The following is a 107,392-nucleotide window of genomic DNA, read 5'->3' as shown; positions in this document are numbered from 1 at the left end:
AATCAGGAAAATATAATTATTAGTATTTTTTAAATAGTTTTAAACATTATCTTTATATAATAATCAACCTCTGGAACACAGGAATTGTTTATTTATTTGACATATTTATATATTTTAAACATGACCTTTATGCAACAAAAACGACTAAATAAATAAATAAAATTCTGGAACACATAATGTCAAGTTCATCTAATGTTTTTGGCTACATGAGCTTCATATATCAGTTGTTATGCGCCACGTTTCTCTGTAATCCGATGCCATCTAGAGGACTTTTTAAGTATAGCTCCCACAAATAACAAATATCAGTAATAGATTAATCAGGTTTGTGTTTAAATTATTTGCCTTAGGTAAAAAACAAACAAACAAAAAACCTTTTTTGTCCAGTTAGTAGAGTTGTTAAAGTCATCATATAATGGAGTTCTTCGTGTGAGTGTTGATTGAGTATTTATTTGTCTGTATTTATCCACATATTACCTACCTCCAGCACATTTATCCAGTTTTATCGGTTCAAGCACGGTTGTTGTATTCTATTTACACTTAAACTTATAATTATGTCAATAAATATGCCCAATGCCAATGGTGAATTGCCCACAAGCGACACTCCACTGTCGCAAAACGACGCTCGGTGTCGTGCACCGCGCCGCCCGTGCGAAGATGGCGGCTGAGTTGCATCCGCGCAGCGGAAAACTGATCGGTTTGTCGAACTCCAACCGAACCGCTCAACGGAACCAGCCGGTACAGGAATTCAATCACGGCCTGGTCCTCAGTCGGGAGCCGCTGAGGGACCGCGATGTCTTCACTGTCCGCATCGACAAGAAGGTAAACAAGCATATCCCACCAGAGTGAGAGAGAGATAGAGAGAGATTGAGAGAGAGAGATTGAGAGAGAGGGAGATTGAGAGATTGAGAGAGGGAGAGAGAGAGAGAGAGAGAGAGAGAGAGAGAGAGAGAGAGAGAGAGAGAAAGAGAGAAAGAGAGAGAGAGAAAGAAAGAGAGAAAGAGAGAAAGAGAAAAGGGTGGGAGTGTGTGTCAGCTCGTCTGCAGTGGCCCATTACTGTCCTCTTGTTCACAGGTCATGCGTGTTGTTTAGGTTTAGGTGTGTGGAAGTCTCAGGATGCGCGTGTGCTGCGGGTTTTGCAGTGATCTGTCATGATCTGTCAGGGCTGTTGATGTTAGGATGCTGCTCTGCTTGGCTATTCCTGAACTGCGAGGGGGTTAACGAGATAAATCTCATCTGATCTGAACTGTCTGCATATATACACAAAGTATATTTGGGGGAATTACTACAGAAATACTACATTATGTTCCACTGGAAGCCGAAGTAAACATGATTTTGACTCATTTCAGTGAATCGATTCTTTTGAATTCACTGATTAGTTCAGTGACCATCTCAAGTCTTTTCGCGTGTCGTGAGTCATTCATTCATTATTCAGTCAGCCAAGGGATTCGTTCAAAACGCTTGCTCATTTGTGACTGTGGGAGAAGGGGACAACAATTTTGCCTCCGGTTCCATCAATTGTAGTAGCGGTCTTAACATGATTCATTATTGCATTTTGTGTGTACAAATCTAAGATTGCATAAGCGACAAACACATCTTCCCTACAAATTACAATGAATTTATATTTTTCTTCTTTATGTCAGTTGACAAAATCATCAGTTGTAGCCTAGATCTATACATGAATTGTTTTATGTATTAATTATAATAATGCCTTTTTCAGTTTGCGCATGAACAAGGTATCTTAATTTAGTTTCCAGCTTGTGTTTTCATAAAGCCCTGGCTTCAAAATTCAAGGTTTTCATAATTAATTTGAAATTTGTTTTTGCAATGTATAAGCTATGATTTTAATGTTGGATATAATAAAACTATAGGAGATTTAATTTTCATTCAAGGGAAAACAATTATGATTTCATTTTCGTTCAAATGGCTTTGACTACTGGCTTAGGATGATGTTACATATTAAAACCCTGTTGTTGTTTTTCAAATTGGATCAATGTATGATAATTGAATTTATCATGTGGCACTGAACAGACAGCAAGGATTTCTGGGAAATTAAGTACAAGCCAATGCTAGTAAACAAAGAAACACATTGCATCTCATTCACTAAACGTATTTGTTTACACTCAAAACTGAAAACTTGCGTACGAGCAAATCATGATTCACCAATAGCTTTTGTACAATTATTATTTTTTAATTAACAGAAAAATGTGGGAACAACCAAAACCACACTTTTGCATAAAGCACATAGACCGCATCAGAAATCACATCGTTGGTAGCTACTTGTTTTGAATAAATAATTAGTTTGTGACCATTAATAAAAGCATGTTCTGTATAGCAAGAATTTAATGTGGACGTACTACATTCACCATGTTGTCATTGTCATGTGACAGTTGTGTTGCTGTTTACAAATCCTCTCCTGCGGCTTCATGGGATAGTAAAGTGTCCATGGAACGCACACTTCTGAGTCTCACCCTAAGTAGTAGGTCATCTGGGAACTTTTAGCCTACTGCTTTATAAATACTGTCAATTTGGACATACTACTCTTTCCACATACTGTTTTTTTTTGCCTACTATATAGCACAGATCTACTTTCGGGTGCAGCCAATTCAGATGAAATTTTATACATAAATATTTAATCTTGAATATATTTCATCATATACAGTGAAAAGGTTTGCGTAATACTTTGAGCTGTGAGAATGAGAGACAGTAATCCGTGTCTGTCTTAAAATGGTTTTGAGGATGGCACATGCTGTCAGTTTTTTTTTTTTTCAAATTCATGTGCCTACATTGTGTTATATTTTTTAATGAGATCTTCTCTTAGAAAAATGTGAAAAAATCCATGCAATTACTAGTGTATGTTACATATGATGATTATTCAAATCATGGTACCGGTTGCAATTTTATGATGGTCTGTGTCTGATGTTTAAAAGAAATGACTTTCAGTTTTATGTAGAAACTGAAGCTTGAGAGAGGAAGAGCACAGCACAACAATATTATTCCTATAGTGTTCCCTGATATTATTCCAGTTTCCTGGTCACTTATGTAACCAGATTAGAGAAAATAACTTCATCACATTCTCAGCCTGCCTTAACCCAGATAGACACAGCCCTTCTTCACTGACAGTCTACTGTACATACCATCCACATAAAGACAGTTGAGTGTTTGCCTGTGAGATATTGATTGTTGCTTGTTAGTTCGTAATATGACCACTGCACGTTGACTTTAATTCTGGATTGCTCCTGTTCGGACCTGTTTGCTCTCCTTTGTAAAGAATTGTACATAACGTTTTGGGGATTTAGGGAGACCGACGCCATTTTTGTTGGAACCTTTTATTCATTGGTTTTTAATAGGGAGGCAGGGAAGTAAATGCATTTTCTTTTTCTTTTTTTTCTTTCTTTTTTTTGTGAACAAGGGCAGTTTTTTTGGCCTTGTCTGCTTCTGAAGCAAAAATTCCCCCAGTTGTACTGTAAAACCATTGTGCTCTTCGAAATACTGTAGAGCTGAAACAACGAATCGATTTAATCGATTAAAATCGATTATTAAAATAGTTGTCAACTAATTTAGTAATCGATTCGTCGCTAAATAAATGTTATTTGCCATAAGCGGTTCATTTCGTGCATATTTCAAATCTGCGGTGACCAAAGTGTGGCAGTAATGAGCCACCGGAGGTTTTACTCAGCCAGTACAGCAGGTGAAGTAGCGAATAGCCAATAGCTGGCCTCGTTTTATGTCACGTGCTTCCCGAACAGCGTCTCTGCAGCATTCAGCGGGAAGTGGGAGTACTTTACTTTGAGCCTTCAAAATGAAGAGTAACCTGTAAACTCTGCACTACTGAACTGTTTAAGGGGCCGTTCACATATCGTGTCTTTTGCGTGCTCAAGTTCGTTATTTCCTATGTAGGCGCGCAGTATGCACTCTCATAATGGAAGCGACGCGGTCGCGACACGCACGCGGTGCGATGCGCCCGTTTTTCCAGGCGCGTCCACACCGCATCCATTTATCCTTTGCTGAAATTTCCGGGTCTTCATGGAGAGGGCACGTCATGGAGAGAGCACGTCATGGTTGCTTAGCAAAGGCAGACGCCTCAGGGGCGCTTCTGCCCGAGCGCTTTGGAAAGAAGGAGAAAGCGGCGCGACTAGCGTTTTCCACGCGTTTTTAGGTGCGATATGTGAACGGCCCCTAAGAATTTTATTTGTGCAGATTCTCCAGTACAAGGTTGTTTGCAAATGTTTAGTCATAAAAGCTGATAACATTGCTTTTTAACAGTTAACATTTAAAGCTTTACAAACATGTTATGTGATCAGTTTGTCGTTTACCAGTTCATAATTCAGACTTGCAGCCTAATTATGACTGAATGAGAGAGGTAAATGTTTGAGTATATTTAAAATGCACTTCTTTTCTAAGTATTCACTGCTCTTTTTCACACAGCAGGTTTTTTGTGTGTGTCCCAATTTTTTTTCTGGACAACCTTCTGATGGATTTTACTTTAAATTGTGAGTTCCATTCAGGTTTCATGCCATTGGCACTTTTTTTCGAAGGATTGTTTACAATGTCACAGCATAAGCTATAAAGCTTTTTCCCAGTAAATAATAAAATACAATGCACTGCAATTTTATTCTGTTTTATCCTTATACTTCGTGAAAATATGTTCTCAAAGATTCCTTAAGCTTTGTTTGGGATGTTAAACTACTTTAGGAGCTCTAAGGACTGCCATGGTGAAAACAATATTTTAAATCTCCTTGTGAATTTTGCTAGAGTATGGGTCAGTGTTTTGATTGCAGAAGAGTTCGACAAAGGATTACTAACATAATAAAACAACTCCAGGTATATTTTTGATGAGGATATGACAATGCAAAATGGTTAAAATCTCTTAAAAATCTATGCTGAATGATAAAGACCCTTTATTAATAATTTACTTGGGGAAAAAATGGAAAAAACTAAAATATAAGTACATAAACCGATTAATCGATTAATCGTAAAAATAATCGACAGATTAATCGATTATCAAAATAATCGTTAGTTGCAGCCCTAAAATACTGCTCCTTGTTTTAGTTTTTTTTTAACACTCTTGCATCTTGTACTCTTTCATGTTGCGGCTTTACCCTAGACGGGGCATAACAAATTAGTATAATTGATATGTAATTAATATTAATCAATGATTAATGTTAGAAATTTAAATAATTTATTTAACAAAACTGTACGCTTCACTTTTTTGCTTTGAATATCGTCTCAATGGACATCAGTTGTGGATTATTATAAACGTATACATTTTTGTTTAGTTTTTTTTTTTTTTTGCTTTTTTCTCTGTGGTTATGGAGTTATACTGAAGCTGAACTTTTTTTTTGGAATTACACTACCAATCAATTTTTTTTTAAAGAAGTCTCTTTTAATGCTTGCCAATGCTGTATTACTTGATTTAAAAATGCAGTAAAACAGTAATATTGTAAATTTGTACCCTTTCTATTTTAATGTTTTTAAATGTAATTTATTGCTGTGGGTGCAGAGATGAATTTTCAGCAGTCTTCAGTGTCACATAATCAATCAGAAATAATTCTAAGAATCTATTTTTTTTAACATTGTACTTGTCTTTACTTACACTTATGATCAATAAATAAATAAATTACTGAACACAAACGTGTGTATATATATATTATACATTAAATATAATAACACTATTGAGAAAAGACAGGGGAACTGATACCATAGTATGTGTAGGCCTGGCTTTAACTTGAACATTTAAGCCCCATGGCTCACCATGCACCATGGTTCTGAGTCTTCTGAGATCATTTATAAAGGGATTGACTAACATTTAACTAACTCACATTTCTATTCCCTTTGGTCCAGGTGAACTCGTGGAGCGGTTCTATAGAGATCGGAGTGACTGCGCTGGACCCAGCCGCTCTGGAATTTCCCAGCAGTGCCACAGGGCTGAAGGGGGGCTCGTGGATCGTGTCCGGCTGCTCTGTGCTAAAGGACGGACGCTCAGTCTTGGAGGAGTACGGTCGCGACCTAGACCAGCTAGGGGAAGGGGACCGTGTCGGGATCCAGCGGAATGGGAAAGGAGAACTGCATCTGTGGGTCAACGGACAGGACTGTGGCACGGCGGCAAGTGGACTTCCTTCTCGTTTGTGGGCCGTGGTGGACCTCTATGGGAAGTGTACTCAAGTGACTGTGGTAAGCTGCGAACCCCCAGCTGAAATAGATGGGGAAGACGATGAAGAGGTGGAGGATGAGTTGGTGTCGACACAAGCGGTGTCCATAATGGCAGATGCTTGCCAAAGCCAAGATGATAGGGCTGGAGCTATCGTGCTGTCTGAAGCTGGTGCTACAACATCAGCAGAGGAAGGTAAAACTAGACCACACTGCGTAGTCTGATGGAAAGGATTCCAAGTACCGTATTTTCCGGACTATAAGTCACACTTTTTTTCATAGTTTTTCATAGCTGTTCCTGCGACTTATAGTGAGGTCAAAAATTAATTTGACATGAACCATGAGTAATGAACCGAGAGAAAACATTACCATCACCGCTAGAGGGCGCTCTATGCTGCTCATTGATCCTGTAGTCTACCCCTGAAAACATAGAGCGCCCTCTCGCGGCTGTAGACAGTAATGTGAACTCTTGGTTCTTGGTTCTAAATAAATGCGACTTATAGTCCAGTGCGACTTATATATGTTTTTTTCCTCATCTTGACGTATTTTTGGACTGATGCGACTTATATTCAGGTGTGACTTATAGTCCGAAAAATACGGTATTTGCATCAAATGCTAACACAACCGCTTGCTGATATTCGAAAAGCTTTTGTCCATGATGTTTTGAATCGTGCAGAAATAAGCATTTTGACTCTTCAAAAGTTCATATTCATATTTCTTCTAAGAAATTTTATTAGTAATAATATACGTTCACATGTATTCAGGGTGTAAAGAAAATGCGTTATTACAATTTGCTTGAGGTTAAAACACATTACATTTGATTACAATTCAAACTGTTCTTGAAAGTGCTGAGAATAACATGAATACAAACTGTAAACTTCTAAATAATTTTTATTTTATTTTACTTTTTCAACTTGATCTTTTAAAGATTTTTGCTTTTCTTTATCATGGACACTCTAATATGTCATTAGCTCAAATGTTCTCTGTTTTGTTTTCTTATCAGTGCCTGATGCGTCAAGGTCGCACAGTCGGCCCGACAAATTTCCAAACAACTTTGATCCTGATGGTGGTATGTCACTTTTAAAACCAGCCTCAGTTATTTATCTTTGTAAATCTGCAGTGTCATTGTGGTTGATTCTAACTTTTTGTCTTTTTTTTTTTACACTTTTTTTGTTTTTTTCCTCCCAGTTTTGACTGAGCACCAGTTATTTGATGTGTTCAACAATGCCATTGTCTCTCTCTATCGTTCGGAGGAAGAGGGTGGAGAGGATTTGGGGGTGGGAGTGGGAGGCTCTGACTCCTCAAGGGGCGGCACAGGAAGTAGCGTTGGGGGCAGAGGAACAGGAAGCGACAGCGGCATTGGCGGCGGAGGGGCAGGTGGAGGCAGTAGCAGCAATAGCAGCCCAGCGGGGAGCTCTGGTGGAGTGGCAGGACTGGGGGTGGCCACTGGAGCCATGACAACCAATGATGCGCTGCTGTTCCATGAGAAGTGTGGCACGCTGATCAAACTAAGCAACAACAACAAGACGGCAGAAAGGAGGAGACCACTGGATGAATTCAATAACGGAGTCGTCATGACAAATCGACCACTCAGACACAATGAAATGTTTGAGGTAAATAGTTTATTTATTTGTTTTTTTAAAAGAGATGAATACTCATGTTTAGCAAGGATGCATGAAATTGATCAAAAGTGACAGTAAAACATTTATAATCTCACAAAATAATAGTTATTTTTTCTATTCCTCAGAGTATCCTGACAAAAACAAAACTATAATTTTTTTTCTTAACAAAATTAATAATCGGCACAACTGTTGTCAACATTGATAATAATAAGAAATGTTTCTTGAACGCCAAATCAGAATATTAAAATAACATTAGATTTGTCGTTACTGGAATGAATGATATTTTAAAATGTATTAATGGAAAACGTACTTTTAATATATAATCATTTTTGATCAAATAAATGCAGCCTAGGTGAGAATTAGAAACTTCTTTCAAAAGCTATAAAAAAAAAGTATAATATCAAGTATTTGATCCAAATTTTTTTTTCACCCATGTAAATTGACTGAAGATTTTCTAATTAAAGTAACTTTGATTCGTAAAATAATGTATCAAATTCCTTACTTAAAATAATTATACAACAGTTATACAAAAGAAATAAAAAAACTATAGTAAAAGAACAATTAGCCTTTTACTATAACCACCTCTGTTTATATTACCGCATTTATCTGTTTTAGATTCGCATTGACAAACTGGTGGATAAATGGTCTGGTTCCATTGAGATTGGAGTGACAACCCACAACCCAAATAATCTCGACTACCCTGCAACGATGACCAATTTACGCTCAGGTACACTTTTTATTATTCTGTCATGTAATCAAATCAATCCGCATTTCTCGCAGAATCATAATAATATGCATAGCAGGCACATGTGTCAAAATCTTAGTTTTTGTCACATTGTTATTGTCTTAAGGCACAATCATGATGAGTGGCTGTGGGATTTTAACCAATGGGAAAGGGACTCGTCGGGAATACTGTGAATTCAGCCTGGATGAACTCCAGGTAAGTTGGCAGGTAGATCTCTAAATCTTAAGGATATCTCATGCAATTTAATACTCAAGGTGATTTGCTTTTGTTTATTTATACTCAACATGCTTTTTATGTTGTTGTTATTTATAGGAGGGAGATCACATAGGGCTGATGAGGAAAGCCAGTGGAGCTCTGCACTTCTACATTAATGGCATAGATCAAGGTGGAATTTCAGATCTCAGTGATTATAAAATTAAACACAGTTCAGATTATTCTAAAATACTTTTCCGAAATGATGTCATAGGGGTTGCAGCCAATCAGACACCTGGTGTAGTGTATGGAGTGGTGGATCTCTATGGCATGGCAGTAAAGGTCACCATTGTCCACAATCATAACCATAGTGACCGTTTGCGTCGCAACAATGCCATCATGAGAGCGCTGTCACCTGATGTGGGCCGGCCTCGGCCTGCTCTTTCATTGACCCCTGAGCCTGATGTCTCAGACCGATTGCTCTTCCATTCAAACTGTGGGCAGAAGGCTGCAATCATCAGTGATGGCCGCACTGCTTTACGGCCTCAGTGAGTTTATTTTATCCAAAAATGTATCCACTTCTCTCTACCTGCTGCATCATTTCAGTGGCAGTTTAGTGAAATGTTATTTTCTGGCACAGTGCGACGGATGACTTCAACCATGGCGTTGTGCTTAGCAACCGTCCGTTGCACTCCAATGAGGTTTTCCAGGTACGCATCGACAAAATGGTGGACAAATGGGCGGGCTCTATAGAGATCGGCGTGACTACTCATAACCCTGCCTATCTTCAGCTACCATCAACCATGACTAATCTGCGCTCGGGTAAGATGCTGACACACAGTTACACCCACAGGTCACAATTGAAAGTGTCTGTGAGTCAAAGCCACATTACCAGATATTTACATCAAATGTAAAATGCATATTTCCACAGGAACCTGGATGATGACAGGAAATGGTGTCATGCACAACGGAACCACAATTCTTGATGAATACGGGCACAACTTGGACCGCTTAAAAGTGAGTTTGGAGCCCTGCTCAAAATTGCAATTCTATTTTCGATCTTCTTAAGAAAGTGTTATTCCAAATTGGTGTTGTGATTGTGAATAGAAAAGAAGAATTTTGGAAAAACAGCTTTTATATAAGTTCAACTTGTACAACTACTAGTGATGCACTGAAATTTTGGCTACTGAACGCCTTTTTGGTTTTGGCGCAGATAGTTTCAGAGCTCTGAAATCATTGACTGAAACAGTTGTGACTGTGTCAAAGTATATTTTATGTACACAACATAGATAAGCAACAGCCAGTAAACACGCCAGCAATGTGGATGCACTTCATTGTAATGGAAAAGAGGTCCTAGAGTAGCAAAATGTTAAATTTGTTCAGCTGAATTGAGAGAAATAATATTGAGAGATAAATATTGAGAGATGGCTCATTACCAAATAACTTCTCTATGAATGGTTTATCATCTTTTAGCAAAACCCTAAATGGCATACAGAGTTCAATTACCCATTTAACCAAATTTAATTACATTATTCAGATCAATGAAAACATCAGTTTTAGCATTTCAATACAAAAATTAATCACTAGTGACCACATCTGTCAAGCCCCAAAAATTATAAAAAAAAGACTAAACTGTCACCACGGTGAGTTGAGACTTTTATGCCTGTTATCTTAATTTTGAGAGTACTTTTTGGGGAATTTATCCTGGTTTAGCTGATTTCATATTTCTGTGTCTCATGCGAAAATCTATAGGCTGGAGATACAGTGGGAGTTGTCCGAAAGGAGGATGGGAGTTTGCATTTCTTTGTGAACGGAGTGCCTCAAGGCCCCGCAGCCTGGAATGTTCCGCCCAGCGTGTATGCAGTGGTGGACCTGTATGGACAGGCTGCCCAGGCCACCATCATGGATGATTTGGGTGAGAGGAATAAGGAGAGAGTAGAAATGGGTGGATGGATGGTAGATACCCTGAAGTACTCAAGTGTCCACAGATTTCTCCTTCTCCTACAAAATCTCCTTCTCTCTCTCTCCTTTAGCTGATCTCCCTCCCTTGCCTGATGACAGCTCTGAAGGCCCTACTGCAATGTCTCCTGGTAGCCCATGTTCAGTCTCGGGAGCTGCAGCTGGCAACGACCTCCGCTTTCATCAACTACACGGAACAAATGCAGTCATCACAAATGGTGGCCGAACAGCACTTAGGCAGAACTGCCGCAGCGAGTTCAACGATGCCATTGTTATTTCAAACAGGTTACTTTTTTTTTTTTTTTTAGCCCGAACTCTTAAGTGGTTAAGTTATGATGGTTGGTCTTGATGGATCAGTCATCGATTAAATTAATATTTTATGCTTGTGTGTCTCACTGAACAGGTGCCTCCGGGATGGAGAGCTCTTTGAAATTGTAATTCAGAAAATGGTGGATCGTTGGTCAGGCTCAATAGAAGCAGGCCAGTGAAACTCTGATTCACTAAAGAAATACCACTGATTCAGTACAGAAATTCCACTGATTTACTGAAGAAAAAACACAAATATATGAAATACCTCAGATTCACAAATTAAATTGCACTGATTAACTTAACTGTTTTCTATTGATATATCACTGATTTACTAAAGAAATACCTCTGATTTACTAAAGAAATGCCACTGATTCACCAAATAAATAATTCTGATTCACCAAAGGATTGCCACTGATTCACTAAAGAAATGTCACTGATTAACTAAAGAAATGTCACTGATTCACTAAAGAAATGTCACTGATTCACCAAAGAAATACCTCTGATTAACTAAAGAAATGTCACTGATTCACTAAAGAAATGTCACTGATTCACCAAAGAAATACCTCTGATTCACTAAAAAAGCCACTGATTCACCAAAGATATACCTTCTGATTCACTAGAAATGCCTCTTATTCACAAATGAAATTGCAATGATTAACTTAACTGTTTTCTATTGAAATGGCACTGATTCACTAAATAAATGCCACTGATTCACCAAAGAAATAATTCTGATTCACCAAATAAATGGGCCTGATTCACTAAAGAAATGTCACTGATTCACTAAAGAAACACCACTGATTCACTAAAGAAACACCACTGATTCACTAAAGAAATATCTCTGATTCACCAGAGAAATTCTCTGATTCACCAAAGAAACAGATTTGCTTAAGAAATAGCACAAGTCACTAAAGTAATACAGCTAATTCAGTAGATGAATACCAATGATTCACAAAAAAAAAAAGTATGTATTAGAGTACAGCTGTTCATGCTGTAGTGCAGGAAACGTTGTTTTGTTTGGTGTTCTATATCAATAGAAAAATATTGGTTCTAGAAATATTAAAGGAACCATATTTTATTATTTCCAAAAATCATTGTTTATGAATTTATTTTTTTCGATGGATCCTGGATCTGAACAGGAGTAACAGCAATCAGACCAGAAGAACTGGAGTTCCCTAATACGATGACTGACATTGACTATGACACATGGATGTTAAGGTGAGCTGTTGGTTAATGGATTAGAGATCCTTTCTTTGCCAGACCTGATACCTTACATCTCACTTTGCTTTTTCTCTTCTGTAGCGGCACAGCGATCATGCAGGATGGCAATACCATGAGGAATAACTACGGGTGTGACTTAGACTCTTTGACCACAGGCTCCAGGATTGGGATGATGCGTACAGCTAGTGGAGACATGCATTACTTCATCAACGGGCTTGACCAGGGCGTAGCTTGTACCGGGCTGCCACCAGGTAATTGTCAAGGGAGCTAATTCACCTAACTTTCTACAACACTGATATTTCAGAACTTCGTGACGGCTAACAAATCTCCCTCCCTTCTTTTCTTCCGTCTTATTTTAGAAGTATTTGCTGTGGTCGATCTCTATGGTCAGTGTGTGCAAGTGTCCATTACAAGCTCATCGGGGCCACTAGATAACAGTCTGTGTACCAGTAACATCACAGAGAAGAGCTTCCCCATACACTCTCCAGGCATTATATTTTTAACCTTATTTTAGCATTAGAGGGAATATTAATTTATTAGGATTGAGTATTTTAACATTCATGTCACCAAAACCAGTTGTAAACAGGATCTTATGTTTTGGTCTACTTTTTTATATCTTTGTCACCTTCTAGTGACAGGTGTTGCTCATCGGCTGCACAGCAAACATGGTAAGAACGTGGTGTTATTAGGAGACGGCTGTCAAGCGCTGAGGGTCGATGGATATGCCCATGGAATCGTGTTTAGCGCGAAGGAGCTCAAGACAGATGAGGTGTTTGAGGTGAGATGTAGGACATGCTTTAAAGGGTTACTCCACCCCAGAATAAAATTTTTGTCATTAATCACTTACTTCATGTCGTTCCAAACCCGTACATGCTTTGCTCTTCTTCGGAACACAATTTAAGATATATTGGATGAATGAAAACCGGGAGGCTTGTGACTGTCCCATTGACTGCCAAGTAAAATACACTTGTCAAATAAAAAATAAATAAATGTGGTAGCACTTCACAGTAATGTCCCATTAGTTTATTAATATATTATTTAACATTAATGATGGGCAATACGTTTGTTACTGTATTTATTCATTTTGTTAACATTAGTTAATACAAATACAACAGTTCATTGTTAGTTCCTCGTTTAATTATATTAACAGATACAACTTTTGATTTGAATAATGTATTAGTAAATGTTGAAAATAACATTAACTAAGATTAAGAAACACTAAAGAAATATTTTTCCATCCTCGGTTCATTTGAACTAATGTAGTTAACTAATGTTAAAGGGATAGTTCATCTAAAAATGAAAATTGTCATAATTTACTCACCCTTACGTTTTTCCAAACTTGTATGAGTTGCTTTCATCTGTTTAACACAAATAAAGATATTTTGAAGAATGCCGGTAACCAAACAACCATTGAATTCCATAGTATTAAAAAAAAATTATACTATGGAAGTCAATGTATATATCTTCTTTTGTGTTCAACAGAAGAAAAAACTGATACAGGTTTGGAATAATTAAAGGTGAGTAAATGATGAAAGAATTTCAATTATTTGGTGAACTATACATTTAACAAATGTTACCAGAAATTTTACTGTCTTTATTCATGGTCCTGTTGTTCTTCTCTTTAGGTGAAAATTAACAAGGTAGATGACAGATGGTCCGGTTCCCTTCATGTGGGTTTGACCACCCTGCAGCCCCCTGAACTACCATCCTGCCCTCTCAGCGGCCTCTCTCCTTCGCTTACCCAGCTCAGGTCAAAGGTCACATGGGTACTCGCTGGCTCCGAGGTCAGACGCAATGGAGTGCTGCAGAGACAGAACTATGGCTGTTCTTTGGATCGGCTCACAGTAAGAGATTACAGCCAGAATCCACCCAATTTCAAAGAAATTCAGTAAAAACAGTAATATTATTAAACATTATTACTATTTAAAATGAACATTAGTCGTTTTTATTGTCACTTGATCCTTCAGAAATCATTCTAATATGCTGTTTTTTTGGATCCATTAAATTATGCATTATATTTTTTGGTGTGTCTAGCTGTTCAAGTAGTCCAACATTTAAAAACACGTCTCAAGAATTTACCCAATTTCTAATAAACTAACAAAAGTGGTGGATTTGTTAAAAAATAATTTTAATGAGGGGTATGAGTCTGTTTATAAACAATTTCTTCTAAATTCCGCAATATACTTCAAGTAAAATCTAAGAACAAACTGTTATAATGTAATTTCGGAAAAAAGAGAGGCCAAAACGAAATTGGCTTGGAGTTCAAAAAAGTTTGAGTTTGGTCCGGACGGGGTGCTCTAGGGCTCTGCCTTCTTTGACGTGGAAACCTTCTCTGGTTTTATTCCCCTGTTGGGTTGGTGTCAGGATGTTTCGCTAACAGTGTACCGCTGCTTGCATATATCTAACTTCCTTTTACCCCTAAGTGAATTACTTTGCTTTGAGTATATCAGGGCCTAAACACCTCCATTCAAATATAGGTAGGAAATCGTGTTGGGGTGAAGAGATGCAGTGACGATACCATGCACATTCTCATTGATGGAGAAGACATGGGACCAGCAGCCACTGCAGTGGCAAAGGTACAAGTATGCCACTAGATCTTTTAATATATCAAATTTTTCAGTTGTACAGTTTGCTCATCCATGTTTGTACTACATGTTTCAGAACGTATATGCTGTTTTGGACCTGTATGGAAAGGTGACGGCCGTGTCCATTGTCAGCTCCACACTAGCTGAGGATTCAGAAAGTGTGAAAGCTCCCTCGCTCTCGCCTGACAGCTGCAGCGAGGGAGAGGAGGACAGCACTCCTGTTAGAGAGGTGTGCCATCTTAGAGGATCATATTTTGAAGCGTGTATATTAATGTCAAGCTTTATTAGTAAAATATTTTTATATCAACTCTCAGTGTGAGAATGAGCCTGACCTGGTGCCCACGGTCATGATGTTTTTGGAGAATCATGGAAAAAATATCCAGCTGTCCAATCAGAACCTGACTGCCGCCCGGGTGTCCAGCTACAACCAAGGTCTTTTGGTCACAGCTCAAGCCTTGCCCCGTCAGCAGCTCTTCCAGGTGTGTGTTTTTTGTGTGTAAGTGTGTTCGGAAGTGAAAGAGTGTCTTTGTGGCACTTATTGTTATTCTTCCTCAGTTTCAAATAGACCGTCTGAATCCATCATGGACATCCTCCCTGTCACTGGGTGTGATTGGTCATTCGCCAGACCGTCTCAACTTCCCTTCCACAGCTTGCTGCCTTAAACGCTCAGTCTGGCTGCTGCAACGAGACTCTGTATTTCACAACTCATTGAAGGTGATGTCACTATATTTGCTTGGTTCTTTGATCCCCCTTTCCCTGATCTTCACATCCTTGCTTTGTTTTCTTTACTCATTTCACTTCATTGCTTTCATGTTTGTTTTTCATCTATTTTGAACTTCTTTCCTTTTCCTCTTTCCTGATGTTTAAAATCCTGTTTTTACAGTATAAATTGCAGTTCCTAACTTTATTCTCTCTCTCTCTCATTTCCTCAGATTTGTGAAAACTATGGTCCTAACCTGGACACCTGTCCAGAAGGGACAGTTTTGGGGCTTTTGGTGGACAGCAGTGGTAGTCTCCATCTGTTTGTTAATGGCATGGATCAGGGCGTAGCAGCCCAGGACATCCCAAGCCCCTGTTTTCCCCTTATTGACCTTTACGGCCAGTGTGAACAGGTCAGTACTTTTTTTTTATTTTTTTTATTTTTTTACTTGCCCTGCTAACATTTTCACAGACTGCACCACACAAAAAAAAGAGTAGTCAGGAGAGAGTAAATGTGAGAAAATCTTTATTTTCATGAATCATTTTGTTGTTGTTGTTATAATTAGTATATTTAATATTTTTTACTTATCCTGACCTGCAAACATTTTTACAGGCCCCATTACAAAAAAAAAAAAAAAAAATGGATTTGAGTAATTTTCTTATTTACAAACATCTTTTGAAATTGTGAAAAAATATTTGTATATTTCATTAAAAAAATTATTATTTAAACCTGCAGTAGGTAACTTTTGTAAAAATATAGTTTTTACATATTTGTTAAACCTGTCATTATGTCCTGACAGTAGAATATGAGACAGATAATCTGTGAAAAAACCAAGCTCCTCTGGCTCCTCCCAGTGCTCCTATTGCCATTTGCAGAAATGCATTGCTCCCGTTAAGAAACAACCAATCAGAGCTGCGGTCCGTAACTTTGTTTGAGCTCAAAATGTAGAAAAATTTATATAATAAGCGAGTACACAATGAATCCAATATCCGTGTTTTTAGCTTGTCCTGAATCACTAGGGTGCACCTATATTAAGTGTTTATATTCGGACTATTTTAGATTGCTTCGGGGATACCGCGGCGGAGTAACCCAGTACCTTTGTGATTCTTCATAGACATAAACAGAGAGAAGTAGTTCCGGCTACGATGTCCTTCCGCAAGACGCAAGCAGTTCTGTTTATTAACCGCTAGAGCGTCAAAAGTTACCTACCGCAGCTTTAATGTTGTATAAATAATGATTTTTACTTGCCCTGCCAATGTTTCCCAGATCCTACCACAATAATCTGAATATTTTTACCAGCATCTTTTTTTATAAGTGTCAGGGAATATTTATATTTTTTTCTTTTAAAATGTTGTTACTGGTATTATTTGCATAATATTCAATATCTTTGCTTGCCATGCCCATCACAGAAAATGTGTAATTTAAGTACTTTTCTTAACTTTACTTTAACATGTTTAAGGCCCTTTGTTAATTAGGGATGCACCGAATGTTCAGCAACTGAAAGTATTAAAAGAATAAGCAAAAATACAGAATAAATTGTACTGAACAATGACTTGATGTGATCCTATAGCAACCAGCATAGAGTGAGAGGCGCACTCTCTTTATAATGCAACAAACATTTCAGCAGTGTGGAAGCATTTAAAACTGTCCGAGAAAGATGCAAAAATCATTACAAGCACTGAAAGCAAGAGATTCTTTAGTACTGCAACGCATGTCTTCGATGAGAAGAGGAAGAGGTGATTGTTGCTGGTTGCTGCATGATGATTGAAATTGCAAAATGGCCTCAAACAATAAGGAAATAAACTGCAGAACGTTATGTTTTCTAATACATGCACAAATTGCAAGTATTCTCGCAGCGCTGCTTGAACTCGCGGCTAATTTGCTTGTTAACCAGTGTTTAAAATCCAAAGGGCTAGGAAAATGTGCGCTGAAACAGTGTTACTCGTCAGTTGCTAATTTTTATGATTTTTTCGAAGACATGTGACAATGCGATACATGAAACATATTTGTAATGTCTCATTTATAAATCTGCTGTTGTCAAAGAAAGAAGCACTGAAGTCTTCCTGCATGTTTCCGCCAAAATAAAAGTTGAGAAAAAGCAAGAAATCCATCAACATTCGTAAATGTTAGTATTGTAATTTTACTGTTCTGTTAAATAAAATAAAAAGACAATTAAAAAAAATAAATAAATCTGTAATATCTGATTGCTCTGTTAATACATTTATTATAACATTTAGATTTAGTCAAGTCACCAGGACCAGACGAAACCAGCATGGTGTGGTTTAATTCCAGCCTGTGCCAAAGGTTGTTGAGGTGATATGGTTTTCGCAGGGGATCTATCTCTGGGGAGCATCTGGTTCACATGGTCTCCTCAGACATTCAGGGCTGTAGAGGTCATCTCTAGGTGCTGATCCACCAACTGATCTGGATACAGACTGAATCTGTATGGCTACGTTGACCTTGGAATAAGAATGAAAGAGACTAAAATTAGCATAGATGCCATTCTCATTACGATGCAGTGAGTACATCAGATGTTATGGGAAGAGTTCCCTGTTCCGGTTGACTTAATGCAGCCTAACAATCCTTTTAATGGATTTGAATTATAGAAAAAAGATAGTGAGATAATACAAAATCTTGCTGCTGCATTTTGGACCAGCTGGAGTTTGTTTATTAAGTGTGCAGAGCCACCACCCAATATAACATTTCAATAATTTAACCTTGAGGTCATGAATGCTTGAATTAACGTTTCTGCATTTGACATTGAGAGCATAGGTCATAATTTAGATATATTTTTAAGATGGAAAAATTAAGTTTTACAAATGCTAGAAACATGGTTCTCAAAAGGAAAGATTGCTATCAAATAGCACACCTCAGTTCCTAAATGATGACGAGGAATTAACAGAGCAGCCATCAAGTGTTAGACAGTATTTTAGGTTATTACATGAGGTTTTTGGTCCAATTATTAAAAGCTCAGTTTTTTTCCGAATTTAGCAGTAGGAAATTACTAGTCATCCAGTTTTTTTATATCAACTATGCATTTTTTCAGTTTTGCAAATTTGTAGGTTTCATCGGGCTGCAAAGAAATATGGAGCTGAGTATCATCAGCATAACAGTGAAAGCTAACCATGATTCTTAATGATATCTCCCAACGGCAACATGTAAAGCAATGCTCCTAGCACTGAGCCTTGTGGAACTCCATACTGTACTTGTGTGAATGAATTGAATTTTTTTTTTTTTTTGGGACAAAACCGTAAAAAGCACATTTTTGTAATTTTATTTATGTAATGGTGAATCCATTGGGAAAAAATGTTTTGGGTATTTTGGGGTATTTGGTTCATTTTGTTCTTTTTCGGCTTTGGCCAAGAATTTTCATTTTGGTGCATCCTTAATGTTTATATATTGATGAAAATAATTTGTATTTTATTTATGTATTTATTTTTATCCATAATAGCTTCTCTATATGAAACCCTTGATTGGATTCACAGGAAATAACTGTCTTTTATTGGTGTTGTATTCTCAGGTCACTATAGTGACAAATCACGTGTCGGTGGTTGGCGGGGAGAGAGGAGACATGCATTGTCAAGGGGACATGGAGAAGGCTGATATGGTGGATGGTGCGTGAGATTTTGACCCCATGTCTTACAGTGGTTGTAGTGTGACTCTACTTTAAACACATTTGGTCTGTCTGTCTGTGACAGGTATAAAGGAGAGTGTCTGCTGGACGCCTCCTCCAGAGGTCAACCCCAATAAAACGTGCGAGTACCAGGCGCTATGCTCCAGATTTAAAGAACTGCTCACACTGCCAGGTACAGCTGCATTATACCTAACACCCACAAAAAAAGAAATCCTTTCTGGCCACAGATTCAATGTGGACCTATTAGTAGACATTTTTAGAGCACTTTTCTGATTAAGACAGGATATTGACTGAACATTTGCTTTTTCCATCTCCTACTCTGTCCTCTTTTTCAGATGGTTATTTTAATGAGGATGCTAAGTACAACCTGTGTTACTGTGAGTCCTGTCACAAGCTAAGGGGTGATGAGGCCTATTACAAGCGAGGAGAGCCTCCTAGAGACTACGCTCTGCCATTCGGCTGGTGCCGCTTTGCACTCCGGTCAGTTTTTATTTAACTCCATAATCAAGCTCAGAATATTTTAATATTAGCAGTATTAATTACTTAAAAAGAGCTCTTGTCTGTGTTTTAACAGGATCAAGACCCACTGTGAAGTCTCCAATGCCTTCAAGAAGTGGCATATTGCATACCATGGCACTAGTGTGGGCTCCCTTAGACGCATCCTGGACCATAACCAACTCTTGTCAGGTTGGTAACGGTTAAGCAAATTTTTTTCATTTGAAAATAATTCTTAATTTATACTTTCGGAACATAATATAATAACACACTAAATTTAAAGATTTTTGAATTGGAATTCAGCAAAGTTGCAATTCGTTGAAAATGACAGTAAATACATTTACATTATTTGAAATAGAACTATTTGAATCAAATGCTGATTAAAAAAAAAAAAAAAAAATTATCACGGGTTCCACTAGAATATAAAGCAGCAAAACGTATTTCTACTGTGTTAATAAGAAATGTTTCTTGAGTACCAAATCAGTAAATTTGAATAATTTCTGAAGGATCATGTGACTTTTTAAAATCTATTAACATAGAAAACCGTTATTGTAAATTGTCGTAATATTTAACATTATTACTGTTTGTACTGTATTTTTGATCAATGTATGCAGTTTGGGTGAGCATAAGAGACTTTCAAAAACATAAAAAAAATCTTATCCACCCCAAACTGAACTGTAGTGCAATATATACAATACAATTATAAGAAGTAAATGTATAGTTAATGTGTATTAAATATAAAACAATTTTTTTTTTTTGTTATTGTACTGAAAACTTTATAAAAAATACGTAATGAAGTCTCATCAGTATATTAAATCAAATTATTAGCTATGTTTTTGCTTATCAATTGAATCAAATTTGGTCCGGTTTTACTTTTATTTTTGTTTACTTGAGATGAATGTCAAAAAAAGCCAAACAGCAGATCATCTGATAATGAAATGCATGAATGTGTGAATTAGGTAGAATAGACCTGCACAGCTGAGCTTATCTGTTTTCCCATGAGCAGACTCGTCCTCCATTTTCTCCTTGTCCCCGGTGAAGACAGAGGGTCACGGCAGCTACGGGGAGCCCGAGGAGAATAGCGCCCCAGAGCGCGAGATCCCCCGTGTGCAGCTTTCTCCAACCATGCGCTACTCGGGCCTGGAGGTCTTTGCCCCCAAAGTGCAGTAAGTCAACAGCAGTGCTTCTAAAGAAAAAGACCAGAGAGAATATAACACGATTGTCTAGAAATAGAAATTGAAAATGATGACAGTTACACTTTCCTGCACAGATTCCGAGACCCACGTTCCCTCCGCTGTCACCAGGCCCAGGTGGGCTTCCAGGTGTGCGTGCGGCCAGGCTCCTACAAAGTGGGACCGACATCGCTGGGAATGAGCGAGCCCCTTGATCCCCGATTCAGCAATGCAGAAATCGATTGGATCACCAAGGAAAAAGGAGGCACGCTTCTGTACGGCCTGCTCATAAGGGTGGAGTAAAAAGAGACTCGAGGCATTATCTTCCTCACTATCAACCAAATTTCAGCGCAGCCCCCCGCGTTGAGTATTAAGCATTGTTTCGCTGCCCAATCTCAGCCATCTTTGCATGTTCCAGACATCCTTTTTGTGTTTGAAGGAGGGCGATGATAATCCCCAGAGACACAGACACTGCCTGCACTTTATGTTTCGGACACTGGTGGGCGATTTTTAGTCTTTAAATCATTAAAGTCACTCACTCAGCAGGCTCTCCATTATTTTTTTCAATCGCTTCATGCATCTAAATCTGTGCATCAAGCCCCCCTCAGTTTTTTTTTTGCCTTGAGAGCCTGTTTTCTCACAGAAATAAAACTGGACTGAAGCAAAACAGGACCACCTATTCATAGCACAGCCCTGGATTTATACTTGTGTTTTTCTTAAAACTTGCAACGGACAAATCAGCCTGGAAATAACCAAGACGACAATGTCAACAAGATAAAAGATGCAAGCGAAATCACCTAATCAGGAAGAAACTCGGTGTTACTGTTATTCCATTGTTTTCTTTCTTTACTTATTTTACAGATTCTGCTCTATTTTTGGTTCTTACAGCTGTGTGTTTATTCACAAATTACAGCAAATACAGTCTTTTTTTTTTCTGGTGAATACAAATATAACTGTAACCATCCATGAGGTGGAACTCACATTTCTTCCGTTTAACCCATCATCATATCACTAGAATCGCTTCATGTGACCTAAATTGTGACAAAAGTACATTGTTTGACTGGATGGATGCATACAAACAGAAATTCGCCCCCTAAAGCACTTCTTAAAAAGACCTGGAGAAGAGAGTTTATGAAGCTATGTTTCTATCCGCACTGTCTGTTTTGGCCAAATGCGCGTTCGTTATTTAAGCTCAGTCACCTGTGGAAGTTCTTGTCTTCTGTTTGAAATGCTTCACTGCTTTAGACGTTTGCACATGGGTTATGTTCGAGTTTGTCTTCTATTCTGAAGTAACGTGTGCTGTTGAGCTCATTTGTTTACTCACAAACCTTAGTGTAAGAACCAGGATGTACGTGTTTCTGAAATGAATGGTGGTAGGTACAAAAGCCGAATGGAATTGTCTGTTTATGTTCTGCGTTCAACATCCTATTCAACAAGAAGGAGTGTTTATTCAGCTATCAGGAGGTAGATGTGCCTGGACTCATGAGGAATCATGGGAAGTTGTCTGCTCGAATCCCTAACCCCAGAATTGGTGTTTACACTGGGAATGTGATAAGATTGTTTACTCCATGCTAGATATATTGCCATTTATTTTTTATTTTTTAGTATTCTGTTATGACTAAGATTGCACAAATGTAAGCTCTTGCTGGAAAAGTGACAACAGCAACAACAACAAAAAATGTACAGTACTCTCTTTGAAGGCATATCTATCCATTTGTCTGACATTTTGCATCAGCAATCCTGCTTTATTGCCAAGGGCAATATCTGGATAAATGCTTGCTATGTAAATCAGAAAATGTGAAAACAGGGTTTGTGTCGGCCCATTGCTGCTTTTTTTTATTTTTTATTATTTGTTCATGTTTGTGTTATTTTTATGTCTTTACGTTATGTTGTACAGACTGTTACATAACACTAACATTACCTTCCTGGTTTGTAAGAAAATAAAAATCCAAAAAAAGAGACAGTTATGCACAACATGGAAAACGTGTCTGTGTCTTCCATAAATTCAATCTCATGAAGTTCCATGTCAATTAAAAATATTTCTGTCATTACCATAGTGCATGTAAAATATTGTATGTATGTAATCACCGTCCACTTTATTAGGTACACCTCTTCAATTGCTTGGTAGCACAAATTGCTAATCAGCCAATCACATGGCAGCAACTCAATGCATTTAGGCATCTAGATGTGGGGAAGATGACTTTCTGAAGTTCAAACTGAGCATCAGAATGGGGATATTTTCTTGGCACACTTTGGGCCCCTTAGTGCCAGTTGAGTATTGTTAAATGCCACAGCCTACCTAAGTATTGTTGCTGACAATGTCCATCCTTTTATGACTACAGTGTACCCATCTCCTGATAGCTACTTCCAGCAGGATAAAGCACCATGTCACAAAGCTCAAATCATCTCAGACTGGTTTCTTGAGCATGACAAATGAGTTCACTTGGCCTCCACAGTCATCAGATCTCAATCCAATAGAGCAGCTTTGGGATGTGTTGGAACTGGAGATTCGCATCATGGATGCGCAGCCGACAAATCTGCAGCAACTGTGTGATGCTATCACATCAATATGGACAAAAATCTCTGAGGAATGTTTCCAACACCTTGTTGAATCTATGCCACGAAGAATTAAGGCAGTTCTAAAGTCAAAAAGGGGTCCAACCCGGTACTAGCAAGGTGTACCGTGGCCAGTGAGTGCGTGTATCTGTATCTGTACATATTTATGTATATGTGTGTGTGATTAACAAAGTTCAAAAGGACAGCATATATTTAAAATAGAAATATTTTGAAATATTGGAAATGTCTTTCTGACCTTTTGCTCGAATTAAAGTGTCTATGCTGAATAAACATATTAATATATTAAAAACAACACCACATATGTAGGCCTATACTATTTCTGTAATATATAATTATACAATTTATTTAACTAGATTTCATTTTATTTGAACTGATTATCTATTTTGCACTTTTTGACATTTAGGTAAAACTTGAGAAATAAAGAAAAGCAAAAACACATTTCCTTTTCATTGGAATGGGTTTTTATTCAGAGTAGGAAAGTTCTGTCACTGACACGTTATTGCAGTGTTGCATATCAATGTCATCAAATCTTGGTAAAAATATCCTATGGCAATAACTTCTTAAGGCCGATAGTGTTTCTATCACCGGTTGGTTGTAGATGGTTCTTCACTCAACTATGTACACAAGCATACGTTCACACTACATACAACAGTGATTCAAAAGACTCAGCTAGCAGGACAGGGAATGACCCTCAATGTCAAAACATCCAAATTTAAAGGTGAAGTGTGTAGTTTCTGGGCCACCACATGGAATTGCAAAAAAATAATAGGTTTCATGCAATACTTCCCCCTCTATTATCAGCCATCCAAACACACTCATGCCATTGGTTGAGCTAATGTTGCTGTAACAGGCTGGTTGTGATGCTCAAACAAACAGAGCAATGTGTTGAAATGTATTGATAGCGCCACCTATGAATGGCTGCTTACAGCTCTCTCTGTAAATTAAGACATTGATTCAACATTAAAAAATTACACCGATCACCTTTAAGTAAATAAATGCAAATTGAGCACCAGCAATCTGCATGAGTGTGAGTTTGTCAATCATGTTAAAGCAACTGTTAAGTTGCTTTTTACCTTGAAATTCTGCTACTACACTGACTTCTAATAAGGAGAGTGGTTTGTTCATCTAGATTGTTGTCTATCCAGTGTAATTACAATAGTGAATTCCACTCACTTCACTGTAGGGGACTCTAAAGTCGCAAAATAGTTGCTTTATCTTTATCAGTGAAATTGTATGTTAATAAACAGCCATCCAGAGACTTTTAATTTGAATTATGGAAGTATGCATGCTCTGGTTTGAAAAAGGAAATCTTAATTTCCTTCACTTTGGAAAAAAGTCGAAGACAAAGGTGAAGTGGAAAATACTTTTTAACTATAAACAGCAGATTCAAAGACAAAATGTTGAGATTCAAAGTAAATCACACACAACACACACACTGAAAATGAACTAAGACTACGACGCACAAAAAAAGAAAAAGAAACCAAGCATACTGCAAAATAATACCTACTTTTTATGCTTCAAAACCATTCACACTCATCAGTTTGAATATTCAATAAATCAATAAATAACAGACATATAAATACACTAATACGGTATATACAGAAAACAGTTTTAAAAAGATCAGTATTGACCAGCCTTCATCTCTTTTACGGTGTCAAATGAAAATTCAGTAAACCAAGTGCATTTAGATGGATCTCTCTCACACGCACACGCACACACACGCACACATAAAAAGAACAGTAAAAACCATCAAGGACTTAAAAAATAACTCATACACAGTGAACTAGGGGTTCTCTTGCAATAAACAGTCCAAGAAATGGAAAACTTCTGCCTTGTTCTTCAATGCCTAGCCATTCGTCGTCCAGCTCAAGAAAAAAAAAGGTGGATAATGACGGTAATTGCTACTTGAGGATCTGCTTCTGTGATTTCAATCTGGCACAACAGGAACTGAAGTGTTGTGACCACCTGGAGGCAGGTGAGGAGTGCTGAAGAACATCTATCCACCAAATGATAAGGAACTATTCAGGCAAAGGAAGGAGCGGACTGAAGTAACTCCTCCAAGGGCACTAAAGCACCAGGAGAAAGACGAGCAAAAAATATGGAATGTTCTTGTTCTCAAGTGCCAGAGATTTGAGATCCGGAGTGAAATCTGTTTCATTCAGCACTTTTTAGGTCCCCACGCAGATGTCTGTTTCGGAGCTATTCCAGTTCCGAACGTGGGGAACTCTTCGGCACTGCTCATGTCTGGTGCCTGAAAAAGAGCAAAAAGCAAATCGTTAACATGACGATGAGAGAGACAACATGAAATGAAGGTTTTACAGTGGTAAACTTTTAAACCTTGTTGCCTTGTGCATTCCAGGGGGCGTCCCGCACAACAAAACCTTTAGCCAGAGCTTTGTTATCCTCGTCATTTCCTCCTGCCCCCATCGTCTTTGAAGGAGGCTTCATATAAGATGCCATAGTCTCTGTCTCAGTGACGCTCAGCATCTAAGAGGAAAGATGAGCGAGTGAGAATGCAAAAGAATGGAAAACACAGGTGATGGATTTTATCTGTCTAGAAAGAATCATCTGCAGTTCTGCATTCCCAACTCACATATTCTTCTTCCAGGTTAAGTAGATGGTCAATGGCATTATCAACATTCTCTGGCAGTCCAGTAACAGTAACCTTGCTCAGGTCCTCAGAACCTGGCTGAGGAAACCGTATATCAACCTGAAATAAAAAAGATCATTATTAAGGATGATATAAACCAAATATATATATATATATATATATATATATATATATATATATATATATATATATATATATATATATATATATATATATATATATATATATAAGATATTGCCAATTATCTATGACAGAGAATTGTATAGATCAGTAGATAACAATAATTTCAATATGTATTTTTTATTAATAATAAGTATCAATTATTATTATTGTTAAAAGTAATTTTTTTCTAATATTACTAACAACAACTAATAAATAAAACAACAACAACAACTACAACAATAACACTTTATTAGTTTATTATTTTATTATAAGAAATATTATTGGTGATGATTATTTTTTATAACAATAATTATTATTATTATGGTTGTTTTGATGATTCTTATATTATTATTATTATTATGGTGTTAAATATTATTGGTGATGTAATTACTATTTTTAATAATAATAATAATAATAAAGTAATAATAACCTCACACCTTGTGTGAAATTTAAGACCAAACCTGCAATGGAATTATGCATTATATTACACACACACACACACACACACACACACACACACACATATATATAAACACACACACATATATATATAATTTAATGTAAAAAGAAAACAAAATATCATTCCTGTCAAAAATGCTATTTATTATGATATACAGTGAACTTTTCATATCAGCAGACAATATCCCATACAAAATATCCCTGTGTAAAAACCACCAACCATTAATTATGAAGCAATACTTTCAGTTTTCTATCAGCTTTTTATATACTTAATCTTGTTTTTAATATTTACTCCCTACAATGTTATTTACCTTTTTAAATGGCAATATTTTTTTATAAAGAATCTCTCTGCACGGACTCTGGCTCCGAACAATCTCTCTGCACGGACTCTGGCTCCAAACAAATCTCTCTGCGTGGACTCTGGCTCCAAACGAATCTCTACTGCACGGACTCTGGCTCCGAACAAATCTCTCTGCGTGGACTCTGGCTCCAAACGAATCTCTACTGTGCGGACTCTGGCTCCAAACGAATCTCTCTGCGCGGATTCTGGCTCCAAACGAATCTCTACTGTGTGGACTCTGACTCCAAACGAATCTCTCTGCGCGGACTCTGGCTCCAAACGAATCTCTCTGTGCGGACTCTGCGTGGACTCTGGCTCCAAACGAATCTCTCTGCGCGGACTCTGGCTCCAAACGAATGTCTTTGCGTGGACTCTGGCTCCAAAAGAATCTCTCTGCATGGACTCTGGCTCCAAACGAATCTCTCTGCGCAGACTCTGGCTCCAAACGAATCTCTACTGTGCGGACTCTGGCTCCAAACTAATCTCTCTGCGCGGTCTCTGGCTCCAAACGAATCTCTCTGCGCGGACTCTGGCTCCAAACGAATCTCTCTGCACAGACTCTGGCTCCAAACGAATCTCTCTGCTTGGATTCTGGCTCCAAACGAATCTCTACTGTGCGGACTCTGGCTCCAAACGAATCTCTTTGCGCAGACTCTGGCTCCAAACGAATCTCTCTGCATGGATTCTGGCTCCAAACGAATCTCTACTGTGCGGACTCTGGCTCCAAACAATCTCTCTGCACGGACTCTGGCTCCAATCAATCTCTACTGCGCAGACTCTGGCTCCAAACGAATCTCTACTGCTTGGACTCTGGCTCCAAACGAATCTCTACTGCATGGACTCTGGCTCCAAATGAATCTCTACTGCACGGACTCTGGCTCCAAATGAATCTCTCTGCGCGTACTCTGGCTCCAAACGAATGTCTTTGCGTGGACTCTGGCTCCAAAAGAATCTCTCTGCATGGACTCTGGCTCCAAACGAATCTCTCTGCGCAGACTCTGGCTCCAAACGAATCTCTACTGTGCGGACTCTGGCTCCAAACTAATCTCTCTGCGCGGTCTCTGGCTCCAAACGAATCTCTCTGCGCGGACTCTGGCTCCAAACGAATCTCTCTGCACAGACTATGGCTCCAAACGAATCTCTCTGCTTGGATTCTGGCTCCAAACGAATCTCTACTGTGCGGACTCTGGCTCCAAACGAATCTCTTTGCGCAGACTCTGGCTCCAAACGAATCTCTCTGCATGGATTCTGGCTCCAAACGAATCTCTACTGTGCGGACTCTGGCTCCAAACAATCTCTCTGCACGGACTCTGGCTCCAATCAATCTCTACTGCGCAGACTCTGGCTCCAAACGAATCTCTACTGCTTGGACTCTGGCTCCAAACGAATCTCTACTGCATGGACTCTGGCTCCAAATGAATCTCTACTGCACGGACTCTGGCTCCAAATGAATCTCTACTGCACGGACTCTGGCTCCAAACAATCTCTCTGTGGAGACTCTGGCTTACTGGCGTAATTTACTCAAGATGGCAGCAGCCATACTAAGATGCTTTGGCTTCACTTTTCACGTCCATCTTTTTTTTACATTCTATGTTGTAAACAGTCACCAGTTCCATCTTTTTGCAGCAAAGTGACCAAAAATATTTAAGACCTGTCAAATCTGAAGACATTTTATGACTTTTTAAGGACCCGCCACCCTGATAATATTATTATTATGATTATAATGTTACAATTTATGAATATGTGCCACAAAATTTCTAAAAATACATTTAATAATAAATAATAACGATCATTGTTATTTTTACTATGCTACATATCATGACTAATTTAGATGATGATATAGTTTTATCACTATCGACAAATATGTGAAGTATTCTTACTTTGAACTCCTCCATGAGTTTCCGAATGGCTTTGCCGCGTGCTCCGATGATGCGTGCGTGGACCCGCCGGTCCAGCCGGATGTCCTCACTCACCATATCCTGCAGTGCTGCCACAAGCTGCTCTATAGCTGCCCTGGCCTCGTTAGCATTCCTCTCATAACCCGAGATTATAATTACATCCTACAGGAAGACAGAGTCGCGTGAAAAAGGCTGACATGCAAAGAGACAAGCAGGATGACAGGTATGAAAGGTATGAGCTACTTTAACCAGTTTGGGTTAAAGATTGAGGAAATGCCCTTGCGAAAACATACCTGCTGCTCATCACCTTTGTCAGGGAACTGCACATTGACATCATAATCTTTGCGTATTTGAGAGATGACGGCTCCTTTGCGGCCTATAATTTTGGGGTGATATTTTGGGTCTACTGAGAGTGTCACCTTATAGCTTCGTAAGGCCTACAAACAGACAAAAAAACAATATATTCTATTGCAAGAAGTAAATCTCAGATTGTATATAAAAATTTTGTTGTAACAGCATGTTCTCTAATGTCAGCAGAGAGGTGTTGAGAAGAAGTTGTACCCGATCTTCCTGCTCGGCCTGCAGCTCCTTGACTCTCTGCAGCAGTCCCTGTTTGGCCCGCTCCACACTGGCCACCTGTCCTGTGATCTTTATGATATCTGATTGTTGCTCAGGCTGAGGAACCCAAATGTTCACCTGTACAGCACATGACAGTACACAAATTAAAACTATTATTCAGTAAGGATGCATTAGATTGATCACAAATGAAATAGAAAACAGTTCTTTTAAATTGAAAAAAATATTTGACAATATTACAGTCTTTACGGTATTTTTGATCAAATAAATGCAGCCTTGGTGAGCATCAGAGACTCCTTTTGAATGGTAGTACAAATACAATGTCAAAATGTCTCTACCTCATAGTCCTCCATAATTTTCCTTATTCCAGCTCCTTTCTGTCCTATGATGTAACGATGAAGGTCATAGGAAACCTCAACATCAATCGTCACAGGAACTAAAGCCTCAAATTCAAAATGGGATAAAAGAGAATGAAAACAAATCCACCATAAGACTAAAGAGACCGCTAGAATTTCCAGAATTCCTTACAAGTAAAGCTGCACGGGCCATCTCGCACTTTTCGGCCCGTCCCGTCACAATGATGATATCGCACTTCCGAGGAATGAGATTCGTATCCCCGTTCTCTTGAGATGCAGCTTCCTGAGCTGCAAGCCACAAATACAACAAACAACACAGCTCGTAAATATTCTTTTCATCAATAAATAGGACGAAAGAATCTGAACTAATTTGAGTGTAAGAAAGAGACCTGCAGACTCATCTCTGTCTGGAAATTTGATCTGAACTTCATGTTCCCGCGTAATTTGTTGTATTTTGCAGCCTTTGGGTCCCATGATGGCTCTGTGGTAACGCTGAGGAATCAACACCTCCACATTCACCTGTGATTCCTGATTACACATTAGCAGATAATGACAATCAGAAATCATTCTAACATGCTTTCTAATATTTTTGTGGAAACCATGATACATTTTTTCCCCCAGAAATCTCTGATGAACAGAAAGTTCAAAAGAGCAGAAGTTATTTGGAATATATATTTTTAAAGTGTACATTACTGTCACTTTTGATCAATTAATTACTAATTACCAGAGTAACCCCAAACTGCAAAACAGTAATGTACCGTATTTTTTGGACTATAAGTCGCACCTGAGTATAAGTCGCATCAGTCCCAAAATACGTCATGACAAGGAAAAAAACATATATAAGTCGCACCGGACTATAAGTCGCATTTATTTACAACCAAGAACCAAGAATTCACATTACCGTCTACAGCTGCAAGAGGGCGCTCTATTCTGCTCAGTGGTAGACTACAGGAGCACTGAGCATCATAGAGTGCCCTCTCGCGGCTGTAGACGGTAACGTGAACTCTTGGTTCATTTCTCTTGGTTCATGTCAAATTAATTTTGATAAATAATTCGCACCTGACTATAAGTCGCAGGACCAGCCAAACTATGAACAAAAAGTGCGACTTATAGTCCAGAAAATACGGTATATACTTTTCATGGTGGAAAAGTCACTGCAATATGTATACATGGACTGGATTTGGAACTCACAAGATCTTGAACAATCTCCTGAATGCGTTTCTTGGCAGCGTCAACACACTCTCTGGGTCCTTTGAGAGTGATATTGTCACTCTGTGTGCCAGTGCGAGGGAAGCTAACAGCTACACCGCCATACTCCTCCGCCAACTCTCTCAACACCTGCCCTCTCCGACAGACGAAGTGACGGTGATGCCGGGGGTCCACGACCAGACTGTCCTCTATCACATCATCCTGAAATAAAAGCACAGATGAGGAGGTGCATTCAAAGAAACACTAACTCAAATGCTTTTACGTTTTTTTCTGTCATACCAGATTTTTTATGAGGGTCTCCAGCTCTTTTTGGGCAAGCCATACAGCCTCCTCTTTACCCATGATGGTAATGTGCTCCTGTTCTGGCTCATCTGGTGATGGGAAGATGATTCGTGCGCCGGTTCGATCCCGTACCCGTCGGATATTAGCTCCTCCTTTGCCTATCAGGAACTTGTGATACTCTGGCTTTGCCTGGATCTCCACTGAGAAGTTGTTGACTTGCTGATGGGACAAAAAAAAAAAAACTTGACTCCAAACTTTGAAAAGTAGTTTTCTGCACTGCTGTCTTTTTTGCTTTTTTTTTGCTTTAGATCTTCTCTCATTACTGACCTTCTCCTCCGCCAACTGCAGCAGTTGTTTCTTGGCTCTCTCCACCTCCTCTGCAGGACCTCGGATAGTGACCTTGTCCAGCCCTGAGCCCTCCGCAGGAAAGTGGATGTGAACACCCCCACACTCTTCCATCACAGAGCGCACCAGACTGCCCTTGGATCCAATCAGAGAGTTGTGCAGCTTGGCTGGGATGGAAACCTCAGCCTCCTTCAGGTTGGCCTGGGAGAGTTGAAAAATCAAGAGAGAACGTGTGAGAGAAGATAAACGTAGAGCATTGAGAATTACACCCATAGCACATTCCCTAGCTTCCTGTTTCTCTCACCAGCTCTCTCTGAATGGCGATGATCCGATCTCGTGCGGCTTCACAGCTGCACTTCTTACCAGTTATTACAATCATCTCCGAGTTGCTGTTCTCCATTGGGAGATCAATCTTGGTGTTGGTCTCCTCACGTATCTATATAGATTTACACAGCAACAAAAATGTATCTCACTGAAAACAAAACAACTAAATTAGAACAATATTTACAAAAATAAATAAACTGTACTGTGATTATTTCTTCAGATACTGAATGTTATTTTTTTATATTTGGTGGCCACACCACAATACTCCACCACCAATGCTTTTAGTGCTTTTATGGTCCTTTTTCCCTAAATTTCTCATTATGAGCAATAGTTTTTATTGTTTACTAGAACCAAAATTGTTATATAAAGCTGAACTAAAATAATGTATAAATTAGTGCTGTAAATTTTCCTTTAATTATTCATAATTACTTGCATATGAATATATTTATATTGTTATAATTTCATATTGAATCTCAGACACTGGGCGCTAGAGGCTGACTCCAAAAGGGAGTAAATCCCATAGACTCCCCATGTTAAAATGCCAAATTTACAGCAGAAAAAAACATGTTTACAGTCTAGCACAAAAAAAGATTTTGGTCTATATAGCTAATTTTGCCCTTCATGACAACTGTGAGGGAGGTAAATTTTTTTTATAAATCATCCGTTTAAATTTTATTAAACCTTAAAGTTCTGCATAATTAAGGGCGTGGCCACTTGAGTGACAGGTGGATTGCTGCGGCTGGCACCGCTATTAAGGTAGGAGGGTGTGGCTTCAGCAACCAGCTCCCGCCTTTTTGCCAATTTTTTTTCCCGCCATCTTGCCCGCTCCGCCCACTTTGAGCTTCAAAAACGCTCTTCAGAAAACTCTGAGTGATGTCACGGACACTACGTCCATGTTTTTATACAGTCTATGTTCTTATTGTGCTTGATAGTGTGTTTATATTGTCTACTGTAACATTACCCAAAGTATGCCAGGAAAACAATGGAAGCTGCATTATTTTCCTTGAATATTTTTTTAACTTCAACTAACTGAAATTAAAAGCAATATTAATTTTTGGACTGAATATGTCAGCTTTACAAAAAAAAAAAAAAAAAAAAAAAAAAAAAAAACAATAGCTGTCTTTGTCTCCTCACCTTTTTGATGTTGGCTCCTCCTTTGCCAATGATGTTTTTGTGGAACTGCTTGTGGATGGGTACAGAAATTGAGAAGCTGCTCTCAACCTAATAACATAAACATAATTATCATTTAAAAACATAATATAAAAAAAAAACTAAACCTCAATGCCATTCAAAGACTTAACTTCCCAGCTTGTTCAACAGATGATTTGACTTTAAAACAAAATGCGCTTTAACTACAATAGCACTGGAGGAAGTTGCCATCCGTAGGCTGAGTATGATAATTTCATAGCTGTCTGATCTCATATAACAGCTGCTCTTTTTGTGACCTTGCATTAGTCACGAAGCAAATGTAATTTGAGAGCAGGAAGGAATCAAGAGGAAATCACTCAGAAATATACCAGCTCAGCGATGAGTTTCTGCAGAAACTTTGCACATTTCTCCACTTCGTTTTTAGGCCCTCTGAGCTGTACTATGTCACTTTTCTGTTGCTGGTCTGGAAAGATGATAATGACCTGTGGAAATGAAACCATCTGTATGAAATCATCTTTCATGTAACGTGATGAATGTGCAGCAGAATATAGATATTGGTGTGTTTAACAAAATGAAGCAGTGAGCACCTCAGGGAACTTGTCCCGTACTTCTTTGATCTTCTCTCCTTTCTGTCCAATGATGGCGCGGTGAAACTTCTGCTCTATTATCAGGTCTTTTGTGCGTTCATTTTCCTAAAGTATCAAACATGCCAGAAAATGACATCTTAAACCATGCGAGCTTCATAATGTCATAAGAGTGTTTTCCATAAAGTACGTCTCACCATACGTTGGGCCATGTCCATCAGTTCCTTGCGAGCGAGCTGTACTCCCTGAGGATCACCCTCAATACGAACCAGCCCACAGCGCTCTGAGTCCTGAGGAATCCGCACTGATACCTTATACTGCTCCTTTATCCGATTTACTGGGAAAAGCACCAAATAATTCATTAATCTGCTCTGTTCACTAAACGAATGAACTTTACTGTAACAAATATAATCTTGATAATTCAAAGGTCTCATAATCAGATTAAGTGTGCAACACAGTCGTCCATTTCTCCCAGGTTCTGTGGCAGTGGCAACACACAAACTGTTGCATACTGACATTGTGCTCTGCTTGTAATCAAATAATGTGTAAAACCACAATTTGACTATTTGAACATTACTCTTCTATCTGTGCTATGATTGGTTTCTATCCAGACATCCAAAACATGACTAAAGTTTCAGACTAAGCACTCCATAAAGGGTTTAGACCTACTGTTGGCCCCGTTTTTGCCAATGAGATGTCTGTGAAAACGGTGGTCAATGTTAACCTCGGCATAGTCCATTCTTGCCATCTGGAGGGAGGAAAAGAAAACACTTGAGGAATATACCTAAACTGTTTCTATTCCACAAATACAGAAACCTGAAGAACGAACCATAACTGAAATTTGACAGATACGAAGCAACCATTTTTAGCAACCAGATGTCCCATTCGATCTTCGTTTTTAAACAACAACAGCAAAAAGCCTGATAGTAAGAGATCTGCTGGGTTCTGTTACCAGGTCTTTTATGATCTCCTGTATCTGAGCCTGGGCTTGTTCCACCTCCTCCGTCGGTCCCTCCAGACTGATACGTTCCTCTCCATCAGTAAACTCTATATGCACCTGATGATGACAAACAGCCACATTTTATCCAACACCAGTAATACCCCACTCATGAATATTTTAAGCTTTCATGTATCTTGAAAAAGGTGGTTGCTGACAAATGGCTTAATAGGACTATAGAGGTTGAATGAGACATCAAAGAACATCACACTATACAGGTAAACTCATCTACTCATGGTGTTGTGTTTCTACTTGCACTCGTGAATATTCTAACTCAAACTTTTAAATGTGAAGATTTTAAATAAAGTTTGAAAGAGTTGACAGAAGCTTACTGGTGATGACACTGAAATGTAGTACGTTTATAGCATTGTACTTCTGACGATTGTATTTAGGCTTTAAAATGAATACGTCTGTGAAGATTATCTTGACAAACACTAAATGTAGGAATCATACACTTTTGTTGGTCACAGAGCTTATTCTCTGAAATAATCTGAAAGGCAATGTAAAAATCCAGCACTCCTCATTTCAGAACAGACTTCTCATTTCAATTCTCTATACCTTAGGCAGCTGCTGAGTAATGCGACTGATGTTTTGTCCTTTTTTGCCAATGATGAAACGATGGAGCCAAGCCGGAGCAATCACTTCCACCACGATCACACTTTTAGCCTGCAAAACACACAGGTGCAATGTAAAAAAGCTGCTTTTGCATGCATTCTTGTTGAAAATAAGGCCATACAATGGCAAAACTGACCTTGGCGTACACCTGCGTGAGAGCCGGACCCAGCTTGTCCGGTTCTCCTCTGAGGATGATGGTCTCAGATGCGGAGTCCAGAGGGGGCATCTCCACAGACACACCAGTATTCTCCAGGATTTCCTGCAGGGTGTTGCCTTTGGGGCCTACTATGTACTTATGTTGTGACTTCTTCACCTCCACTGAGATCGTGGTTGTTTTTCGTTTCTGCTTGTGCAAATTCAGAAGGAGGTCAGGAAATGTCACGAGATGCATGTTTTTGAAATACAAAGACTGCCTTTATTTGAAAAATACACTAAAAATCCTAATATTGTGAAATAACGGTTTCCTATATTGTGTTGCTTAATATGTTTGTGGAAACTGTGAATCAATTTTTTTGTATCAAACAGGATTCTTTAATGAATTGAATGTCTTTGTTGTCACTTATGATCATTAAGTGTCCTTGCTTAATAAAGGTATTAATTTCTTAGAATTTTTTTTTTTTAACAAATTCTCACCTTCTCTTCATAGATGGCCCGGATGCGGGTAATCGCCATGGCAACTGCCTCCTTCTCGCCGGTAATGACAATCTCATCTTTGGGAACGCTGGGTGGCGGGATGCTAATACGAGCTCCGGTCTCTTGACTGAGTTCTTGAACGAGTCGATTATATGCACCAGCGATGAACGGATGAAAAGCCTTCTCAAAAGACAAACGTTCCACGGCCCGTTTATCCTAAAACAAACAGTGAAGTCATAGTGAGGCTCAGTTAGAAATGAAACACAAAGCCTCATCTCATCTAGCGTTAAAGATTACCTGCTCAGCAGAGATGAGCTGGATTTCATGGCGAGCTTTCTCTATGCCATCCTTGGTGCCGGTGATGCGGATGTTGGCGTTGGGATCGTCAGATCGGGGGATGGCGATCTTGGTGGCTGTTTTCAGCTCCAGCTCCTGCAACTTCTCCCCGTTCTTTCCGATCACAAACCGATGATGTTCTTTCGGAATAAGCACAGTCGCTGAAGCCTGAGAAGTTCAGTATTGAAATACAACTTTTAACACGGAGAAAAAATTAATTGACTACGAAATGACGAGCACCTGACGAGCACCTGAGTCTGCAGTCGGGCCACAATCTCCTTCCTGGCTTTCATAACCGAATCCAGTTTTCCAGTCACCATGATGGAGAGGCCTTGGTCCTTAGCAAGGGAGAGTTCGATATGTGCCCCAGTCTTTTGCATGATATCCAGGCACACTTTCGCCTCCTCACCTTCACCAAATTGACTGTTGTCTTTATACCGCCGCTCCTCCAAAGGGACATGGAACACCTGAAGGTGCAAAGGGTGAGGAAGTTTGACAGGCCCTCAGTAACAATGAAAAGATATGGTGGCTTGACAAGCAGCTTACCCGGGGGCCATTTACACGAAAACGTTTTCAGTCATAAATGAACAAATTTATGTGTTTTGCCTATTCGTTTACATAACAACTGCATTTTGGGGACTGAAAACACATATTTTTGACACCACCATTATCATTTCCGTTTCAACACCCAAGACAGGAATCTTTGAAAACACTGAAGACATGCGTGTGTGTAGTATGTGTTAGGTATGTAGACATGCGCAGTGCGTGTCGATTTTAAAAGGCAAGTGCAAACAAACATACACAACAACGGTGGAGTACATGGTACTGGTGTTGCTGCTTATGATCTTGTTAACGTTTCCTTAGCAAAGTGTGGATTTACTTCACCAATATTACAACCAACAGCGGAGACACATCACATACAACATAAAATTGTCACTTCTCTACAGGTACTGTTTACTAACAAGTAGGGGTGCGCGATAAATATCGTCCGATAATTAATGCGCATCTCATCAGTAAAGCCAGTTCTCTAATCAGCGGTAAATTCCATCAGGTGGTGTGATATCACATAGAGCAGCTTTTACTTCACGGAGCCGTTGTTAACCGACTAGCTGCGCAAATCCACGTTCATTATCAGCGTTTATTTGCGCAGCTAGTCAGTTAACACCGGCTCTGTGTAGTAACAGCTGCTCTATGTGAAATCACGCACCTGATGGAATTTACTGCTGATTAGAGAACCGGCTTTACTGATGAGATGCGCATTAATTATCGGACGATATTTATCGCGCAACCCTACTAACAAGGTGACAGCGCCACCTACTGGCCTGGCATACTTAATACAGCATTTTTAGACGTTTTCGCAGATATGTGTAAACGCAGATCGCTTTGAAAATGTTGTCGTGTATAAATAAAAAAAATTAAAAACACAAGGGAAAAATGTTTCCGTTTTTTACAACATGGTTGTTGTGTAAACGTAGCCTCGGACTGAAAAAACCTTCTATAGAGGATTATATATATGTTACCTGAGTGATAACGGAGGCTTTGATGGGTCGGATTTTGCTCCAGGCACCTGCCGGCTCACCGCTCTTCTCACCTGGAGTGCCCTTGTCCGGCAAAGGTGGAAAGGCTTCCAGATAGGTTGGTATATATGCTTCGTCTTCTGGTCCTCTACCTATTCACAGACAATAAGAAAAAGAACTGTAAAATGTACACAACAACTTTTCTTTGAATTATTACCTCTGCTGTCACTGTCAAAGATCATTGTGACACACTGACAACTAGCAAACAGCATGAGTGTTCACCCATCAGGGATGTGTTCGAAATCAAAGAGATGTGTCTAATACTACCTTTAAAACTGTTCCTGTGTCAATTCATTAGTTTATATTATCTTTGCCGCTACTTATTAAGTATACTAATATTTGTACTAGCATCTTTGAATTCATTGTTACATCTATTCCTGCCATGACAAAAAAAAAAAAATAAAATCATATGTATTTTTGTAGAAGAATAGTTTCAACCCTAATTCTGCGGCAGTCATCATACCCGTGATCTCACTGTCCTTCAAGCCACTGCGGTGCTCCGCAAAACTCTCCTGAGTCAACACTGCCACAGAGCTCATGTTTCAAGACCTGATCCGCTATCCTGCAGAGAGCAGGAGGAAGAGGAGGGACATGTGGAGAGAAAATACAGACAAACATAAATATAACAGCAGAGAATATCTAGGCCAAACACACAGCCTTCAATAAAACTAACTGAAAGAGCATAGCAGTAATAGACTTCTTTCATCTGAGTGATGCTGAGCTCTATTCTCAGCGGTTTCAGCAGCCCAGCAGGGCCCCGGCACACACTGGCATCTCCCTGAGCCCAGCAGCATCTCTCTCCACCTGAGCTCTCCAATTAAAGATGCTGCAGCTGTGAAATCTGACGAAAAGCCTCGTGTGAGCTTGACTAATGTAACAATTATTGATCGTTGTTTAAAATGATAGGCTAACTGTTTAAACTTGTTAAATCTTTTAGATGCCAAGGACACCCAAATATCATCATATTTGTCCAAGGGACCCTAATCTAAAATTTCAAATGCATTCTTGTATAATTTAATTTCAATATTGTTTAAAAAATAATTAGGTGTCTCATTAATACATATTTTTGATGTAATATTTATTTAGTAACTTAAATATTTTAATCACGTTTTTATTCATTTAATCAAACTTATTTTAATCAAATTTGTATTTATTTAAACTAAAATAAATAAATGAAAAAAATAAACACATTTTTTACTTTAATCTAATTTTTACATTATTTTTCTTTAAACTTTTCCATGGACCCCCAGCACTCCTTTGCAGCCCCCTGGGGGCCCCCAACACCAGATTGAAAACATCTGGTCTAAACCAGTGGAACTGTAAAGAAGAAAGATGTGACGATGAAAATTATTATACACACACACACACACACACACACATATATCATTTTACATTTACATTTAGAAGACACTTTTATCCCAAGTGACTCACAAATGAGGACAATGGAAGCAATCTATCTATCTATCTATCTATCTATCTATCTATCTATCTATCTATCTATCTATCTACTGTATCTTCTTACACTTAAAGTCACAATTTCTGTAAACAGTTTTCTGAAATTTTCACTGCAGCTTATACACTGCGCATGTGCATTAAAAACAAGCTCTATTAAATTATGTAAATGCATGCAAAATTCTCATTTATCAAATATGCTTATCAGCTTAATATCACAATCATGCCAAAGCCAGAGATTTTAACCCACCTGCAAAGGGTCGAAAACCAGAAAGTCCGTCCAGGTGGATCCTACTGAGAGCTGTTCAGTGTTGGTCTGTTTGTTCAGCCCTATGTGGGTGAGGTTAGCAAAGAGGGTTTGTAACCAGCCTTATGATAACATACACAGCATAAAAAAAAAACATATTGTGGCAAGCCCTCTGAGGTTGACTGGAAGGGGGCCGAGTCACAGTGGTCTGTCCTGTGGGAGGCAATAGCTAGATGTGGTGCTAAGGATAGGCTCCACTTCACTCTCAGGTGACTAGGTATCTAATTGGTGTGTGGGTGTTTGTGCTTACTGTAATGTGTTGGCAAAAATACACACACGCATTGTATTTACACATGGGATTGAAACATTTTACACATATTCATCTTAACACTCATTGAGACAGCAAACTGCCCATGTAGTAGAATAATACATGTAATAAAACAGATATGGGCTAAATAGGCTTGCCAATATTATCTAATATTATGAGGATCTGATTGCCGAGTGTTACTTTGTCTGCTTTTGCAGTGATAAATTTGTAGGGAAAAATGCCTTGTATACTAAGGTTTTCACAGCTTTTAAGTCTTGAGGGACCTATGCAGTCCACAAATATATATATATTTTTTTACAAAACTTGCATGTTCAGTACCAAAACAAACAACAACACAAACAATTATCGAGATCTCCTGTCTATCTGCATACTGTATAACATGCATATATCATGCAGAATCCATATAATCTGCAAGCTCAGTGCAGTGTAAACAAATACTGGAGCAGGCTAACAACACTGCCTGACATATTACAGCGCGTTAGGCAATAAAAACGGCTGTTAAAACCTCGATTAGCAAAGTGAGGGAGAAATACATTCGGTATCGTGGTGATAGTCTTGGTAGTAAATGTTCTAGACTGCAGAATATATATTCAGGATATCTGAGTTTAGCTGGCCAGCTAATCTGCTAACGTTACATGTAACAGCTCGTTAGCTACAGAGCTTCTGTCTTTTTCTGCTTTAAATACGATAACGTTAATCTGATTGCACAAAACGCGGATGTGTACATTCAGTCAACAAAACGTTGCGATTTGAAGCACGTCTACGGAAACAAAAGCAACTGATCACCTTATCAGACGGAAAAGCCTAGCCGCTGGTCCGCTGACAGTAAACACTGCTGCTGAGAATCGACTCTCCAATTGAATCGAATCTTTGATTCATGAGATATCTGTAATGATTCAGAGATATTCTTTTTATGTTTTAATATTTTTTGTGTTTTTGTTTATTTATGTTTTAATTATATTTTATGTCGTAATCAATGTTGCATTTAGGGAAACAGATCATTATTTTATTAAAAACTATTTTGAATCGTAAATTATTGGTAGGTGTATAAATGCTGTTGGATTGTACTGGATACTGGGCAAACCGACAAAGTAACGATAGTTTGCTTTAGATGTATTTGTCTCTTCACATATAGAGAATATAATAGGGCACAGAATATGGGTTTAAACTTTATCTGTAGATATAGACCTACTTTTAAAGTACAGTACGTAGTTTTATAGTTTTGCTACATCACTAAATTTTTTACTTTTCGGAGTGCTGTTTTCTGGTTTATCACGAACAGTGTTGGGTGTATAATATTACTTTTTTCAGTAACTAGTAGTGTAAGGCATTACTCGTCTGAAAATGGTAATATTATTACAGTTTTCCCAAGCTAGTTACTTGCGTTACATTTGCCAGTAGCACCTTCATCACACACAAGGCACACAACACAGAGAACAGAAGGGAAGGGAAGGAGGGCGTGAATGGAACAGTGATTGGTCTGGGTTTGGCACGAGGTATCATTTACCATCACTGATTGGTCGACAGCCGGCAGCAGAGCGGCACGCTCAGACAGATGGGGAAAAATGGAAGCGTCAACAACGGCAAGCTCTTTTTCAGAGGAAGGTTCCCAGCAACAGAAAGCTAGTTTCGACGGGTGGAGATTCAGTAATTATTTTGTAGGAGTGCTCCGATCACGATCGGCCGCTCGTTAATGCGCATCTCAGTAAAGCCGGTTCTCTAAAGCGGTTTATTCCATCAGGTGCGTGAACCATATGTTCATACAACCGTGCCAATAAACGCTGAAAATGAACGTGGATTTGCGCGTCTTCTCAGTTAATAACGGCTCGGTGTAGTAACAGCTGCTCTATGTGAAATCACGCACCTGATGGAATTAACCGCTGATTAGAGAACAGGTGTACTGACGAGCAGTAATATAAGTGAGTTGTGTAAACAGTGATTTATGTGACTTCAATTATTTCTTATTAAACTGAAATCGAAAAGTAAAAAGTATTTTTTGGAAAAACCACATCCTGGTGTTAGTCTTCATATGCTGCTGAATAGTGTTAACACGGATATAGAAAAATAAGGAGTGCAAGAGATTGATTCCTAATGTAAGTTTATTTTTAATTAATACTACAGTAGTTCGGTTCCCTTTACATCTTTAACTACCCGTTAATTTATCAATTGAATGGGTGACCTATCCTCATTAATAGAGCAAACATTTGCCCCCCCTGAGAGAATTGGCAGGAGCCGCCACTGATAAAGACCCTAAAGAACACTCCTCCTTTGAATGTTCTCCCTCCATCTGATGCATCTCAGGCAATCATAGAGTAATTAAGAAAAAAAGATGTAACTAGTAATATAACTAGTAATATAACTAGTTCCTTTCTCCAGGGAGTAATAAAGTAAAGTAAGGCATTACTATTTTTGAGAGTAATATGTAATATGTAATATATTACTTTTTTGAGTAACTAGCCCCAACACTGATCACGAATCAAAGACTGTATTAAAACAGAGTGGAATGAGTGAAAAAAAAAAAAAAAAAAATATATATTTTCCCGGTTGTATATTTTCGAAAGACTTAAAGTAAATCTTGTATCCTTAGTAAAATATTAGATTTTTTCCCCTCACCAATACAAATTGTGATTCGATTCGGGAAGAAAACAATATAAATGTAGAGTAATTTAGATAAGTAAATTCAGGGTTTCCAAACGCAGTCTCCGCCTGCTTTTCAAAATAAAAGACTGTTCAAGATGTTATTAATTAGAACTATACACGAACTTTATTAATTAGAACTCAAAAATACAAAATACAACTTTATGATTTTTTTTTCAAAACAAGAGACTGTCTTTTCAAGAACGATATTTTTCAGCAATTATGTTCTTACGGTATAGGTATGCTATATTTCATAAATTCTCTGTTATTTTTTTTTAGGTTTATTAACCCGTTGTTCATAGTAAATTGATGACCATTTCGTAACTTAATGATTTCAGGTTTTACTGTGCTTGATTCCTATAAACCTGACACACACACACAAACACACACACGCAAAGAGTCTCCGCTGGGTGGCAGCTAAAGGAGGATGTGCACAGGCAGAAATGGGAAAGGGTAGGGTGGGATTTGGGAGGAGGGGTATCCACTAATCACACTGTCTCAGTCCGGCTGTTCTTGTTCACGCTCACGAGCAGGAAAACAAAGAGCCGGAGATGCGCGTGGATTTACCGGAGAGGACAACAAAAGAGGAAATATGAAAGTAACGTCTGATCAGATCCGTACGGTTCTGAAGCTCGTACTGGAATGTGGCGATCTGTTGCTGTCATTTTAAAGAAATGTATTAACATGGGTGACTGTATAGCTGTTCGTACACTGATGTGTTCATGTGTACTGTGAGTGTTACACCTCGCCACTCTAATGTTTTTATTTTTATGAGGAAGTTTGCTCTGGACACGTTTCAGGAATTCGCTTTTCTTTATGGATTATTTAGGAGAGTGAGACACATTTGGTGAGTAGTCTGGTGTAATATAACAGATATGACTTTTAGCAGCCTCAGTTGTGAATGTAGTATATTTACTGCATCTTATCGTATGTTTACAAATTAATGACAGATTCATTGGTTACATTACGTCCACATTCAGTTCACACAGCAGATCCTAAGGAATATTGATTTTTGGATTACATTTTTCATTGGTCCATTGTTTCTGAAACATTGTCAGAAATGATTATGTAAGAATTTAAATGTTAGGTCCGAGAACACAAAGGAATTTGTAATCCAATGGATTACAATAACTCAAATACCCCCAAAAAAAAAAGAAAGAAATCCTATTGGGGACTCTCCATAAGCGTGATGGTTTTTATAATGTACAAATCGTATTCTATCGCCCTACACCTAAACCTTACAGAAAACTTTCTGCATGTTTACATTCTCCAAAAAAAAAAAAATTCTGTATGATCTATAAGCTTGTTTCCCCATGTACATGTCAAGTTCCCATAAATCTGTGTGTATTCAGGTCTAATCCCCAACGGGATAGAAAAACATGTTCACACACACTTGCTTCTATCGATCTAAAAGGGAACTTATAGACATCTATGGTTTTACATAAAAAAAACTGTTATTATATATATATATATATATATATATATATATATATATATATATATATATATATCTATCCCAATGATTCTCAGGAATTTGAAAGCAAAGCCAAGGTTCACAACAGGAAAGGAGGATTCCATTCCCAAGATGTTTATAGGTGGGAGGGGAAGTGTCTTGTACAAATGTCTGGAAAAAAAAAATTGCCCAGCAGGGGATACTTGGGTGTCCTGTTGCTTAGAGGATGTTTATACCTCACTGAAGTTTGAAATATCAGAAGGATGTAAAAATTACAAAACATTAACGCCCTTCTAATCGTTACCTTTTCAGCCCTCCTGTTTCACCCCTTGGGAAAGCATTTCTCTCTGGCTTTCTTTAATGTTGAGTTTTGTATGTTCAGGATATCAAATGAGATCACGGCAGCACAGTATAGAGAACTTGCCGGACCTGTTGAGTGAGGGGTGTAAGTCAAGTGAAATCGGTGACGCCAAAGTTCAACCTGGCTGCAGAATTACTGACAAAGGAAGTCTTGTTGACACACCCTTTACCTTCCGAAATAACCAGAATGGGTTTATTCCAAGCCAACATTCCCAATCAGTTCCATTCAAGTCATTGGTATTGTTTTTAAATAAGGAGAAACAATATAAATGCCTAATCTTTAATCTCATAATGTGTTCCTAAGACATGCATAGGCTTTTATAATACGAAAGGTCAAAGTACATGGCACTAGCAAACATTACATACAAACACTTTCCAGGCTATATTTCATACTGTTTTCGACATGCTTTTTCGCTAAAGTTCCAGTCTGATTACAAGTTCAGCTCCTATTCTATACAAAAATAAATACATTTAAGAGCAAAGTCCAGTATGTTTGAACCTGTACGGTTTGAGGTAAGTCCTGTACAAAGATCACTGTGCCTTTTATTTTATTTAATGAGTTACCAGATGGTAATCGTCATGACAAATAAATATGTAGTTCTGAGGACTTTGTCTCTGGCTGATATTGCAATTACAGTACTCTTTATGAGGGATATGAAACTGGAAGAATGAAACTAGGGCTGGACAATATATTGGTACTATATCGGTTATTGGCTGTAGTTATTTTTGTATTGTATATCAAAATATTGTGATGTCACTTGTAGCATTTAAAAAACCTATTTCGGTTTTAGTGCTTTAATTGTCTAATTGTACATAAGATGAATTTACATGAAATGAAAATTCCTCTGTTTTCTAAATGCATGTTTTAGATCTAAATAATTCATCTGCACATTTCATCTGTTCAGTTTTCAGTTTAATCGAAATGTAAGACTCCAATAATCAAGCCCTGCCTCTTCACATTCACACAGTTCACATTCATGAGCATCCACTTTTGTGTGCAATTCCTATTTAAAAAAAAAATCTATCAACAAATTGAAATTGACTTTAACATCGCCCGTTTATTGTCAATATTGTCAAATTGTCAGTTTAGCAGTATTAGCCAGAATTGTAATATATCTAATGAAAACAATGCAATGTCAGGTGTTTGATCAAATGATGGAAAGCGTTTGTTAAGGTGCATCAGTCATGTTTAATGTCCTCATTATTTGTTACTGCAGGTTGAAGATTGGAGGCCCTCGGTGACCCTGCTGCCTGGCCTCATACTGGCCAGGTTGCTTTGGTTAAAACATCAAAACCAATCAAGATGTCTTCTCAAGAGTCTCCGCATCCGCCTTCAAAACCTGAGGTCAAACAAAGACCCCCGATTCCCACTAAGCCATCTAATAATACCTCAGACACGTCACCTGTGGAAGGTGCAACCTCACAGAACTCTGGGAATGTCAAAAAGATAGTCAACAAATTCAGCCAGCCAGAGACTAAGATTCCAAGTGGAGATACAGCAAAGAGCACCAGCATAGAAGTGAGACAACAGAGACCTCCTGCAATAAAGCCCAGACTCAAATTGAGAAGTTCTTCCCTCGCCAGCGCCGACAAAGCACCTCCTCTGCCTCCAAAGACCAGACAAAATCACAGTGGACAGAAAGACGAGGTGGACAGCCAAGAGAGACAAGAAGGAGCTTTGAGTGATGTTGATGGAGGCCGCTCAGGTATGGTGTGTTTACTTTCATTTTCAGGATTTGTTTGACATACTTCCAGTTTCCAGGTATTTTCTTTCACGATGTTCAGTCAAAACATTTGAAATAGCAGTCAACTATTTAAAAAGGAATGGTTCACCCATAATTGAAATTTGCTCACCTGTAGGCCATCCAAGATGTAAACGAGACACAATAATCACAATAATCCTCAAGTAATCCACAAGACTCCAGTCTGTTAGTTTATGTCTTGTGAAGCAAAAAGCTGTGTGTTCTCCAGTGAATGAAAATTGCTAGTTCATTTCCAATTAAATTGATCAACGTTTTTTGTATTGGATGATTAAGGTAGTTTATTTTTTTTATTGCTAATTCAATGAAGCATAATTCAGGCATAACACATCGGAGGTCATTTTGTTATTGGTTGGTCAGTAGGATTATACAGTCTGTGTCGCCTGCTGAACACAGACAGATGGGTGTGGGGGGAGAAAATAACCCCTCTTTGAGCTAATTATATTAAAACTACACTACCGTTCAAAAATTTGGGGGCTTATTTAAAAAAAGTGTCTTACGCTCACCAAGACTGCACTTAAATGAATAATTGGTGTAGTTTTTGTGGAAATAACTCTGGAATTTTACCCTTTTTTTTGGAACTTGATGGACTTGATGGAAAAAGATAAATATGATCAGTACTGCACATAATATTTTCTATATTATATGTGCAGTACTGAGTCATATGAATGCAATATTATATTTTGTTAGCAATTCAGTTGTAGATGTCTGCCGCACTAAAGACTTGAGACTTTTGTCTAGATTGTCCATACACAGTATCAGAAAGTCTGTTCCAAACAGGAAAAACCTTCTTTCTTTTCATAACATTCCTGTTGGGCATCATCTGAGAATAGTGTTCATAAAACTCTTTTACAGTGACAATTATGTGAACTGGGCTAGTTTGAATGTCTTCGAGGCTTTAAAGTTACATGCAAGTGGACTTTAAGTGATTATTGGGGTAATAAACCAGTGTCCTACCCTAAAGTTCATACACTCAACCAGTCCAGAATCCGAGAGCTTAGAGCAGGTCATTCACGCACTGATGTAGTGAAATGGCAGAAGGGCTGAAACGAGCATTTGGCAAGATCAAGCAGAATGTGTTTGAGGCGATTGAAGATCTTCGGGTTAAGGGTGGGGAGGAGGGATCGACACAGCGCAAAGGTTCCTTGCAGAAGTTGACGGGACTGATAACAGCAGGGTCGAAGGGGGAGGTGGACCTGTCAAAGCAGAAGCAGAGAAGAGATGGTAATCTAAGATCTTATACACTGGAAATGGGAAAGGATATGAAGCCTTTCGAAGAGCAATATAATGTTTAGAGTACGGCAGAGACATTCAGTCATGGTTTATAGAGTCAGTCTTTGCTGCAGCTTGTTTTGCATATGTCTATGTAAGAGCCAAAGAGGATCCATAAAGAAGAATCTAGTGCCTAAAGCAAGATTTTTACTCTTTGTACCCATATTTGTTTCATATGGTTTAGAAAACTTTTCTGCTGTTTTAAAAGTAGTTTAAATGTGGTCATGTGGTATAACCATAAAGTAAAAAGTAATAACATTTTTCTAACCATTTGAATACATCTTAATCTTGTATGTAGTAATGTAATTTTCAAGAAAACTCGAAAGGTTTGGTGTATGTTAGTGGAGACTGTAAAAAACCAATGTTTTACCTAGTGTCTTGTCTAATAGTTAACATAGCATTCATGACACAAACTAACCTTCCTCAGGTTTTCTTTACTAAGATGTTTTTTTCTCTATTATAATAGCAGGACAGTTACAATCAAAATTATTCAACCCCCACTGGTTTATTGGCAAAATGTACAGACTTACAAAAGTAATTGAAATAGCTCAACACAGCAAATCTTTCAAGTGGTTTCCCCAAAATTCAACTGAAAATACAACATCTAGAGTCTCAAAATTATTCAACCCCCTGAACAGAATCCCTCCCAACAGCACAAATCTGTAAAATAGGTGTTGTCTCAAGCACACCTGATGCAATAAATCAAGGAAATACTTGAATTGGAAGAATGGTCCAAAAGAGATCATTGCCCTTCACAAACAATGAACAGGATACACAACTAAAGTGAAGGTGCTGAATGTTTATAAAGACACTGCTGGAAGCATAATTTGCAAGTTCAAATATAAAGGAACAGCTGTCATTGGCTGCAGCCAGTTTCCATGCCAGAACTCCAAGATGTTGGCTCTAATTTTACACAAAGTTACATAAATAAGCCACAGAAGTTTTGGGTTCTGTTCTGTGGAATGATAAAACGAAACTGTAATATTTTGGCTCGATGGATCAGCAGTATGTCTGGAGGATGAAGAATGAAGCATACACATAAAAGAACACTGCCTACAGTTAAGCACGGTGGTGGATCGGTGCTGCACGGGGGCTGCTTTGCATCCTCTGGCACTGGAAACCTGTAGCTGGAGTCTTGCTATAAATGTCATTTGCTGCAGCTCATAACAGCAAAAGTGTGCTCTACTTAGTACTAAAGATGCTTGCCATGAAGGGGCTAAATAATTTTTGAATAAGAAGTTGGGAAACCACTTTGTAACATCTGCAGTGTTGAGCTATTTCAATTACTTTTGTTTGATTTAGGTCATTTAAAACAGGAGAAAGTCTGTACATTTTGCCAATAATCCTGATTTGCAATGAGGGTTGAATAATTTTGATTGCAACCTTATATCATCCTGACATTTTTTACTTTATATCCCCAAAGCTATTTCACATAGATTTTTAATACAAAAACATGGAGTTTACATTTCCAATCATTTTTTATGTATTTCTTAAAGATAATAATAATGAAGGGCCAAAAGAATAACATCATGTTATTGACCCATCTTAAAGTTCATTCAAATCCATATCCTCTTCTAGCTCCTGATGGAAAAGAAGGCGGCAAACTGCGAGAAGAGCAGGATTCCAGCCCTCTTCCAGAGCCTCAGTGTGAGAAGAACTGCGGCTGTATATGTCACCTGCAGAGGCCTGGCATGAAGCTCGTATGGGTGCCAATAAGCGAGCAGGATGATGACGAGGGTAAGGATGAGGAGATTGAATACAGTGACACGGAGGATCAGAACAAAAGCGGAGAGGGAGAGAACGAAGACAAGTCGAATAAGGAGCCTGATTCTTTAAGCGAGTCAATAGCTGAAGATGAGAACAAGAAGGAGGAACTGCAAGTTAAAAAAGGCAATTTTCAGGAAACTCGAAAACTTATAGAGCAGCAGCTGAGGAGGAAATCAGACCCTGGACCTCCAACGTTGATCGCCTCTGTTGTCCCATTTCCTCAGACTCCTCTAAACGTCCCCAAAGGCCAGTCTTTGGAGGAGCCAGAGGAGTCCATCTACGATATTAGCCTGGAGGTGGTCATTCCACCCAGACCTCAGAAGGGGCCGGACACTGTAAGCAAGGACTCACCTCCGGCCATTCCTCCAAGGATGCCTTTAGATAACAGGGGTCCACCTCGCATCATTCTACCTCAGCCTCTAGCACGCCCTGCCTCCCCTCTGCTTCCCCCTAAAAAGTGCAGCCCACCTGCCAGTCCCCGACCACAAAGAGCTCCACCAGCACCGCCGGCCAAGACCTATGAGAACGGAAGACGTCTCAGCAGTTATTCTCTCAAATCTATAGGTACATAAAAACTTTCAAAACAGGCATGAAATCAAAATGTACCCATTTTATGTCCTTTAAAGAAATCTAAATTGAAAATGATGTCTTAAAAGTTCCAAACTGTGTTATTTGTTAATATTTTGAATTAGCTTTTATTTTTATATTTTTCCGTTTTTATTTTCCTTTCAGCAATTTTGTTATTTGATTTGGTATTATTTAAAATATTTCTATTTAGCTTTATTTTCTATTTTAGTTCTAATCATCTCAGTACTTTTATTTACTAAATGACTTTTATTTCAGTTAGGGTTAGGGTTAGGGTTGCCAAAGCAACATTTCTATTTTTTATTTATGTTTTAAAGTAAAAAAATAAGGTTCTTTTAGTTGACATTGTTAATGCATTATTTACTAACCATACATTTGTTACAATATTTGTAATTTTTGATGATGTTCATTGTTAGTTCATGTTAGCTCAGTTTTTAATAATATTAACAGATAAAATTTTTTATTTTAATAATGTATTAGTAAATGATCAAATTAACGTCAACTTAAATTACTATAATATAAACATTATTGACCAATTTTAGTTTTTTTTTCTGGTATTTATATTTATGTATTTACTTCGCTTTATTTCAATTGACGAAAAAGATTTGTAATGACCAATCCAATCCAATTAATCCTAAGAGATCAAATCTCATCCTTTAATTTATTTCTTTACTTTTTAATATACTGTTCACTCAGAAATGCATTATATTGCAGAAGTAATATGTTTAAAGCATTTCAGACAGACATTGAGTTTCTCTGTGTATTTGTTTTATGGTACTTAATTACTAGTTTCTCTTTTCTTGACATCATCAGATGAGAATGACATTGCCGGGGCTGATGGGGAAAAATGTGGATCCACTGAGAAGTATATATGTTTATATTTCTTTCGTCTCTCAAACAGTTTCTGCTCTCTTAAGCATTAATATTGTAGTCACACAGCTGGTATATGTACTGCCTTTACTATGTGTGTAACTCAATCTCTGTCTCAGGTCTAGACCTCCACGAGCCATTCCACATCTCCAACAATCTGTTGACTCGGAAGCTGGGACGTCGGAGGGTATCATTTTTTTTCAATAAATAAATAAATTACCAGTTTTAAATTGAAAATTGTGATTTTAGGGGGTTGAGTTTAATGCCATATTGTCTGCCCCTTGCAGAGCTGTATCAGTTCTACACAGAAACATTTATACACAAGGAGATCAGGAGGACAGTATGTCGCAACATCAGTAAAACCAGCATGGACTTCCAGATGGACCCACACAATACATCCAGCCCAGAGAAAGGAGAAAAACCCAGATCCAGTAGTGTTCCGAATCTCAAGCAGGGCAATTTATGGCGGGAGCAGGCAGCAGTACGAGACAGTGGTGTCTTGCAGACCCTAAGTTCAGAGGAGTGCAAGTACCAAGAGGTGAGCAGAAATCCTCAATCAACACGGATGAGAGCATTTGAGGGTCAAAGACAGAATATGTGTTTGGGAATATGGGAAAAGGGATTTGAGAGGAAAAGAGAAGAGGCGAGGATGGAAATCTCTAAGATAAGACGGGATGGAAGGGGGTGGATGGGAAAGGAAGTACCATCTCACAAATATGTACATACTGTATACACTACCGTCCAAATTGTTTCAATTGTTTTAAAGTCTCTAATGCTCACCAATGCTGCAGTTATTTGATCAAAAGTATATTAAAAACAGTAAAACTGTCAAATATTACAATAATTTTTGAATATATATTTTAAAATATAATTTATTCCTATAATGGTAAAGCTGACTTTTCAGAAACATGTTGAAAACAATTGTACTGCGTTTATTTGAAATATAATTTTGTAACTTTATGGATGTCTTCAAAAGTGTTGATTGAATTTAATGCACTCCTAATAATGCATCCTTGTTGAAAAAAAAAAATATTTTGAACAGTAGTGAATTTAACTGCCTAATAGAAATTTAACGCAGTAAAGATAAATAACATTACTTTTTTTGTATTTTTTCTTTTTTGACAACGAACATAAACAAGATGTTGTTTTAATAAAGTATTTATAACTTCTTTTACAATTCTGTACTACATAAAAAAAAATATGTATGGATGCATTATAGTAATAAGGGAATTTTGAGGGAAAATTTTCTGTTGTTTAAAAATAATTCAAAATCAAAATGCAACAAAAAACATTAGTAAAAAAATTATTATTTTCTGTATTCACTTTTTTTGTATTAATACATTACAAAAATGTAATAACACAATACAATGTAATACAATACAGAAGATTATAAAAGTGAATGTGAAAAATCAAAGCTATTACTTGCAAATATAAAGATTTTACAGAAACTGAAGAGTCAGTTGCATTTAAATAATAGTTTTGTTTTCCCTTCTCTGTGTGCAGAGCATGTTCGAGGTGATTACATCAGAAATGTCGTACCAGCGCTCTCTGCGTGTGATAACGGATCATTTTATGGAGTCAAGTGACTTGAATGACACTCTTATTAACATGGACAAAAAAACCCTCTTCTCGAACATTCTGCGCATCCAAGAGGTCAGCGAGAGGTGAGTGCCTGTATGTGTGTAAAATGCAGATATTTACAGTTGAGATTTGCTGAAATAGCACTGAATGAACCCCACAAATTAGTTGAATCCCTTAGACTACATCTGCAGCATTATTTTACTGCTACGAATGCTTTGCCAGGTGTAACCCATCAGAGTTTGCTGAGACAGCACCGTTTGATGGTTCATTACAATAATTAGAGTAGAAAACCATTAACCATGAAGTCTCAGGAGGTTAAAATAAATCATCATCATCAACTTAGTCAATGCAGTGTAGCCTGTAAAACAAGTCACAGCCGTCGCAAACATTAATTTACAAATACCATTGTCTATTGATATTCACAGGTTTCTAAAGGACCTAGAGGAGCGTGTCGATGAGAGCATCATCATTTCTGACATCTGTGACATCATCCACTATCATGCCCAGCATCATTTCCCTGCGTATATCGACTATGTTCGAAACCAGATTTATCAGGAAAAGACCTACAGTAATCTCATGTGAGAAACTCATACGTCTACACACAAGCTTTTATTTTATCATCCATTTAAATGTATTTTGTATTCTCTCAATTGTTGCTTTGCCTAATATCTGTCACAGGCAAACTAACACTCAGTTTGCAACCGTAATCACCCGACTCCAGGAGTCGCCCATCTGCCAACGACTGCCCTTCATGTCCTTCATGTTGCTGCCCTTCCAGCGAATCACACGCATTAAAATGCTCATCGAGGTGGGAGAATAACTCACATTATCCACATTAGAATGCACTTCTTTTTAGCTTTCTGTTCGTCATCCTGAAAAAAAAGTATCACACTTTCCACAAAAACACTAAGCAGCTTGACCGGTTTCAACATTGATGAAAGAAGAATGTTTCTTGAACAACAGATCAGCATGTTACAATGATTTCTGAAGGATCATGTGTCACTGAAAACTGCTGCAAAATCAGTTGCCTTCACAGGAATAAATTAAATTTTAAAATATATTCAAATAGAAAACAGTCATTTTAAATTGCATTAATATTTCACAATTTTACAGTATTTTTGATCAAAAAAATGCAGCCTTTGTGAGCTTAAGAAACACCGTTCAATAACATATCTTAATGACCCCAATATTGTACAACAATTTTTAGTTTTTTTTTCTTTTTCTTCACAATTATACTTGGTTTGTAAGGCATCATTATTATCAAGCTGAGTTGTCTTAAAGTGATCCAGGTAATATAAAGATTTTTTTTTTCTTCATCAGAACATCCTAAAGAGAACAGCCATCGGGACGGATAAGGAACAAACAGCATCTAAAGCTCTGGACTCTGTGTCCAAGGTAAACACCTTAAGGTCACCGTTAATACACCCTGTTTTTCCTCACTCCTCACCCACTGATCTATGATCAAACTAGACCTCATTGTTCCCAGAATAGCCTATTAGAGAGGAAGGTAAAAGGAAAAGAGGGGGGAGAGAGAGTGGAAAACAAGGGTAAATGCAGCTCGGCTCACTAGAAATTTATGTTTCAGATTATAAAAGGCTGCCATAATTTTGTTAGAGTAAGGGATTTTATAGCGTTAGGCAAATAAAGGACTTTTTATTCATGAAGGAAGCAAAATAGGTCATGTTTAATGTTTGTCATGTTATGATGTATTCAGTTTCAGTTGTCTGCATTGAAAGAATGTTTTGGTGTTTGCGTGTATTGTTTACGGGCTGTGTTGTCAGATGTGGTCTTAAAAAAAACGTTTTGCGCATATCCTCACAGATCATTGAAGAATGTAATACTCAGGTTGGAAAAATGAAGCAGATGGAGGAACTGATTCAGATTAATGGCATGCTGGAGTTCGACAAACTAAAGGTGAGCAATGGCTTGTTGTTTACAGCAGTGAGATTTAAAATTCTGAGAAACTGTAAAAAAAAAAAAATAATAATAATTACGATGATTTTCAGTACTGCAAACATTTTTTGATTAGTGACCTAAAATAGTGTAGAATCTTAATTATTACTTTTTTTTTAACGTTTTAAAATCATAAAACGTTTTTTTTTTTTTTATATAAAAATCGTATTACATTTTTTTGTACTATTATATATTTTTATTTACCTTTTATAATCATTATTTTCCATTAATCATATCATTTGTTTAATCGTTGAATCGTCTATTCAGGCGTTGCCGATTATCTCTCAAACACGTTTTTTGGAGAAACGGGGAGAGCTGCAGGAAGTTAACAGAGGAGGAACGTTCTTGAACCTCCGCCCCAAATTCAGCCCCGTCTACCTCTTCCTCTTCAATGACCTGCTTGTCATTGCCAGCAAGAAAAGGTAGAAAGCTGAAAAACCTGTTTGTTTTAAGGCTTTACTCTGTTTTATGAGGGTTACAAAACACTGCATTGTGTTGACATTCCATTTATTTGAATTCGCTTTTTGATTATGGTTTATAAATAGTGAGACACCTTTTTGCAACTGCTATTTCATGAATCCTATTGTTTCTAAATCAGACTTCACTCATTTATTTCTTCTTCTCTTTCCCCGTGCTGCAGTTCTGAGCGGTATGTAGTCCTTGATCATGCCCATCGCTCCCTGGTCCAGGTGCAGCCCTTTGGGGAGGACACAGCTGTCCCAAACATGGAGCACAGCTTCTGTCTGACCCTGCTGGAGAATCATCAGGGACGCCAGATGGAGAGAGTTTTGAAAGCTCCTACACAGTGCGTGCATAATTTTACTCAGCCGAGACTTTTTTTTTCTGTAATTCACACATTTCCACAATTGGATTATATAGTCAATTTGACTGCTTTTAAAGACTGTATAGGTCACTTTTCTTCAATCTCTCCAATCAGATCGGACCTGCATAGGTGGTTGGCAGCATTCCCCAATCCTGACAAACCCCACAATGAACAAGAAGAAGTCATATATGAAGATTGGGGTAAGTGTGGGTGCTTATTTCTCTAAGCCGCTCAGGTTTATATTCACGTGTGACATGTCAGTGCTTGCCTTTTATTTCTCTCTACAGATAAGTTTCTTTCTAATCATATGTGTGTTTGTGTGACAGATTGCCCTCAGGTGCAGTGTGTGGAGCAGTATGTGGCAAACCAAGCAGATGAATTAAATCTGGAGCCAACGGAGATCATTAACGTCGTGCGCAAAACCAACGAAGGTGTGTCACACTATACCTTCCATTTATTGGAAGCGCATCTGATATGTTTATTTGTTTTTGTTCATCCATCTGACCACTTTTTGCCTTCTTTAGGATGGTGCGAAGGAATCCGTCTATCTGATGGACAGAAAGGCTGGTTTCCTGAAGCAAATGTACTGGAAATCACCAACGAGCACGTGCGGCGACGCAACCTCCGCGAGCGATACCGTGTTATCCAGGCTGCCGGCATTGTCGCCAGGACTCAGAGTATGCCATAGACTAAATCAACTGCATCCGGGCAGATCGAGAGTTCTTAAAATGGGAGGAGTCTTTTAAACTGTAGACCTTTGATACGGGGCTCAATACGGACGGGAAGTGTTTTGAATGTATCTCTAACATCCTTTTCAGGATCAGATATATAATTCTGTTGGAATTACAAAAGAAAGAAAGAAAGAAAATAACATGTGAAAGTCAATTGTCTTTGTACAACACAAAAGTCACTTGTTTAAGTAAATCTCATTGAAGTGTGTCCATTTTATTAAAATGTTCTTGTTTGGGATCCTCATATGGAATGTACATTATTTCAAAAAACGTGTGTGTGTGTACAGGTATGAGTCTGTGCGTGCTTGTGATGTTTAGCGCTTCTTTCAAGAATGTCAGACTACTAAAATTCCAGTTAAGTGGAGCGGAAGGGTTAAATGGTGTAGGTTGGTATGTCGGTTGATAACATGTCACGTGATCTGATAGGTAGCTCTGATCAGGATGTGTGGCACAACCAGCATGACTAGTCTTCAGTTTTTCATGGAAGCACTGAATGTGCACAAAATCAGCTTGTGTTTACTACAAACAAAATGTGTGTATACTATGGTACATTAAAATGAAATGTTTTACACAATTGGACTGATAAATCGATATTGTCAACCCAGACAAAATGTCTTCATGTAGTTTTTCATCATTTACTCACCCTCATGCCCTTCAAAACCAGTATAACGTTTTGTCTTCTGTAGACAACAAAGGGAAATGCTGCTCTTTTCAATATAGAATGACATGAAGGTATGTAAATGATGACAGATATTCATATCTGGGTTAAAAAGTGTATCATGATCTGCTCCAGATATTAAACACTGATGTGATCCATGATTACAATTTGCTGACTATTTGGAAATGGCATATTCAACTGCGCCATTAAAGCCACACCCTTGTTAAGTGAGGCTGTGCTTGGATGTGTGGGCATGGGAGTTGGTGTAGATGTACATTAAACTCTGTTTTTGATGTTAGAACATGACGGGGAGTAATTTTAACCCCTTTATAATTGCATCATGTTCTGTGAACAGTTTAACCCTGGAAAAGGAGTTAACTTTATTTAACAATTTAAAGCTTGACATTATGAAATAGGAACTATTAGTCGTAAGGTAATAGTCTTTTTTTATCAAATGGATTTGTTTATTGAACCATTGGACAAACTATATAGAAAATCTCAAATAGAGTTTGCAAATCTACCACAACCTCTGAAGCTGGACATTATCGTAATTATAATAAAAAGGCTCTTGCTTACTTTTACATACCAAAACAACATTCAGAAAGCATGCAGAAGATTATGTACAACAGTTTTTTTTTTCTCAGAACAATTTTGATCATTTTAATAATTTGAGGGCCCTAGATGAGATCAATATGCCTTTGGCGCCATCTAATGGGCAATATACTTTGCTTATTGCATTAACTAGGTTAGAAAAACATATTTCTGTCTCATATAAACCCAGTAGGATACTTATTTTATTCTTTACAAAAACTAGATGACAAAACATGCAAACATGAGGGGGCAGGAGTTTATACATATGAGCTAAAACATTTATTATGTACCGATAATAAATAAATTGTGGTTATTATAATCATTAAATTAATTGCATATTTTCTATAATTGTTTATATAAATTTTACAGTTCGATTTAAAAAAGTTATTATCATTATAATACATAATAACAAAGTTCGTGCTTTTATTTTGGTGGGTTTTCGCTTCCGGTTTGGTGTTCGAGTCTAAGCTGAGAGCAGTCGCTAGGGGCAGCGTCTAGTCGTGTCGTTCTTGCGGAATTCATCTCGATCACCTGATAAACGCAACAATGGCTGGCCGGGTGAGTATCTCTTTATGATTAAAGTTGTTTTTGTCGCACAGAAGTAACTCATAATATCTACGGTCTGCTCTGCGCGTCCAGAGCTCAGCTCCATTCATTCGTGCTGTGTTTGCACACGTCATTCGCTCTCGTGCAGTACCGGAAGACAAGTTCCACATCACGTCTTATGACTTTTCAGGAAAACATTAACTTTACTTATACATTAAGTCACGATAATATTTACAATTTTTAATGTGGACCCGACAAATTTCTTTTCTTTAAAGGAATTTGAAGAGTGACTTTGTCAAATGCATGCTAATATAACTGTGGCTGTTATTACAGATAGTTCAGTCAAGAGTGAGAGTTAATAAAAGAGATAAATGCAGTTTTTGACAGGAAGCAAGGTTACTGATTTATGAATTTTCAACTTCCTAAGTGAAAACAAAAATACAATATGATGCTTTTAGTTTATGTTTATATATATATATATATATATATATATATATATATATATATATATATATATATATATATATATATATGTATTATACAGTACAGACCATTACTATTTTTTTATGTTTTTGAAAGAAGTTTCTTCTGCTCATCAAGCCTGCATTTATTTGATCATAAATACAGAAAAAAATTAATATTGTGATATATTATTACAATTTAAAATAATTGTTTTTAAATTTATTATACTTTAAATTATCATTTATTTCTGTGATGCAAAGCTGCATTTTTAGGATCATTATCACATAATCCTTTAGAAATCATTCTAATATGATGATTCATTATCAAAGTTGGAAACAGTTCTGCTGCTTAATATTTTTTCAGAACATGTCATACTTTTTTAGGATACTTTGATGAATAAAAAGTAAAAAAAAAAAAGAAGCTATGTTTTTAAAATATAAATATTTTGTAATAACAATATACACTACTGGTCAGTAATTTGGGGTCAGTAATATTTTTCTTTCTTTTTTAAAATAAAATAATACTTTTATTCAGCAAGGATGTGTTAAATTGATAAAAAGTGATAGTAAAGAAAATATATTATTAGAATATATATTATTAGATTTTTTTGTTGTTGTTGAATAAATGTAGTTCTTTTTAACCTTTTATTCATCAAATATATTAGACAGCAGAACTGTTTCTAACACTCATAATAAATCAAGATATTAGAATGATTTCTAAATGATCATGTGATAGACTGGATGTTACATGTGACACTGAAGGCTGGAGTAATGATGCTGAAAATTCAGCTTTGCATCACAGGAGTAATTTTTCTTTTTTTCTTTTTTTAAGTACATTCAAATAGAAAACTATAATTTTAAGTCTAATAATATTTCACAGTACTACTGTTTTTTCTGTATTTTTGATTAAATAAATGCAGGCTTGTTGAGCAGAAGAAACTTCTTTCAAAAACATTAAAAATAGTAATGTTTCCAAACTATATATATAAAATCTAAACAACTGAGTAAAAATCTAATTTTTTGATTTCCACCAAATTTACTGGTATAAATAATAATAATAATAGAAGTAATAATAAACAGCTTTTCAGTGTGGTCTCAACCCTTTGGACCCAGCATAAGCAACACTAAGCTAATCATTCTAAGCAATCTGCATCAGCCAGCATTATGATTACAGTCTGTATGTTTGAGGAGATTAGGTCTGGAATTCATCTCATGCTACTGGTAATACCACACTAGGGTTTAATGAAGAAGCCCTTCAGTAATCCTATACGATCACACAGCATTACTGCATGTTCTCAGTATTTTTAAGAGCCAGCTCCAACTGGTTAAACATAGAGATTTGAATAAGTGAATATCAGGTTACAGAAAAGGTAATGGAGGAGTGGCTCCTTATTCAATGAGTGTTTTTCATGATGAAAATGAGTGAGTGTCGACATATAGGTTGGATTTTTTTTCAGTAAAAAAGTTTTCAGCTTTAGTATCACAACCCATATATAGTTACAATATCTGAAGTTTGTTGAAAATTATTTCTTGCGTTCTTTTAATCTTAAATCTCTCTATATATATTTACATATAGTTAACTTCAACCAATATATAAGCAAATATAGCCCAGTCTTAAACTGCAATGCAGTGTATAACCCCTGATCTAGACAAAAAGTGGCTTTTAGAAAACAGTGATTAATTAAAAAAGATGACTGCGAATGTACAAGCTTCTGATTGGAAGTGTATATCAAGGCTGAAATGTCAGCTTCTGTGATTTGCTATCCCTTCATCACTGTTGTGCTTTTCTTCCCTGTACAGCTAATGCAAGCAGCGAGATGCCCGACAGATGAACTCTCTCTCACAAACTGTGTGGTTGCAAGTGAGAAGGACTTCAAATCTGGGCAGTGAGTATTTGATGTGTAATGAATCAGACAAGAGGATTGTCATTAGGTTTAAATACATACTGTCAGAATGTCTATGTCAAAATAAATAAATCAGAATTATATATATATATATATATATATATATATATATATATTTGTCTTTTATTTATATATTGAACTTGTTTGCTTTAATTCTCTCTAGACATTTGACCATTAAAACCACACCCACTCAGAAGTTTGTGTTCACGGTGAGAACGCACTCAAGCCTGGTGCCAGGAACCATTGCCTTCAGTCTACCGCAGGTACGTGTTTGTGTCTTCATTCCACAAAGGGTTCTCTAACATCTCGTGACATATTATATACTCCGAATATATATCACCATCTTTATGCCTTCTGTCTTGTGAACTGCATAAGTATGCAGATGTACAATGATGCACTGTTGTTTCCAGCATGCTTGTTTCTTAATGTCTCGCATTGTTTTTGCCTGCTTCTCGTTCATCTGTTAAGATGACAGCAGCAAGACTTCTCAGGTACTACAGTAACGTTCTCACAGTGGTCTTATTTTGTGGCATGATGTGATATTTTATAAACAAGAGACCAAGGATTGAATCACAACTAGAGAAAAGTACACAGTTTGTTGTTAGTGTCCTCTAGTCTATAGTAAGACCAGATAAAAAGAGAAAGTTGTACAAATGTATTGTGTGGCTTTTAGCAGTAAGATTTTCCAAATAGTAATTGAGTGGCTGGTAATATGTTAAAAAACATAGTCTAAATTATAATGATAATAGAAACTCATTGTTCTGCTCTCTGTGTCATAGAGGAAATGGGCTGGACTCTCTCTGAACCAGGATGTTGAAGGTATGGGTACCGATTTACTGAATTTGTTTGGCTGCAAACTAATAGTGCAATCACTCGGGGAGATAGTTTTCCTTCATTTGCTGTGAAATGATTGATTATAATGTAGACAGTTGTGCTGCTTAATATTTTTGTGGTATATTTCAGGATTCTTTAATGAATAGAAAGTATAAAAAGTTTTTAATATTTAATTGTGTCTTCAGAGAATAGAAATCTAAAAAAGAAAAAGAAAACACATTTTGCTAACACCAACATTTTGTACAGTAGTTAAAGTTGACATTTATTGGGAGTAGTATTGTTTTAAGTTCTTAGCGCAGGTTTCATCCTGTTGAATTGTTTTGGAAAGACATATTTCCCACAAAGTCTTATTTCCATTCACGTCATATTAAATATGTCGTCTGCCCTGACTAACATTTATAGTATATTTCAGCAGTGAGCGTTGTCTTATTGTTGTCATGTTTGCAGTGAGTGTCTACAGCTTTGACCCTTCGAGACAGTATGTGGGAACCATGACGCTAGAGGTCGACTTCCTCCAGAAGAAGAGCGTTGACAGCAACCCTTACGACTCTGATAAGATGGCCATTGAATTTATCCAGTTTTTCAACGCACAGGCCTTTAGTGTGGGCCAGCAGGTGAGCTATCAAAGAGCTAACGAAATGAATGTCACAACCACACTTAATGAAGTCTGAGAAGTTTTATATAGTTTGGGCCTAGTTACACATTAAGCCTGTATTTTCTTCCTGACAGTTTGTCTTCAGCTGCTTTGACAAGCTTTTTTCACTGGTCATAAAAGATATCGAGGCCATGGATTCCAGTATCCTTAGAGGCGAGCAAAGCTCTAGCAAAAGACAGAAGGTAGCTTTTTATTGCTTACTCTCAAATCATGCTGATTCATGGGTTAATAGAGATATGGCTTAAATATGATGTGTCTCCGTTTTTCTTTTTCAGATCGAGATTGGTCTGTTGCATGGCAACAGTCAGGTGATTTTTGAGAAAGCTGAGAGCTCATCTCTCAATTTGATTGGTTAGTGTTTAACTGGCAAACACAGCACTGATACAGTGATTTCATGTCTGTTCAGTTTTATGATTATTATTAAGTTTCCTTATTTTTAGTAGTTCCTATTAGTAGTTAGCAATGTCAGAAAAACATTCTGTCATCATTTACTCTCCCTGATGTCTTTCCAAACATGTATGAATTTCTTTCTTCTGTTGAGAAGACTTCTATAGTGGAAGTCAATGGCTACCGTCAACTGTTTGGGTACCAGCATTCTTCTGAATAGTTTCTTTTGTGCTCAACAGAAATAAGAAACCCATACAGGTTTGGAACAACTCGAGGGTGAACTTGATTGAATTCTTTTTATTTCTTTTTTTTTTTTTTTTTTTTCAACATCATGTTGTCAAAAGATATTCGGTCTGTCTGCTAACAGTAATAGATGGAGCTGAAAATCTATTTGAAAGTATTCTGAATTGGTAATTCATTCTTAATCACACTACATTTTATTCATATTTGACTGTTCACATTTTTGTATCTAGCGGTGTTAAAGTAGATTGAGTGATAGGATTTGTTTTGTAAACAAAAGTAAAAATAATTTAGGTTATGTGTTGTCAATGACTGGACAATTCAGTTCAATTCATATGCTTCAAATAGTGTAAAAACCAAACTTCACCACTAGATGACAGCAGAACACAGGTGGCTTTACCTCAGCTGCCTTACTTAATTGTTATCTCTATTAATGTGTTTTATACATCCCTTAATATTTGACATGTTGTATAACCTTGGAAAATTTTATATTTTATATAAATATGTTCCTCAGCAGTCTGTTTTTGGTCATTTTTCTCCAGGTAAAGCAAAGACCAGAGGTTCACGGCAGTCCATCATCAACCCAGACTGGAACTTTGAGCGCATGGGCATTGGAGGCCTAGACAAGGAGTTCTCCGACATCTTCCGTCGGGCCTTCGCCTCGCGAGTCTTTCCTCCAGACATAGTGGAGCAGATGGGTGAGTCTTTTCTCTCCTTCTGCCAGTTTGAAGCGAAATCTGTACAGCTATGATAAAGATCAGATTTACATTGTAAGCCACTAACTCACAGATTTACATTCACCCATTAAACAGATAAACAATTGTTTAAGATGCTATCCAGCAGACAAATTCCCATCAGACTGACTCCTGCAGTGAAAATATTATAATCATTTGCAGTTGAAGCATTCCATTCTCAGCTTTTATACACTGGGTGTCTTTGGCTAATAATTGCAAACAAGTGTTCTTACTCGTGACTAAAAACATTTTAGTCATACAGATGCTCAACAGGTGCTCATGTTGATGAATCCTGAATGAGGAAGTGCATGTCACAGTTAAAACTTAGCATAATGCATGGCCAAACCATCTCCATATATTGGCTTTCCACACAACATGACCTGTACCGTATGGTCTTATTTTACTGACAAATGTCAAGAGCGCATTGTTGTTGTGCGAAAGTACATTTATACAATGCACGATGAATTACAATTTTGGTGAATTACTGTAATTATTAGCATGAAAATAATTGTATACTGTATGTACAGTAGGGGAGTTATTAGCAACATTTCAGCTGTAGTAAGTCAGTCTGGCCACCAGGAGCCTACTACAACGTTTGCAAAATAAGAAAAAGAATTTTTTTTGTGAATTACTGTGATTAATTTTATGAACTTATTTGTGTACTGTAAGTACAGTAAAGGAGGTATCCATATAATAAGTATGTGTGCTCACTAGGCATGTGCTATGAACCTTTAAACATTAATTTTCTATGATTTTATTTGACTTCGTTTTGCACTGTGAGTGGAATTGGCAGACTGTCCCTGAAGAAGCCTAGAGGAATATACAGCGAATATTAAATCTAGAACTAACTTTACAGCACTGTTATATTAAATTTACATTATATTAATATACAACAATGCGCTCATGACATTTATCAGTTAAATAACACCATAGTTCTAATGATGCAGTTGTGGTGTACATGCACCAAGATCTTTGTATAAAACCTTTTATTTGGACTACGAATATTTTGGTCCCACTTTATATTAGGTGGCCTTAACTACGATGTACCTACATAATAAAATAAGTACAATGTACTTATTGTGTTCATATTGTTTTGTAAAACACTTTTGCTGCTATTGAGGTGGGATAGGGGTAAGGTTAGGGAGAGGGTTGGAGGTATGGGTGGGTTTAAGGGTGGGTTAAGGTGTAAAGTATGGGTCAACAGTGTAGTTATAAATGTAATAACAGAAATTAAATACAGATGTAATTACATGTAGTTTTTTTTAAATATAAGTACAATGTAAAACATGTATCTACACAATAAGTACATTGTACTAAATTATTAATTAAAATGTAAGTACATAGTAGTTAAGGCCACTTAATATGAAGTGGGTCCAATATTTTTTATCATGTATTGGACTTCTCATAAAGCAGTTGAGCTATAACTTTTTGTTACTCTGAAATTGAACTTTTTGTGTGTGTGTGTGGCGCTTTGATGTTTAATGTCTAATAATACTTTTACTAAATATTTCAGCTTAACACAATGCATCTAAGGCCACGGAAAGTCTGTGGTTTTTACATACATGTGGTTTCAGTTGGTTTATCGTAACTGTTAACACTCAGTTCTGCACTTGCCAAACTGTCAAGCATCACTGTTACTGTTGCTCATTTTTAAGATTTCAGAATTTGAACAAACCCAGGATACTCTACTCTAACCACCCAGTACACCCATAAAGCCACCTACCAAATGCTTAGCAACAAACCAGAACCGACAACCCTCTGGTCCTATTAACCACTAAAGTAGATATGTGGCCAGCCTACAAACCATTCAGTCTACCCTAAAGGCCAATTCATTCTCCACCAACAGATACAGGCCAATGGCAACAGCTGACCAACTTAAATATGCCAATCTAAGATGTTCCAAGACCCTGCAAACACTGATTCCACATGTTCAGTCAGTGAAATCAAGCACCAACCAATGCCGACGGACACAGACCTGGGTAACACACTGATCCAACAAAACCCGACAAATGTATCTGTCGCCGTTTGTCAGCATCTACTGGTGCAGTGTGAATTGGCTTTATCAAGCACCTACCAACAGCCCAGTATAGATTTGATTCTGTTTTTCAGTTTTTTGTACCTTTCAAATCAGGTTTTCTTGAATGACTTTCACAATTTTCAGTTAATTGTCAATGTCAATCAGTTCACAGTTTAACTCTAGAGAGTGTTTTGATTAACCCTGTAGAGGAAAATGCTTTTATTATTCCTGTAAGCTGCCAGATGACTTGATCATGTATACACACTCACACACACACATCCTTCAGAGTGTGTGTGAGCGAGCGAGCGATGACCTTTGTGGTGTGATGGCTGCAGGAATCGGCCTCTGGCTCAGGCAGCTGGCTGCTCTAATGAGATGGTGGGTCTTGATAGCACAAAGGTGGGCACCTAATTGGGGTTGGTTTTGGAGCCCAGGTGCTGAAGGAAGGTGTGGGTGTGTGTCTGAGTATGTTATTGTCTGATTGCGCTTGGGTGGGAGTTTACACCAATATACCCAGTTTCTCCCAAAACTCCCACCAGCTAAAGGTCACTTCAGTCTGTTCGGCCACGGCCTCGTTCTTCTCCTCCGTGAAAAGTCTGTCATCAGGTGTAAATGGCCGTGCTGATTCTCATCTCAGGCCTGCTGTTATCTCCAGCCTTCCCGCTCTCTCCAAATGGCAGCCAGCAGATGTTGTCTACCAAAAACAGGGCTCTTGTCTGAGAAATGCCATTGCTCGTTAAAAAGACCTCTGTGCTTCTTTGAAAACATTTGTATTAGACACTTGGCCATACTTGTTGTTATTATATATGGGATAAGATTAATTTTTTTTTTTCATCAAGGATGACAGTAGATCATAAGAGACTTCATTAAAAAACATTAACAGTAATCTAACCAACATGCATGCAAATATATGCCGTATAAAAAGAGAAAAGAACTTTACACCCCACAATCCCTTTCTCTTTCTGTAGGCTGTAAACACGTGAAGGGGATCTTGTTGTTTGGGCCACCCGGCTGTGGTAAAACACTGATGGCGCGTCAGATTGGTAAGATGCTGAATGCCAGAGAGCCGAAGGTGGTCAACGGGCCAGAGATTCTGAACAAATATGTGGGCGAATCGGAGGCCAACGTCAGAAAGCTGTTTGCTGATGCCGAGGATGAACAGAAGAGGGTAAGAAACCAGGAAAAAGGATAAAGGGAAAAAATGGCGTTTCAAGCAAATTATTAAACATTAAACACTTAGGAAAACCTCAATACTTTCATGCACTTCACAAATCGGTGTTATCTTAGAAAGGCCATATGGATGTTTTGCACAACCTTACATTCATCTGGCTCTGTGACTGAACCCACCGATATCTGACACTTTAAAGAAAGGCTGCTCTATCAACAGTCAAAAAAAATCATGGCAAGCAACTTCGCTTTGCACAAAGGATGCTGTTCCCAGTTTCGGGTCCTCCAGCAGCTCTACAAATAACTCCAAATTGCTGAAATACACTTACTGAATTACTGTAAATGGCCTAGTGTTTGCTTAGAAACATTATCATCGTTTGTTTTTTTTCCAAGGGTGATATGTCATGAAGTGTTGGCAGTGAACTGCTGGTTCTGGCCGTGCTTGAGTGTGATGTTGTGTTGGTAGACTGTGTGACTACATGACTTCGAAGAGCTCACTCGTCACCTCTTAATGATAGTGTCCAGCTATCTCTAACCCCTCACCCTGACTCATGAGAGGCCATGCACACTCATATTGGTCTCCCATCTGTGCTAAATGTTACGACCTAGCCTCTGACAGCCTCCTAGATGAAGATAACTCTTAATTGTGGGCCATTGTCACAGAGTTTATACAGTCGCAGTCCATTCTCCAACCTGACATTTAAGCAGGGAGCTCAAGAGAACTAAATGCAGAAGTTTTTTTAAAAGATACTCCGACCCAAAATGAAAAATTCTAAAATTGAGTTCCAAACCTGTAAAAGTTTTGCTCGCCTTCGGAACACAATTTAAAGGTGCCATAGAATGCATTGATACAATAGTTAAAATTATTCGGTAGCACTTTATTTTACAGTCCTGTTCCCCATGTACATACTATGTACTCATTATAATAATTACAATAACTATGTTATAACTAGGTACTAACCCTGAACCTATCCCTAAACCTAACCCTACCTCATGTAGTTACCGCTGACATTGTATCTCCTGCAGTTACAGCAAGAGAACAGTAATGGCGAACCGCAGCTTCTCATTCAGGGCTATATAAATGCTTATAGGACAGAGAACAAAAATGAAACGACAAAAATACTTATTGTACGCGAAGAAAACAAAAATAACTGCTTTATTTAACAATTAGCCTCTTCTGTATTGCTAAATGCAAGCAGCTTACACTTTTTCGTGTCAGCTGCGACACAAGGAAACCTTATTATATATTAACATTATTATATATTAACATTTACAAGTGAACCTTTATATGACAGTTTTGAAATTATGGCTGCAATGCTAAAATTATTTTTGGTTTTTGAAGTTGGGGGCCAACAGTGGACTGCACATCATCATATTTGACGAAATTGATGCCATCTGTAAACAACGTGGCAGCATGGCGGGCAGCACCGGGGTCCACGACACTGTAGTCAACCAGCTACTGTCTAAGATCGATGGCGTAGACCAGCTCAACAACATCCTGGTCATTGGTGAGAACTTCCTGTGAGATTAGCCATTATAAAGAACAGTCATGCTTCATCTTTTGTTCATTGATTTGGTTTTGTTTTCTTTATTAAATCATACTTTATTTAAGGAATGACCAACAGGCCTGACCTGATCGATGACGCCCTCTTGAGGCCGGGTAGAATGGAGGTCAAAATGGAGATTGGTGAGAGCTACATTAGCCATCATGGCCCTGCTCAATAATAGGTTGCATATTCTAAGTAGCCTAAACAGCTGTTTAATCATCCTTCCCCAGGCTTGCCTGATGAGACGGGCCGTATTCAGATCCTGAATATCCACACGGCAAAAATGAAGCAGTCAAACATGCTGGCCAAAGATGTTGACATAAAGGAGCTGGCTTTTGAGACCAAGAACTACAGTGGAGCAGAGCTGGAGGGGCTTGTCCGGGCTGCCCAGTCGACTGCCATGAACCGTCACATCAAGGTCCGATCTCATCACCTCATCCACAATGCAACACCACAATCATAACCAATTATGGCGGATTTAAACAAAATCAATTCTGAACCCTGGTTGGAACTTATCTCAAGTTACAAAATTGGTTTATTATATCAACAAAATGCTGTTTACCTCCGATTACAGCAATGTTGTGTTACGCATTTGAATACCATCGAAATGCTGTGGTTTTTATATGAATACAAGAAAATATTGTTTCAATGCCTGAGGTAGAGAAATGTTAACAAATTAAATCTTGCCTTATTTGAAAATAAGTTTTTAGAAGCATTTTAGAAGCCCCTGGATATTTGTGTATAGCTAGACAAAATATGTGTATGTGTGTGTGTGTGTGTGTGTGTGTGTGTGTGTGTTAGTGGCTCACACATACCCATATTTGATGGTGTTGACACATAATTCTCCCATATTTGATGGAGCTTACTCTGGTGTAAAAGGTCTCTCTTTCTCTTGCTACTAGACCTTTAATTTTGATTAAGTGGATGAGTTTGAGGATCAGTCTGTGTGTTTTTGCTCCTGTAGGCCAGTACTAAGGTGGAGGTGGACGTAGAGAAAGCTCAGATGCTAGAAGTCAGCAGGAGTGATTTCTTGGCCTCTCTGAATAATGACATCAAGCCTGTAAGTCCACTCTTTTATATTGTTCACTATCAACATTAAGTCTGGTTCACATTGCAGTTCATTTTGGCAAAGAACTGCCCAACATGTAAAGTAATATTCAGTGAATTATTTTGTGCATTCTACACTGTGTTAATGGGCCTCCTAAGCTTGAACTCACATTATGCAGTACCAATATTGATCATTTTAGCAATGTATAAAGTAATGTATTGCTTTAATATTTAATGCAATTCTCTCTTTTTTTCTGTAAAGGCTTTTGGCACTAATCAGGAGGATTACAGTAGTTACATCATGAATGGTATTGTGAAATGGAGCAATGCTGTGTCTGACATACTGGGAGATGGAGAACTTTTGGTGCAACAGACCCAGAACAGTGAACGCACACCACTAGTATCTGTGCTTTTAGAGGGCAAGTCTAACACGCAAACTTTACAGATATATGCATAGACATGCACTAATTAGTATTACTATTGCAATATAACAAGCATTTTTGGGGGGGTGAACTATTCCTTTAAGGAAATAACAATTCTGATTTTATTTTGGAGTATAACTGTAAAGTTACAATTAGAATATTTGTCTTAATTTCTTCATTTTGATACGTTTAACACTTCTCTTTACAAATCTGGGAAATTAGTGGTGCATATTTTGTTCCTAAAAGCACATTTTAAGAGACCCTTACTCAGAATAGGTGCAATGTTTTCTATCAATCATGCCGGTCAGAGACACTGAAAACACTGGATCGTGAGCTGCTAACACAGTGCACTCTGAAATTAGCTGCACATCTTTATTAAATTATATAAAAGCATTTAAGATTTGATGGTTCCGCAATTACATATTGTGATTTTAATTTCCACAGGACTAAGAGAGGGTGTGTGGATAAAGATGGCAGAATAGAAAACATGATAATGTCACTCATATAAGAGCTAATAGCTAACTGTTCAACAGGGTAGCTGACTGTAAATTTGTGTCACTTATAGCTTGACAAGTCACAGTTGCACACATGTACACACAAACGCTTAGAGAATAGCATTTCTCCCTGCTCTTGTTCTCTTGTTCACACAATCTGATATGACTGAGAGTGTGAACGCTCTCCGCTCCCTCAGGGCCTCCTCACAGTGGTAAGACGGCACTGGCGGCCAAGATCGCAGAGGACTCCCAGTTCCCCTTCATCAAGATCTGTTCTCCAGACAAAATGATTGGCTATACAGAGACCGCCAAATGTCAGGCCATCAAAAAGGTAGCAACCTCATCGCCGTAGGTTAAGACAATAAGAGATCCGTGCGTTCTAGAAGCATTTTTTCATGGGGAATGTTATGGATGTGATATTTCAGCTGCTGGCCTTTAATAGTGGGTTTATGGTTTTCATTTCTCTAGATCTTTGAGGATGCCTACAAGTCCCAACTGAGCTGTGTGGTGGTGGACGATATAGAAAGACTTCTGGGTGAGTCTGTCAGAAGACTGATAATTCCTTCAAATGAATCACTGTGCTCATTGTGTGCACCCATTTATTTAGTAATTGTTGGCAGTATACTCAGTGGTGGAGGAAGTACTTAAGTTTAGTACTTAAGTAAAAGTACAACTACCCTGCAAAATATATACTTAAGTAAAAGTATAATTACTACATCAACATCTTACTTAAGTAAAAGTCATAAGTACATACTTTTAAATTTACTTTAAAGTATTTTTTTAAGTAAAAGTACAATCAGTTGTCTCAATGTCTGGGCTGTTCAATTGTAACAATCACAAACAATATCTATTGTGTACTGGAAAGAGTTGTTGTGCAATACTGACACTGTAAAAATCTGGTTATTTACTAATTACTCATTAAATAACAATTAGGCTAAGCCAATTATGACGTACAATTTATTTTATTATGACATACAATTTATTTTATTTTTACTATACTATTAAGAGCAGTAAAAAAACCTCAAAAGTACACAGGTGAGTGTTATTCTGAACACTTTAATCAAATTTGTATGACCAGTTTATTCTGCACAATATTATTCTGCTCAATATTACATTTATTTCTGTATTTTTGATCAAATAAATGCAGGCTTGATAAGAAGAAGAAACTTCTGTCAAAAACATTAAAAATAGTAATGTTTCCAAACTTTTGTACTGTATATATATATATATATATATATATAATATATATATATATAATATCATGATATTGACGAAAAACCACTGTCATAGTTCAAAATTGTTCACAATCGAATCAAACCAAGATATAGTTTTGCCTGCATGCTTACTTGTGAATGTCAAATAAATACCCAATGTTGTATGGTAAAGAAGCTAGGAGCCGACGCCGTATAAATAGTTTGAACATTTTATCATCGAGTCAAAACAAACAGCTATTTTAGCCAACTACGTATGAACAGATATAGCAGTAGTTTGCTCATCTCCAAAAATGAAACGTACTAGCAAGCTATCGTCCCTGCTGTGCTAATAACCAGCTAAAGAAGTTGCCCTGTTAGGGTAACAGTTACCACTAACTTACGTCAAACAAATATTATAATATCTTCGATTTACATCAGTTCCGCTTGTGTTGTTTCAAAACACGTGCTGAGCGCGTGAGTTCTTTGGCCAATCAGATCTCCGATCTGTTTCAACGTGCATTGGCCAGCAACGCCAAAACGTCAGTCGACCAAAAAAATTTTTATGCAAGATTCGGAAGGATGTAACGACACGCATTTTAATAATGTAGTGGAGTAGAAAGTACAGATAATTGCTGAAAAATCTACTTGAGTAAAAGTATAAGTATGCATTATTTTTTTTACTTAAGTAAAGTATAGATACGTAAAAATTTACTTAAGTACTGTAACGAAGTACAAATACTTCGTAACATTCCACCACTGAGTATACTGTACTATGTATTGGACTATCCACATACTAAATTTACCCAGTACTGTCAATTCAACTCTGATGTTTCTCCACTCCACAGATTTTGTTCCCATTGGGCCACGGTTCTCTAACCTGGTGCTGCAGGCTCTGCTGGTATTATTGAAGAAACCTCCTCCTCGGGTGAGAAAGTTGCACATTCACACCGGTCTGTAATACTGCCACCCACAGACAGGGGGCAGCACCTCCTTTTTCACCAGTAAACACCATCAAAAGAGAGACCATCTTAACTGCAATGCAGTCACTACGGAGTCACAACTCACTACGTGTTCTTTGTTTGTAGACATATCAGTTATTTTAGTCTGCTATTATTATTATTTATTAAGGCCCGAGCACCGATGATGTGAGGACCCTATTGTATCTGCTCTGTTTCATATTATTGTTCTTCCGCTTCTCCAAAATGAATCACATTTTTGAGGGCTTAAACATGCTCAAAAAGTCATGAAACTTTGCACATGCGTCAAACCTGGTGAAAATTTTTGTCTGATATAGGATTCAGAAGAGGGTGTGGCAAAATGGCTCGACAGCGCCACCTATACTAAGAAAATCAACAGCCTTCCGGCTATGTTTCACGTACATGCACGAAAATTGGCACATACATGTAACACACCAACAGTGGTGGACAGTAATGGAGTAGCTTTACTTCGTTACTGTACTTAAGTACATTTTTCAAGTATCTGTACTTTACTGGAGTAGTTTTATTTTGAGTAACTTTTACTTTTACTTCAGTACATTCTAAAGCATAAGATCATACTTTTAACTTCACTACATTTCATAAAACATATTGTTACTCCCTATAATATATCACGTTCCCCGATACGCAGAAGCGGTGTCTGATTCATCATGAACGAACGGAGTCTTTTCGAAATAATAAACTTTTTAACCGGATCATAAATCGCACCAAACGATTAGTTTACGAATTAGAATGATCCGATTGAAGCTGTTCTGGAGTCTACCACTCACTGATTCAAATGAACTGTTTAGTGCGAGTCTACAGAAGTAAGAACCGGGAGATCTTGTGATGTTGCTAAAAGTAAGTTATTAATGTAGAAATTTAGGATTAATTATTGTAACTGAAAATCATATTTGGGTCAAAATTGTCAGTTGTTTGGGAAGTAAATCCGCTGTAAAGAGTGATCTATTTAAGCCCACTGAAATGCTCGAGTGCAGACGATGCACATCAATCAGCGTCTCTGTGTTTTAGGTAAAAAAAAACAAAAAACACACAGATTAAATAAAATAACTCATGCATGTTCAAATTCCCCGCTGCCGTAATATTAACAGTTTTATGAAAATGCTACCATGTCCTATGTGACGTTTGTTTTTATATTGTTCATCAACGGTAACGTTATATCGTTTGGATTAACTAGACGAGTAGACAGACATGAATGTTTATTCATAACCGTACTGAAAATAAGTAAATATTGTTAGCTGATGCTAACTGTCTAGCTAACAAACTTGCTGGTGCTAACTTGAGGTAATTTTTATAAATAATGTCCAGATATTTTTATTCAACCACCTATATATATATAGATTACATCTGGGTAGAAAAGAAAGGATGTGATGTTCAGAACATGGTAACTACAGTAATTATCAAAGTGGGAAGAGATGCACTCTTGGCCACCCCTGGCCAGGGGTGTTTTTACACCACAGACAAGGTTTGAGAAGGAAAAAATCATTATGAAAATATAACTATATTTTCCTTAAAATGTTCTTATCATGTCATATATAACTGTGATGTTCTGTAAAACAACAAACTTTAAAACACTTTGTTCTTACTGGTGAAAATAAGATGGTCAACTCTGTTTTCTCTCAGGTACATCACAGTGTAAGCTTCACAGTGACCATTACTCTCGTCAACATAGTCCATATCAACAAAAAAATATATCTTGACTCCATATAGTGGTTATTTTGGAAAAACCAGGTATTTTGAGCAGTAGGATTATAAAAAAAATAAGTAGAGCAGAGTGGAAGAATAAAAAAAAAAATTCGGCCTGGCGAATTTTGATGATTCACCATGAAAAATGAAGTTGCTATAACTCAAGACAAACAATGTCCAATCTGCCCCAAACTTCACATGTTTGATAAGACTCCGAACCTGAACAGATTATTATGCTGAAAATTCAGCTTTGACATCACCGGAATAAATTACATTTTAAAATATATTCAAGCAGAAAACAGTTGTAATAATGTTTCACAACATTACTGTTTTTACTGTGATTTCTATTAAATAAACGCAGCCTTGGTAAGCATGTTTTCTTGTTTGGAGTCTGTGTTTTTCATAGTGTATAGGTCACCCAAAAAGCTACTGTTGTGTCGGCCTGCCTGGTGGCAGTGAGTGTGTATGTCGGGCAGGAATCGGTGTTGTGCTGTGTTTGTAAGGTGTTTTGAATAGCTGAGGGTCTTTTCCTCTAGATCAGGACTGTATAGAGCAGCACTCAGCAGGGAGCCGGGTCTTGGGTGAGTTGATAGAAAGAGTTTGTGAGAGAGCCGAGACCTGGCAGGCCCGCTGCCTGTGTGGCACCTCATCTGCATGCACTAGCATATACTGGACAACACAGGGGGGCGACCCATAATCCCCTCTGCTCGCTGCGGCCTCTGGGAATGGCCCACCTCTTTACTTCACGTAGATAGGCACCATTGCATGACTGTAGTTGAACATCTTGAAAGTTAGAAATGTAGGGTTTTTAAAAAGTATTACTATAAATCATTTAACACGTTTGCTTGTATTTATACCGCAGGGTCGCAAGCTGCTGATTCTTGGGACGACTAGCAGGAAGGATGTTCTGCAGGAGATGGGCATGCTGGACACTTTCAGCACTACAATCCACATCCCTAACATCTCTAGAGGAGAACATCTCATGGAGGCCCTGGAGGTGAGGCTCTCAGAAACACAAAGGGTTTAAGAGATAAGAGATGTACAGTGGCCCCAAAAACTTATAGAGCCTAGTTTATTATGTATTTTTAAAGCCTATGGATTATATCAACATAATCAAATCTTTCTGAAAAAACGGCTTTACATAATCTACTTCATGTCTTCTGTCATCTGATTGTTGATTGTTGAAGTAAATATAAGCATAAATTTTATATTGGCTCATTCCGTGTCATCTCAACCAAGGATCCCTAGCTCAAATTTTTGATTATTTATATTATATAATTATAAATAATTATTTATAGAATTATTATTTTTTTATTATTATTATTATATATATATATTTTAAGAAAGATAAACATGTTAAATAAAAACGGATACTGAGTATTTCACTATTTTGTAGCGGAGGGGTCAAAATGACAATTTTCAGCTGAGATTTGGAGCCAAATTACAGAGGGGTAAAATGGAAAAACGGATACTGGAATCTCAGAATGGCTCCAGAAGTAAATTGTTCAATTGTACACATTTTCAGTGGTCAGAAATAAAAAGTGGGCCACTTTGCATTCAGCTGATACTGATACCGTATTGTTGAATTTATACATTTTCAGTGGATGAAAACCAAGTTACCATCATTTAGTTTTTGACCACTGAAGATGGGTAATCTTCAGCAATTTGGACATTGAGATCCCCATATCTCTGGAATTGAACCATATACTCACTAGATCAATATATGGGCCATAAAAGCCTATTATATCAAATATGATGCAAAATATAAAACATTTCTAGGTTATATTTCATGTAAAGGTTCAATATTCTTTTCCATTTAAAAATAGATTTTTCTGTTATTTCAGGCTGTTGTCATCGCTTTCATGAAAAAATAATTTCATTGCATTGCAGATAGCGAATAGTAAATCTACAGTTTTATCATTTAAAAACCAAGGAACTAGGTGTACACATGTTTTGGGGCCACTATGTTAGGTTTGAAGGGCAGAAAAACTTTCTTGACGAAAGAATGGAGCAATGTACTTTGTAGAAGATGTTCCTGGGAACTCATTAACATTAAGCAAATAATCTTAAAGGGTTAGTTCACCCGAAAATGTCAGTTCTGTCATCCTTAACTTCCCTTCATTGTTCAAAACCTGTATGACTTTGTTTCTTCTGTGGAAAACAAGATATTTTGTAAAAATTTTGCACTTTCCATAAAGTGAAAGTCATTGTGGGTTCAGTGTTGTTTTACACCCCATTGACTTTTATTGTATGTGTAAAAATATTTGAAACATTTCTCAAGAATCTTTTAGAAGAAAGTATGTCTTATGGGTTTGGAATGACATGAAGGTGAGTAAATGATTATAATATTTTCATTTTTGGGCAAACTATCCCATTAAATCTTAGAAGTACATTTCATAAGTATGTTCCTATTGCTCAAGTAATAGAGCATTGCATTAGCAGTGCAAGGTTGTGGGTTTGATTCCCAGGGAACACGGTAGTTAAAAAATGTTAGTTTTTATGCACTGTAAGTGGCTTTGGATAAAAGCGTCTGTTAAATGCATTTATTTAATTCATTTATTTATAATTTCCATAGTTTTTGGCCTCAACTGACTTTTTGTTTTCTTCTGTGTTGTTCAGCTTCTCGGGGGTTTCCAGGAAGAAGAGCGAGCAACTATTGCAAAAATGGTGAAAGGACAAGCCGTGTGGCTCGGCATTAAGAAGCTGCAGATGCTCATTGAGATGTCAATGCAGGTGAGACGCAGAAAGACCTTTTCACCCTGCGGGTCGTCTAGACGACTCCCTGAGTCACAGCTTTTCCTGCAAAGTCATTTGTGGTTTGAGTCAATGTCAAATTTAATTACTTTATGGGATCAGAATGAACACAAGCCCCTCCAGATGTGCCTTCTCTCTTGACACATAAACACACACACACACACACACACACACACTAGTAAACAGAACTCCATATTCCTCATCTGCATGTATTTTGGTGTATATGGACTGATTCTGGAGTTGATTGGAGCCTTTCACTTTCCTGCCAAAACAGACTATACTCAAAAATCTTGCAATAATGTTAGCTGCATAATATATATAATATTATGATGTGTGTGTGTGTGTGTGTGTGTGTGTGTGTGTATATATATATATATATATATATATATATATATATATATATATATATATATATATATATATATATAAATATATATAAATATAAACTCACATATACATACATGTATAATTATATATGATAAAATATTACAATTAGATTTTTTTTTTCAAAATGTAATACTTTACAAAATATTGCTTTTATTCAAAATCTAAATAGAAAAATATATTTGAAATAATGTTCTTTTGAACTTTCTATTCACCAAAATTTTATTGCAGTTTTCTTAATGTAACAGAATCATTTATAGTGATAATAATAAATGTTTACTGAGTTCCAAATCATATATAAATTATCCCTAAAGGATCACGTGACACTGAAGACTGCAGTAATGACTTGTGAAAATTCAGCTTTTTCATTACAGGAATAAATAATATTTTGAAATGAATTAAAATACAAAAACAGCTTTATAATATATACTGTTTTTAACTGTTTTTTTACTTCAATTGTTGGGATGTTGTAATGCAACATCTCAGAACTCATTATTGCAGACATTTTTGAAATCCATGTTGAGAAAATAATGGGAAAAATACCAAGGCCACTGAAAAACATACCAGTTACTGTTGTGCTTTATTATGCCAGTGTTGGGTCTTTTGAAAACCTGTATTTTAGAAACTATTCTGGGTTCTTTCTGGGTACATTTTAAACCATTAGTGCTAGATTATTGCTAGTCTTGTTTAATAAAAATTACAGTGGTGTTTTTTAGTGTTGTCTGTTTTTTGTGGTGGCATCATTGGAGTTGCAGTGGTGTTTGTGCTGGATGCTGTGTAATTGGTGTGGTATGCAGTAATGTGGCAGCGCTGCGAGAGGAATGAGACCGAGTCTGCCGTGACATGCTGCACACAGCCACACTGCGTTTTCCTCCCATTCCCTCTATTCTTTCAATAATTTCCACTTCTTCAGCAGCCCCAGGCAATTGAAAAGTTATTGCACACACCTTCATTAATTTTCCTCCTTGGTGCTGTCTTCCTCCTTTTTAGAGCTCTCCTCACATTCTAGTCTATAAAGGAAAGTTTAACAGCAGAATTTAGTTAATCACTTAGTTTAAACCTGTGCAGCTTCTTAATTATTCTTTCTATAGACATTTTATTAAATCAGAAGGAAATTGATGGTACAATAAAATTAGTCTGTGGTGTTTTATTTTTTTTTTCCACTCAAAACATCACCAACCACCACTCAAAACTCCTCACAGACAAACTCAGGGCCCCTCCGAACCCTCCAGACTTTACATAGCTGACAAGGTTTTTGTCTTTTCAACATCTCAGAACTTTCCAAAAAAGGGGGCTTGCAAGGAATTTATAGCAGCATAGCCAAAACAAACACCAGTTTATTTCATTTCTGATTTCACTTTTATTCTCCCTTTTTTCACCTCTCATTGGTATTTTACCGTTTTATTTTTCAGATGCCTAAGGAATACAGAGTACAAAAGTTCTTGGCACTACTGAAAGAAGAAGGAGCGTAAGTCCATTTTTTGGTTGGCTTCAGATGTTTTTTTTCTTTATCATTGATTGCTATCATTAACATGTTCCTCATGTTCCCCAGGTTTGGCTCTGATAAACATGTGGCCATATAGTGTCGGGACTGGGGGAGTAGCCTGACACACCAAGGCTATTTTGGTAGGACTGACATGTAGTTACCAAGCCTCACTTTTTACATTTGACTGTCAGTATTTCAGTATTCCAAGTTTTAGCCTCTGTGCACAGTTTAGAGGTGATCAAATTCTGAAAAACTTAGACAACATCATAAAAAGCAATCATTCTGCATTTAACTTATGTAAAATTACAACAGAATATTCAGCATTCAGCTGATTTTTTTTCCTTTGGGATTTGAATGGTTTGTAAAAACAAATGTATGATGACAAAAAAATAATTGATTGTTGAAATTAAATTTTCCCTGTTTGCACAAAATATTTCAGAAGTGGAGAGCATTTTTATTTTTAACAACCAACAAAATATTGGGAAAGATAAAAGAAAATGATAATACTTTTATTCAGCAAGGATGCATTAGATTGATCAAAAGTGACAGTAAAATGTATAACATTAATAAAATGTTTACATTTCAAATAAATGCCTGTCCTGAAAAAGACCCATAAGCAATTGTTTTCAACATTGCAAAACCTTCATATTAAAATGATTTCTTTAGTATCATGTGACACTGAAGACTGCAGTAAAGGCTTCTGAGACTTCAGCTTTGCCATCACAGGAATAAATTACATTGAGCAGTTTAGATCCATTTCGCTGCTCGGTGCTGAGGGCAAAACCTTCTTCAGAGTTCTGTCCAGGCATATCACCGACTGGAGAAGCAGTTGAAATTCCCAGCACACATCGCAGAAATATATTTGCAACCATGATATCATCATTCTATTTGAGTTCTCGCAAAAGCTGTGGATAAAAAAGGATGATCTGTGGCCATACGCTGCTGGGACACAAGTGGGGGCTTGATCACCCTCGACTGGGTCACCTGGGTGAAGGTGTTTGTATGATGTTGTAAGACCCAAAACACCGACTTTCTGCTTTACATGGATACATTAGTGCAGAAAGGAGGGACTCCTGGGACGCCTGGCTGTCTTGAGAACACTGGAGTAATCACCCAGTTGACTTGACTTGGCCACTGCATGTGGGTCCATACCACAAAAGTTAGTAGAGACCTGCAGTGAACCGGCACCATGTCCCCAGTAAGATCACAGACCTCATCCTGGACTACCATAACAACTTCAGGCTGAGAGTCATGTCCGAGTCTGTAATATCAATTTGGCATCGCCTGGAGAAGAGTATTATTACTGGATGCACAATTTCAGTAATCATGTGTGCATTTGCCATTGCCTAATTGTATAATTATTTAACAGCATGGCATTCTGCCACGTATTATATGGCATCTGCTGAAATATGAAGTGCTGATTGCATCAGCCGAGCTAATGGAGAGGAAAGCTAGCAGCTATCTCCGCTGAAGGCTCGGTCTTCCACGCAGTTCAACAGCTCTGTATGGGGAGAACAACACCCTGCGACTCCCTTTTAGCAGCACCACAGAGCAGTTCATGGTCTCCCGCATCAGTGAAGCTGAGACTCCAGCAGCCGCCAGCAGCCGGCATTGATTACAGTCCGTACTGGCAGAGAGTGGAGAGTCTCAAGGGAGCTGGATGCAGCAGAGTCCAGACTTAGGCACAAGGTCATGGTGGGGACAGTGGCTTGTGGAAGAGCAGAGCTTAGTAGTTTCCCAATGCCAAACTACAGCCAAACCCAATGCAAAGTAAGGCGATACCTCGTGCAGGTGAAGGTGATTGTGACAGTGGAGGAAATACGCAAAAGCAGGGTGACCGGTATGAGGCAAAGAGGGGCATGGATTAGATGGGAAGGTGCAATGGAACGGTGGCTCACATGGTCTGACATCTGGCAAGCAGAGCTACAGTGCATGAAATTCTTAATCCAAGCTGTCTATGATGCCTTACCAATCCCAGCGAACCTCTCTATCAACCAAGGCTGATATTTCTTCTTGCTCCCTCTGTAATGTCACTAGAACAGATCCTGAGCTGCAGCCCAAAGGCCCTTGACTAGGTCCTAAAGGCAGTAGTGGAGAGTGTCACCTTGGCCATTACAAGCAGTGAGTACCATCACTGAGCTAGAGCTTCGGAGGAAATACGGATTGTGAAAGAAGGAGAGCAGCCAATACTGCAGCACAAAGCTCCAGCAGGCCTTCTTCATACATCACGAGACTATCAGCTTTGGTTGACTTGGAGAAGCAGTTGAAATTCCCAGCACACATCGCAGAAATATATTTGCAACCATGATATCATCATTCTATTTGAGTTCTCGCAAAAGCTGTGGATAAAAAGGGATGATCTGTGGCCATACGCTGCTGGGACACAAGTGGGGGCTTGATCACCCTCGACTGGGTCACCTGGGCGAAGGTGTTTGTATGATGTTGTAAGACCCAAAACACTGGATGAACCCAGGAAACATCACCGATGATTCGACACGGATTTCACCACATTTAAAAATAGTTTACTGTATTTTTGGACAACAAAAATGCAACCCTAATGAACATAAGAGACATCTTTTAAATACTTTATTTGTACTTGAAATAATAAACATTGTTAAATCTAACAAAATGACACCAGGGACATTTATTAAGAAAAAATGTTTAATTTTTTTTTGCTGTCATCCATTCGTATAACATGTGTACTGTTTTATAAGGATTCCTGTTTGTGTTTTTTTTTTACCATATCTTTCAGAAGCAGTTAAAGGAGTCAGGAAAACACTGGGTGCACTTGAGAGACTGAGAGGGAGCAGACGCACATACAGAATATGTCTCTATCCCACACTTTCCTTAAGTGTAGTGTACTGTATGTTTCCAAGGCAATTACAGACACTGCCCGCTGTTCAACACTAGCTCCTTGACGTGCACAGCGTCTCATATTTGTACAGTGCCTCAGGTGTCTTAAGACATCAGGAATTTTGAAATAGTACATGCATGTATATGAAGACCTAAAAGGTGTTTATATATAAAGTGTATCATATTTATATGTATTTAGTGGCATGAACCATTCCTATCAACGATGCCTTACTCCTAAAATTGACTATACTGGGCCGTATAAATTTAGCAGTGGTAAAATGATGACCAAATCCTCTGCTTGCTATTGATTGACTTTGAAATTATTAAACAAATGAAATTATTTTAACGTTTAGTTCCTGCCAAGAATTGATGTTGAACTGCCAAGAATATTGAAATGCTTATTTGCATGCCAGTATGTTGTTGCAGTTTTGTTCATTGCTTTTATTGTTTTCTGTCCAAAATCAAAGAAAAAAAACAAACACTTTTTAAAAAAGGGAACTATCCGTCCTTCTTATGTGGCTCTGGACATTCCATGTCAGGAAAGCTTTGTCTCAGCCCCTCACCTCAGTAATGGGGAACTTAATAGTGGCCTTAATCATTGTGTACTACCTCCACGTTGCCAGTCTGCCAACAGTGCCGAGATAGTTCACATTGGCCCTGAATTCTCTTCTTCTTTAGCTTTGTTATCTTTCATATGCATGCTTTCTCTTTCAGAACATTTAAGAAGAACATTATGACCCCATTATAACTTACCGTTGAACTGTGAAAGTCATTTTTACAAGAATTTGCATTTTGTGTACAATTTGGATCTTGGACTGCATGTCACACTCTAGTACTTGTGCTTATCATGGCATAACCCAAGGAATGAATAAATGCAATAATTTTTCCTGTTAAATAGAGTTATAAAATATTGTCTTCAATGATTTCGTAGATAAAATGCAGTTTTAAGATTGCAATAAATGCCATTATTGTTGACTGGTTCATTTGAATAAGTGTGAAAGTTGCCATCTGAATCTTGTTGTGCACACAAAAGTGGCTTGAGAACCCAAAGTGGTTCTTGGTCCGCTTCTAAAAAATTCTGAAATGGTTCGACTGATTTATGAACCCTGTAAGGACCAAAGACATCTAAGTAAAGCAAAAACAGGACATGATGTCAAAAGGTATGCCTCCAAAAAGACAGAATGCTTGTTAACACAACTTCAGTAAATGCATGGTTGCCATTTAAAAATTGTAATTTAATTAAACCTTTGCAAACATTATTTTGTTGAGTTCAGTTGACATAATGTTTAACCATTACATTAACTTGATATTGTAATTAAAACAAAAAATTATTTAAAAAAATGATGTTGTAGTAAATTAATGAAATTGTATTGCTAAATTTGGGAATCGCATGCTTTAGGCCTGGATAAGTAGATTAAATTATTTTCCCAGTTAGAAACGGGATATTGGAGAAACAGTTTGTGCTCAGAAGAGATTCAGCGTATTTTTGCAACGTTGAACAATGACTATCAGAGACATATCTGTTGATTTCTTTATTGCAGTGGCCAACCAGAAGTGTTCAAGTTAGTCAGAATTCACTCACCGATCAAAGCTCTGGTGTTTTGTTCAAGAGAGTTATGCAGGGCACGAATCCTCTCATCATATGTGTAGACACAATGTTAAGAAGTAATAGATTTATTGTGCACTATAGAGAGATTCATTGATTATAATGGGACATTGTGAAATGAAACTGAAATGAGCCTTAGTGATGATAAATAAGGAAGTGCTCTTTGCATGCTTTCTTGGCTAGCAGGATATAAGCCGTTCAGAATTTGAATACAGTTTTGCTTTTAATATTGCTAACAGGACCAACAGCCAAGTATAGGCCACAAAGTTTCAGGGAATTGCAATGACTTACACATGGCCATCACAATGCACTGGACACAAATATCTAGTCACTCAGAATAGATGTGCATTAAGGGTAGAGCACCCTCAGTGATTCGATTGTGTAATCGGGTCTGTCACATTGGCTGACTTCATATTGTTAGTGTTTAATAACAGGTATGACTCTCCGATTTGGAACCGATTGAGTAATATCTGCATGAACAGGTAAAAGAAGTCAGCTTTATTGCAGTAACTATTTGTAATGTGCATTGTGTCATGCTTTACTCTGTCATTAAGTGGAGCTACTGTAGTGGAGACTACATCATCATCAAACCTGCAGGATGATGTCACTGCTGGAATGACAGAGTACCTAGATGCAGACATGAAGATCAAATGATTGTGATCAGGTAGATGGAACCCTTTATTTAGCTGCCTGCCAATGCCACATAGTATTTTTATGCTATGCTTTATTTTAATAATCTTTTTTTTAAAGTGTGGTTATCTGTATTATATATTAATATAAATGAGGCTACACACAGCATAATATATCAGCAAAGCAAGAGTCAGTGTTATATTAAAAAGCAAAATCATGAGACTGTTTTGTTCTTCAAATATATAATCTTAGTTCAGTCATACAGATATATACATTGTGTAATAAATAATATTTATAAAAACATAACATTTTCCGATTATAAAATAAAAAGGGAATTATGAACTTTTAAAGGCTTTGTACAAAACTTTGGATATAGCGGAAGGAGAAATGGAAAAGGGAGTGTAGATGTGACTGGTGAGAGGGTTCCTCAGGGATCGGTGTGAATGTGAAACTAGCATTGCGTAGTTAAACTTAATTAATGGGAAGCGTATGGGACTGTCAGAACATGTCCTATGGAAACCTCCACTAGTCTGCTGCAGCTTTGTGAAGCTGGTCTTTCTTTCACACACTCGAACCCACAGCAGTCCTCCACTTGCAACTCACTCTCATGACTATTCACAAATTGGTGACTACTTCGTATAAATTTGTACGATCTTTGTACGTTTCCACAAGATCTGCTTATGCCCCACTGATGATTAGGTTTAGGGATGAACCCTCATTCTTTCTTTTTTTTTTCAAAAGATCTGGCTTTTTTTGTACGTATCAAATTGTACGAATAAATACAAAATCAACACCTCGCAAAATTGTTGCGTTTTTTTCTTCTTCCATGAAACTGGGTTGCAACTTCCCTTCTTTATTTACCCTGCTATTTCTTTTCTTAACTATCCTCCTTCAGCTCACTTGTTCTCCTTCCTCTATGCAAACTTCTCATCAGGGAAGTGTTGAAACGGAGCCTTCACAGTCATGTACGAGGATCTTTATCAAAAAGAATATGTTAAAAAATCATCTTAATCTCTAGAATTAGTATACTCATTAGTAGTTTTGTAAGTGCAAATTTTTACTGGTTGGGTGCGCATGAGCCCAGTGTGTATCGTCGCATTCTGCTGTCATGCATTTCACCAGCTGTCCTGCACTCATCCAGGAGAGTTACCGATGGCTTTGCATTTACATTTTCTGCGAAGAAAACAAAACCTTTTGTAATTGGGAAGGTACCTATGATGCCTTTACCTGTTTGTACTGCATTCTACGCTAATATATCAATTGCATCCCTCCAAACTGCTGTATAAAGCAAATTAGCAGAGTTTTTACGTAGCTAACAGCAATACGTTCCAAGATTTTAACATATATGATTATAGGGAATATGGTAGGAGTGTCCTTGGATTGGGAAACTTTGGGAGATCATGAGGGAAAACATGGGCATTACATTGGATTCAGTAGTATAGCAGGGCATATTTCGAGACCCAGCGTTCAGTAGTTAACCGAGAACTTTTCATCATCCTCTCCCCCCTTTTGTTGTTCTTTAATGCATGCTTAGTGTCATTGGTTGTATTTTCACATATCCTGTTTCGGCTCCTGTGCAGTAGGCCGAGATGATCAGAGAGATGGTGTTACGGGAGACTGAATGAAAACAAGGAATTGTTTTCTTTTGCAGAAATATTGCGTGCCACAATAAAAGAGCAAGAGGAATGGCAGTAGTAACTATGATGCTCACGATGGGCATCTTTTGGGGCGTGTAGATCAAAAAGGGCACATTAGTAAAGGGTTCTACCACAGAAGTGCCATTATCTTATGCATGTTCTCAGTCTCTGCCTCTCTTTCTCTTTCTTTCCATCCTTTAATGTCCACCGATCCTTTTCTTCCCGCACTTATTTACATGTGTGCACGTCGTAGACCCTGACGCACTCCTGGCAGCTGACGTAGCAACACCAGTGGAAGATGCAGTGGCATTTCTCCTTGCGCTTTTCTGTCCGCGTGTTATGGCCACGGCCACAGCATAACAAGTCGCAGCCCTCGATGCCGTGCGACGACACGTTGCAGATGCGGTCACGGGTGCCAAAAGAGCCCGTCTCTGGGTTCGGCTCACAGAAGTTGGGCGATCCCTCGTAGTACACCAGGTCTCGTTCTGTGGGGTGCTTGAAGAAGGTGTATTTGGCCCGTAGTGTTTCCACCCAGCCTCTGGACTCCCGGTGTTTCTCCACCGCCATCTCAGAAGCACTGTCGTACTTGTCTTTCAGGTAGTCCCCCAACAGCCTGAAGTCAGGCTGAGCCCACCAACAGGTCTTGACTTCGCAGCTACCTGACAATCCATGGCACTTACAGCGCAGGTGCATGTTTTCCAGGATGGTCTGAAACAGAGAAAACATTGGGAATTGGTACCAGTTTGCTGTTATCTATCAAGGACCATTTAAAATGATTGTGATTTAGCCACTTAAAATCCCAGTTGCATTTCTTCCTTTTTCTCGGCCAGCTGCTTTTCTTTTATCAATTTACTAACAGTAAGCAAATTTTGTGTGAAATGTTGCTTACTTCCTGTTTGAAGAACTACAGAACAAAAACAGTATCCCAATTGCAGTCATGCTGCATATCATTCTAAATATAATCGCTCATATTATCTGCTATATTCAACTTCTGGATTTATTGCCTAAATATTGCCTGTGTTGTCTAAAGCAGATTTAAAATTCAGGATCTACATCACGACTCCAACAACCTGGACCGCAACTTCTTCTGCATGCTCTCAGGCCACAGGAGTTGTTCAGGTGCTGAGCGTGCAGACAGGCCCTTGCATTTCTCGGCTAATTCTCTTCTGAAGACCTGCTTAATGGAGCTTGCCACAGGCACTATATGTCTTTGTTTTGGTTTGTTTACCTTAATTCACTTTCTATATTTAGCTTCAGAATTCCCCAGCTGCGGCGGAAGGCAGGTGTTTGCAGGTGCCTCGGGGTCTAGTTGGGACCGCTGACGTCATGTCCCAAACTCTTTGGGCCCTGGGAGGGTCCCTCAGGCTGTGTCGAAACAATGGAGTAGGCGAGGGCCCTGCCAGGGCCGACTGTCTCAGTGCCTGCTCCTGTGGTCCCTCACTGATCAAAGCGGCGTTCTGTTGCAGTGTGGTCTCGCCTTTTGCCCCTTAAGCACCTTTAGCGCAAAGACTCCAATTCTGAGTCATGACAGCAGCAGTGACGGGCTAAACCCTGAACGCCAGTGTTATTCTTCACTCCCTGCCTTCTGCAAACCACCAACTGAGTGTCACGGATTCAGTACAGATGCAACTTATGAGAGGCATGAAAGGATAAGAGAGGTAATTACCCGGTAATTTCTCATGAAAATAGCAGTTTTAAAGTTGAAAGTCTCTTGGAAAAGGGATCAGGAGATATTTGACAGATGTGCGGTGCATTAACACCTTTGTGAACTGTAGGGTAGGTCCCACCCAGGAGCGGCACAAGTACAGCTTTGTTCTTTGTTTGGTTATCATGAACCTGCTGGCTTAAAGGTGAAGTGTGTTATTTCTGTGGTGCTACTGGAATCACAATCTCTTTTAATGGCACAGTTAAAAACAACATTTTGCTCAGCCAATCGTGTGAATTTGGGGTGGAACTAACTGTTTGGCCCAGCAATGACAAATGGAGTATTTGAAAGCAGCAATTATTTTGCATTTCTGTTTGGTATTGTGTGCAAATTACACACTTCACCTAAAGTGATTTCCCAGATATGGTGTGATTTCTCAGCTTTTCTCTTTTCACGTAACATATGTCTCCCTTCGGCATGTAAAGAGTGGACACAATATTAAGTTTCAAAACTGTGACAATCATATCCATTTGTGCTAAGTAGGGGGAGATATAAGGATACTTAAATAAAGAAATACACAATAAGGCTTTAAGTATGTAGAGAACAAAATGTCATGCCTTGGAATTAATTGGGGTCAAAAGTTGTGTATAAGAATGTGTCCACTACAAGGTAGAAGAAGAAGTCTCTTATGTTCTCCAAGGGTGCATTTTGTTCAAAAACACAATTGCATTTGTTGCAAAAAATTGGAATTGCAAAAAAAAAAAAAAAAAAAAAAAAAAAAAACTAATATTTTGAAACATGAGGATATTTTCAAATAAGTATTCAATTTTGATATATTTTTAATTTAATTTAATTTAATGTAAATTAATTTAATTCCTATGATTGCAAAGCATAAATATTACAGACTTCAGTGTCACATGATCTTTCAGAAATCATTCTAATATGTGAATTTGCTGCTCAAGAGACCTTTCTTCTTTTATCAATGTTTTTGAATTTTTGAAGTAAGAAATTTCTTTCAGGACTTGATGAATAAACAGTTTAAAAGAACAGCATTTATCAGAAATATAATTATTTTGTATTGTTATAAATATCGTTAGTGTAAATTTTGATTGAAGTTAATACATCCTTGCTAAATCAAAGTATTAATATATATATATGAATCTTACCCCAAATCTTTGATTGTAGTGTACATACAGAATTGTTCATATAAAATAGCATAGAATATTTTCCAGCAACATTATATTTGAAATCGGTTAGAAAGATCATGAGTCTCTTACCATCCGTCCTGCCTCATTGTTGTGTCTGTTCATTGCACTCCGAGCATCTGGTCGGTTCTCACGAGCATCTGCAAACTCTCGAGACACCAAAACCCCAAACTCTGCATCCTCACTGCAGCCACCCCACTTCCATCCCTCTCCCGGCGGGCCTTTATGATGGGAGTCACAGCCGCACATTGTGGAGGTCCCATCTGCACATGAACGGGTCACTGCAAACGCCACTCCAGCTGACGCGATCGCATGGACAAATGCAGACTCTCTTGTGGCTAAAGAGAAGAAAGAGATTTTTCTTTTTAAAATGACATTTGAGTAAACATTTCTTCATGTTATGGTTATAAGTTTTCCTTGCTCTGACAGACACATGTCCTTCTCCGAAAACTAGAGGTACTTAGTTATGTTGCCTTTCAAAGGGATAGTCTACTTTTCTTCTGTGGAACATAGACATTATATTTTGAGAAAAGGGTTTTTACAAGTGTTTTACCTGTATTTTAAGTGACACCTTGAATTGTTTTGTATTTTATAGTTAAAAGAAATGTCTGTGAATTTAACAGATAATGTCCTAGTAGAGATTTAACTCTAAAAAAATGTTTTATTTTGTTTTCTTACAGTGGAAGTCATACAAGTGTGGAACAACATGAGAGTCAGTAAATGATGACAGAATTTAAACCTTTGGGTGAAAAACAGCATAGTGTGTATTATTATTGGAGAAGGCAGTCCCAGAATGCACTGCAATTAAAAAAAAATAATAATAATATTGCGGACAAGTTGTGAGAATTATTTATTCTAAATAGGCATTTCATGTAATACCAAAAAGTATAAATAAAAGTAGTTAATAATTACTAAAAATAGATTATTTTACCCAATGATTTTGAGTGCACTATATATTTCTGTTTGTTGCAGCATTGCTAACTCTTCTGCTTCTGTTCTGTATCTAGAGACATTTCTGGTACCATGACAGTTAGGATGCTGCCTAGTTATGAAGTCCATGTATTTAGACAGTTCTGTTTGTAAAAGGTTTGAAGGAGATCCCTGTCTCTTTAACTGTGACCCTCCCAAGAGTCTCTCATCTATCTGTGCTGTGACTTCAGGGCATGGATCTTTTTCTGTGATGAGTTCTGGAATATTCTGATGAAGTGTTTGAGTGCTGCTCTGTAAACGTCTCTGACAGCACCGGGACGATTGTCGAGCATGTCACTTGTGGCTAATGCAGCCGGAGATTTCACTGACCCTGTGTCGTCTCAAAGGTGTGCTGGTTTCTCTATGGATAATTTTTCGGGAGCCTACTCCCGTCCCCATTCTCCCGCCCGTCCAAGCCCCGCGGGCACATGTGTGAAAGCCAGCAATAAGTCTGCGTGTTTGGTTTCTGAAGGCATGTTCTGAGAGATGGAGTTATGCCCAGTTTGAATGCAACAGCTTATTATGTAACCAGACACCATCGTTTTACAATCGCAGCACACTTACTGTGGCTCACCAGTTCTCTTGGTCCCTACAGGAAAAACTGTTACCCAACCACCCCATATGACTATATCACCCCAAACATTTAAGTGCCCCTAATGTCAGTGTTTCTCAAACCGAGTTTGTCAGGGATCCGCAAGGCCTATAACGGTGTAAGGTTATCTAAAGGAGCGCTCACACACATGGAATATGCTGGTGTATTGTGGGTAATGTCTGACCATAATGTTGTGTTTAGATGATCGATGTCATGATAACATGTTATCATTCCAGTACAATAATTTTGTAATTCTGTCCATAGCATTCTTTTCTAAATGTCTCCCTGAGCTAAATCTTAGATGTATTTTGATGTTTCAGCTGTTTTTGCTCATGCAGTAAAAGTCAATGGGGTTTGAAATATCATTAGACAACTAATTGTGGGTTTAGGGGTGAACTATCTCTTTAAATTTCATAATACACTGAAACAAGCTCAGTGAAAAATAAATGCATAATGGGGGATAACGCAAGAAAATAAGGTTTATTAGGAATGCCATTCAATACAAGAATTTAGCAATAAAAGAGTATTTGTTTAATTTACCGTTTTTGTGTGCGGTGTGTTTTAATGCTGGTTGGTGTATTTTGCCCAGTGTTGGGAAGGTTACTTTGGAAATGTAATAGGTTACAGATTACAAGTTACCCTGTTTAAAATGTAATAGTAGTGTAACTTTTTCAATTACTTTATTAAAGTAATGTAACTAATTACTTTTGAGTACTTTTTGATTACTTTTCTAAATTTGTGAACATTATAATAAATAAAAGCATATATATCAACTCAAATACAGTTATCTAATAAGCATGTGTCATATGCTGTTTAATAAACTCCTGAAACATTGGTGTTTTTTTTTTTTTTTTTTTTAAACTGCTGTCTCTTTATGTATGATATGATGATAGTTTTCTCAAAATAAGTAAAATGCATGAAGTGACAGAGCAGTTCTAGAAATTATGTGTATGTGCTCGTGTACTCATATATTGAGACGGCAGAGGTTGAAAACACTGCGAGCTTCAGTAGGCCTATGTGTAGTAAATGAAACTGCATGTCTTTGCCATTAATTTACAGGAGGGGCAGACTGGGAAAAAAAATCAGAATGGAAAATTCAAACTCATACAAACAAATTCATGGACAATACTATTTTTTGTATGGACCTGGCATAAAAAAGGTTTAAATCTTTAATATGGGGACATGTCAAATAATTAAAAGTTCTCTCCTGAACGGCACCTTCACTTCCATTTTTCTCTTCAGTCTCATTATTTTGCCCCGTTATCCATCTTAATACTCAAGATTGAACAAAACTGTACTTTACAATACAATACTCTACAATACTACAATATATTTATAGAAAAATCCTAATACTGTACACGAGTCATGTTTTTCAAAAGTCAAATTTACCATGCTTTTATTAGCCTATATAAAAGTACAATAATCTTGTATGGTTTTTTGTTTTGCAAATGGATTCGTATTTATTTTTAAATTAATTAATTTGTAAAATAATTTAACATTTTTGGTTACCACAGTTAAACAATAGTAACCATTTTCACTGGATTTATAGTAAAATAATAAAATGTTAATTTTCGCAAGGGTTGTGTCAAAAAAGCATCTTTACAGATGAAACTGACCTGAAACCCTGAACAGTAGTTCTGCTTCTCTGTTCCAGCTGTGCGCTTCCACAGTCCACTCTTTTATCTCTCTTTCGCATTGATTACTCGGAGTCTGATCCAAACCGTTTGGCGGAGGCGCGGAGAGCGCGCGAGTCACGACTAACAGATTTATTAGAGATTTAATTATCAAATGGCGGATTCGCAAATGATCGATTTAGTACATTCGGCAGGCAATTATACAATAATGATATTAAAATATTGGGACAAGTTGAGGAAGACTGAGGAAGCTGGCAGGCCACCGGGAATTGCCCCGGTTCTCCCGGTGTCCAGTCCGCGCGTGATTTCAACTGACACGCAGAACGTGCAGGAGTCATATATTGCATTTTGGGGGCTTGATATTCACAGACACCAGTCCATGTCATGTTTTGATTCAAGTGTACTGACCTACTTTTGATTTAGTCATCCAAAATGTGGCATATTCCGTCCGCGTTAGGCATTCCATTTTTCTGACTGGATTCTACGAACCAGACTGTGTTTCCGCATCCCGGAAATTATTAGGGCGTATGTCTCAGAATAGTCAGTGCAATTTGGGAAAGAAATCAGTTAAATCTGTATGTGGATGTGTGTAAATATTCAAATGTAATCCCCTTTGTAATCGTTAAAAAATTCATAAGTAACTGTAATTTAATTACTCATTTTTTCTTAGTGACTGTAACTAATTACAGTTACATTAATTTTGTAATTAAATTACGTAACGCCGTTACATGTAACTAGTTACTCCCCAACACTGATTTTGCCCTTAGGCAGAGATGTATAAAGTACTAGAGAACCATACTTGAGTAAAAGTACAAGTGCTCTATCAAAAAAGTGACTTGAGTAGAAGTAGAAGTGCTCTTTAAGCACCACACTTAAGTAGAAGTACTAAAGTATTCAACATTTTTTGTACTTAAGTATTGCAAGTAGTCTATTTTAAAATTTACTACTCAAGTACTGAAAGTAAAAGTAGAAGTATTGTGTTATGTAGCTATTAAAGAAAATAGTCAAAAGTTTGAACATATTGTTTTTACTATTTCAAATGATTAACCTAAAGGACAATCACAATTCCTTTGACTGTAACTTCTTGTAAACAAAAAACAGTAGGGTCAGTTAGCCCAATTTGCAAAATGATGTCATTAATAACTTACCCTCATGTTGTTTCAAACCCGTAAGACATCAGAGGGTCATTTAGAATTTTTTGAAGCATCGAAAATACATTTTGGTCAAAAGATAGCAAAAACTACGAATTTATTCAGCATTGTCTTGTCTTCCGTGTCAGTTGTAAGACAGTTAAAAACAAAGCAGTTTGTGATATCTGGTTCGCGAACGAATCATTCGATGTAACCGGATCTTTTTGAACCAGTTCACCAAATCGAACTGAATTCGCGTCTCCAATACGCATTAATCCACAGATGAATTAAGCTGTTAACTTGTTTAATGTGTCTGACACTCCCTCTGAGTTCAAACAAACCAATATCCCAGAGTAATTCATTGACTCAAACAGTACACTGCGAACTGCTGTGAAGAAAGAACTGAAGATGAACACCGAGCCGAGCCAGATAATGACTCGTTCACGAGTCAAGAACCGTTTCTGTCAGACGCGTCCGATTTGTGAACCGAGGAGCTGATGATACTGCGCATGTGTGATTTAGCGTGAAGCAAACCGAAACACAGAGCGTCTGAACCGAACTGATTCTTTTGGTGATTGATTCTGAACTGATTCTGTGTTAATGTTATGAGCCCATGTGCAGTCAACGCCAATGACGCCATTGCATCGAGCGCAAAAGAATCGGTGAACTGTTTTCTTCAACTGGTTTATTGAATCGAACTGTCAGAAAGAACTAACGTTACTGGTCATCCGAAAACCGATGCAACCGGTTCTTGACTCGTGAACGAGTCATTATCTGGCTCGGCTCGGTGTTCATTTCTCTATTCACAGCAGTTCAGTCAGCACGCGCAGTCTCGCTTGATTCGCTCAATGATGTGCCAGCTTCATCAAACCTGCCATCTACAGTTCTGGCAGTGGTTTGTAATGGAATGATTCGTAACATTATTATAATTGTAACGAGTAACGATGCAGCACATAAAAAAAATATCGGAGTAAAAGTATTAAACTCAGCGAAAATATGTACCGAAGTAAAAGTGGAAGTAGGAGAAAAAAATAATACTCCAGTAAAGTACAGATACCGCCTTTTAGTACTTAAGTACAGTAGTGAAGTAGTTCTACTTCGTTACTATACATCTCTGCCCTTAGGTTAGCAACATGCTAATGGCAAACTGTTGAAATGCGAGTCAAGCTGTAGTGCACTTAATTGTAGCAGTAGAAATTTCATTTTCAGTTGATTATTATTACATTCCACGACTGTTAGGATGCTTTCTTAAAAAAAGAGTTGCCTATGTAGGCACTATGCTTTGGAATTCTGACCTACAAACCACAACTGTCGAAACTAACAATCAAAATAGTTTTTTTTTTTTTTGTAAATGTTTACTAGACTTGAAGACATCTACTGTGTCTGAATATGTCTACTTACCTTCTATATAGTAGGCATTAAAACATATGTGAAATGAGTAATATTTCTGAATTCAAAATATTCATTAAACAATTTGAGTAAAGTATATAAATAACTTACTACTTTAACAGATTCTGAAGTGCACATCCAATGGAATGGCAGTGAAGCTACGCAACTTGATTCACAAGTCACAATACAAAGTCTGGATTTCATTCATACTACACGTTCATACAATATAGAACATACATTTTTAACACTTGCAGACCTCATTCTTTATCCTCAGTATCAGTTTTCAAACTCAACAACTGTATATATGTTAGTGTATTTAGCATTTAGCAGATATCCACATTTAAACTTTCAGTCTTTCTCTTTCTGGAAAATAGTGATGACTCATTCTGCACTACACAGATTTTTGTCCAGTCAGATGCTTTTTAGAATCAGAATGTCATTCCTACCATCTATAATCCGACTAATTAGCAAGTAGCAAATTATGGTTCATGAGTGTGACGTAACTAAAGCCGTATGCTATTGAGGCTAATCCCTTTGAATATGTCCCTCTCAAACTTCCTGTTTCGACAGGAAATGCACAAACACTAGAGCAAAAGCTGTGTTTGACAAGCGTTTCAAAGGGTCTTTAAGACATTATGGACATTTGTTGCCGTCTAGCTGTTTCTCATGAATTTGCAGACTCATCTCACCCCTGGTATTCTTGTTTTATTCTTGCAGGAAGTTCATGTCCGCACAGATAGACAAACAGTCCTTTTTAATAAAGGTTGTGTTTGGGCGCGCACCTCTCTGGGTTTGCGGCCAGAAGGAGGCCCAGTTAGTTCTGGCAGGCCCAGCTGGGTTCACCACAACAGAGAACTGTGAGCTCTGGGCCCCAGGAGCCCTGGCCAAGGGCCAAGAAGAGCGCAGCTCCCGCTACCTGCTGGGTCCATGAATCCGCCTTTGTATCTGTGTTGTCACACCGTATTACCCACACAAAAGGGCCCAGCACCCCGCACCCCATAGCCCAGTTCAGCGCTGCCCAGAGCAGGGGCTGGCATTCCTAAACAGAGCACCCCCACCCTCCACCTCCTATGACACACATATACAAAACACACATACATCTCATACCAGCCAATATGCCAAAATATTCCTAAGTGTTTAAAAAAAATCCAATCAGGGTCCACCAGCCCAATCCGAATGCAAGCAGAGAACCTTCTTCCTTATCTTCACCTCGTACTCTCCGTCTCCTTCATCGTCTCCTCATCCCCCTCTTGAGTTCCCCAAGCCTTCCACCTCTCTTCCTTCATGATGGGGAAGGATGGGAGATTCCCTTTCAGCCTGCTTTCATGACACAGTCAAAAGGGCGTGTGAATGTGGCGTCCGTGGGAGCCGGGCGGTAAGAGGCACACAGGGATGGCTCATTCTGGCCTTCATGCACAGTAGGGGTCGAAGTGAACCCTCTAGCCCTTTTCTATTCCTTGTAATCTCATTTGGCCTCCCTTCTCTTTTCTCTCTCGGTCTACCCCTCACTCACTGCCTGTTTCTGCCCAGGTCCTGCAATGCGGCTAACTCCTTTAGCATCTTATCCATCCAGCATGTACGTCCCAGTTTGTGTACTGCTTATAAGCGGATGATCCACTTATTTAACTTAACATCTGACTCCAATGCTGTATGACAAAATTACCTTCTAAAACTCATACACTAGATCAGGGGTGCCCAAACTCGGTCCTGGAGGAGCTGTGTCCTGCAAAATTTTGCTCCAACCCCAATTAGACACACCTGAATCGACTAATCAAGCTCTTACTAGTCATACTAGAAACTTCCCACCAGGTGTTCTGAGGCAAGTTAGCTAAAATCTGCAGGACACTGGCCCTCCAGGACTGAGTTTGGGCACCCCTGCACTAGATGGTAGAGTACATAGTGCACAGAAAAAGTACATTAGAAACACACAACCAATGTTCTGTCACATCCTTTATTTGAGAAATAAAGTTAAGTTGTTCTTGTAGCCTTCACCTTAAACATTCACATCTAGAGTATACGAAAATGTATGGACACCCCAACAAATGTACCTTCAATCAAATCAAATCAATTTGGCTGATTGTTATAAAAAAACTGAATGTTACACATTCTGACTAGATGGTTCCTTGTGGTTTTGTTTTATTGTCTGTGCTGTTATACAGTAGATTGCACTATTATATTAATGCTGCGGATATCGCAAATTCATCTCATATGTGTAAGATCTGTTTGAGTAATAAATTATCCCACTGAAGTGGTTCAGTTTAAAGCATGCAACTATTTTAGCTAAAGTGGAGTAATCCCCAATATACTACGATTACATTCTTTGAAACATTTTTCTAAAAACATTACATATATCTTGCTTACTTACTTACTTACTTCTCATCATATTTTTCACAACAGTATCTCCATGCTGTGTTTTTTAATTTTTTTTAATACACTAACACATAGACTAAAAGCAAAATGTATAGAATGGAATTATTTTCTGTAATTGCAATTTAAATACTATACAATTTGTAGACTGGTGCGTGTTATTAACCCATACCTTTATCAAGTACTGGTCCAAATATTGCTAGATTGTCCTTGATAGTGGTGCAGTTCCACCTGCGGCCTCGGAACTGGTGCTGACACTCCTGGATTCCCAATTTAACCCCCTCCGCTACACTGGGCATGATCTCAATGTAATTGCGGCAAAAGCGCAGTTGTTTTGGCACCAAACCAGGTATGGAGCCACACAGGATGGGCTGGGAGCCTAGGGATGAGTACTGCTGCCCAAGGGCCAGGGACCTGAAACACAAATGTGAAGATTAAAGCCAACTCTGGGCACACCTGACATATAAGGCTACGTTCACACATCAACGATGTAGTCAAAAATGGCAAAGTTTTTCCCTTGCATTTTTAAAATGTTTGTGATATAGACGACAACATTTTCAAAACAATTCCAGTAGGCTAGTTGGTCGCTGTCACCTAGTTATATAAAGAGTTTCAAGACAGCAAAAGGGTTTAGTAGACAAAATTATTGGGAGAAGTCAGAAGTTTCACCAGAAGATCGGGTTATGATAGTTTGATTAAGAATCACAAGGTTGAAAAAAATGAATAAATGTAAAAAAAAAAAGATAGAAAGAAACAAACAAAAAAACACAGTTTTACAATAAGACCAATAAAATGCATTTTAAAAAAACAGATGGTGAATTTTCATATGATACTGACTTTAAGGGGGTTTCCCGACATCTCTTCTATGAATTCTATAAAGGGAATTCTCCATAAAAGCATCTCTGCACTGCCATATATATATAGATAGATAGATAGATATACCTGTGAATTCAATAAGCTGCCCTGAGTGTGCAAAGACAGTATTGCATGCTTTCATGATGAGATCTGCTGCCTGACAGCGCTGACATAGATGCTGTCTTGTGGGCCAGAGGTTTACCTAGTTCCTCCTTCGGGCCAGTGGAGGATCACACATTTTAGAGATCAGCCACTCACGATGACCTCAGGCCCCCCGCGGGGTGCAACCCTATCACAGCGCCGGTCTCTCTGACAGATGAGTGTCCTACTGCACCCCTCACACACAAAAGCACCAGCATTGAAGTCAGAAGAGAAAAATCCCCCTCAGAGGCTTCTCGGCTTCTCTTTTACTCTCCTCCCTCGCTCCAGTCGCACATTCTCTCTGTTTGATGTCGTGTGAAATCATGAACACAGAGCTGGGAGATGTTAACAGGCTGCCAGGTATCAGAGGAGGTGTGAGAGGTGAGTCTTTGTATCAGAGGAGCCAAGAGTCTTATGTGGAGATTACTAGTGCGTCTCGCTGCCTTTGATGCATCATAAGGGTGCGTCACGGCACTGTCAGCTTTGTCAGGGAGTTGACGTCATAACACGGTGAGCGTGATTTCACCAAGTACAACATGTTCCTGGATCAAGATCCTTGTTGATCCTGGAACAACATTTCAATCAACCAATCAGAATTGAGATATAACTTTTCAGGGAATATCTGTTTTAGGTTTACGATCAGGGTTAGGTGCGTCTACACTCTTGTTAATCAGCTATCATTTCCCACTGATTTTATGAATAAATTATGGGTAGGGTTAGGTTTGGGGGTAGGGATTGGGTTAAGTCTATATTGTTGGACATAAATGTTGATCCAGCATCATCAAAAGATGTTGATCCAGGAACATGTCTTGCTTGGTAAGATCTCGGCGACCGTCATAACTCTGATGTTTGTGTCCGTTCCGTTTGGAGGTGAAAGTGGATGCGTTCAAACGACTGACACAGTACATGTCTCTCCATTATATAATATTTAATTCTAAAGGCCCTCTAATATCTACACAATATTTGAAGGATCCACAAATTAACTCTGGTATTTCTGTTGTAGAATAACAGCATTATTTGCCACTTCAAAAACTGGCAGTGCAAAACATTAAATTAATTAAAGAAGATTCTAGATTCTCAGATTCTGCATGTTTTATAATATAAACAGTAGTTATTGGGGGAGGGGGGTGGCTCATAAAACATTCATAAAATGCACGTACAATCACATTTGATCCTAAATTTCACATCAGTGTTAAAAGAGAGGAACAAACTTTTTTATGCATTCGCCAGCTGAAGAGCATGTGTACAAAGTTTTGTGTGCAAATAACAGTGATTAAAATAACCCAACATTGTTTATTAAAATGTAAAAATAAATAGACTATTTATTTATATGCTATTTATATACTTTGCTGAAATAGATTCATTAATAATATATGACTTCCTGAAAAAAATAAAAGTGTACATACAGAATACATACATAAAGAGATATACCTGTGGACATTCTGTTGATGCACTAGTTCACATTGCACTTCAATATAAGATGACTTACAATTTATAAAGTGGGATGCATTTAGGGAAATCTTTTGTGCGTATGAATGTTTTACTAAATGTTGTAGGAACATTTCAGAAATTTTTGTCCTTTTACATTTAGTGTCATTATAACCATGTCTTTATATGACCATGTCTTCGGAAGATTCCTTCTTCTTTTTTTTTTTTAATCTTCGTGTGTGTGTGTGTGTGTTTTATTTAGGAATTCAATTTAGTGTTAATTGATTGTGAACCACTGTCTTGAAGGGATAATTCAACCAACAAAGAAAATGCATGACTTTGGTTCATTCGGGACATTAAAACTTTTTTGTTCACAAAGTAACACTTTATAATATGGTTCTAATTGTTACTATATTTATTTAACTAACAATGAGCCACTGATTTGTCACAGCATTTATTAATCTTTATGTTAATTTAAAAAAATTTAACTGTTCAGTGTTAGTTCATGTTAGCTCAGATCCATTAACTAACATTAATAGGTACAACTTTTGATTTGATTTGAATCAACATTAACTAAGATTAATAAATGCTTTATAACTATTTGTCATTGTTTAACAAATGTTAACACATGGAACCTTAAAGTGTTACAGTCCACACAATGAAAGTCATCATTAGGACCCCACTGACTTTCTTTTGTGTCCCACATCAGAAAGTTTTGGAATGACATGACGGTAAATAAATGATGACAGAATTTTTTGGGGTTTGTATTCTCACTTAAAGGAAGAGCAGTGAAACTAGTGCCTGTTTTTCTTTGCCTGTATTTATTACCATAATTCCATCCAAGAAGCCACGGCCACAGTATGACATCTTTTATAGGGTGTCATTCATTTACTCCACCATGTATTATTCCTATCAGTTTGGATTATTATTTTCGAAGTGTCTGACAGAAACCCCGGCCCCTTACATAGGAATTTACTGGAAGTGGAGCCTATTATTCTGCTGTGTTTGCTGAGTGAATAAATGACATAATTACACATCTGCTTGCAGCATAACTGTCCGTTAATCTCTCACCCATGTGGATGATTAGTGTGTTGTGTTGTGTTGAATTGTGGATCAGCCTGTCTCTGCCCTTGACAGTGTCTATGTATGAGGAAGAGGCTCTAATTAGATATGGATGTGTTTTTGATGAATTTAATTGCTAATCGGCTTCCTTTGATACAGACCCGAGCGTGCTTTCATTGCATGCTTCACGTCCTCAGTGATCTGTGCTTTGTTTGCTTGTGATCTGCACCATTGACTCTGAAGTGGACGAGAAGAAGAACACGTCAGTGTTGGGGGATCGCAAACACGTGAATACGCACTAAAACTGTTTCAAGAAGGGTGCGGTGACACAACCGAGTCGGGAATACAAACATTGATGTGAGTTGCTAATTTGTCTGCTAAAAATCTGCTACTGCAAGGAGACACGGTGAAGCTTTAGGGTCTAGCAGGTGCTTGTCTGAGCAGGTTTAGGGCCACCTCTAGCCTTCAGCTAACTTTCCGTGCTGCTGGGTGGGTGGTGACTGCAGTGCTAGAAAATAATGACGCAAGCATTAATGAGCCATCGCAAACCACAGCTACAATGATTATGAAGTGAGGGAATTCCTCTCAACACAAAACAGAGAAATGTTATTTTGCCATTGGCTAAAGAATAAAGGGATACCCACCCAAACATTAAGTCTCTTGAAAACCTCTTTTCAGTATAATGAAAGTGAACGAGGAGCTGTCAATCTGGTCAAAGAAGCGTATAAAAATGGTTTTGGAAATGTAGGCTGTTATTAACACATTCTAAGAAAAGAATGTAAAACAAGGCCCAACGTACTGAAGAAATTTCCATTCCCATTCATTATAGTTGTGTGTAATTTCAATTTTATTTACCAATTTTCTGAATTTCAACTTTCTGTTTCACAGAAGACATACAGAACAGAGTCATTCATGTGTGAAGCGACATGGGTGAGTAAATGATGACATTCATTTGAATTTTTCCGCATGAAATATCCCTTTAAGCTTCTTTTTTGCTCACCCTCCAAATAAAACATCCATAGACAAAACATGTTTTAATGTCCCTCGCCAACTGTTTCAACTCTCATGCATTCACCAGCTTCTCCAGAAAAGTGGGAGATGAGGCACCTGTCTATGACCACGCTGCTGAGTGCTCTGGTTTTGTCAGAAGAAATAAGAAACTCTTTGAACTTGTGAGTTTTTGACATCCGACCCCTGGAGCTCTTAAAGGTTGATGCCTTGTTAAAGCTGTGTTTGAGTTCAGTACAAGGCCACAGCTTTGGCCTGCTACCCCAGGCCCCAGACAGGTCAGCGAACATTCACCACACATTCCTGCCCAGCTTCTTCTTTATTTGAGAGCTGCTTGGAGATACACTGAGGTGCGTTTTAGACCAGAGAACGTAACATTTAGGCCGCTCTTTATCAAGTACTCTCATGTCTCATCACACCTTAATGCTTAGTGTGCTCCCATAATGCATCTATGCCTGTCCAAGCAGCATACGCTCCATCATGACTTTGACTTGGCAGCAAAGAGATTAAAGTCATGGCAAATTTTGGTCAAGATCGACAGCATGCTTGAAGATCTCTGTTTTGTTAGGTATGGATCTCTGCCCTTTCCTCAACTCATGCTTGACATTTTAAGACAGGAAGCAGGAGATAAGAGAATTTTGAAAAATAACACACACCTTTTTGTGTCAAATGTATGGAAAGCATGTGTGCCTTAGGCTGCATGACTGAAGAGAGAGAGAGAGAGAGGAAAGGGATTAGAGAGAGAATCATCTTGTCATAATCAATTCCTCTATTGAATGATGGAACATTTGTGTAATTTAACAAATGTCTCTAATTTAGATGTCAGTAAAATGGTCTACAATTGATTAATTTACAATTTCCCACTGGGCAATACAGTGGGCCATACAGTATATTCTCCATTTTAGAGTCCTGTGGTACATTACAGTATTTATGGAAAGTATCACTTGAATTTTCGGAATCATATTTGGAATTTGATCAAATATTCCAAGTTGTATTCATTTCAGTTTAATTATATGCTGCTTTAATTTTGGTCAGTTGCCTTATTATGACTTGAGCTCATTTTCCACCAACTTAAAATAGCCTTAAAATGGAGAGAGAGAGAGAGAGAGAGAGAGAGAGAGAGAGAGGGAGAGGGAGAGAGAGAGAGAGAGAGAGAGAGAGAGAGAGAGAGAGACGCTTGTTAGCCTGAGGATGGGGCTTTTCCTCAGTCATTCTGTCAGAACAGGAACAAACGCTCCATCATCAAGAGTTCAGGTTTATTCCCGCCACACTTCTGACTGGCATTTTAACTGCTCTGGGCTTATCAGATTTAAAAAAAAAAAAAACGTCAGAATTCTTGATAAATGTTCAAACCTGTTTTCTCTCTCTCAGTTCTTGTTTTTTTCCCCCTAATAACACCCCATGCACCCTTGCTAGTGAGCGAAGTTACACTAGAGTATTCATATTATAATCAGCAATGCACTGCTGGAAATGTGTCATTGATTAATGCATCGTGGGTGTCTGTTTTCTGTGATTTCTTTTGGTTACACTTTATTTTGATAGTCCACTTTAGACATTCTACTAACTATTAGTAACCTTGTAACTACATGTCAACTACATATGAACTAATTATCATTCATTTGCAACTACATGCCTACTAACTCTCAGAGTATTGTTAGGGTAGGTTTAGGGTTAGTGTAAAGGGATAGGTTTAGGGTTAGTATAAGTTGACAGTAAGTTGACAAAGAAAGTGTTAGAAGATATAAAGTAGACAGTCTACTAATACTCTACTAACTGCTAGTTGACATGTATTTGCAAAGTTACTTAGTGTTAGTAAAATGTCTAAAGTAGACAATCGAAATAAAGTGTTACCTTTCTTTTTGTGGGAGATATACCATTGTCTGATATAACAATCTAAATAACTGTAGTTCCAAACTGTGCTGTTTATTTCAGTGGGAGAAATGGTTTTATGAAAACATTATGTTGGCAGAATCAAATACAAGATTCGAATGGTAGCGAGTTAACTAAAGAAGCATAGTGAGAGGACAACAGTTGCAAGAATGTGAAGGTCATTCGGATGAAACGGTAGCTGGTTTCGAACTGGTCCAAGCTGGCTTCCAGACTTCCTGAAGCCAGTTACATCATCTAGTAGCTGGTTAATGACAAGCCTAAACAAGATACCACATGTCTAAATACTACTACCAGCTTAAGCTTGATTTTCCAGCAGGGGAAGGTTTTTTTTGTATTACTATATGTGCAAGTCTCCCAGTGATGTAAAGACAGTATGATAACTTTCTGTTGTTAGCTCAATCCTGAAACTGCTGGCCTGGTGTTGTAGTACGGAAACGACTGTGACGTTACGGCTCTGTGGCTCTGTCTCCAGGAGCTGCTGCCTGTCACTGTTCAACTAGCAGAGCTGTCAGAGAGCTTGGAGTGCACCAGCAGTCCCTACGTAAGTGACCTGACACTTCTGATTAAAGTTGTGATGTATTACACAACTCTCTAAAGCCCTTATAAAGAGAACTGAGATGGACGTAGAAGCTTGGGTTTCACCAGAGCCTAGATGTTTTTCGCAATTCCATTCGGAAGCATGATCAAACGTTAGCCCAATGTCAAAATGTGGTAATTTCAGACCGGGCAGTCTAATGTACTTGTATTGCTATCACAATGTTTAAAAATGTAATACATTTTGTAAATTTTTTTCTAAATCTTAAAAAGACTTTCCTTTAATTAGAGAATTATGCAAATCATTCTTTTCATTCAGATCCGAGAATCCGTTGATCCAATTCACAAGACTGGCCTGAATGAGTCTGAAAATCTCCTTTCTGTTTCATGGAAAGTCATTGGGATGAGTAAATCATAACAGAACTTTCATTTAAAGAAACCTCCTACTTTTTTCTCTCTCACAGACACACACCCGCCATCTGTCACTATTTAATGTGTGTGTGTGTGTGTGTGTGTGTGATAGGATAACTCCAGAGATAACCTCAGGTTGTCTGGATGATCCAGAAAGCAGAGGTGTAGTCTATACCCATTCATCATCGAACCCTGAATCCTAACTGTGCGCTCTTCTTCTTAATCCATCTTATTTAATAAGGCACCTTGTGTGTGTCAGTCAGTGAAAACAGAGGCATACTAAACCTTCCTCTGTGGCCTAACAAACAAATAATAAAAAAAATGAGTGCTTTTGTGGTTAATATGGAGCAGAATTTTGGATCGATGAGATTTCACAGTAGACGGGGCTCACAAGAAGTTAACAAAAACTTTGATTTAATTAGAAGTAAGATGGCTTTTACACTATAAAGATTATTTTTCAAATTTGAGAGTAAAATATATTATTGGAGCATATTTAAAATGATGTACTAATGCTAATTTTTTACTTCAAAATTTCACATTTAATTCAATGTGTTGTTGGCCATTTCTTTGTAATTATTTATCAAATTTACTAGCAATTCCAAAAAGTGTAAACTGTTTTTAAGTAACCACCTAATCCTAACCCATCCCACACAATTGCATTGCAACAATTCAATTGATTGGTTTGCTACGGATACAGAACCAATACATTTGAAAACTAATACTCTTCTGACCAGGCTATCTGTTTCACCCTCCTTTTCCTAAGTGGCCCCCATTATCCCCGAACATCCTTGATCTTTTCAGACTGAATTGCAGCTGGTGGATTTTCTTGCGGCATCATTAAAGCAGTGACACCGGCTGACATGCAGGGGGTTTGGGATGAAGGGTGTATAATGACATTCCTCTCTCGCAGAGATGAGTCAAGTCCCATTGAAGCCAGCAGGGGACCAGAGCAGGTCAGAATGCTTACTGGCCTCCCGATGCCGTCTCCTTCACGCCTGTTCCCTCAAAAAAAAAAGTTTTCCAAATTTTAATTAATTCAGAATTAGAGTTTTATGTTAAGTGTTTGCGTATGTTCCCGTCTGAAAGGAGACTTTCCTTTTGAGAACCAAGAATAAAAGCCTTAAATGTGAGCTACATTGTCTCGACAACATAAAGAGCAGCTTAAAAATCCATATTATGTGTAAACAAATGTAAATGCAACCATCAGTTAGCTTGTTGTTTTTGGTAATTTTACGAGTAAACTATAAAAAATATCTTAAAAAAGGTGGACAAATATTTAGTTCGAATTTCATTATTAATTCAAAGTAATACATTTCAGTAAACTGTGAACCAAAAGTGTATTTGGTTTTGAGTGGTTCTTTTTTCTCCTGTTTCGACGGGTCCTTCGGATCATAAGAGCTACTGAAGTGTTTCCAGGTCAAGCCGTGACTTGATCGTCTGAGGTCAGGCCTCTTCTGAGCTGTAACCGAGCTGAGGTTTTGATAGATAACAGATGAACGGCGCTGGAAACAGCCAGCTGGATCCGAACGGATGGCGGCTTTGCGGTGCTGTTGTGGGAAGAAGCCACAAATACCTTGTTCCTTTCTGTCTGGTATTCGGAGTGACTGCCGATTGTGTCTCAGCTTGCTCGTCATCCATAATGCACGTGAAACTGAACAAAGCTAGACAGGCTGATCGCTTTCAATAGCTCCCCCTGCTTAAGACTGAGCTTAATTAGTTCATCTTGAGAGGATAAAGTCAGATATCAGCGGCCTGGTAAGCTGTTGAAACAGATTAGGGAAGAAATTGGCCTGATTACTGCAGCACTGTTCGTCATAGATTTAAAGTCCATTCAGATGTGAAGGGATTAAAAGGAGAGGATCTACCACAGGGTGGATTTAAATCTCACTATAAGACACAAATGCATTTGAATGACACCGTTACAACGACTGAAAACACAATTATTGCTATTTACATTATACGTTTCTATTATAGCCTTTTTTTATTTTTTTAAATATAAGTCAAGTTGATTCAGTTGCATTATACTAATAGTTATATTATTGATTATTCTAACGGTTTAATTCATATTCTTTCCCTTAAACGAATTTGTTAGGAATAACTGCTATACAAATGTGGGGTTGTGTCATGTAAAATCGTGAATTTGAGATCGAAAGAATTGTAGACATGAAAGCATGATTCATTTTATCACACGCACACACACACACACACAAATCTATCATTTATTACATTTAGCACCACTAGTTTCGAAAGTTTTTGTTTCAATCACTCAGTAAAGATATTGTACCTGCTACATATATAATGTTCTATTAATCTATTCCTGTTCTTTTTTTTTAAAGACTGCAGTTTCACTGATGCCATTCAAGTAAAAGACAAGAAAAATGATGACGCATCTTCTCATGTACCTGCAGCCATGTACGTTTGCATATCGTTTTCTTTCTCATAATTCAGCTCCGTGGCCTTTGTGTGTGTGTACTGTACGTCTGTGAGTGCGACTGCATGTTTGGCAACTCTCGCTTCATAAACGAAACCAGAAGATGCTGGTGGTTTGGAACGAGAGTGCAGCGGGGACCACATGCTAACTGGGACTACTAAAGCACATTAGTTCTGACAAGTATTGTATCATGAGCCAGGGGGGCTTTTGTCGTACGCCTACACAAATATTTTTGCAAAAAGACTCATGTTACTAAAGAACCTTGTGAGGTCAGTGTCATTTTGAGGATGGGGTAATTAGTGGAACTATGACATTATCAGCACTATTCGGAGGTAAATATGATCTCTGCAGAATGTAGCGAAATCTACAGAGCATAAGTGCTTTAACAGGACTAACCTGTCAAATCGGAATGACATCATTTGAAAAATGGAGGAAAAAAAAAAGTATTATGTTATAAATATATACAATGACATGTCATTTATTTGTTTCTGTAATATACAGTATTATATTCGTTCAGTATTGCTAATTATTTAATTCGTTTCTATATTTAAATGGCTCAACTCAACCTGCCAAGAAACAAATGAAAGAAGGATCCTAGTAAATAAAAGGAGTTTACTTTAGTGTACATTTTTTTATGTCATAATGATCTGAAAGGTTTTGCTTTCAAATGATAAAATTGAAAAAGTACAAGTATTAAAGCATGTGTGATATCTTTTTTTACGCAGCCCATTTCAGTATACTTTGTATGGATTCTGCTGGAAAGTGAGCTCTTCTTTGGAAAGTCAGCCAATTTCAGATTAATGTAGTTAATCAGTTTTTTTTAAATCACAGATTCGATTGTAATACACAATGACTTTAGAGAAAAACAAATGATCAAAGCATAGTCAAGTTTAAAGTGTAATGATACTTAAGGTTAAACCCCAATGAATTTATTGAGACCCAAGCCAAGGGACATCCACACTAATGCCTCAATTAACACTCCTAACACGGCTGGAGTGCTGAGGCTATTAGCGAGGAGACAACAATATACCCCATCCTGCAGCCTTAACCTAACCTTATCTCTGACAAACACGCTGCGTCTGTTTCACAACACTCCAACCTTCAAAAACAGCCTCGTTTGAACATTCAAAATAAATGGAGCCGGACGAAACACGGCAGCGAGGAAACAGACAGGCTAGCCCTTTCCATCCCTTCAGTGGCTGAGGTTAAGATTCTTTGGACTGAGCCGAGAAGCTTTTTTCCACGCAGTCAACTGAAAGTGTTCTTTACTGCCCTCTGAAAAATGGTCACTGACCACTATTCTCCCCCAGTGCTACTGGAGAAAGTGATGCAGAAAGTGGGGATTATTGCTACTCACCACCAGATGGGATAGCCTCCAAGCACCCGAGAGCTGGACAACCACATGCACATGAGATATCCAACCAGGTACAAATCCATGAGGTATGTCTTGTGTGGATGGAAACGGTCTATTGATCAGTACATAGAATTCCTCGAGAGAGGCTGAAAGTTGAGTTCCAGCCGGCAAGTCTTAGGGAAAAGATGGATGCTTGAGAGAATTATTAGCAGCTTTGGGGTTTAAATGAAAGCTAAAAAATAAAAACAAAAAATGAAACATCTCCAGGGTTTGCTGCTTCTTTGAGTTGGGTGAGGAACTTGTGTGTGTCCCAGTAGTTAGGAGAGTAAGTGTCTCTTACACACACTCGCACACACGCTCCTACTCGTCCTCTGATTCCCTCCCTCTCACTGAGGTTCTTCCCTAAGGTACATATCTTTTTCTCTCCCCACTTTTTCCCCCCTTAGGATCATCAAGGCCAATATTAGAGAGAGAGTGAGGGGGGGGGGGGGGGGGCGACAAGCGAGGTTTGGAGATGTCAGCTGGCAAGCCAATCACAGAGCATGGCCTTAGGTTACGCAAAAAAAGAAAAGAAAAAAATGATTATTCCTGCCCATCTGTCAATCACGCACCACCCCCTGGTAATGTAGCAAAGACAGAAAGAAACAGAGGGAGAGAAAGAAAGAGAGAGGAGGCTGAGAGGGAATAAGAATGAAAGGGTGTCAGAGTTTGTGAGGGGTGGACCTGTCTTATTAAGGTCTATGTTGTCTGTATTAACATCAAGGAAAACCAGCTGGGTCAGAGTCGGGCCTG

General features: G+C 37.9%; 5 protein-coding genes across 9 annotated transcripts; 3 read left to right on the top strand and 2 right to left on the bottom strand.

Moving 5' to 3' along the window:
* The first annotated feature begins 577 nt into the window (after positions 1-577).
* On the top strand, positions 578-22,855 carry LOC128025226 (neuralized-like protein 4). 3 transcript variants are annotated; one of them, XM_052611355.1, is made up of 29 exons: positions 578-819; positions 5,842-6,343; positions 7,151-7,216; positions 7,336-7,760; positions 8,385-8,496; positions 8,621-8,709; positions 8,827-8,899; positions 8,981-9,254; positions 9,347-9,528; positions 9,638-9,723; positions 10,459-10,621; positions 10,740-10,950; positions 11,069-11,145; positions 12,111-12,189; positions 12,274-12,443; positions 12,552-12,680; positions 12,825-12,970; positions 13,818-14,036; positions 14,670-14,768; positions 14,854-15,006; positions 15,092-15,256; positions 15,333-15,491; positions 15,710-15,889; positions 18,998-19,091; positions 19,176-19,283; positions 19,447-19,591; positions 19,686-19,798; positions 20,613-20,772; positions 20,877-22,855. In XM_052611355.1, exons 1-29 carry the CDS (start codon positions 655-657, stop codon positions 21,079-21,081), a joined length of 4,749 nt encoding a protein of 1,582 aa, XP_052467315.1. In that variant the 5' UTR covers positions 578-654; the 3' UTR covers positions 21,082-22,855. The 3 variants fall into 3 exon arrangements, with proteins under 3 accessions (XP_052467315.1, XP_052467316.1, XP_052467314.1); XM_052611356.1 differs by having other exon boundaries at positions 8,621-8,721; positions 12,552-12,578; XM_052611354.1 differs by having other exon boundaries at positions 8,621-8,721.
* Positions 22,856-23,793: 938 nt separating this feature from the next.
* Positions 23,794-42,565, bottom strand: LOC128025225 (vigilin). The gene is made up of 29 exons (XM_052611353.1): positions 42,449-42,565; positions 40,622-40,721; positions 39,511-39,590; positions 38,272-38,370; positions 37,752-37,900; positions 36,483-36,698; positions 36,193-36,399; positions 35,896-36,111; positions 35,399-35,605; positions 35,206-35,313; positions 34,603-34,707; positions 34,320-34,398; positions 33,848-33,987; positions 33,654-33,758; positions 33,435-33,548; positions 33,052-33,138; positions 31,898-32,029; positions 31,576-31,794; positions 31,246-31,467; positions 30,949-31,167; positions 30,147-30,285; positions 29,930-30,045; positions 29,740-29,844; positions 29,387-29,521; positions 29,119-29,262; positions 28,808-28,987; positions 25,949-26,065; positions 25,693-25,842; positions 23,794-25,606 (listed from the first exon to the last, which is right to left on the bottom strand). The coding sequence occupies exons 4-29, from the start codon at positions 38,345-38,347 to the stop codon at positions 25,514-25,516; spliced, it is 3,780 nt and encodes a 1,259-aa protein (XP_052467313.1). The 5' UTR covers positions 38,348-38,370; positions 39,511-39,590; positions 40,622-40,721; positions 42,449-42,565; the 3' UTR covers positions 23,794-25,513.
* Positions 42,566-42,938: 373 nt separating this feature from the next.
* Positions 42,939-56,201, top strand: arhgef15b (Rho guanine nucleotide exchange factor 15b). 2 transcript variants are annotated; one of them, XM_052611350.1, is made up of 16 exons: positions 42,939-43,319; positions 45,503-45,991; positions 48,896-49,648; positions 50,483-50,534; positions 50,659-50,726; positions 50,827-51,077; positions 52,043-52,203; positions 52,546-52,698; positions 52,799-52,928; positions 53,441-53,515; positions 53,942-54,034; positions 54,341-54,495; positions 54,714-54,878; positions 55,011-55,096; positions 55,223-55,327; positions 55,421-56,201. In XM_052611350.1, exons 2-16 carry the CDS (start codon positions 45,589-45,591, stop codon positions 55,582-55,584), a joined length of 2,814 nt encoding a protein of 937 aa, XP_052467310.1. In that variant the 5' UTR covers positions 42,939-43,319; positions 45,503-45,588; the 3' UTR covers positions 55,585-56,201. The 2 variants fall into 2 exon arrangements, with proteins under 2 accessions (XP_052467310.1, XP_052467311.1); XM_052611351.1 differs by lacking the exons at positions 42,939-43,319; positions 45,503-45,991 and adding an exon at positions 46,822-47,269.
* Positions 56,202-57,284: 1,083 nt separating this feature from the next.
* Positions 57,285-81,674, top strand: nsfb (N-ethylmaleimide-sensitive factor b). Of its 2 annotated transcripts, none has more exons than XM_052611349.1 (22): positions 57,285-57,434; positions 59,684-59,769; positions 59,951-60,050; positions 60,567-60,606; positions 61,069-61,235; positions 61,351-61,458; positions 61,552-61,627; positions 62,446-62,601; positions 65,623-65,822; positions 67,164-67,329; positions 67,434-67,508; positions 67,599-67,786; positions 68,333-68,428; positions 68,678-68,834; positions 69,529-69,662; positions 69,800-69,866; positions 71,370-71,449; positions 74,068-74,202; positions 75,825-75,938; positions 77,756-77,811; positions 77,896-77,969; positions 80,585-81,674. In XM_052611349.1, exons 1-21 carry the CDS (start codon positions 57,423-57,425, stop codon positions 77,924-77,926), a joined length of 2,244 nt encoding a protein of 747 aa, XP_052467309.1. In that variant the 5' UTR covers positions 57,285-57,422; the 3' UTR covers positions 77,927-77,969; positions 80,585-81,674. The 2 variants fall into 2 exon arrangements, with proteins under 2 accessions (XP_052467309.1, XP_052467308.1); XM_052611348.1 differs by having other exon boundaries at positions 80,582-81,674.
* A 2,205-nt stretch (positions 81,675-83,879) lies between these two features.
* Positions 83,880-106,959, bottom strand: LOC128025222 (proto-oncogene Wnt-3-like). The gene is made up of 4 exons (XM_052611347.1): positions 106,604-106,959; positions 95,659-95,900; positions 87,478-87,743; positions 83,880-85,263 (listed from the first exon to the last, which is right to left on the bottom strand). The coding sequence occupies exons 1-4, from the start codon at positions 106,681-106,683 to the stop codon at positions 84,784-84,786; spliced, it is 1,068 nt and encodes a 355-aa protein (XP_052467307.1). The 5' UTR covers positions 106,684-106,959; the 3' UTR covers positions 83,880-84,783.
* Positions 106,960-107,392: the final 433 nt, after the last annotated feature.

Source organism: Carassius gibelio, chromosome A12, assembly GCF_023724105.1.
Source record: "Carassius gibelio isolate Cgi1373 ecotype wild population from Czech Republic chromosome A12, carGib1.2-hapl.c, whole genome shotgun sequence".
Classification (NCBI taxonomy): Eukaryota; Metazoa; Chordata; class Actinopteri; order Cypriniformes; family Cyprinidae; genus Carassius; species Carassius gibelio.
This window is presented reverse-complemented; position numbering and strand designations above follow the sequence as displayed.

Coding starts and splice junctions, on each gene's coding strand:
- arhgef15b (XM_052611350.1), top strand. CDS start 45,589: ATGTCTTCTCAAGAGTCTCCGCATCCGCCTTCAAAACCTGAGGTCAAA. Junction 49,649..50,482: donor TTATTCTCTCAAATCTATAG/GTACATAAAAAC, acceptor TGACATCATCAG/ATGAGAATGACATTGCCGGG. Junction 51,078..52,042: donor AGGAGTGCAAGTACCAAGAG/GTGAGCAGAAAT, acceptor CTCTGTGTGCAG/AGCATGTTCGAGGTGATTAC.
- nsfb (XM_052611349.1), top strand. Junction 59,770..59,950: donor AAGGACTTCAAATCTGGGCA/GTGAGTATTTGA, acceptor AATTCTCTCTAG/ACATTTGACCATTAAAACCA. Junction 69,663..69,799: donor AATGTCAGGCCATCAAAAAG/GTAGCAACCTCA, acceptor TCATTTCTCTAG/ATCTTTGAGGATGCCTACAA.
- LOC128025222 (XM_052611347.1), bottom strand. CDS start 106,683: ATGGATTTGTACCTGGTTGGATATCTCATGTGCATGTGGTTGTCCAGC. Junction 95,901..106,603: donor GGAGGCTATCCCATCTGGTG/GTGAGTAGCAAT, acceptor TTTGTGTTTCAG/GTCCCTGGCCCTTGGGCAGC. Junction 87,744..95,658: donor TGGACCAGTACTTGATAAAG/GTATGGGTTAAT, acceptor TCTTCTCTTTAG/CCACAAGAGAGTCTGCATTT.
- LOC128025226 (XM_052611354.1), top strand. CDS start 655: ATGGCGGCTGAGTTGCATCCGCGCAGCGGAAAACTGATCGGTTTGTCG. Junction 7,217..7,335: donor CAACTTTGATCCTGATGGTG/GTATGTCACTTT, acceptor TTTTCCTCCCAG/TTTTGACTGAGCACCAGTTA. Junction 10,951..11,068: donor GCCATTGTTATTTCAAACAG/GTTACTTTTTTT, acceptor CTCACTGAACAG/GTGCCTCCGGGATGGAGAGC.
- LOC128025225 (XM_052611353.1), bottom strand. CDS start 38,347: ATGAGCTCTGTGGCAGTGTTGACTCAGGAGAGTTTTGCGGAGCACCGC. Junction 34,708..35,205: donor TTACTCAGCAGCTGCCTAAG/GTATAGAGAATT, acceptor TGTCATCATCAG/GTGCATATAGAGTTTACTGA. Junction 33,549..33,653: donor TACGGGACAAGTTCCCTGAG/GTGCTCACTGCT, acceptor TCATTTCCACAG/GTCATTATCATCTTTCCAGA.